The sequence below is a fragment of the Channa argus genome, chromosome 2, assembly GCF_033026475.1.
Source record: "Channa argus isolate prfri chromosome 2, Channa argus male v1.0, whole genome shotgun sequence".
Classification (NCBI taxonomy): domain Eukaryota; kingdom Metazoa; phylum Chordata; class Actinopteri; order Anabantiformes; family Channidae; genus Channa; species Channa argus.
The window spans coordinates 24,675,347-24,817,791 of NC_090198.1; the positions used below are offsets into that span (position 1 = coordinate 24,675,347).

A 142,445-nucleotide genomic window follows, 5' to 3' on the forward strand; every position below is an offset into this window, starting at 1 on the left:
GATCACTTAACACATGTTTAGTGTATTGTTTCCCATCATCCTTTCCATAAGTGTGTGTTTACACTCCAGCTGTCTCTATGGTGCTAGTGACATGTGAAGTGAACAGCTGTGACTCCAGGTTTTAGCTTTGATATATGCATTAATCTACGCGCGCGCACACACACACACACACTCCGACAGCTTCCTCTTCGCCTGGCTGGAATATGTAAGCCCTGAGCTTCAGCCAAGCTCCTGTTGCTGAGGGGAAACCAGCTGCACACTCATCCAATCCTCCTGCCAGCTCTCCTGCTAATGGAACAGCCTGGTGCACCCCCGTCCGCCCCTGCTACAAGACAAGACTTGGTACATCCCGTTGGTGCTTCTCTAGCTGGTTTGTCACTGACTCAGTAGTATCACAGCAGTCAGTCAAACGGCAGCTTGAAAACTCACACACCCACACACACACACACACACACAAACACACACAGCAAGAGTGAGGACATAAAAAGAGAGTTACTGGAGAGAAGCAAGAAATCTTCAGCTAAACCTCTTTTGTCTCAGTCTCCTGTTTTTTTTTTTTTTTTTTTTTTTTTTTTTTTGGTCTGCATACCTGACATGACCCTGTTCAGCCCAAGATGTGAGTATACCAGGATTTATTCCTTCTGGTGTGTGCATGCATGTGTGTGCCTGCATCCCTGTGTTTCTGAAAGACTGGATTTTGTACTGTGCCTCTCATCCTCCTGCTCTCCACTGCTGCCTCTATCCCATCCTTCTGCAAGCCTTTCTTTCCTTTCCTTTCCTTTCTTTTCTCTGCACTTCATCTCAAGATCCCAGGTTGTCTTTCACTTTTCCTAATACCTGTTTTACCTTTACCTTATACCTTGTACCTGCTTGGTGTGTACTCACACGTTCATCTAATAAGGTGGTGTTGTGGAACACGAGAAGCTGGAGTTTATGATGTAAACAATGCAATGCATGAGGGGATGTTTGCACAACTTCATGTGCAAAACTGTGAGAAAGTGTGTTATAAGCTCATCCTGCTCCTCACATTGCCAAGGTCAACAAACTGTCTTTGAGCACAATAGCTTCTGAGACAAAATGGCCAAACGTTTAAATATGTTGTAGACCTGCTCCCTTGTGATAAGTTAAGCATAAATTGTCTTCAGCTGTAGAAATAAATATTGTTTTTATGAACTATTCCTAAAAACAGCATTTTACAAGAAATGCAGGCACAGTGACAACATCTCATTTCAACTTCTACACTAGTTCAGAAATAGGATGTTAAGCTTCATGTCAGCTTGGAACAGCTCAACAGATGAATGACATTATAGTTCACGGGAAACTCATCTTCTGTGTGGTTTGTGATAATGTGGGATCTGTAACTTAGATCAGCTAATGATGGTATTTCCTTCACTCTAATGCAGTTGTTTTTATTCACCTCCTTTTCCTCTGCCATGCTGTAAAGATCTAATCGTTAGACGCATCAGAGTCTCTCTCAACGTGTCATCTACATTATGTATTCATATCAACCTTCCCCCTCTCTCTCTCTGAAATGCTTTCTTTGTCTGTTAGGCTTAGAACCCATGTTTTATGACAGTGCCCTGTTTTCTGGCTGATTTTCCACTGCCTGTATCCCAGCGAGTGGAAGTTGAAAACTTCATGGTTGCCATTTGGCAATATAGGTCTGGCCTGAGTTGGAAATAAGTCTGAACTGAGGTCTGCTGCCGTACAGGGACAGAGAAAATGTAGCATGACAGAGAGTGGGGCACAGGTATGTACGCTGTACTTCTACATCCTCATTTGACAAACTAAATTCTCCTCAGTGTGCTGTCACTTTGTGGCAACTGATGACACAGTGTGCATTTTAATGTGGCAGCAAGTAAAGCCCCTGATCTTTTTTCTGATCTGTGAAATGTTCTACAAATAAGCACGATACAGATCATACAGTAAAGGACGACATTACGAAAAAATGCATGTGATAAGCTTTAGAATTACATTGTGCACAAGGAATAAGTTGACTTACTGTGTCTTTCTACTGCTTTAAAAGAAATGCAGTTTTATATTGTGAGCTTTTCTCTGAGAAGAGCAGAGATAATCAAAAATTGGATGTTTTAGCAATTTCTTTAATCAAACTGAAAGCAGAGGCAGTAATGGAGGGAAATTCACAACGCATAAATAGAACTAAATAGAAAAATATCACAATGCAGCATAACACTTTACCATGGTATGTACAGTAATGGTTTCTCTGTATATTGAAATACCGCAAAGGTGTTTCATCACAATTACTTATTCTTCTTTCTGGATAAAATGTGTGAGCAGCTTTATAATACATTGTTCTTTCTTAGATTAAAAAAATCACGGAAACTCAGTCATCAGTCAGTCATCAGCTCAAGCATTTGTGTTTGGTTCTGCGAGTAGTTGTGTGATTTAGATGTTAACTGAGAAACGCATCCATACATTTTAATGCGGTTCAGCCCAATGCCTGAAAAACTACACAACCTGGAAGAAAGAAAATGACAGAAAAACTATGTTTTTAACTGTGTTTTTAATTGACCTGTAAGTGGAGCAATTATATACATAAATATATATTTTTGTATATACAGTAGTAATTGTTTCTTTAGAACATTTTTTGGTGTGTGTGTCTGTGCCTGTGTCAGTATGGGTTTCACAGCTAAATACAGTTGATTTTTTTTCTAAACATTTAAATTTTACAGACCCACAAATGTGCAGGAGCAAATTGGGGTTCAATGTCTTGCTCAAGGACACTTCGACATGTGGAGTGAGAGATTGAACCAATGTCCTGGCGGTGGGTGGAACATGCTATATCACAAACAGAATGAAATTCAGAGAATACAGTAGTAGTGTGAATATGTTTGTGCACACACAAGGCCAAATAAAGTCAGTGAATATAAAATGCTGTGCACAAATTTCACAGTTCATGTGTTTCAGCATTCTGTGCCTTCCTTGACATTTTGTTTTTGGTTATTACAGTTGCGTATTCGACTCACCTGAAGCTTAACTACAAGTAGTAAAAAAAAAAACAAAAAACAATGAAATACTCCGTTGACTCAGGTGGAGAAGTTGTGTACAGAGGTGAATATACAGGTTCAGACAAAGCGGGTAGAGAATTCAAGGACACTTGATCAGAATAGATGCTGATTGACTGGATTCCTAGATCATCCAGTCAGGTGAGGCACTTGTAACCCCTCCCCCTCACTCCTGCCCTCTTCCCAGATTCAGAATAAGAAAGGCTTTTCCACATTGTTACTTTGGAATTTTGTTTCCAGGTAGTGTGTCACTATGTCTCGCTATAAAGCGACAGTCTGGCACTCAGCCTGACACCCGTTGATACAAAACACAGTGACAGACTGCAGACCGTGGCAGAGGCTTGCTGTTTATGAGTCATTAAGGCAGATCGTGTGCGACCTTGATGTGCCCTCTGGTGCCCTTTGTTACCATTTTACAAACATGCTGTTTGTTGTTTGATTTCTGCTTGATCTTTATGGCCTTTTGTTTTAGCTGGTGTCTCTTGGGCTTGTTCCCTATTCAGCTGTTGTCTGTAGTGAGAATCATGACTCACAATTTAATATTATCACTTGCCACCCACAAATAATACTATCACCACACAGGCAGTTTTGTGATACGATCATGTAGAATGAACGTCTTTAATGCATTTAAACATGGGACGATAAAGGTTTATGGTGTAAATGTACATTAAAATGTACATTTAAAATGTACATTTACTGTTAATGCACACGTACTACAAAAACCAGAAACACAAGAAGCAAGTTCAAAATCAGTGAAGGCTTCCGTTAATGCATGGATTGATGTTTACCAGGAGGGAGGGTTGGGGGTGGATGGGTAGACAAAGCAAAGGATCTCGACCTAGAGACTGGAGTTCAGTGTGGAACAAAATTTGTCATGTGATGAGTGAGTGAACAGAAGCCAAACAAACTTAACTGACCCTTACCATATTTATTGCTTGGTTAGACTAGATCTTAGTGTGTTACTACTAATGTATTAAAGTGCTTAGAAAAGTTCTAATAATGATAGTAATAAAATAATAAAAACTGCTTCAGCACATTATCAGTCACCATTATCAATACTTTTATCAGCTCCGCTGTGAAAACAATTAATGCATATGATGTTGGTTATCACTGAAGAAATCTGCTGTGAGTGATATTTTGGGATATACTGTACAGATATCCAAGTATAGATCAACAAACAAACAACAAAACACAGTAACAAATCATCCTAAACATCATCAGCATTCATGAATCCATCTATTTCTTCAATTTGTCAAACTGCTAAAAGACCTACACAGTTCTGAGTTTGCAGTGAAGGAAGGAACAGTCATTTTGTAAAAGTTATCATTCTTCCATTTAACAAAAATATATGTGGGCATGTTTGTGTAGGTGTGTTGGGGGTGGGAATGTGCAATCTGCTCTGGAGTAGCTAATTGTAGCCTATAGCATGTTGTTTATGAAATAGCAGTGTGATTACCTCCTGAGGTTTTGCTCCCGTAGTGCGAGACAACAGTGCTCAGCAGCATGTTCCCCTCTCATGCTGCATAATGGCTTCATCATGCAGTCAATCATACGGTTGTCATGTTGTTCAGCACAATATCCTAAAACTAAGGTTTCGCTTCTTCCTGCCACACAATCCCCAGTCTGTGTAGATGATGAACAGCTCAGTTTGTTTTTTTCTGGTTTCAATGTGTAGTTATTATGACGGGAAACCGTTGAATTTTGTAGGGATATACCTCACACAGTAGCAGCCTTCTTACATGGTTCAGACAAGTTATAGTTAAGGTGTCAGCAGCAGGGGCCGGTTTCTCACCAGCAGAGGCACTTTTGGCTGCAGAGAAACCATCCAGCAGGTCACAATAAACTGTCAGAAAATTATCTCTGCTGTGGGAGGTAAAGGCGCATGCATGTGTCTATGTTCCTTTTCACACATTCAAACCCATACTTTATTAATTGTAGCTTCCAGCCATTTGACAGTCACGCTGTGTGAGTGTACGTGCAGCTGGCCCAGTCACACTCCATTCACCACCCATCTGTCGATGTCAGACCGGACTCCTCTCCTCCCCTCTCCTCTCTTTTTTTGCTCTTACCTTTTTCTCGATTTTACTCACCTTTGGTAAATCAAAGCCAAACCGTCACAGCATGAGCCGTGAGCTGTTGGCATACCCAGTAATCAACACAGCTCATGGTTAATTGGTCCATTGGAACATGTGCATGGAGGTGTTTGCAGAAGAGACATGCAAAAACAGAGAGGAATTGGGTTTAGCTTTGCAAGCCTAAAGCCGTGATAGGTTTCTGTTTTATGCTTGTAGAGTAGATACAAAAATAAAGTTGAACAGCTGGTTTTAAGGGGCAGAAACAATCAATCGAGATTTAAGGAAAGATGTGACAAACAGCAACTATCTGTGGCTTGACCATTACTTTCATGTGAAATGATCACAACAACCACATCAGATCAGATAAACTTCACTCTAAAAATGAGTAAACTTGACTGAAAACGTGACCAGAGGACGTATGAATGCACAGGGTTTGCAGGCTGGTTAATCATTTGGACATTCTTCTCAGTCTGTGCTCAGTAACCCTGTTGTGTTGTTTGTTATGATGCTCTTTACTGTATCAGTACAAAGTTAATTGGTTGCTCTTCTGTGCAGACATGAGCATGAGTGGAGAGTTAAAGTCCAGCCGCTCCAGGGCAGCAAGTAAGAGGGCCAGCAACACCACTTATGGGTGAGTATAAACCCTTTATCCGTAATTCAATGGCTGCACCTTAGCTTTAAAATCAATGCAACATTATTTGTTATTAGCTTCGTACCAGCTGTGTACGTAAGCTGCTATCGATTTTAGCCCGAGGTGCTGTCTCCATCAGTCAATTCTTTCATCTATCCGCTGATGCAGCGCACATATATGATTGGAGCTGATTACTGTTTATTGCTGATGGTTCAATATGGTGCAGTGGAACTACACTAACTACTGTGGTCATTGATAGCTGGTGAGGGGAAAGGAGTGCGGTGGGGTTGTTTGAATTCACTCATTTCTTCATTACTCGTATTGCACCTCTGCAGGAGTGAACTCCTCTAATGAGCACAGACCACAGGCTCTTAGCCCTCTGACAGCCCCCTTTGTCCTGCATTTCTCCTGCAAGTGCACATATCGTATGAAACAATAAGAGGGGCATTTACAAAACATCATGAAATCAATATGAAGATGAACACAAGAAATTCATATTTATCCTGAAAATATACCATATCTTGACTTGCATAGATGCAGAATAATGATGAAATTGCTTGGAATGGATCCATACAGGTACATAAGAGAGATAATGAAAGGAAAGCTTCTCACAATGAAGCATATAAAGTAAACATTCACTGATAAATAATACCGAAATACTTTGTAGTACATTTACACTAAAACACCAAAACACAACAAATTTTAGGGATACAAAAAAAAGGAAATGAATATTAACAAAATCAGCAAAACTTATTATTATTCTGCACTTTTGTACACTGGGATTCCTTCAGTGAGTCACTCATAGCTACCCCCCAGGCGCCAGCTGTGGCTTCCTAGAGTTTTTCCTGAAGACCATGTCTAGCAAATGTGTTAATGTGGACAGAAGCACAGTTTGATTGATCTGTTTAACAGCATAAAAAGGAAATTTTAATCTTCGCTTCATTTTAGGTTGTTTCTCAAACTCGCCCATATTATTTGTCCACCATGTCCTTCAGACCACTAAATCCAGCTTTTTGCCTGCTTGTTCTCCATCCTCAACTCGCTTCAACCCTGTCTGCTCAACATTAAACCCCCCTAACCTTTTTTGCCTATTCCACCGTGTTGTTATTCATGCATTAATGAGGTTAGTCATGCAGTACACACACACAAACACACACACACACACACACACACACACACACACACACACACACACACACACACACACACACACACAAACAAACCGCCTGCAATATCAACCCTGATTTAGCCTGAGCCCAACAGATTTTCCTGAAATGGACTTTGAAATATCTTTATAATTGCAGTGAATCAATAAACATTGTGAAAATGTAATGTCTTTGAACTACAAACAGCCAAAAACACTTAAAAATCCTCTGTAGAAACGGACTCCAATCTAACTGATTATTTCCCAGAAAGTCAAACTACGCCATAGCTAAATTCACAAATGCAACTCACAGTAGGACAGCTACCAAAAATCTCATTGTCGAGACTCCAATAATCCTGCTTTGTGCGGCTGGCAGCAGTGTGCCCCATCTCCTCCCTACTCCCACTTTTCTCACAGGGCTATCCAACAGACACTACTGCCCATGGCTTGGGTTACTTTCTGAACAAACTTTATAACCCATGTTTTAGATGCACACGCAATGTAATCTGCAACAAAAATGCAACAGCGTGCATGTTGCCAACATTTGTGAACAGTTATGTCCAAAAACCTGGATTACCTTGCTCTATCTACTGTCAAACCTAATACAATTATATGTTCACATGTTTACTCTGTTCAAGTCATTTTCAAGTAATTATATTCCTCATTGTAGCAGTGGCTCCTCTTTCATACATATCCCCGAGCCATTTGCTCCAGAGCGACCCTCACAACATAAGGGTTTTGTCATCTTTTATCGTACATGCTTCCTGACTGTCACAGGTCCCCTCTAGCTTGGCGAACCCCAGCTGTGGTAAGAGAGATGGGGTAAAGAGAGTGGCAAACGTTTCACAGTCCAGATGCTGCTGCTGCTGCAGCTGCCGTGACCTCTGTATGCTCCAGTGAACTACTACAAAAGCTCACTGTACTGTGTGGCCTGTATAGGAAGGCTCAGGTGCCAGGTGTGTGTGTGTGTGTGTGTGTGTGTGTGTGTATACAATTAACCCATTGCTTGGTTAATTAGGACAAATGCTTTTATAGTAAAGATTTGTTTTTTATCTTTTCTTACATTTTGTGTCTCCACCAATTTACTATTAGAGGAGCTAGAGCAAAGCAAAGTGTTCCTGTACATTTACAGCCATCACATTAACAAAAATTATCTCTCTTCTTCCTCTGCAATGTTTTATGCTTAATTTTTACACATTCTCTGCAAGGTCATGGTTATATCTCCAATTTGTGGCCTCTGGCTGTAACTTAAATGGTTGTAGCTGGTGAAGTAGTAAAGGAAACTAGCCTTCCTGACTACAAGATGCCCAGACTGCATTGGGGTTATTTTAATGCTCATTTTATTATCTGCTCCATTTTGCATATCAGTGAAGAGGGGAAGGGCCAAACCAAACAGGGAGAAGAGGGGACTCGCCTGAACACAAAGTGGCAGAGTGTACTGAGCATCTGGTCTCTGGTATTTTTGTCTGCTTTCTCCATGCGCCTCATTCTTTTAATATTCTCTCGTCTGTTTTAATTACCAGAGGGGCCAGTCATACAGGAATTTGAATTGGGTTGGAAACATGCAGGAGGCCCATCTGTCATATAGACTCAAATAGGTATGAACTCCGCAGCTGCCAGGAGCAGTGGGTGATGATGTCCTGTGTGATACGCAGCATGCCAGAAGGGCTCATTTAATAGCAAATATTGCCAAAGCGCATAACAGAACAGGAAATGGGTCACATGAGAGTGTTAGGGAATCTATGGCCAACACTATTAAATTAAAACATAAGGTAAAATAAACTCAATTTATCCTAATTTATAGAATAAGAGAGGATATTTTTATTCATAATTCTCTTTTACCCAGTTTGTTCCCATGTAACACTTGTCAGCCATCATGACAAAGTGTCCATGTGAAGCTTCCCCGAGCTGACTGACATCTGCGAAGCAAGCAGCGTTTAAGTTCAAGTTAAGTTAAGTTTTTGTGAAAGACCTCAATCTACTGGACATATTTATGGGATTGTCACAACACAGCTGACTGCCAGCTGTTGTTGTACCCACCCACAGCTAAATTTGTATACGCCATGGTCATTTTTTAAAATGGCATTTATAAACATGTTTGTTATAACGGCAGTTTTCTTGTGTTTGCTCATAAGTCAATGTAGCATGCATTTTCTATTTAAACGTTTATTCGGAACATCAATTAATATAAATTAATGCAGCAAGGTACAATACAAATAGATGAAAAATCACCTACTGCAGCACGAGTGGTTTGTGTTGCTCATTTATTGTACACTGCAAAGCATTTCATATACTGCAGTTCACAGTGATGAATTTCTCACCATTTAGTTTTTCCTCACAAATAGCAGGGCCATTCTGCTTATGTCTGCACCTTGGTAAAATGAAGTTAAATGAAGTGTGGAGAGAGTTCTAGGCCTGTGTGACTAATATATCACTGTTCACTGTTTAGCAATGTTGTTCTGGGCATGTCAGACACTACATGGCCAATCGCTTCTTATGACTAACTGTAAAACAAGCATGAAACACATCTAGGCCCAAAGTGCATCTGTGCATTCATGTCTAACGTCATGGCTCATTCCCAAGTGCCGTTTTAGATAAATGTACGTGTTACTTTAAATTAATACAGGGAAAACTGAAAACAGTGATATCTGACAGCGGTCAAGAAGTGGGATCAGTTAACCTGAGTCAAAATGTGTCTGCAAACACATTGTCTCTTGTGCTACAACATCATTTTGTTTGCATACACACATGCAACTTTATAAAAGGATTTTGTTGAATCAACGAATCTTTTGTCATTACCTTAACGTTAATATAGAAGATTTGTTTTATTTCCACGCTCTCACATTAATGCATGACAGGAGCAACACCAACAGAATTCAGTCCCTAATTCTAGAAGACTTTAAGAAAGTCACTACAAGCATTAATGGATAGTTTCTTTATACCGAAGTGGCTTCAACACCTACAACTACTGATTAGTTTAGCGTGTTATATGAGGAACTTATTTTGAATCTTTGACGTGTGAAATGTTAAAAGAATGCATACAGCACTAGATGTCCAGCTCTAATACCTGCCTTAGTCAACAATTAATGTGGAACAGCAGCTCATGCTTGTTGGTCCTTATTAATAGGACCAACAGTTAAGTAACTATTAAACCTGAATTCTGTTAACACATTTCTTAAGGCAGCAGCAAACCTGGGAATTATCAAACACAATTGGGATTTATTTTGTGTTTCTGCACGCTTTTCAACAACACCACAGACAACACTACAGAGAAAATATTGATAGAATGGAGTAGAATGGACACAGTATAAGCAGTCGTTTGCATGACACTGTTTGAAGCACATTGAACCCTGTAGCCTTCACTGTGTCCTCACACATTATCGCTGAGTGACTGAGTGGGGCTTCCTGAATCACAAACATTTTTGCAGGGTCGGAGTCTTTTTCACCAAAAACAAACCCCTAACTATTCATAAAACTCCTTTGTCGAGCTTTCCTGTTGGGTCTTTGTTTGCTTTCTCTTTGCATGGATGCACAGACAATGTTCTATCTGCAGTCAATTCCTGTGAGAGATGTCAGGAGCTGTACTGTAGGTAAAGGTCAGTGCAGTCAGAGGGGGATGTAGTGCTGGGGAAAAGGTCACTCTGTGCAGAGCAAGGAGGAAAGTCCATCTGCAGGTTTCAGGGCCAATGCCAAAGTATTTGAGACAGCAAAAAACAATTGAAAATAGGAGATAGGTGTATAGAGAAAGACTGATATGGTGGCTGTAGTTGTGCTGTGGAGATAAGGCCATGAGCCACTGATAGTGACACCATGAGCTCGAGGCAGGGTGGCTAGAAGAACCGCTACCACCTGCGTGAGAAAATAAATATTTTTCTAGCAATTTTACTGTGTTTGTGCATGTGTGCTGGTTTACATCCATGTGTGGCTCAGTGCATTACCAAGCCAAAGGAGTTATCTCTCCTGTCCTGCAGGCTCATCACTCTACAAGGCTTGGTCCCTCTAGTAATGAAGACATCTCTATTCCTACTGCCTACTCTAGCCTGGAAAAGAAAAGTAAGGGAAGCAGGTGGGAGAGGGAGAAAAGGAGGGATGAATAAAGAGGGATGAAATGGGGTGAAAATACGCAAAAGGTGAAACAATTGAAAGAGAGAGGAGTAGATAGGAGAGAAAAAACAGTGAGAGAAAGGAATAACAGCAGTCAGGGAAAGTGAGGGGTGAAGAAAGCAAAGGAGGGAAAGCAAGTGAGCACTGCACTGTGTGTCATTGGCCCCCTGGCGTGAACAATCCATCTCAAATTGATCTTCCAGCTCGGCCCAGCAGGGCATTCTGAATCAATCTCAAATTGATCTCTGTGCCAGAGGTCGGGAAAACTAGCAGTGGAGCTTATCAGAAATATAGTGGTGCTGGGAGGATCTGACAGGGAAACTTATCACACTGCACAACAGGAAATGGGCTCTGAGCCCCCGGGGCAGCAAGAGGACGAGCCAGCTCCCTGTGCACGCATGCACACAGAAACCGCACACACAATCACAAGCACACACAGATTCAATGTCTTTGCGTGTACAACACAACCATATGCTGACACACGCACCCTGTTGTTCCGCATAGTACAAAGAGGGTATGTGCACGTAGAAAGGGGCACATAAACAAATATGCACAGACACACACATATTGCCTGGGCATCAGTAGACACCTGCAGGCTACCTCAAAAAATAAAAGTTTGGCTGAGCTCAAAATGTCAATATATTTTAAGTTGAGACAGGTGAGATTTGAGGCCTGGAGCTCTTAATGACGTATAACGCATTTAATGTGTCCTCAGCAAGGCTGTGTGAAAAGCCCGAGGAAGGACGATCAATACCGGTTTGCAGTTAGATGGTCAGTCAGCTTAGGGGAGTACCTGCCTCTTCAGGCCTAGTAGAAAATAAAACCATGTAAACAATTGTCCAAAAGTGACTTTCATCTCACCGTATCTCTGGAAACAATAAGAAACTCACCACATGCCACAGCTTCCTAAACACACTGTAAATCTGTGACAAATTAGCTGGCTGCTACTCAAAATATTGGTAACTACTGTTGAGCCCAGTATGCTATGCCTAAGTGTTTCCATTTATATTTCTAAAGTATTTTGAGCCTTACGGTGCTTTCTCTCACTTTTCATTGCCGCTTGGGTCACAGATTGAAGCTGACAGCAGCTTTTTAGAATACAGCCAGGGACCAGAAGCCACAGAAAACTAACACAGCGCTTATTTTCATGACAGAGAGAGCTGCAAAATGACACACATAGGGACATAGGGTGAAAGGAGCAATACAGCCAATGAGAGGGAGTGCAGTGAAAAGAGTGAGGTGGGGAAGGGTGTGTTTGAGCGTGTCAGCGTTTGGGAGGCAGCAGGAGAGCCTTTTCTGTGGCCTGGACTGGAAAAGCTCTCTGTCAGCACAGAGGGGTAATGGGGGTTAGCCAGGGGGAATAGAGGGAATGAAGATGAGTGTGTGAGTATAAAATAGCGTGAGTCTGTGGGTACAAGACTACGGTTTATAGGTGACCCTAGTGACCCTCAGTACGACAAGAACACTAAGAACACACAGGGCTACTGTACGTGCTCACATGCACTCACCAGTGCATACCAGTTGATGCTGGTCACTCTACAGTCTACAGAAATCACATAAGTGGAAATAAACAGAAACTCCCAAGGATCAACTGCCTCGACACAAAGACAGATGCTGAACTAAAGACAGATCATTAGTCAGTCATCATGTTGTGGCTTGGCCTTTCCATTACCACAGTGCTCTGATGACTAAAGTATGCTAATTAGTGCTTTAGTAAGAACACGCTAGGCCTTTTTTGACCTTTGCACTCCATAAGTGACACATGCACGCATGCGCACTCACACTCTTTAAAGTCGCCTCCCTGTAGCTTTACACTCAATTTATTGTTGCAGTCTCTCCTGTGATACCTAGTGATGAATGCCTTTAAATATCACAATCACACCCTTTCTCTCTGTTGTTTTCAGTATGAAGAGCCCTTTTTGACTTGCGTTACCTATAACACCAACATTAACTACTATACTGTATTGCTGTTATTTATGCTTAAGTGTGATTTGAAGCCAAAAATACCCATTTTGAATTTCCGTTAAGAAAGAAAGTGATGCAGATTATGTGCGCTACATGTTTATTTGCCCTAAACATGGACTACGAAGACACTAGCTGCAAGCTGGCAACAGATGCAGCGACCATGTGTGTGGGAGTGTTTCTCTGTTTCTGTTCAACTCAGAACTGTCTCTGTAGATTCGTGACCAGATCAGTTGTACAGTCTTGCACAGTTGTAGAGTTATCTTCTTCCTTTACCACATCTTTGTGTCTTCAATTTTGATCTCTCTGCCCCGTCATAACTCTGTCATAACAAGAGGGAGACCGATACTGCACATGCAGGATGTTGACAGAGTGTGGCTGCTGTTGGCTGAGGTTAAAGTTTTGTCCAGTGAGGACCGCAGCCTGCAGCCTGAGATGGACTCAGCAAATGTCAGTCCTGTCGATCACAGTTGAAACCACAAACGGCTCTTTTGAGGCCCTTTCTGAATGGCAGCTTATTATTTGCTCTGGAACTCCCCGACATGTTCAGGTCCTTTGTTGTTGTCCAAGGAGAGAGGGGACGAAGTTAAACACAGCACTCACATACACTAAAGGCTTTGGTGTTTTTATGACAGCTTCTTGTCTTTTTTACTTTAATTGACCAAAGCAGTTGACATTACCTCAGCATAACTGTGCTGCTTTGCCCTTCATCCAACTCAACTGATATTACTTTTAGCTTTTAATTCTCCAAACATTTCAGGACAACAGCAGAGTTCAGGACATGAACACCATGTAGGGACTTGACAGAGTTGAAAAGGCTGGAAGGATTAATTACTGCAGGTAGCCCCGGGTAACCTTTAACTTTGCACTCTTAAGTCAGTTTTGACAGCAATAGTCAGCCCCGTTAGAGGAACCATCCTGACATCTGTGCTTTGCAGGTAGTAGCTGAAGAGGAGGGGTGTGAGGGCCTGAGATGTCACTTATCACCTTACTGCCATGTAATGTCGCTAATTAGTGCTAAATATCCTGGAATTTCCAATTACTGCTCCCAGCAAGACCCTCAACTTTTGATGAATGGCACCTAGTTAAAGCCACCTGGAGAGAAGCCACAGACATACATGTAAAAGAAAGTACATCTTCCAATAGATCTCGCTCCTTCCTGAGCTTTAACACCAAGACTTCTTCAAAGTTAGTAAAACAAATCAACCAGCATCATTTGCTCACTGTGTAATGTGCCGATTTGAATGCAGATGGTCTGAAGTCATGCAGAAGGACTGGACTTATCCTGCTCCATTCACTCCCCCTCCAGGAGGGTTTGGCCAGATTGTTGACACTACTGAGCAGAGCACATTTCTACAGCACATACACAGTGAGCTGGTCTGCAAAACCACACATTTACTCACATATACTGTATACACACTCCCAATTTATAGGAGAGACTGTGTGGCTCAGTGATCTTTTTTATTTATAGCCTTGCTCTGTATTTCTTTGTTAAACAGCCAAATCTAGCACCTGATCAGACTGGATTATATGAAGTTTTTTTTTTAATGTGACAACAAAACATGTACAGTATTATTCATTTATTCATGCACTGACCTGCAAGATGGCTAATTGAGCAATTAATATAAAAGCTCTTTGGGTGTTTAATCATAGCAAACACCTGTAACACTGTTGGATTTGAAAATCAGATTATGTTAATCTTTTGTTGAGACAGTCCGGGCCCATTTGAAATCCCCTCTCCTCTCACTCTTGTTTCCTCCATGCTGGATCTGAATCATCACTGTTTCTGTTTCTTGTGACTTTTTTGTTTGTAGTGTTTCAGAGCTTGTGACATTAAAGTTACAGACTTTTGTGCCGTGTAGGAAAACATTAAAAAATCTCTTATGACATGTAGATGAGTGAGACTTTTTGTATCTCAGTTTTCCATCAGTTGTCACTGCTGCATGTCAGGCTGAAAAAACAGAAGCTGATTCATGAGACCTGCTTATTATTTCCAACTCCATCATTGTAGCTTCTTGGCTAATCAAACAGTAACCATACCACACTAAGCCACACCTCGTCTCTGTCATGGCTGATCCTACAAGCCCACTGTATCAGTCAGGAATGTCCACACCCTGACAGCTGTAGGAGAATGTGACTCATTCCTCTTTCTGTCCCCATCCACCTTGTCTCTTTAAAAACACTCCACTCATCATTTCTCATTGAGCCTGTCCTCACCACTTTATCCACTCCTATTTGAGAGCTCTGGCAAGGTGGCACTGCCTCCTCTTGCCTATTAAGTGTTAGTTTAGCACTGATGAGTACACCAATGAGGGAACATAAGGGCACATTCTTATGGACAAATAAACTGGATAGACAAAGAGGGGAAAGTCATTCTCCTTTGGGATACTCTTTATTAGGTCTCCAGTTCCCAGATGTGTGCCTGTTGTCTGATATGTGCTGCCTGTTGTGCTCCAGCTCTGCTCCTGGCCCCGGTTCAATGCCTTATTGATGCAGCAGCACTCCCCAGCTCCTCTCTATCAATGCACTGCTCTTCTGCGACTCTTTCTGACTGTGTGGCTGCAATCAAACATAAAGGGCTGTCAGCCATTCAGGGCTACTTAAACTAAAGTGAGCTAGGATGAGTGCAATCTGACACGTAACCCTTATCTGTGACTTCTATTTCTCACAGTGAATAAATTGCTCTCAGGCCATTATTTAACCTTGATGCATTTAGGATATACAGTAGATTTATGAGCTCCTTGAGTTGCCATTTCTCTTGTACCTCTCATATTTCGGCCCGTGACTATAAATTACTTGCCCTGCAGTACATACAGTATATCCAAATGATGCAGAGTGGTGAGGGAACCAGTTATGGCCGTGAAGGAGCAGATTATACAGTGATGTGTTATTGATTGGCCACTATCCTGCATGTGTTATTGATTAGAGCAGCAGAGTGTGTGATCACTGCATGTTCAAATTGGTTCTCAGGCTGTAATAAAGGTGCTCCATGTCAAATATTCATTCATTCAGGATGAGTTATGAAAGCTGCTGTGTGTGTGTGTGTGCCTGTGTGTGCACGTGCATAGATATAAATTTTCTGCCTGTGGATAATTTTACACTTCAGTATTGATGTATGTCTTCCTAATGCTATAGAAAAATATAGTATACATAAAAAAATCAGTATGGAAATCTGGTATTCTGGTTAAGCATTTACACTCATTTCTTTGAAATCAGCAATTTTGCCAGCAGTGGAACCAGAGATGTTAAAAGGATGGTGACCAGTCAAACATTTTCTGATAGCTCACACTGAGGGATGTGACTGGGTGGTGGTGCATTTGTGTGCACTTCTCGAGTATGAAGGTTCTGGGGCTGCATGCATGTATGTTTTTATATGTCAGCCTTGTTGGCGACTGGGAACGTGGTGTACCGTGTCTCTGCTGTCCAGCCCTAACATGCCCCTCACTGGTAAGTGGGTATAGATAATGGATGAAAATGATTGCTATGTTTTTTATGGCGTAACACCAAAATAACATAACTGATACAATTGGTTATAATTATCTGTGTCCATGTGCACATGATTATTTGAAGGTGGGTTTTGAACGCAGATGTAAATGGAGCATCACTCGTCTAGGTTTTATTTTAAGAAAGGAAGAAATTGTGAATGTGAGTGAAATAGATTGAATAACAGTGACAGGGATTAAATGAAAGGCAGAGAGGGAGTAGATTAGCTCAGAGTCTGTCTTTAGAGAGTGTCTGAGGAGAATGAGCTGCCAGCATTCACTTCATCTTCCCCCTCCTCCCCCATCAAAGCTTCTCTGCTCTCGTCCTGATCATATTCACCCCCTAACATCCAGCTGTCTGTCTTTCTTCTCTTTCTCTCTCTGCTGTTCCCCTAATTGTCTATCAGTGAATACAAATGTAGTTTTCTCATTTTTTGGTGGGGCAAGAAGGAAAATCCCACTGCACATTTTCTACACTCAGTAATCTCATTTGTTCTTAACTGCATGCTACTGTCTGTACAGACACGGTCTCTGTGTACAGTCGGTGTGGGTTGTATTATTCTGCCTTGTAACATCTTCATATATTTCATTTGGGGGGGTATTGAGTAGCAGCAGTAGTAAAACATATGTTACATTTTCTTAAATGCCCACAGAAAATACTTCAACAGATTAAGGGTTAGTACATAAAGCTACAAATACATTTTACTTTTTTTTTAATTTAAACAAAACTCATTTCATGACAGATCCAGAAATGTTCTTTTTCTCATTTGCTCAGACACTTATGTTCACTCTGAAGAAACATTTTCAACAGTTCACACACAGGCGGAAGCTCATTTGGATTCCAAAATGCTTGTCCACAAACTAAACATTAAAATGCAACAAAAGCAAAATATTCCCTCAAGCAACACAACTTATAGTCATAATTCTACACTCTTTCAATCAGTTACTACACAGTAGACAACAAAACACAAAATAAATCTATCAAGATCCTAATAGCCCATGGTGATTTTACTGTAGATAACAGGCCCTGCTGCACTGCACCTGAACTTTTTAGAGAATCACTGTATAAATGAGATTTTCTACTTTATGTCTGCGTGCAGATCTTTCTGCACCCGGCTCTCTTTGACAGGCAAGACAGTGAGCTACTAGAATTGACCAATTCAGACCCTCAATATGGCACAGTATTTGTACTGTAATACTTCTTCTGTGAAAAACTGAATAGAAACTTCATCTAAACTCTGAAATTAGTTTTGTTTAACTGTACTGCATCTGACTTTTTCCATATTGTTCAAACACAGAAAAGATTAAATAAATATATAAAAAGATAGAAAGAAACTAAATCAAACAGGTGGAAATAAAGAAAAAAAAATCTAAATGGAGACCTAAAATACATACATTTTATATTTAGACCATTTGTTTTCCCTTATCTTTTATCCAGACTTGCAAATAGCACCATAGACAAACGTCTTTTATAGATGGATAAGAACCAATAACCAAAGGGAAACATTTGCATTGAGGATTGCACATGTATACATTTTTATTACTTTTGGAACATTTCAATAAAATTTTGGGGGACTGAATGACGTGTGTTAGAACATCTTAGCAAAAACTGTAAATCAAAAGTCACAATGACATTACACAATGCTAATTTCTAGCTGATTTTAGCTCTGGTAACCATTAAAAATCATACTTTGTGTTTTGGATTTACTACATTTGAGTTGCTTCCAACATGGTGATTAATACACCCTACAAAATGCCAGCCAAATAAATTACTTTTTACAGTGCAGATTCCAGAAAAACCTTCAGGCTGGCAGGATTCTGCCAACAAGAACTTAGCAGGTAACAGGCAGGCAAGGAAACCTGGAACAGCAATGGAGCATCACAAATAATCTGGCAAAGAGTGACTGTGAGCTGCCCTTGACACTTCTCGTTTCACTGTTCTAATGAAAGTGGAAAACATTTTCAAGAGTAGTTATTTATTGAGAGAAGGGCTTGTGGGACATCTTCTTCTCAACATTACAGAGTGGTCTGTCATAGTGTTTCATCAGCTGGATTTTTTTATCATGTCTCATTGCACTCCACTTTGATATACACTGTGTAACAACCTCGTTTGACCTTTGCCTTTCTATCACAAAAGATATGGACTCTTCTGAGACTCCGAGGGGCCATGAAACCTTGAGGGAACATGGAAAAGCTAATAACCAGCCAGGGTCTTTGTCTGTTATTCAAATCCTGACTTGACACAATATCCTCCTCATTACTTCTATTTTCCAACTCATCAGCATCTCTTGCACTTGTCCTCCGTGCTGCATATTTATCTCTGTTTGCCGAATATAATAAATTACTAAAGCTGCTGCACAATGGCAGTGGCAGTGCTGGAACAAATGTAAAATAATATAAACAATTAGACTTACTATATTAAAAACACAAAAAAGACAGGAAATACATGTAAAATAAAACAAGTGTTTTTATAAAATGTCTATTAAATACAACCTCATGTGAAATGTAAACTTTTCCAAATGACAGATGCAAATTGCAAGCAAGTAATTTACGCATTCAGGTTTCTCACACTGTAGTACTCTTTGATAGGTAATTGAGTCTTACGTTAAATTCCAAACTCCTGTGGTAGATAATAGAGAGGGGCTGGAATATTGTGGTCCTGCACTTTGTCTTAGTTTGAGCCAGTCGAAGCCAAGCAGCGACTCCTTGTTTGAGGCATATAGACAATTACAGTAATGTAGGTGTGAAGACACAAAGGCTTTGATGAATTACTCTGCATTTTAATGGAGAGAATGTATCTGATCCTAGTGGTGCAGTTTAAAAATGTGAGCTTTGAAAACATAAGATCTGTTTTAGAACAACATGAGGGGAATATTTGAAGACTTTTAATCATACATTTATTGCAGCAGTGCAGGACGTCCCTAACCCACACACAAAAACATACAGTATTACCTCAACATTAATACCTATTTGTTTTTAATTCCATTTAGCTGATTATGTCAAACTCTGTCAACATTGTATAAAATATTTTGCTTGTTTTATGCATTATTTCCAAACACATCTGTATGCTGACGATACTGTTTTATCCTGTGTTGCTGTTTGTTTTCAATTAGCCTTCAGGTTTTTGTTGTCAGATTAATAAAATAATCCTCCTGTCCTGGTGGCTGCTTGAGTCTACGCTGCTCTAAGCCGTGTGCAGCCGTGGTGAATTAATTTAGCAGGGAATCACTCGGTTTTTAACCGGGCCTTTTTGGTCTCACTTTCACTAATGCCAGAAATGTTTAAATCAGACTTTAATTCAAATAAAAGCTTTACTTTTTTGCACAAAAACAAAATCAGTTCTGGTTGAGATCAGTGACTTCTACTCTTAACGGTTTTTGTAGGTGATTATTAGAATACTCTCACCTTATGCTGCAAACTCACATGTCACACTTAACTGCAAAAATATATAAAATTGCTAAGTCATTTAAATCATAAATTTCCCTTGACATCAGTAAAGTAGCTTTCTATCCATCCATTGCGCTGGCTTAAGTTGCAGACTGTAGTCTTAAAATTAGCTACATAAGTGTGACTTGCGATTTTTCAAATAAAAACATTTAACTTCAAAACACTCAAAGATCCTAAAGATTGATGAAGGTGTGGTTCATCACTGGGTTACATAGTGTTATTTTCAGCTGCTACTCATTTGTCATCCGAGACATCGCCACAAGAATCGCACGTGGACTGTCATTTTGGTTCTTTGTCAGTGTCAGTAAACTAAACCTCTTAAAACCGTAAGCCAATTTAACTATGTCTCTAATTATTCATGTCACTTGCACACACACACACACACACACACACACACACACACACACACACACAACTTCAAGATTTTTCGATAGATTTTAAGAAACAGATGATTTTATGCCTGCAGTAGGTGTTGATTGTGAATGTTAAAGGAAATCACTGCTATGCTTTGTTCACAAAAACCAACTTGCCTCTGCCTGCTATGCCTAATTCACACACACACAGACACACACACTTAGGAACTCTGAGGCTGAGATGATTTATAGCCAGCCACGTCTAATGGATTGCTTTGGCAGTTGAGAAATTATGAAAAGAAAATAATTAGCCTTTGGTGACCCGGCTGTCCATCTCTCTCTCTCTCTCTCTCTCTCTCTCTCTCTCTCTCTCTCTCTCTCTCTCTCTCTCTCTCTCTCACACACACACACTTACATTCTCACAGCCACAGCTAAGTGACCCAGGTACTTGGCAATGTTTTGTGAGTGTAAATACAGTCTAAATAGGCTGTGCTTACCTGTCACAGATTCATCTTCATTGAATCACAAAAATACTCTGTGTTTGTCGTATCATTACTGTACCATGGTGACATTTTTAATCATTTAGCATTCACTTAATAAATAAAAAAAATATCCTGACCCAAATTGCAAAAATACATTCATTTATTAAATGAAAATACCAAAGTGTTCAACATTTAAAGGTAAAAGGCCAAAAACTACAGTAAAAACAGAAATGTGAAAAGGGTAAAGTAGACTGAAAATGCTAAAAAATATAAAATATGCAGCCAAACAGATATAATAACTACAAAGAAGCGGAGATAAAGATGAATAAAAGCTAAGGATTACAAAGGGACTTTACTAAAGCAATGATTATTCTGTCAGCCACAGAGATCTGCAAACTCCACAGTGAGGAAGGTAAAGAAGCGAACATCGGTGTGAAAGAAACAAAGAGTGAACAGCAGCTTAGTTCCCCCTCAGTGAGGATTTTCGAGAATAGCTGTTATTTCCTGTCTCTCTTCTGGCTGAATTCACTTGGAGAACAGAAAGCTCGGCTCAGCTAAAGCACTGTGGACTTACTTCTCTTTTCCTCTTTCCTTCTGCCTCTCAGCATGTTCTTAACTGGCACAGGATGTAAAAGTAGAATTTATTGTCAATATGCTTCTCACTGTTGTGTCCTCAGTTGCATAAGTATAAAACTGCTTCTAATAGTTTGACAACATGAGCTAAAACAACACCCAGACTAAGTGGGATAAGAGTATTCTGTCTTCAAATCGGATTGAAATTATGTTTTGTGTTTTTGGCACTTGTTATAAATTATTTTGTGTTTCCTGTCTCCTGAGCTCTGAAAAGCAGCTGGTTCAGAGAAGAGTCCGTGAGCGTAACGCTGGGGAGTATGTGATAACAGTCCACTCCAAAAAAAGTCTACACTTCAGACCCAGAGACGCACACATTGCATTGAACACTGTGATGTTCTTCTCTGCACATTTGTAGATGTGTAAAATTATCAGTGTGGAGAAGATATTTATTCTCATAAAGAAAAACAAATATCTCTTTCAAGATGGGCTGACTGCACCATGTCTTCTAGTGACAGATAAGCAAATGTGACGTTTCCTAAATAATCACATATATTATCAATATTTTGTCATTAAAATGCTATGTTCTCTATATGTAAATATGATAACAAGTCACAGTTTTTTCGACTCTACCGCCTTTTAATTCATCATATTTTTTATTGTTTCCTACAGCTACAAAAGTTACACAACATTTTATATTAAAAATGAGTCACATGACTGATTAGTAACAAACCGATGGAGAAACTCACTGAACTCTCCTCTGCAGAGTGTTTAATGTCTCTCTCCACTCCCATCAGCATCAGTTTTAGATTCCAGCAGGCACCAGTTTTCTGCTCTACACTAAATGGTATATAGGATATTTTCATCAATAAAAGGTGGACACGAAAGAATAGCTAAAAGTAAAGTCAACACTGGATTTACTTACATCAAGCAGACACAAACAATACACCAAATTAGTAATAGCTCAATTCCGACATGTGCTGGTAGATATTTCAAGATTTATATTAAAGTGCAATACATTTCTCTGAAAATTAGGGTTGTACTGTATGCAACTAAATGGCAAACATGATCACATTTTTAAAGGGAATGAAAAATCAGGGAATGAAATCACTGGATAAATGATGTGTGTGCACATCGCAGAGCAGAGCGTTTCTGGAAGAAAGGAAAAAACTTTGTTTAAATTTGTGTTTGTGTTCACAAACACATTTTGTAAACATGTAAAATCTAACGTGTAGACATTTTCTCTATCAAGCCAAATAACAATCTTTCCATTGTCTCAACACAACTTTTAAAATGTGGTATAAATACTGTACTCAGATAAACTGGATGCTGTACTGCAAGATGATATATTTTGGCAGATTAAAATATGTTAAATGACACTGTCAAAAACACAATGAGGTTCCTGATCAATGATGATAACAAAGAGTTATCACCTGAATTTGTAGATCTTGGCTTTGGAAGGTGACACTTAATGACGTATTAAATGTGTTTATTCAATGCAGGTCTTAAATGCAAGTTACAATGCAAATAAAGACCCATCTTGCAAGTAAAGTTCTTGATTTGAATTGAATTGATTGATTTCAGAGAGAAAGGAAGAGGGTGAGGTCATTTTAAATAAACACAAAGCATGACAGATAGATGAAAGGATCATAGAGACAGAAAGCCACAGTGAGTCAGCAAGAGAGAGGGTGATGAACATGGGGGATTATTAGTGACTCTGTGTGAGGATTAGGGGGGAACGCTGGGGTCTGACACACCAGAATGCAAGCTCGCTGTGGCTTAGTGTCACTGTTCTCTCCTTCACTTCCTCTGGTTTGTTCCGCAGGTACAGTTCACACCTGTCACATCACTCACCTGCCTCTGAATCCTTCACAGACACACACACACACACACACACACACCTCACAGCTTGCCTTGCCAAGCTCATACATTGAGGTGTTCAGTGGGTGGTACAGTTGGAGCATGAGACAATTTCTGTGGATTTTCCACCTTGGATCCTGCAGTAGAACAAATCCAATGGCTTTTTCCAGCTGGCTGCAGATCATGAACACTGTATTCTTTGCACAGTGATTTAACCATATAACTCTGTTGCAGCTTTCAAATACACACATCATTTACACAGTGACACTTTACCAAGCATTGTTTGTTAAGAGACATATGCGATAGAAAAGGAGATGTGCAGTATGTGCCCTTTGAATACTTTACTAACGACCTCCTCTATCGTGGTCTGTTTCTCCACCTCTCCTGCAGATCTGATTTCGACCTGGACTATGACAGCTATCAAGAGGACTACTATGACAGGTACTGTCAGAAAGCTACGCATGGCAGCTCACACACCTTATTGCTTGTCTGTGTGTCACAGGAGGCTAAAGAGAGAGGCTAAAGTAGATTCTTCATCCCTGCTGTCTTCAGTAGCCTCCGCTTCCCCTCGCTGTCTGGTCTGCCACACAGCTGTCAGTCATCCAGCCTTTTCTTACAGTGTTCCCTGTTACTACTCAACAGCCAGGAGCACACTCACCACACTCACACATCTGAAGTCCCAGAAAGGTGTCAACATACAGTCAAATGTAAATGTATTTTGACATACTGCTAATACAGTTGCGCTTAGAAACAGCGTATCTTGCATGTTAAAAAAGACGATTTCGGGCTAAAATAAGAAAATAAAAACTTTGAATTCTGTGGCTGCATTGTAAACTCAAATAATCCCATTATCTCTTAGATTAGCGGCACTTTAATGCCCTTAAAACAGTGAAATAGAGCTCACTATTTGGGACTTGCCACAAACTCACAGTTTAGCGGTGTGTGTTTGCCGTGTCACAGCATACTGTAATAGACTCTTACGTAGTGTACAGTTCGGTGCAGTGGTTATGTAGATGAGGCAGTTAGTTGGACCAAGCTCTACGTGGAGTGGCTCTGTGTTATTGGTCCTCTGAAATTGCTCAGGGACCTTCCTACATCCCCAAGCCTCACTCATAAACACTCTACTCAGCACATCTGAGTTACAGAAGGCAGTCACACCGTGCACAAATGCATGCACATTTGCGCACGCACACACACACAAACACACATACACAAAATACACCTCATTCCATTTGCCTTTCTTGCATATATAGATGCCCTGTTGTTCTGATGATTAACTGTCATCTATTTTCTTTTATTTTTCCTTGCTCTGAATTTTTTTGTCTTTGCTCAGGGGTGAACACTCATCGCTGATTTTCAATTTGTTTTCAACACAGTGCATGATTATTCCCCATGCTGATGGCTAACACTACTGACAGCTGAGTGTGTGGAGGGGAACAGAAGGGTATGTGTGCAAATTTATGTGTATACACACATGTGTTTGCCTCTGGGTGCAAGTCAGCAAATCGGTATGTGGGAAAGAGAGACATTACTGTTTTTGTGCTCTTGTATGAATATGAAAGAAAAGTGTCTTTCAACACACAGATAACAGCTGGAGCTGACAAAGCTGCTTTCTGTGTGGGGTCTAATCCACAGAGAAAAACACTCTCTCGCACACACTCACACACTTTTCTGTAATCCTTAATCGTCTACCGTCTCTTATTGTCTGAGCTCCCATTCTCTGAGATGATACTTCAAAGCCGGTGTAACAACACATTGTCTATCTGCCCCTTTAAACTGCTCCTAAGGACTTTAAACTCACGTAAGTCTCCGGTCTCTGTGTGTCACCACACGGGCAATGCTCAAAGCTTCTAATCTCACACACTTATGGTGGCCTAATACAATTTATCCGTGACATCGCGATGCCTGTGTGTGTACAGCGACGGTGCTACTGAGAGAGCACAGAGAGGTGCCACAAGATAGAAAAAACTTTTCAAGGAAGCCAGGCTCCATTTGACCGACTGTCTAACAGCTCAATCGCTAAATCTACATCACTGTCTGACTCAAAATCCTTGCAGCTGACAGCTTGCCTCCATGTTGTTGGCTTGTGATATACACAGCACAGCAGAGGGGCCTCTCCCTCTCCTGGCTTTGCAGAAACCAGTTAGCTTTGCGCTCAAACTGTCCTCCATCCAGAGATGTCCAGATTGTGACTAGATCCAGTCAGATTGCTGTTACCACAGACAATTATAATTTCTCTATGTTTACATTTGTAACTGTTTTGGTTGTTTTTTTTATTTCATGGACCTGACAACAGACTCTTCTCGCCTTCACCTTTTGGCTTTGCCTGCCTAACTACTCACACACCCTATCCTCTGTCAACTCTCACACCTGCACTCTTTCTCTCCTCCCATTCGCTCTCTCCCTGTCTCTAACTCTCTCTCTCATTTTCTCTCTCACCCTGCTTGATATTTCCCAGGTTTTATTTTGTAGTCCCTCAGCCCCACTTCCTCTTTATAGTCTTTTCAGCCACTTTACTCACCTAATTAATCCTGACTGTTTTCACCGGTTCCCTGGCCTACTCAACCTGGCTCACCCGACCCCATTGCTGAGCCTCAGCTAATCAATACCGCTGGACCTAGGAAACGGCTAGCAGAACCAGCTCCCCCGGATCACAACCGTCCAATATTGGTCCTGAGTCGACCAGGACCAGGAACCCGACTGACTGTTCTGGGATCTGCTTCTGAATCTATTCCCGGGTCGAATGACATCCCGCCTGATTCTGGTCCTGTTCCTGGACCTGGGTAGGCTTATCTCCTTCCTGATCCTGGTCCTGAGTCAACCAGTGACCTGCCTGTTCCGGGATGTGCATCCTTCTTACTCTTGAGTCAGCTGATCCGCTCGTCCTGCCCCCACGCCAGCCAACCAACTGCCTGTTTCTGCCCCTGAGCTGGCCAACACTCTCACAGTCTGAACCTGAGCTTGGCAGGTTGACGTGGGAGGCCTCCACAGGTCGACACTTTGCCTGTTCCTGAGCTGGACAGCATCTGGCCTACTTTGAGGTCAACAGACACCACACCTGCCGCATCTTAAAAGAGATTCTGCAGTATTCATCAGCCTCCAGCCTCTCCTCCAGAGGGGTTCCATATTAGTCATCGACCTCCAGCTCAACCTCCTGAAGAGTTCATTCTCCGTGAGACCAAGACATGAGTGAAGAAACCTGGTTCATGCACTTTACAGTCACTATTCTTTTCCCTTTTTAGGTTATCTGTTCGTGCCAGTTGTGAAGCAATAAAACCTTTTTATTGCACCTTTTTGTAGATCTTGTGACCCCAGGACCCACTATCTACTACATTCCTTTGGGCCTTATAACAACAAAGTGCTTACAATGATCTTAAGCATTCCTCTAAACATGACACACTCTTTGTGACCTCAATAAACCCACCTTGTTACCCTGTTTGCTAATTATCTAACCATGCCTGCCCAGCCCCGAAGGGGGTTTCAGCACATATCCTGGCTCCATCCCCTGTGCCATCCGTCTTACCCCTCCCACTCTCCTTCCTCATCTTCTCACCTAAGCTGTTTAAACCTCCACATTTCTTCCTCCCCCTGGTTCCTTCCCTCCAACTAAAGGCTATTGACTGACTTGAACTCCCAGTTCACTGTGAGTTCCTTGCAGTTTTTCCCTGATGAAACACCCAGCCTTTCGGTTCTTCCGGAGTCTTGTTTTTTGCTCTGTTGCCTGCTCACATTTGTTTTGATTTCCCTGTTCCTGATCTGCTTTGCTGGCACGCACATTTTGGTTAATTGTTTATATGCTCTGTTTGTGCCTTCACTTAATTTGATAATTTTTTACCTTTTCTGAGACACTCTGTACACATTATTTGATTCCCTGTTTACACTTGTTCCTGAACCGGTCTGTTCGGGCGCATGCACATTTTGTTTTGTTGCTGCTGGGTTTGTTTCATAGGTTTCCTCACTGTACACCCATGTTTAGCTTCCCTAGTTTTTTATCTCTCTGCTTAATGCTTGTCCTTTTTGTTTTGTTCATTTTCATTACATTCAGATTTCTGTTTATTACCCCAGCTCTTTTTATTTCCCCAACTCATGTACACCACTTTTAATGTATACACCTGTTCACGATTAGCCATTTTAGGTGAGTAGTCTGATTACGCTTAGTTCCTTAGTTCCATCTTAGCTTCCATTTAGTTTTCCCTTATTCTCCCAGTGGTGCTCTTGTTTAGTTGATCAGCCTCTGGTTATGTCATTCACTTGTTTTATTGTTCGTATCAGTTTTGTCAACAGTAAGGACAACATTAACATTAGGACATTAGCCACAATTCTCTTTGCCCAGTGATGTTTGGTTGGTTTTAGTCCTGTAGTTCACCTGGTCATTGATTCAGTGAGAGTTGAGGTCAAACTGTTCTCAATTTCAGTCACAACAGCACATCTATTTCTCTGAAAACATGCACAAACACACAGCAGCTCTGTAACCACTATAGAGTTTGACTGTGATACACCCCCTGTCACCGGCACTACTAGCCTGGCGGGGAGCTATTGATTGGCCTTGACAGAACCAATTACATTCAGTGACAGATAGAGACATGGAACTGTCCACAGGGATAAGGCGACGCCAGCGCATGAGAGAGAAACAGCGATAGAAAGTAAAAGACAAAGGAATATAGAATAGAAAAATCCATTTTTATCTACTACACACTTGAACAGCTGCTTTTGTTCACTGCCATATTTTCTCTTGCATTACTTTTTCAGTTTACATCACTCCTTTATTGAGATTCAAAACTTTATGGACTTGCCGTTTCCAATCTGTCGTTTGAGTTTAGGCACAGAAACATTTCAACTTACTTACAGTATAAACTTTTGCACATTTAAAATCTTTTTTATATTCATATCAGGACATATTCTAAATTAAATCTATCTAAATCTGAAATAGTTACAATTTTGGTTGTAATCAGGAGCTATTCTGTATCTCATCTGACACATTTGTTGGTGCCAAAAAGGTATTAATTTGATATCCAGCTTTAGTTTAACATTGCACTGTGCTCTGTTACAATGTGAATTAAGGTGAAACTCCCTGCAAAATAATTATCTCCTTTGCTGTCCATCTACATGCTCAATGTGTGGCTAATTACATTGTTCCCAACTCCTTGTGAAGAGGTTTCTCATCATTATTTATACCAATAGTTTGGATCGCATAAAATCACACAGCATCTTTCCACATATTCAGTAAAAAAAAACAAAACTCAGAGCTGAATTGTTTTAAACTTGCATTTATGAATTCCCAGGGTGTATGACTACCAGCGGGTGCCGGCTTCCCTGTCTCCATTATCCCTGGGACCGAGTTTGGCCAAGCGATCCCGTTCCTCCTCCTACTCTTCCGGGCACAGACGCACTCGAGACAGAACCCACTCTAAAAGCTCCAGAGCTCACTCCACTAATTCAACCACAGGAAAGTGTGAGTAATATTAATAATCTTAAAGTGAGATGTTGCTGCACCTAAGTTGCTAGAAACTGTTGTCCTGTCCTGTCCAACCTACTATTCGATGCTGCAGATTTGCTCTGTTTTCCCAAAACTCAAATTAAATAGTCAGTGCTAAATGGAAAGTATACAAAACATGCACTACTGAATATACAGAAAACTTTGATCATTAAAACTCTCTTCTCTCAATCCTTCAGTACAAAGTGTTTACAGACAAAACGTTCTTTGTGAAGTTTACGCACATCACCGCACACAATCACTAGTAGACATTTAAGTTCAAATAGTCTTTAAGCTGTTACCGCCTTTTCTCTGATGCTGCTTTGATCAAACAAATGATGCAGTGGAAACAAAGTCATCTGTATTCAAACCACAGTATATCTCTGATTGGGTGGCAAATCAAAAACACAAACTGCACACATGCTGCCCAAATAGTTAATCAAATCAAAAAAAAAAAAAAAAATCATACACTGTTTCAGTTTAAAACCAGCACCACCGTTAACTTTGCAAGCACTTTCCATTATGATAGCAGCATCTTTTAAAGAGCTGGTTCAACATGTCAAGCTTCTGTGTGAGACATAAGGTAAATAAGATCAATACCACTTTCTTTTTCTTGATTCAAATATGAATCTGTTAAAAGGTGCAGTAGCTTAAAGCCTATTAGGATATAGTCTCACACTGACTCCAGTTTTTGTAAAACATAAAAAAACAAAAGACCGTGAGTAATTAATGAGATTTAGAGGATTAGTTATTTGCTTCAAACAAGTCCATGCAAGCTAATTCTCTCAGCCCAGCTAAGTGAATGCTAACCTCCTAAGTAACCTCCCTACATTCTGTCTAAAGTTATTTCTCTAAATGTTCCAAACATTCTTTGTTTCTCTGTCCCTGCAGTGGGCATGGAGGAGTTGCAGGTGATTAAAAAGGAGCTGACTCTGATAAAGACACAGATCGATGGGCTGCTTGACAGTCTTGACAGGATGGACACGCAGAGGAATGACCACAAAGGTGAGACGCTCATTCAGGAAGACAGTGGAGGCAGATAGGTGTGAGATCGAATGATAGATAATCTATTCTCACATCAAAAACATTACAGGGTGGACTCCAGCAATATGCCACTTTCAGATTTCTGCTTGATTAGCTCCTCCAGTCAGAAAACCCAATCAAAATGATTCAGGGTCTGTGCCACAGGGAACCTGAAAGATGGGAATGCACTGCACCAACGACGCCACTCCTGTTTTACCTGACAAATCCATTATTTTCCTCCAGTCAGGATTTTTGAAAATGTTGAATCAAAGGAAAAATCAGTAGAAGTGTCAGAATTTATGGTTGTGAGCAAATTATGGAACATGCTGAACAAAGAATGTGGTTGAAATAAGTGACTGATGTTGCACAAATATCAGTAAAGCAAGCAGATCACTACTCACAGGCAGAAAAGCTGTTGCTGCCCTCATGTGGACTTTTAAACATAATACAGCTACTGCACTTTCCAAGATCATGGGGAATGAACACGACAAAGCTTTTTCCTCCTAAGGAAATTGGTTTCGCTGCAATCTTGATTAAATAGACTGTAAACTGAAACATAATTTCCACCACTCGCATGGCAAGTCCACCTCTCTCTGAGAGTTAAAGCCTCACTCTCTGCTGACCTTAAACCTCCAAGTGATAATCATGAACCCGAAATCTATAAATCCAATGATTTAGTAAAAAGGATTGTGTCCTATGGCTACTGTAATTCATTTTAACGAATGAACACCAGCAGAAACGTGTGTGTGCATATGTGTGTTCCCCTACCTACTTTGAATGACCTTGGGCGATTGATAGCTCTCATCTTCGTATTAATTTATCTCCAGCTCAACTTGATTCTCCTGTCCCTCACTATCAGGCCCAGCTGTCACTCGCTTCCCCCTCACTATCTCCTCATCTGTCCTTCATCCTGTCACTCCCACTCTTGTTTTCTGTCCGTCATCTAACACAAAGTCAGTCTTTGACAAAAGACAAAAAAGTCTTCTCCACACAAACATGTCCAAATAAAACCGAACTCAAGCTGCACACTAACTTATTCAAATCCTCATGCACTTTCTTCTTCACTTCACTTCTTGGCTGCAGGGTCTCCCCTGAGAGAGGACAGTCCAGTTGGCTCACCATACGCTCTGTCAGCGAGCAGCCCAGAGCACTCCCTCTCTCCACCCAGCTCCTGCCGCCGAATCCATAGGGAGAGTCCTGACCTGAGGGAAGCTGATGATGACCACCATACGGTAAATGCACCATGAGATTCTGAAGTGAAGCATCAGCCTTCTTTGTTTTATTGTCCCTAAAATGCAAATTTCTGATATTATTGAGATTCATGTCACAAATCAAAAGCTTTGTAGCATTTCAGTAATTTTTTTTTTACTTAAAATTAAAACAATACTAAGGAAAATGTTTTCTCATAGAAAGTACAAAATTTCTAGAGACCAGACTGTAAATGAATTACAAAAAATATTACATTGAAAAAAATAACTATTTTTCAGTGTATAATACTACAGTGACAAAACAACTGCACCTTTCTGTCCTGTGAGGTGTTTGGACATGAAATAACTACTGAGATTCTAGTTTGAAATCAATTCATGTTTCCTTAATGAAATTTTACTTAGTCATTCTGAGCTTGCAGTTTGATGAAATGTCTCTTTGTTTTTTTTTTCTCACTGTCCTGGCTCACTGTCTGTCTGTATGCCTGTCTGTCTTTCACAGATGAGCAATCACAGCTCTGACCCTGAGGAGGAAATATGAGGAATGAAAATGAGAAGACACACAAGACGTGGATTAAGTGCCAAACACTGAGGAAGAGAACAACCAAGCCAACACGCATATCAAAGGCTCCATTCCCCTTAAAAACAGGGTGTACATATCAGAACACAATGCATTTAATTGTTTCACAGCAGCACAGTGTCCATGACTGTACTTTTATGTAAACACACTGACACAGCTGGAATATACACTACACTAACATCTGATGACAAGAATTTGTTAGATTAGGCTTAAAGAGATGAGTAGGAGGCAGGAGACCTGTCTGGAGAGTAATAATGAAGAACAGCAGGGTGGTGAGTTTAATCTAACATACACACATCCAAATGAGTGAATTATTTAAATAAGACATTATTTACAGTGTACTACTTTATTATATTTACATGAAAGTCTTCGTCTAAAAGCAGGCCACTTATGCCAAAATCAGACAGAAAAACCTGCAGTGATCATTTATGTGTAGTCATGAGGTGTTGTTAGATCTGCAAGATTGTTTCTGCTGTTTCAACAGTTTCTCCAAAGAGAGAAGAAACAGCAAAGTGAGAAAACATGAAAGAAAGTTTAAAACATTACCTTTCTCCTTTCAAATGATCATTGTTTAATAGAGAACGTTTACACAATCGGTGTGGACCCAGAAATATTACTGAAGCCTAGGCTGTCATAAATCCTTCAAACACGTTATTATAGTTTTTATTTTGTCCATTTAGATGTGTATAACTGGAATATTGCGTGCATGTTTTGTAAAACGAAAATACCCTTTGTGAAGTTTAAAGCACTCACTAGGGCTTTTTGTTGATCCTCATCTCACATTATCTCTTTCTTAGAAATCACAATTTAACCACTCAAAGTAAATTACAGTTACTCTCAAGAGACTGGGTAATCACACTAATAATTATGAAGAGAAACATTGTTATTTTACTGAATGTGAAGGACTCTGAAGGAAATGTTATATAAATGACTGTGTTATGTCACACCTCACAGAAGGTACTATGGCTCCTTTAAATGTATTAGAGAAATGTTATATCTCTGTCTCTTCCACTATGTATTTGGCACTTTAGGATGGTGCAAAGGCCCAGGTCAGTGTGTAATACTGTGGACTATTGTAAACTTTAATGTAATTGTTTAGCTGTCAGATTTTATTCTTGCTTTAGGACTTCACATATGTTTTTTTTTAAGAAAACAACAATGTTGTTATAATTCCACAGTGTTACATGTATTTGTTTGCAATTTAAGTCAAGTGGAAATACTCATTGTCACTGTAGTAAAAGTATTTTCATATTGACTCCAAATGCAGTTTATGGTGGTGTGTTTTTATTCTGAAAGACTAGACCTGAGTTAAAGAGAAGCAAATATTTGAAAATCAAGGCAGTTTTGTGAATTTGTAAAACCTACAAACTAGTCCTGCACGTTGTCTATGTTGCAAGTTAAAATGTTTTTCATGGTCAGTTCAAGCAATATGCAGCTATCCATATTAGAATCAGGTCAAGAAATAAATTTCCCTCTGAAAGCTGTTACAAAAATGGTATGTCCCATCAAAATCCTGTTTGTCACTACCCTAAAGCAAATTGTATTTTCATCTGAGAGGTGAGAGGTGGGGTTCACCCTGATTGGTTGCTAGTCTATCTTGTGGCCAACACAAAGAAACATATAACAGTAGACAACCATTCACACTTACATTCAAACCTGCAGGCAATTTAGAGACAGACAACCTAACATGCATTTTCTTTGGACTGTGGGAGGAAACCGGAGTGGTACCTTGTGTGGTACCCAGAGGAAACCCACACAAGCACAGGGAGAACTCCACACAGAAAAGCCACAGATGCCTGGGGATACAAACCTGTGAGATTCTAGGCAGCACTAACCACTTCGCCACCGTGCTGACTGAAGACATACAATATTTGAGAAATATATCAACTGGTACTTTCCTATTTTGAGAATGTGCACACAGCAAGGTACAAGGTTGGCTTTCTTTCTACACCATCACAACATGTAGCAAAAGTTTTGAATAATCCATGTTAGTTGTTGAGACAAATGTACTTACTGACAGCAAGCATGACACCAGCCTGATCATTTTCTGAAAGGGTCAAAGTTTAACCGTATAATAAAATCCGTGATGCACATTAGACTACTTAAAGCGCAGTGCTGTCTTTCCAGCAGGAAGTTATTGGTTGGCTGCAGTTAAATGTCAAAAAGAAAAAGGACAGTTGTTTTTATTTATATCAACCGTCATCTTCATGGTCCTCAGCCTTAGAGCTGTCCACTTCAATCATCCACTAAGTTCAAAGTGCTGAAAGCTCAAAGTGTGACAAAAAGAGTTCTTGCACAACTGGTCTTCTGTTGACAAAAGGATAAGCACATTTGTACTGAATGTCATACTCAGTAGGCCAGTGTGCAGAAAATCTGATCCTGTTAAATAAACCATAAAATTCCATTTCTCAGTTAAAACTGCTGACCCAGTTTGGATTTTATTTATCAGTTCACATGAGTGCACACAGGCTGCAGCAACTGAAGGGTCACATCGCTCTGGATAATAAGGTAAGAGAACACCCTATAAAAAATCTATATCAAAATGGAAGATTTTTCCTTCAGTGTAAAGGAATATAACATACCCGTATGCTGTGCTGTATTCAACCCTATGGAAACTACATGAGCTACATAAGAGACGAAGCAGGAAACAGCAGGCACAGTTAGAAGTTCCGACTCTAAAATAACAACTTACTTGATTAAATTAATAGAATCATATTTCCAGGGTTTACCAACATTTTATAGTTACATAAAATTCTTAGTTAACTGTTAATGTAAGAGATGTTAACATGTCCTGTGTGATCTTTTTATACATTTACAAGTACATCACAACTTCATTCGAATCTAAATACTCCATATGCCAAAACTTTGATAGATCTGTTTGCATATTTTATAACTGGCTGTTGCAGTACCATGTTACCATGTACCTTGAGAAGTTGGAATAAAATATGAAAATTAAAAATCAGTTTAACTTGATTAGACCTGTATGAATAAGGGGAAATATTTATTTCATTGGGTAATTGAGATTGCTTCAGATTCATGCGGATTTATTCAAAGTCTCATTTACATTTACATTTACATTTAGTCATTTAGGAGACGCTTTTACCCAAAGCGACTTACACTTGAGGTACAAGTCGCTTAAAAGTGTCGATAAAAGTGTCTGCTAAATGATTAAATCTAAATGTAAATGAGACTTTGAATAAATCTGCATGAATCTGAAGCAATCTCAAGCTCAATTAACCATGAAAATAAATATTTCAAATCAAATGTTTAAAAGTGTCACTTCCTTTTTAAAGACCATAGCAATGGCAAGCTCACCCAGTCCTCTGACCACCCATGTGCTGAACACTGCAAACGGTGTCCCTGGATCAAATATGGTCCTCAGCCTCTATCGACAAGACCAATCCACTAATGCCTGGAGTTTGATAACCACTGGGTAATAACCTGGAGACTCTCAAATACTAATACTACTACTACTGCAAAATACTATGAATAACTTAGTTCACTGATCTTCAGTCTAGTCTTGTCTTGTCCCAATAGGACCACTAATGATGATGGACGTTGCCCAGGACTCATCACAAAACAACTGTTTACATCTGGTGTGTACAAAATGCGTTTCGATACTGCTCAGTATTGGGCAAGTATGGGAGAAACCTGTTTTTACCCCTATGTTGAGGTGAGGAAAGTCTTAAAACATTGCATGATGATAGTATAACATCCTCATCTGTTTCCCAGAAATATTGCTTGCTCACTGGCTTGTTGTGTTACAATAATTTCCATTATTAGAACAAGGAAGTTGTATCCTAATTTAACCCATTGTATTGTAAGCATCATTGTATCAATCCTGACCCTTTCTTATGTGTAATTAATAATTTGTTTGTAATAATGTTTTTTGTTACTTTGCAGATTGTGTTCTCTATAAATGATCCTGACCAAAAGTATCATGTGCCTCTGCTCCTGAGTCGTTTCTCCTACAGTACGTACAGGGGGAGCTAGAAATCAAGTGTGATGAATGCATGAGGCTACTCTGTCTATCAGCAGTAACACTTTACAAGCAGAGGCAAACCTGCCATTCATTGTTGCAACAGTGGAGCATCACCTTGTTGTAGTAACTGTATTAGGCTGCCATAATATGTAACCTATATTTTATAAAGCTATTAGAATTTACATCCATACTGTATGATAATAAGTTTATATCAAATTGGTTTTCTTTTGTACACATTCATGTGAATTTAATTGTTAACAGTATGCAAAAAATGAGCATTCTTTTTGTACTTTATACCACATAAACCTGAATAAAATAAACACACTTAAATACATTTTATCACACATGCGTACTCTGTCCCCAAAAAGAAACCACAAAACCTTTCGTGTCGCTCTTGATGCTATCCGCAGTTTATAATTATAAACACAAAAAATACATAAAGACCGTTTATTACATATAAGCACTGTCTAGCCAGATTAGTCTTGCAAATATATAAATATACAAGTAAATGAAATAGGTGATGTCTTATGCGATTATGACTCTGTGCTCGATTGCCTTGGCCTGGGTACTGGATCAGCTTTATCGGTATTGATTTTACTCCCCTGAGCTACGTAGGGCCCTGCCTTAATGGTAGTTCAGTGTGCATTTTATTGCGCTCTCTCGTTCTTTTCCGATCTTTGAGGTTAAATTCCTGTTGTAGACCATGGCAGACGAAGAATTAGAGGCAATTAAGCAACAAAGAATGGCGGAACTACAAGCAAAGCACGGGGTAAGGACGAAACGTGAGCTGGAAAGCGTGTTAGCGCCCACCTTATAAGGAGATGCTGACTTCATTGCTGCTAGCTAGTAACGCTAAACAAGTCACAGCAACTCCGCTTATATGCTAAATATCACACCGAATACATGTGGCTCAATAATAAGAGGCATGTACAATGTAAAAAAAAGCAGCTATCAGAAATCACAGTAATCACATACAGCATGATGTTGCTGCTAGCTAAGAAATGACTTGACAGCGCACACCCACCCCCCGACAGCGCTATTGCAGCAAATGTTAACTAAAGTTGTCAAAACGTCACCTAATCTAGAGTGTTTTTACTAAATGGACAATAAACTGGCTAAGTTGGGCCTGAGCATTTTCTTATATTTTAGAAGGCAGGGAGGTGTTTCTGCACCGTCGATGAATAGTGAGGCATTATTATGATCGTTATTATATTTACACTAAGCCGAGTGATATATCCAAGATCATTAAAAACAGCGTAATCATCATCATTACACAATGCTGACAGTTTTGTTTTTAAAATGTAAACTATACTGTTACATGCATTTGTACGTCATAATAGTGACCAATTATTAAATGTTCCTTATCACAACATGCATGCTTATGTTCAAAAACCTGAAATTAGAACTTAACCAGTATCATCCCCCATAATCTAGTGCTCTGGGCTGTCATTTAAAATTGAAAAAGAATGGCACAAGTATGATTAAAAATAAACAGTGTTGTCAAAAGTTTGGACCTCATTCAATAAATTTTAATTATGGTATCTTTTGTGTTAATACTAATGAAACCAAAATTATAAAATGTAACCTGGAATTATACAGAAAGTAAAGTATACATTTTAGATTCTTAGAAGTAACCACTATTGTTGGAGAATTGGCCATTTGGTGTAGCATTCCATCACTCTCCTGATTGGTCAATGAACACACATAATAATTTTAGATAAAAAAAACTTAACTTTGTTTGAACCTTCAATCTCAAGTCAAATCTGGAAGTGTGTTTTTTTTTGTTTGTTTGTTTTTTAGATAATTTTCTTATTGAAAAGTAATGATGGCCCACTAAACACAAACCTGATGGTTTGGTACAGAATGTTGTGGTAGCTCTGCCTTTAATCCCAACCAAATCTACAATACTGTCACCAACCAAGCATTGCCATGCCATCATACCTTCTCCTTCGTGCTTTACAGTGCCAACCTTGGCACATCACAATCATAAAATCACCAAGAAAGCAAGAAATTCCATTCATTAACTTTCGACACGGCACATCTGTTAAGTAGAAACTATTCCACGTCAATAATAATTGAAGCTAGTTATTTACAAATTTGTACGAAGCTGACATTATTAAAACAATGGCTATTTTCAGAAATGTAATATGAGAAACAATTACTTAACTTTTTATAGTTTACTACTTAAAGCATAGTCTATGTGTTGATGTATTCAGTGTTAATTCATATTTTAAAAACAATAGAAACATTGATGGCATATTAAACAAAAAGTTGTGTCCAAATGTTTGACTGTACTGTATTTGTAAAATGTAATATCAGAATTATAGACAAAAGGAAGAGATGATTATTATCACTTTTGTTTTTACAAATTGTTAACATAGAGATGGACAATCTGTCTGACTTAAATGATATAATGGTAGGTACTAAATGTGAAGAGTCACATTTAGAGTGAACAGTTTTCAGGAAGCAGACAAAGAAGAAAGTGTCATGTAATTCCAAATACAAATGCACACCAGCTCTCCCTCATTATGCTTCCTTAGTGAGGCATTCAAGGACTGTGCAGCTCATAGGTCTTTGCGGTTTCAACTAGGAACATCTGCCTAATGATTCTCAACTTCATGACCAGATCTTTCCAAATTAAGCTATTGAAGTAATCTAGATAGTTAATATCATGAAGCTCTACTGAAAATCTGTAGATTTGGGATGAGGTGTGACAAGGTTCACTTGTCTCTAAACTCTGTGATATTGCATGTGCTTTCAGAATACTTCAGAAAATCAGCAAGGAGAGGAGGCCAAACAAAGGTACAATGTGTCCCTTTTAAATGCCTACAAGTGTAGTGATTTGTATTTACTTAAATACACTGGTTTACAGTTTTTAGCCTTTTAATATTATACATTATTGAGTTATGTAGAAATTATTGAGACATGTAGTAAGACACATCATATTTGAACAGTTATGAGAAGTGTAAACTGTGAAGCTTAAAGTGTAGCTTTGAGACTTGGAGTCCTGACAGTGTAACACTCAGTAGTAGGTAAAGCTGATGTGGTATTGTTCCTATTAATCACAGAGAAACAGACATGAGGAACTCTATATTGGCTCAAGTTCTCGACCAGTCTGCCCGTGCCAGATGTAAGTGTACTCTCAAATTTCTCTTGAAGTCTATTACAATATTCTTCAGAAATTATTCATGTTCTCTTATTTATTTATTTATGTATTTATTTTCAGTGAGCAACCTTGCTTTGGTGAAGCCAGAGAAGGCCAATGCAGTTGAAAACTATCTTATTCAAATGGCTCGTTTTGGGAAGTTAGGAGGAAAGGTAAAAAAAATATCATCATGCTTTAATGTTGATGTTCAACATGTCAACAGTGCAATGAGCACTTGTCTTTTCAGATTTCAGAATCAGGCTTGATTGAGATACTAGAAAAAGTCAGTCAACAAACGGAGAAAAAGACAACTGTCAAAGTAAGTTCCAGTAAAACAAAGTCACATATGCTTGACTCGTTGTAATTATCAGTTTTGCAACTTATATGCTTTATGCACTGTACCTGCCAGTTCAACAGACGGAGGGTGATGGACTCAGATGATGAGGACGATTACTAACTTTAAACAGGAGCCCTGAAAGCTGACAAGAAAATTGGAAAGGATATGTGCTACTGGGACTGACAGCATCTTTGACCTGTTAGCTGAATCCTGGGATGCTACACTAGGTTCTGTGTGTCTCTGGAAATTTCATACCAAGAAGACAAAACAATGACATGAAGTTGACATGGTGGCATAAGCAGTGGTGATTTGGTTAAATACACACAGTCAAATATTCTTTATGACTGATTTTCAGTGACGTTACTACAAATCCCACTGCTTGTGTTGTAACCCTTACAGCTCATGGCACTGTTTGACACAGTAGCTACTGTTTTTTGTTTTCCTTCTTTTTTTTCCATTTCATTACACAGTGGTTGACTTCAGTCACATAAAAGCTAGACAAAATGCAAAAACATACTGCTGCTGATGCATTTTTATCTGGAATGTTCTGTGAATAAAATCCTTTTTTTTCTCTCTATTTAGGGCCATCATCCCATGGGATGTTGCACTATTTCTTTTCTGACATAGATCTTAATGGTTATATAACATTTTTTTAAAAGCCTTAAAACCTTGTTTTTCTATTAGTGAGCCATGTAGAAAGTCATGAGTTATATGAATTGTTGAACACTTTCAAAAATTTTTTCTTTTTTTTAATACAATTTATAGTTCTTGGAGTTGAACAAAAAAATCACATATCACACAGTATCCTCACCATCACAGAAAAAGTTTACCATCTGTGTGGCTGACTGACTACATTCGCTGCAGTTTTGAACTTTATTTGAGAAACTAAATTTACGGGTTGCCAAATGTATTCAAGTACTTTTGAAAATAAAATAAATTCATAAATTAAAAACATTTTTTCAATTTTATTGTTTTAAGTACAGTACCATTAAATGCCACAGTTTGTAACAGATGTATGGCTGTGAATATGTTAGCAGCAGTCTAAGTGGCAACTTAAATATTATAAACTTTCATTTTGTTTTACACAGTTTTGTTCCTGTGTTACAATTATTTGCCTTTAGTTTGTTTGTTTTTTCAAAAAAGGAAATACAGTCACATATTTTGTAAGCAATTAACCTGTAGTCTAGTGTAACAGTGTCACACTCATGTGTTTAGGTTTTTAACCATGGAGCCCTTAGGTGCAACCAAAAAAAATGAAATGGTATTCGTATTACATTAGGAGACACAGTTCACTGTAGAAAACCACTGATTTTACCCTTTTAAAGTAATAAAAACTTCAAGAATATACTTATTGTCCAGTTATAAGTACAGTACCTTTTCAACATTATGAATTGCATTTGAGTTTTAATTGTACAATGTTGTTGTTTTTATAATAATTATAATGTAGTTAACTCAGCCACTGTTCTGTAAGATTTCTGAGCCAAATGCCAGTTCTGTCTCTTTAGAGGTATTAATCATTATGCAGACAGAATTTCCTCTATCATTGTTACTTGGATTATTACTACCTGCAATTGTAATTTGTCAAGGTGGGGCATTCAGATTTTTCTTTTTATATGAATGTATATTAAATTATGTTATACTTGTAACGTTATACTATGTATTTTGTGTAGTGTACAATATTAAGTAGTGTACAATATTAATATGAATATAATATCCTCGAATCCTCCTTGTATCCTCCTTGTACTTAAGTATAGTAGTTTCCCCAACTGTGTATTACATCCAATGTAAGCCTTATGCTTAACTTACTTTTTATCTTAGATTTTAGTCTTGGTTAATAGATACTGTATGCTTTTTTATGACTTATATAAATTTCCTTAGCTGTTGTAAGACGTGAAGACTTCGGTTAACCCCATTATTCACCTAAACGCTGTGTGGGATGGCTTCTGTGATTGCCCCATTTTCACACGACCGTGGTCAGATGATCTCTCATTGGCTATTCGGACTAGTTTAGTAAAAAGGCGGAACTATGATTGGATTCGGTGTTACCACGTGTTTGACGCAAGCCAATGAGCAGAGACGTCGCGGAAACGCTGCAGTAAGGAGTTAGCTAAACACGAGAGGTGTATTGTACAGTTTTGTATCACATAGGGTACACATTTGTAAAAATCACCCTCCGTTTATATATATACAACTATGCCTGAAGACAATATGGACAAACCAAACATAGTTACATGCACTGCTCCCGTGAATATAGCTGTCATCAAATACTGTAAGTATCACCTCGACTCCTGTTTTGCTCTGTGTAGTCAGATTGTGGCTTTAGAACACAGGACACTCCGGAATCCTGTAGATTCTAATTGACAACGTGTTTCTTGTGTGTAGAAGTATGTCAAAGTGAAATGATCGCTGTGGTGGATTCATTGTTTAACATACTCTTATTATTCTACTGTGTCATATAATGCCTCAGTTATGCACTGTGTGTAATGTTAAACATGTTTAAATTTCAGGGGGGAAGAGAAATGAAGAATTAATTCTGCCTATTAACTCATCTTTAAGCGTCACATTGCATCAAGACCAGGTATTTAGACCCAACAAAGTATACAAATTCGATAAACTGAAGTGTGGAAAGAGTCTAATTAAGTCATGCTTCTCATAACATGGTCTTGTTAATTACCTTGTGATTTTAGTCTGGATGGCCAGTCTTGAAATTCTCATATGCTCAACATCCAGTTGTGCTGTTTAATGCAACTAATTCACAGTCTGGTTAAACCTGACAAACCCTGCAGCAGAGCTGGTTTTGGAATATTGTGTTGAGACCTGTGTGATGACACAAAAAACTGAACTTACCTTTTAAAAGTATTCTTGGATGATTAATACATTATTCCATTACATCCAGATATAGGGCATGTTTTGAGACACACATTATATTTGTCTTATAAAGCTAAGATGAGGGTGAGCAGTGTAGATCTAACTTTTCTTACTTCTTCTGTTTAGCTGAAAACAACCACAACAGTAGCAACCAGCAGATCATTTCAAGAGGATAAAATTTGGCTCAATGGAAAAGAAGAGGACATAACCCATCCAAGACTGCAGTCCTGTCTGAGAGAAAGTGAGTCCTGGTTGTTTTATTTTGCCTCTTAAAAATGAGAGAACAAAAACTGGTTATTGGAGAGAGTCTACACTACTATGTCATTTTTCTGTATTCTACTCTGCATTTAGTTCGACGATTGGCACGGAAAAGGCGTAATGATCGAGGTACTGCTGTGGATCCAACATGTTTGTCTCACAAAGTCCACATCTGCTCAGTTAACAACTTCCCTACTGCTGCTGGACTCGCCTCCTCAGCTGCTGGATTCGCTTGTCTAGGTGTGTTTGTGTCTGTGTTTATCAAAACCAGCTGAGATTCCTGGAGGTTCCTCTGCCCTCTGGTGAAGACACCCAGCCATGCAGTACCGGTCTCAAGCCCGGTAGAAATTGGGGAGGGTTGTGTCAGAAAGGTGGTGAAGTGTGCTGCGGGTGTGACAGAGGAGTTCAAGGTAGAGGTGGGTCTGCATCAAGGATCGACTCTGAGCCCCTTCTTGTTTGCTCTGGTGATGGACAGGCTGACAGATGAGGTTAGACAGGAATCTCCGTGGTCTATGGATGTTTACAGATGACATTGTGATCTGTAATGAGAGGAGGGAGCAGGTAGAGGAAAACCTAGAGAGATGGAGGTCTGCTCTGGAAAACAGAGGAATGAAGTTTAGCCACAGCAAGACAGAATACATGTGTTTGAATGACAGGGACCCAGGTGGAACGGTGAGGTTACAGGGAGCAGAGGTGAAGAAGGTGCAGGACTATGGTCCTACAGTAGAGGATCAGGAATGAGGACATCAGAGGGACAGCTCATGTTAGATGTTTCGGAGATAGAGTCAGAGAGGCCAGATTGAGGGGCGACTGTGGCGCAGGAAGGTAGAGCGGTTGTCCACCAATCTCACAGTTGTTGGTTCAGTCCTCGGCTCCTCCAGTCACATGACTAAGTGTCCTTGAGCAAGACACTGAACACTAACTTACTTGCTCCTGGTGAGTGTTGGCCAGCTTCATAGCAGCTCCCCCATTTGGTGTATGAGTGTGTGTGTGATTGTGAGTGTGAATGGGTGAATAAGAAGCAGTGTAAAGCGCTTTGAGTGCCGATAGGTAGAAAAGCGCTATATAAGTGCAGACCATTTACCATTGAGGTGGTTTGGACATGTTCAGTGGAGAGACTGTGAATATATCGGTAGAAGGATGCTGAGGTTGGAGATGCCAGGCAGGAGGTCTAGAGGAAGACCAAAGACGAGATTTATGGATGTAGTGAGAGAGGACATGAAGTTCGTTGGTGTGAGAGAAGAGGATCCAGAGGACAGGGTTAGATGGAGGCACATGATTCGCTGTGGCGACTCCTGAAAGGGAACAGCTGAAAGGAAAAAGAAGATATAATGTCAATCTTATGTGATACATCTCATCATTGTTTATTGTTGTCTTTTCTGCCCTTAAATCCTCTGTTCTCCCTTTGTTGCAGTTTACTCTCTGGCTCGAGTATTTGGCGTAGAAGGGGAATTGTCTGGGATTGCTCGGCAAGGCTCAGGTAGCGCATGCAGAAGTATGTATGGAGGGTTTGTCCAGTGGATCATGGGACAGCAAGATGATGGCAAGGACAGCTTAGCCCAACAGGTGGAGCCGGAGACTCATTGGCCTGAGCTCAGAATTCTTGTACTAGTGGTAGGTCTGGCTGAGCGTGCATAAGAATAACACTTCTACAAACAACAATCTCTTATGAAACACACAGCAAATGTCTTGACATACATGCAGAATGCACACTTTATTTGAAAACATAAAAAAAAGTACTATAAGTGTAATCTAATATGCTTTGTCACAGGCCAGTGCTGAGAGAAAACCAATAGGCAGCACCTCTGGTATGCAAACCAGTGTACAAACAAGCTGTCTCTTAAAGGTACTTTGTTCACCCTGCAACATGCACGATTAATTATTGTTAATACTAATATGGAGGTGAGACCACAGGAATTTGGGTTTAAACTGCACTTAAACTCAAAAGAAGTTCTATGTCTGTGATATTTTGTGTGAAGTACCGAGCAGAGTCTGTTGTTCCTGGCCGGATGGTGGAGATGACTGAAGCAGTGCGAAGAAAGGACTTCCCTGCGTTTGCTGAACTAGCCATGAAGGACAGTAATCAGTTCCATGCTACTTGCCTTGACACATACCCTCCTATCTTCTACCTCAACAGTGTATCTCATCAGGTCATCAACTTGGTGCATTGCTACAACAGGCACTATGGGGAGACAAGGGTGAGCAACTTCACACGTGTTCCTGAGGACCGGGTCCACTGGCTGTTTACCAGTTTGTAAATTGGTGAATAGTACTGTTTTCTGCGCTTCTTTGAAATTATAACACAACCAAATAAAAAGAGTATAAACGTAATATTCTTAAAGATTAAGTGCTGTGCAAAATAAATGGAAACTGCTTTGAAGGTCACAAAATTGTTTCATTGTGCAATGTATTAGAAAATACAAACTACTAGCATCCTTGAACATGCTTCAGTTCTTCTGTGGTGACCATGTCTTCTAATAATTGATTGCAGTTTGTATGGCTGTAGTCATCAAGTTGTATCTCTGGCACTGAGTGATTCCTTTTATTGTGTGTTAATAATTTGACACACAAATTTCTCACATGGTGTAATGAAGATTTACACCACATTATGGTGTAATGAAGCTTTGCACCATGTGACTTTTTGGGGAATTACTTTTAAACTAGGGAACAGGAAAAACTCCCTCATCATGTCACTGTGTCTTTCTAGGTGGCCTATACCTTTGATGCAGGTCCCAATGCTGTGATCTTCACTCTGCAGCAGCACGTTACTGAGTTTGTCCAAGTGGTTCAACATTTTTTCCCTCCTGAGATCAATGGAGGACAGTGAGTTGACAGTTACAAATACTTAATTTAACTGCAGATTTCTTTCCTGAGTCCATTAACTAATTCAGTTACAAGATTCTGTAACATGTTGAGGTTTATTTAGGTTTTATATATGCTAGTAATCATTTCTTCCTTCTCTGCAGGTTTATTAAGGGTCTTCAAGTTAACCATGCTGATCTTTCTGAGGAGCTGAAACAGAATATTGGTCTAGAGCAAATGCCAAAGGGAATAAGCTACATTATTAGTACCACGGTAAAGTTATCTGTTGTGGACTGGAGATATCAATATTTTAGCAAATCAAACAATAGCAACAATTTATTCTTGATTAATAAGTGCCCCTTCATTCATATTAATTTCATTTTCATAAAGACGACTGAAGGGATGTGCAAAGCACAGTGCAGTGTAAAGACCTAAGCAAACCTATTTATGTCTTCATTTCTGTTTAACCTGCTTTTACTTAACAGTGCGTTGAAAGTTGTTCAGTTATGTTATTATAACACATATTGTCAGTTCCTCTGTCTTTGACTTTTTATATGTTATTAGAAAAAGCCTGTATGCGCTTTTATGTTCTAAACACAGACATTTCCACAGAATAAGTCTGTCCTTTGGTATCAGACAGTGACATGGACTTTTCTTGATTTGTTTTCAAGGCTGGACCAGGTCCTTGTGTTGTGGAAGATCCCACTCAGCATCTGCTCGGATCGGATGGACTGCCTAAGAAAACTGTATGATGCCCAACAAACCTTTAAGTTCAACCGAGTAATAATAAAAACAATATAGCAAAGCGAATAAATACATTTGTCATATGTAAACAGGTTTTTTAAAAATAACAGCAAATGCACCGAAGAATAAAAGTTTTTCACCAGCTCTGCTTCCTCTACGTTTTTCAGAAACATTACTGTTGTAAGCGATTTAAACCTCTGCATATGTTTTAGGAGATTATAATTATTTGGATTTTAATGCTCACTATGATTATTTTTATTTAATCTTTATCTATTAAAGATTGTTCTTAATACTGTAGTGATGATTATCTTATTCTGTAAATCTCAATAAAGTATATTTTGTTCAATACCTTTGTAGCTTCTTGTTTTATGTGAAGTAATATAAATGTAAAAGCGGTAAATAACTTAGTACATTTACTCAAATATTGTACTTAATTACGGTTCTTGTACTTGAGCACTTTGGAGCTTTTACTCCATACATTTGAGTTATAGGTCAAGTTAAAATTACTTTTTGCAGCTTAAGATCCAATACTGTTGAAAAGGTGTTTTTCAGCAGAGCACATATACTTAGTACTTTTAAGTAAAGATTTGAAGTGGTACTTTTGCTTTTCCAATCAAATCAAGAACTTGAGATGAGTAGTTTTTAGGCAACTAGTTGTGTTTTTAATTGAATTGATGTACTCCAACCACTTCTGCATAGCATATTAAATTAACGTACTTAATGTGCTGAACAAGTTCACTCATTCACCTATGATAAAGTAGGATACCTTTTAAAGCTTTTAGACTCAACTCAGGTTTTATTAGACTGAACCTTTAGCCCCACCTTCCTGCCACTGTTGCCCTGCTCTTATAGGAAATGACTGGTGAAACGGGGCTGACTTCCGTAAGCCCTGCCTCCCAGGCTGCACAGCTGCACCTCTCTACACGTAAATACACCTTCTTCCTTGTAGGACTAGTCAGAATTGGGAAGCTGTCTGTGGTGGCTCTGTTTAAGTGAACGCTATGGGGAAAATAGAATGGGCAATGTGGGCCAATGAGCAGGCACTGGCTTCAGGACTCAGTGAGTAGAAAAGCTATATTTATAGATCAAAGTGAATGGTTATTTATAGTGTATCACAGAAATTAATATCCACCTAACTTTGTATGAGCATGCAAATTCTAAAAGAATAATAACGATAGAAATGTGTCTCTTTATCTCCTCCAGTTTGTTTACAGAATGAATGTAATGTATTTTATTATAGCATATAAACGTTAAAATAGCTTAAATTATTTGTAAATTCTATAACCTGGTTTGTGAAATCTGTAAATCTGTATTTTAATAGAAAATTGATAAATGAAGTCAAATCATTGTATAGTGTACATTTTAATGAGGGCTTGACTGTGTTGAGACATAGAAAACGTAAAATATATGGATTAAGTTTTATCTTGAATCTTCCTGCTTCCTACTTTCAGTTCTTCTCACTGGAGGTGTTGTAGGGGTGGCTGGACAGTTCAGGGGCTGGCAGTTTGCTGCTTATGCAGTGTATCCTTTGTACTTTTTCTACTCAGAAACAATGAGTCCATTCATCCATTATTTTATCTCAAAATCTTTTAGGGTCCCTAACGTTTATTCCCTTTCATGTCCTGTCAGAGTTATTATGTGATTTAGCGAACCCTGTTAGATCAAACAGCCTTGACAAATAACCAGTGCTGCTGGAGTGTTGGTGTGTCTACTCGAGTACCCCAGAAGCAAGAGGGCCACAGGCACAAGTGTTGAGAGAACGTAAGTAAGAGTGTATAATTTAATGACTTTGCAACATACGGGCTGTGATAGTTGCCTTATTTCTGACTCCTCTCTCTGGCTTTCCCTCAGGGGTCAGTACTGCTTTACTGTGTGTGTTAAAGCCTTTGGACCATTGACAAGGAACTACTATGTCAGAGCATTTTTACATGCTGCGTGAGTTTTGTACACCTGCCAGTTTCCATAGCATACCAGTCATTCATAATCCCTTTCTCTAACAAAAGACAAATGACAAATTTTCATTGTTGTTTTTTGTTCTGAAAAGTCATCCCTTCTTCTATGTTTCATAGGCTCAGTGTACCTGGTGGCTTTATGCTTGCTACTGTCCTTGGATGTGTCTGCCTTGGTATTGCCAGCCTCATCTACCTTGTAGTAAGTTGTTGGCTTTAACCACATTAAACTAACATCCAACAGTGTCAACACTGATAAAGTTGTTGGTTGATGCAGGAAGTGACCAGCTGATGAAACAAGGAAATGTTAACAAGGCAGAGATTTCATTACTGGCACCTGGGTTGAGACATGACCCTGTAGTTTTGAAATCTATCCAGTTAGGGGTGTGACGGAACTTTTCAACCGTACTAAATATATGGCAAGTTGTAAAGCTTTTGTAGGCTGCACAATTTATCTAAACATAATTATGTAAGTAGCTGTGATTGTAAAAAAAAAAAAAGTCACTGAGTGACAATTAGTCATCATCCCAGTGATGCTGTCGTAATTTGTAAAGTGAGCTTCTGTCACACTTAACTTGATCTTACACAAACCTCTTATCATTGACCCACTGTACATTCTCTGTCATTTCCCTGCTGTTCTAGGCAGCTATACGAGGTGAGCACTGGGAACCCATTCTTCCAACGAAGGAGACCCGGAAGCCAGTTACAGAAAGCATCAAGAATCCTCCTCAGAATCCACCTCCAAGACCTCCACCAGAGATGCGCAGGAAACGAGTTGATGACCTAGAGGGAGCAGCCTATGACAACCCCATCCCTGTCACTGCAGACGAGTAACAGATTCATTCCACTGCCCCATCCGCTGCATTGACCATCCAGTGCCTGACAATGTGTACAACTAAACTCATCAAAATCAGTCATAGTGGGACATCGCCAGAATCTGTGATTGAGGAGAAATCAATAGGTTTCTGAAGTTTAATGAAGCTGGTGACTGGACAACACGGTGGGTCCACGCCTTAATACCTCAACCTGATGAGAAATAACTTGAGAAGAAGGAAGAATTTTTCTCGTCAAGAGCTGAGAATTGACCGGAAGATGGGCAAAGTGAATGTCATATTTTATTTTTTAACAAAAAATATGCCACAGAAGAAATGTAAGTGTAAATGTACGTGTTACAGTGTAGCGGCTACGTGGCAACTATGTTTTGTGAGGTCCAAAGATCGTATATAGCGCTATGATAAAACCTGTTTCCTGCTCCAACCATACATTGTAAGCTGTGTTGTATCCATTGTGTTGTATTTTCCATGCATAGATCTTACAGTAGACTATTTAGGACTATATGTAAAAGTACTGTTAACTAGAATTAAATTGTTTAAGTCTAGACTTTTAACTATATTAAGCTGATATCAGTAATTCATGTTTCTTGTACATTTACAGTATGTCATGTAAATAAACTATTTGTGCTGAACCATTGTCTTAGGTTGTTACTTTATTTTACATGTTTCCGTTGGAAAGGTATTTTAAGTAATGACATTCGCAACTTCTGCTTTCGCAAACAAACTGAATTTCATTACATCAGGATTTCCCTTTCTCATTTGAGTCTGTCTTTTTTTTTTTTTTTGACATTGTCTGTAACATTGCTTTCTATTGTTGTGACCTGTGATGAAAAACATAATATTCCAAGCATCTGACTTAACTGCTACTTGTCAGACAAGTTTTCTGCACAATGGTGACATTTTTTCTCATACTTTCTTTTTGTTTGTGGTTACAGTTGATCTCTCAAGCAGCTAGAGGCGGTGTGGAAACTACAGAGCTACAATATCCTTCCTCATTTTAGTTTGTGTTGTTATAAATGTTAAAGCCACCCTCAATGTCCAGTACTTATTGGGTTTACATTTTTGTCATTAATCAATGCCTATATAAACACTTATAAAATATAGAAATTATTAAAAACCTTTATTTGAAATTTAATGATTTAGCGCTAGATAAATACAGTCCCTCTTGTATTGCTAAGCTCATAAACATAAAGATATTTAAAAAATTTTTAACTCGGGTTAAGACTGCCATCTCCTGTTACATGAGTGAACAACGAACAAATGCAATACATCACAATCCCCTGACTGAAAGAGATTTACAGAAACTTGTCTTTTAAATAATTTGATGATAAGTGAATAAGGAAGACATTAGGTTTAGTTAAGTGATCTAACATCATCATTTGGGTTTTTTTCCCCATCCTTTCATTCTTTTTAATTTAACTACAAGGTTCAACTTTACCATTTAAACCCTGAATATCATTAGAGATTGTTCTCACCCAGTTTCTAACCTCTGGAAGAAGCTTCAGACAATGAGTAAAATAGTTTTGTGTCATTATGTTTCCCTAGTGTACATATTGCTTGCCACTCCTTTTAGCTCTTCACTCTGTAATAATCTGTTCAGCTGCTTTATGTAAGATTTTAGTTGACTCCTACAATTTCATGACGATTTTTCCATTTAATGTCTAATTTAATATTTGACCCTAAATGCTATTAGTCTCCAGACTACCACTTACACAATTAGTGATTTTGAAAGAAACGGTTAAGTTTTCTTCCTGTGGGGGGCAGTCATGCGCTCGGGAGAGTTACATATTGAGAAGAAGAAGAAAAAATAAACCAATGGAATTAGTCCTCCTTTAATTTATTTACTGCGTCTGTCACCTAACTAAAACCTGTTTTAATCGTGATTATTAAAGGATTAGTGAACCGGTACCAGGGGACAATGTCTACCCGGGCTCTGCGAAGGCTCAAAGGGAAACAGCGGGGTCAGGAGGCGTTGGACCTCGGAGATGTAACTTTGGGTGACAGCCCGGAGGAGCAGGCTGTCGGTGACGAGGACCAGCAAGACACGACTAATGTTAATGTTTCTCCCCCGGCTAACAGCAAAAGCACCAGCCGAAAAGCCAAGAAAAGCAAGACTCAGAAAAACTTCAGCAACATTTATGAACTGGTAAGTTGCCGGTGCAGCTCTCCCGAAACATGTCAGCTGCTTTAAACTGAACGTTAGTCTTGTGTCGGGCCAGATGTTTACAGCGAGCTTCTTGTGGATGTTGCTAACCTACGCTAGCAGTGTAGCACTAGCTAATATATGGCACACTATTAAAACAGCCGATTGGGTTTGGATTAGCTAACAAGGGGTCTCCAACATTAGCTTTAGTAGTCTTACAGCACCAACCCTAAATGTTCACTATCTTAGTGTTTAAAGCATTAGGACTATCCGCAAACAAGCCCTGACAAGTGTGCAAATACTCAAACTTAACGTTTTAGAAATAGAACTGAACAGGAGATGTGTTTGTTTATATACAGCAATCGTTGTAAAATGTCAACTAAGCTCATCTAAAACTCAAAATATTGCAAATAAAAAAAACCCACCTCTGCCGAGTAAAGAAGAGAGATGAGTTTGTCTGTGCATGACGTAAAATATACCTACTTACTTGGTGTGAAATTGGGTACAAATATTGGGTGTAAACAATTTGGTATGTTTGCAGTGTAAATTACATGAAATACAGAAATACAATAGTGGCTAAAAAGTGGCACAGAGTAGTACTGACCATAGAATGATTTCAGGAAATTTTGTTGTCTTTGTTTGCACCCAATGTAGTAGCTTGTTATATGCTCTTTTTGTTTTGTTTTGTTTTACTTTTAGCACTGCTGTGTCCATCGCACCTTCTTACCAATTTTACATTTTTACTAGATATGTGAGGCAGACAATGAAACAGAAAAAAACTCACCTGATGAAGATGGAGAGAAACGAGATAAAACAAATGGCAGTGATAATCGAGACGTGGAGAAACCAGATCAAAAGGAGACGGAAGAGTCTACCAAGGTAAGAAAGAGATTAGTGAGAAGGACGTCTTTATGTGATTTTCTGTTTCGACTTCTATTTTCTGCTTAATCAAACAATATCACAGGATATATTAAACTTCCATCTTTCTCTTCTAACAGTCTTTGGCTGGAAACAGAGTCAAAAAGAAAAAGAAGAAGAAAAAGACCAAAGTAACATCAGAGGGTGGACAGGTGGGTTTTTTAAGAAGAAATCTACCCATCTAACTATGTGTTTGTGTTAACATTTATTGCATAGGATAAATGCATTTTAATGCATTTATTCTATGTAATAAAAAAAGACAATAACATGTCTTACAATTATTTTTCACAGATAAAAACACACACATTATATAAAACTGTAGCTCTTTGTGTTATTTAGTCAACCCCATGTAGCTTCAACTTTTTAAATCTTGTTTCTCTGGTTTCAGGAGGGCGTACCAGAGGATAACATTGATTTGTTGCTGGAGAACTTAGAGCAGCCAAATGGCCTGAGTTTGCAAAATGAGGACTGTGGAGGTTCAGATAGAAGATCTGTGCTACATGTGGAGCACAGGTAAGGAGATAAAATAAATATTGAGATCAGATATTCTATTTTACCACCTAGACCTGACTTGGTTGTTGTAACTATCATTACATTTACAGGTACACTTTGTAGTGTGCTAAACTACTATAATTAATTTATAATACAGTTATATTTATATAGGATAATATACTATCATTGGTAAATGATAGGTAGATAATGGATGGATAATATAATAGTCATTTTGTAAAATGAAATGTAGTAAAATGAACTATTACACTATCATATGATAATTATAATAATATGTATAACATAATTATTACATTTTGTTAAATAATATAAATGTAATCTGGTGCATTATACAAGTATACATGCATCTGTCCTAAAACTGTTTATTGATTAGTGCACCGCATACTTAGTAAATGGTCATTAACTATTATTAGTTATGTAATTCCTAATTGCGACCATGTGATGGCACCTTTCTCACAGAAGATAAACCAACAGATTGTACGCTTTTGAATCTCAGAGACTGTAGTACAGTTACCCAACACGGAATTAACTTTTTTAAATAAGTTGCACATTTTTCTATGCACCAGTCTAAGTTCAAGTCAAGTCAATTACCTGTTGAAGGCAAATCACCTGTGTTGATGGCAAATCATGTGAAGTTATCTGGACTGCTGTTTTCAACAATGCAATTCCACTGATCTAGTACATGGCAAACAGGATGCTTACCAGTTTGTAAAATATATAATCTAAGTTTAAATATGCAAACTGTGTGCAGCCACTATGGCCTTTATGGACTGCTTGTAACAAACTCAATACCAAAGCGCTGAGTGTTTTTTACTGATACAGTATGTACTTTCATATAACGTCTATGGAAACATTATGTGCCTCTGTCACTTACAGGAGATGCAGTTCAACTCGTATGTTTATTTTTCTAACATTAAATCAAGGAAAAGAAATTATACAGTCCAGTCTGTTTCACTTCATACGCTGATAGTCAAAAACTATGAGGCGTGGATAAAATGCCCAACTTGTATGTGCAATGTGTTTCCTTTTGGAAAAAATATGGTAAAATAATATCATAAAGATGCTTTTTTTTTTTTTGGTTACATTTGTGTTGATCCAGAGTAAATGTAGACTCTATGTGTAAAATGGCCATGTGTTTCCCTTGAAATGTATATTCTCAACTGGCCTTGATTTCACTAATTTTTTCATTATTTTTGTTAATTCGTGAGGAATCTCAATCCGGAAACAGAGCTGAAGAGATATTTTGGAGCTCGAGCTGTTCTAGGGGATCAGAGGTAAATGGGGGGGGGGGGGGGGGGGGGAGTTTGTGAGATTGTTCCAAACCCTCTCTGTGTAGACAACATATTCTTGTGCTCATTGTTTTCTGTTTTTCTGACAGACCTCGGCAAAGGAACAGACAGTTTCACCGTAGCACCTGGATGACCAGTCCCAAGGACAGCTGGCCTCGCTTTAGCCGCCCAGGTAGCCTTTTCCTTACAGCAATCTAAAATACTGACCTACATAAAAAGTGATGTGAAACACCCAGTTTTGGTGTGTGAGTTTGTCGTTTCGTCTTTTGCTGATTTAAAATGTTTTGGTTTAAAATAACCAAGGACAGTTTCACAACCATTAACGTTACCACATCTAATGGATGCCCAATGTTATAACAGTGCATCACCAATATAATATCTTCTATAAAGCTTTCTGTTATTCCCTTTTATCAATGATAAAGTGATGATTTACAGTTATTTTAGCACAGTTGAGACTTATTTTTAAATTTTAAAAGTTTTGGTCTGAAATATTTTTTAAGTAATGTGAAGGGTAAAATAAATGCTTGTGAATTAAAATATCTTGACTTTGTATCACCCTGTATTGTCTTTTTTGTTTGTTTTTTTTGTTTGTTTGTTTGTTTTTTTTTAATTTTTCAATTACTTGACATCTCTCCAGGAATCTCCATGACTTTATTGCAGTCGAAGGATGGTATTCATTACTTCACCTTTGAACACAGTCGGGACTACCAACAAGTCCAGTTCAAGTTCCTGGATGCTGTCGAGTCCATGGATCCAAACAACATTGTGGTAAAAACAAAAAGTTAATCCTCGGCCTTGCGTTTTTGTGTTCATAGATGTTGATTAGAGGTCTAAAGTAAGAGGGAACTCATCGTTACTATACCTAAGTAAGAGTTGGCTACTCCAATTAAAGTTGACCATTTGCTGAATCCTGCAGTTAGGGATTCTGAATATTCTCAGTTGAAACTATGTTATGAAATGCCGACATAATGGGAGAATATATGAAAAACATTATTAGCCTTAATGTCCATTACTTAAACTTGTGACATGTTAAATTATCAATGACACTATTGTTTTTCTGCAGGCATCATTGTATCTATATCCAGTAAAATTCAGCTTCTGATAAAGAATTTTTTTTGTTCTTACTACATCTTTGTCTATCTCTCTCAATTTGACTATTGTCTTAATACAGGCATTGCTACAGCTTAACCCCTACCACATAGATTCATTGCTTCAGCTCTCTGATGTCTGCCGAATACAAGAGGATCAGGAGATGGCCAGAGACCTCATAGGTAAGCATCACGGTCTCCTCCCATAAATTACATAGTGAAATATATACTGTACTGGTATTTCAGACCTCTTTATGCTTTGCAACCCTCATAGTGTTGTAGATTTAAAATGACTGTTTTAACTATTTGATACTTCATGCGAAGCACAATATCAAATATGAGATTTATCATCACAGGCCCTCTCACTAACTTACTAAAATAGTTAAAAGAAAACTGAAATAGTTTATTGTTTATGAATAAAACCAGAAACATAATTTAATTTAAGGACATGTGTTCTCTGTCCTGACTAATTTAATAAAATGCCACCAGATAAACTTTAACATAAAACAGAGAGTTATGATTGTGATTTTCAGTTCTGGTCTTTTTTAGGATGCAGCATAACTGACGCCAGCACTTGCAGCCTTGTAATTTTACTTTTACTACTGCTTTCCATAAACGAGTCTATACACAGTGTTAGGTCTGTGCAATATAAAGATATATTTCGTATGATAATAGAAAAACATCTGTAATCTCATATTGTGCTCCGCTATAAAAATATAGGGAAGACTTTTTTTAACTAGTTAATGTTTACTTGCAACACAGCTACAGCTGCTGAGAGGCTACTGAGAGCGACTTGCTACTTTTAAGCCGCATTAGTTCCCGTTGTGAATCAATGAACCTACGTTTTAGTACAACAACTTTAACATTCCAACAGATTTTTTTGCTTCTCTCATAACAAACGCTAATAACTGGGTCCTAAGGCCCTTCAAAAATGTAAAATAATTTCAGCACACTTACCCCGCTCCCACCTACTCAAGAAACAGCAGAGAAATAATATATTGAGAAGAGCTATAAAAGAATGCTTTACATTTTGTGACATGGTTTATTGGAAATTTGTGCAAAAGTTCTAAAGAGAAAAATAAGCATTCAATATGAATAACTATCGTGTATGCAATGGTAATTTTTTTCATCTCAAACAGAGAGGACTGTTTAAATACAAATTGTCATTGAACCAGAACATTTACTGGTCTGATCCATGAATCACATTGTGATTTTGTGGTTAATCAGAGTACAGCATGTTATGGAATAAGTAGTGAAGCATTGAACAGTTGGAAATATGCATTCAAAATTTTAGAGGTCAAAAGAGCATTTTAGGTGCATTCTGAAATGTCATCCAAAAGTTGAATAACCTTAACTTTTTGTGTGTGTGTGTGTGTGTGTGTGTGTGTATGTATGTAATCCCGAGATATGACACAGCCTTACACAATATACAGTATTTTATAGGGTTTGTATTTTTCATTGTTTAGATAAACCGTAATTACTCATCTTTTTTTTCCAGAGAGGGCCTTGTACAGCTTTGAGTGTACTTTTCACCCTTTATTCAGTCTGACATCAGGTACCAGCAGACTTGATTATCTGAGACCAGAAAACAGGTTTGTTATGTTTCTCTTCTCTTTTCTGTGCCTTTCATAGATGCCTCCCTTTTATAGGGCCACCAGATGTTGTTGTTCTAATTATGGTTGATTGTAAAGACTTTGGTATTTAGTGATTCCATAATCTTTGTTTGCAGAGCATTTTATCTCACTCTTTACAAGCACATGATGTTCCTGGAGAAGAGAGGATGCCCACGGACAGCTTTGGAGTACTGCAAACTGATCCTTAGGTAGGTGACAAGCTACTGTACAGTGAAACAGTAAACCTAGTGCACAGGGTTACATTCTAAGGCCCACCAATAACATAGCTTTTACCTCCAATCAAATTCATTACAGTTTAATTTTCTTTATCACTAATTTATCTAATCCCACTACTTAATTTCTGAGCAGTACTCTCTTTCTACAGAGAGAATAAAGGTGGCAGTATGGATGCCCTTTTCTCTCTGTTGTTTCTTGTTTTGTTTTGTTTAGGAACCCACTAAAAAGTATTACATATGGTCACATGGCTTGCCCACTAAACAAAAAGCACTCTTTATTTCCCTGAATAAAGTAACCACAGAGGGCAGTCATCAGACCTAGAAGATATATTTCTAGCACTGTTAACTTGACTGTTACGTTTGTATTCTGCCATTGGTAATCCAGTTCCAGCACAGTGAGCAGGATATTGAAATGTAACATTTTGTTTATTGTAGGACAGTTATATCACCTTTTATCCCACGTAGAGGATGTTGAGTATAATTACTAATACTGATCAAATTGTTGCCCTCCAATGTATTCATAATTTGAAATGCAACTGAACATAAGATAATAGGCTTCTAATTTGTTCTTTTTTTAATTGATGGAGATGGACATTTAAATGCAGTATGTTCCATAAAAGCAAAATAAGGATATATAATGATATAATGTAAGATTGTTTGGCCAAGATGACAACGAAATCCACAAATGTTGAGTGTAGGCTTTCAAACCCACCTTCCACGCACTCCTTGTCATGTCATTCTGTTTAAGATACCACTTACATAAGACTTTACACACACTCTGACTGCTGGTTCCATCAGTCTGCCTTGACTTTTACCATAATGTTTACAGCCTATTCATATGAGTTTCAGTCCTTATCTGTGATTTTCATCAAGCTCTGGCTTCCTGACTTTATAGCAGGGAATACAGCTGAGCCATGTTGCTCTCCAGCCCACAGTGAATAAATCAGAGTTTGCTTAAAATGCCAATGTGATTGATAACAGAATCTTAAAAAAGCACTGCTTGAAAATACACAATCTGTATGGAATGATAAACAACCAATACAAAGTTTTAGAACAACAATAAGTACATTTTTGTCCCCTTGTTGGTTTTTCAGCACAATTGATATTTGGGATGTATGTTCAGAAAGTATAGAACACACAGTGTTGGGCTTTGAAAGAAACCCAAACTGTCAGTTGTTGCAAAACATGAAGCAAAGCCACTCTGCAGTTCTTCCAGTCATCAGCAGCCCTGAAGTTCAACCTCAAAGCAAATAGAGCAGTCAGCTCTTTCATGCTATATTCATTTCACACAAATGTGGAAATGTTGGAATTTAAGGTGAACAATATGTTAGCAACATAAGGACTGAATGGAATTTCCATCAGGTTGATTGTGTCGTTTGTGTTCCACCCTCAAGTGGAATCCAGCATTTGGTCTTTGTTTGTGGTCCAGTGCCTGTAGTAATCTTTTGCTCTTTTCTACTGTTGTTTTATCAGTTTGGACCCAGACTCTGACCCGCTTTGCATGCTCTTGCTCATTGATTTCTTGACGCTGCGTTCCAGAGAGTATAAGTCTCTCCTCCAGCTATATCAGGACTGGGAGGTAAAGTGTGCTGTTATGTGTTAGCTGTGTGTTTCTATCTGCATATGATCTTTATGCTGTAATTCAAAGTCAGCTTTTCAATTTGAAATGAAGAGAAATGTTTTTGTGTTTTCAGGAGTACAGAAATCTGTCCCAGCTCCCAAACTTTGCATTCTCCGCTGCACTTTGCTGTTTTCATCTCAGTCAGCAGGAAGATAGGGATCCTGAGGAAAATGAAAAACAAAGATGCAAAGCTGGACAGATGCTACAGAATGCTCTCATCATGTTCCCTGGAGGTTGGACAGCTAAAAAGGCACCAATATCAGCATATGTAGAGATGATTACCCTTCATTAATTTTGTTACATTGTTTATGTCAGGAATACACTCATTTATTTGAAATTTATTTATTTTTTTGCTCTTCTCTATGAATAGTAATTTTGTAACTGTGGTGTACTTGTGGTAAAGTAAGTGTGTTTTCTGCAGTCTTGATGCCTTTATTGGATCTATGCTCTGTGCAGCCTGATGCCTCAGTCACCTCAAATGCCTTTTTTGGCCCAAAGAGTCAGATAGGGTAATGTATGCTGCCTTGGTTTCCTCCACAATCCAGTTTATTGCCAAGAAATGTATCTTGAAATAACTGTGTCATTAATCCTTAAATATATATTTATGCATTAGCTATACAAGGTGTGTGTATGTATATATATATATAATGTGTTTTTTCCTAGTCATCTTTTCTGGACTAAATTTTATATAATTCTTGCTTTTCTGTTATTAGCCATTACACATTTCTATTACTACTTCTTTGTCTGTAGGCAGCCCCCAGCCCTGGCTGAACTTGTAGCTCTGTATGTGGGGAGGACGTACAACCTGTGGAGGGAGGCACCAGTGATGATTTGGGTGGAAGAGTCTGTAAAAGAGGTGCTGCGTCGAGTTGAAGCCCAAGACCCACTAGTCGAGGAATCCCAAAACAAGTAAGATCTCACTGATCTCCTCTGCTGCCAAGTCACATTTCGGCCAACCTTTTAACTTTCTCAGTAATAGAGATATTCATTCATGACTATTGAAGCAAACAAAAAAATTAAGAATCAAGCTAAAATGTAGACAAATTTATACATTTGCAAAGACCTTTAGGGACCTGTTTGTGATAATATGTTGCCCATTGAACTTTAATGTCATTACTGTTTGGCTATTTATTCTCAAACCTTCATGACGGTCTTAGGAGAAAACAGAGGTACCAGAGTGCACCAAGGAATATCCACCGCCACGTGCTCATCTCTGAGATCAAAGAGGCAACCTCAAGTCTTCCTCTAGTAAGAACCGATAAGCAATAACACTTTAACTCAACATGCTGCTTTTACAGTGTCCTCAGTTAACTTACCAATGTGTCATGGGCGACATAGAATTTTACAGATTTAAGTAATAATTGTGAGATGAAAAATGAGCCTTCAGGTAGATCAATATCTTGTTAGTTTTTTCTGCAAGTTTTTCAAATCTCTACATAATGCAGAGGAGTGTGATGAATTTATGATGTAACTGTTGAGTGGAAATTGGTGGATGCTTCCTAATTAATAAATCAGATCAGTCAAATCGATAGAATCCTGAAACTTGAGGTAATTACTCTAATCTTGCATATTTGTTTGCTATCATCAGGAGGTGACCACTCAGCCCGTGATGAGCTTTGACCCACTGCCTCCACTTGACTCTGTGATATCATATACGCGACCAGAGAGGTGATAAGTCTATGCACATTAAAGTGTACATTCAAAATATTCCGATATTGTGGTTTAATATTGTCCCTTTGCTTAAAGACTTTAATTAGATGTTTGTATGTCTGCATTTAGGCGCTATGTTGGTGCATCCAATGAGAGTACACTGTCGCTGTTTTTCCGCTCCTTGCTGCCAAACTTCAACCTTCGGGTGAGTTGCATGAATCAGAAACAATAAGCCTGGCTGTCCTTCACAAATAAGAATAAATATTTTACTTGTTTCACTTTTTGAAAGGCAAAAGTATTCCTAAAATTGCGTATTATATTATTCTGTCTTGGGTATCGTTAATGAATTTGTGCAGGTCCAGTAACAGTGTCAAATCTGGGTGCTGCTAGATAAACATTGAATAATAGAAAAATGTCGTACGACACTAATAAAAAATAATTAAAAAAAACATGGCGTGCATGTGGGGACAACATGTGATTATTAACTGTAAGCCCTGGATTCAAATGAAACTGTGCAAGTTCACAAAATTGGCTAATTAATTCACCATGAGCTGACTGTCTCAAAGGGGGTTGACTGAATCCAAGATTCTCTTGTCCTGGGGAGGGGGTCACTGTTTAAAATCACAGCAAGAACACAATGTAAATTGTATTTAAGGTTGGGTTTTGTTTTTAACGATCTCTAAAATAACACACAGATACATCCATTTAGAAGCAGCACCCTCCAGGGTTGGAGGAAACATCTGAACTGCTTAATGATCTGGGAAACATTTTACCACACATCCTTAACTGATGGAAGATTTCCTCCAAATACTCATGGTTACCCTGAGGGGATAACAACTGAGAAATATCAAAGAACACATGATATGACATTGCTATGAGTTAATTTTGTCCATCATTCCCCAGTGTGTCACCAAAGTACAAAACAATAACAACATTCATGAAGCATTTGTGGCTTCAGCTAATAGTGAAGTTAGATTTGTATATTAATTTGCAGGACCAAAACTGCAATACTGTGCAGCCAGCCTTATATTGCATTTGGGACTATTTTTATAAGAGTGAATTCAAAAAGCACTAGGGAAATTTCAAAGCACTGGTCCATGTTGTCAGCAACAACTGAGCGTTTACTCTTTGCATGCACTTACTCCTCCTTATTTGCTTACCTCCTGTTTCCACTGTCCTCTGTAGTTTGGCGGAGTTTGTGTGGCCAGAAGTCTTACTGTATATGGTAACAACCACATTTTGATCCGGTGATGGACAGTGAGAATTATTATTTTCAAGTGTAATGGAGCCTGATCACCGACCAACTGATTTCAGTTATTGGCGGTTGTGGTTCTTTAGCTAAGGATCTACTACAGTTGCAGTAGCAATGTTGACATTTGGTAAAGATTAAAAATAAAAGACCTGTGTTTTAAGTATTGCCACATATTAAAGATTTAGTGGGTCAGCTGTCATTTCTTACTGTTATCAGATAATCCTGAGGCATGTTCCCATCTGAAAATCTTTATCCAGCCTGATCATGTACAACCATAAATGTATTTACAGAGATGAAGAGATACAGTGGGGATCAAAGACTCATAGTATGTTAAATGACACCGCTTCAGGTTACACTATGATGGATATCTTTAGACGGCACACACACATTGAAAGCTCGTATGTTATTTGAATTTGCTGATATACGCATTAAATGGATCTATGTAGCATTAATAACTGAATACAAAAACAAAAAGTAGGGCAAATCTTGCCTTTTCACATAACCACTACTTGCAGTGAGGTGAGACCAGATTTTCCAATTACTGTTTTGCACAGCTATATTCCAGAACCACTCAAGTCAAGGATGTCAGTGAAATACTAACATTAAAATGATATGGATTCTTATCTTGTGCATCAATTATGTGTCTTTTCTTGTTCAGGGTGAACAGAGGCAGGAGGATGAAATGGAAGTGGCTCGAGCTGGGCAGGAACTCAACCAGGAAGTGAATCGTCTAATGGTAGCAATGCGAGACATGCTGGCAAACATAAGGTTTCAAGAGCCACCAAGAGAGGACAACCCTTACAGAGATGAGGAGGAATGGGATTGAGAGGAAAGACAAAGGTGTAATGATAAGTAGAAACAAAGAAACAAAAATGAAAGTACTTAATCATGTATATAATAATTATAGAGATGGAGTATGAAAAATGAATAGTATTTTTATTAATTGTTGCAGTTTCAGAATACTAAAGTAAAAGCAAAAGATGACTTGGTGCTGTCAGTTATGCTGCACCTAGACAATAATGGGTGCTTTTCTTTTTCATGGTTTTGAAAATTTTTTATGTTCAGAATTGAAAAGTTTTCATTCTCTTGTCACCTATGACCCGTGTGTGTCACTGAAGTCCATGTTACTATACGTTTCATTGAAAATTGAATTAGGTTTGTTGAATGTACTTATTTTAAATCCAGTAATCTTTCATTCAGCTGCAGTTAATCTGATAAATTCTTAAGGTTTTTTTTTTCCAAATACAACATTGAATTCTTTTGGTTTGGGGTTTGTATTGAGAAGACGACATATTCAGTGAGTCCTGTGCCTTTTAGATTTTTTGCCATTTTTATTTCTTAGAAAATGATTTAATAATTTATGGCCCCCTACTGAATTACAGTACATGCAACGCATTAGAAGAAATTGTGTTATTTTTGAGGGGATGCTGTAACCATAATTATCAAGTATTGACTTTACTCTGGTGCAAAGATTGATGCCATGCAATTTCCTGTTTTAAAGAAAATGTGAAGTTGGTTTATAAAACGGCAGCATTCACTCCTAAGTCTTGTATCATTTTATTTTTTTTTTTAACACACAAATATGCCAAGAGACTTCAAAGAAAGATGAAACAGGCAGACGATTAATATTAATGCTTCCCATCAAATCGTAGTAGAAAAATTGTCAACTCAGTCATTAGAGAGTCAAGACATGTAACCACAAATAAACCTTAGTGTAAATTTGGCAGGACTAGTAACGTATTATGGATGCATTTATGTAGTTAGTGATTGCATCCTAGGCCGTATCTTCTTCAGAAGCCTATTTAATAATCAAGATTTTAATTTCCATAAATATGATTGAAGTTAAATTTTATCTTCTAATTGGAACATGCATTAAATCCGAACCGTCACAATGCTGAGAATGTGTTGTTATGTAAAAGTTTTTTTTTTTCTGTCATAATAATTTTATTGGAAAACTGCATTCTGAGAATTCGACCACATTTTTATGGCCCTAAAGCTTGTGTGATTTCTGCAGGATGTCAGATATGTTCAGTTTGGTACTGATCTTCACATTTCAGTTTGAGTTAATATCCACATTTGATTATCCATCTCTCTCCACCCAGTAAATCAAAACAGAGAAATTGCAGAAAGTTTTCCAGTTATCTTCTGCTGATGATCAAGGTCCTTCGGGTGCAAGAGAATGGCACATATTTCCAAAATGTCCTAAATTGATTTTAATATGTCCTGGGTCTTTTTATTCCGATACGTAGTCATGTCCTCACTTGATTATGGCTGAATCACTGCACTAATTAAGACCCTCAGCTGTAACCATAAGAATATTTGCCCCTTCTAATCTACATTTCTTTTTTTTTATTCATCATTCTAGTGTATATGTGTTTTACTTTTATTATCCCCACAGAGAACTTGATTTACAGAGGACACCCATAAATATAACCTATACAAGCATGTTAGACAAACCAAAAGAACAAGTCATCCTCCACATGGACTGTACTGTGTCCATCCATACTCCCACTTCATGTGAGCCACATGATGTGCATGACTGTGCTTCATTGTCAAATGATGTGATTGTTCCTACTTCACCTGGAGGTATAGTTGAGGTTGAGAACTTGTCATGTGATCCATCAGCAGTATAGAACGGCTTTCAAAATCATGCCTCAGAAGGAGCTGCATGTGTGGGGTCTGATATCCACCAGTGTCTGTTCAAACATATTGTGCAAGTTCTAAACTATATACACTTGGGCATTTTTGATTTGCAAAAGTGTTGATAGGGCTGCTCCAATTTGACAGTGATTTCTTTTACTGTGGTTTATGGCCCAAATTCTATATAATATCCAAAATTCTTGGTGTATTACACTGTATTAGTTTTACATCAGAGCAGCCACGGCTGAACTGAATCTGAGTTACCACAAGGAGGACCGATTTGGTGAGATGTTCACTGGCCCAATCTGGCCACCGCTATGAAAATGAGCTGGCGTTCAGAGTACATTTATAAGACAAATGGACTGAGGATTTCTTCACTTTCAGCCACAAATTGTGTTTGTGGGTAATTACTGACATTTTTGCATGGCTTCAGAACTGAAGAGTCAACAACAGCAAAGTCTACAGATGTTTCAGTTGTGTCAGTCATACAAGAGGTGACATAACTTTTTTAGAGTGGATCATTTTATAGACCGCTACGTACAGTAGATTTATAGCATTAAACCACTATTTATTCATTAATTGATTATTACTGGTTTCGTCTCATTCAATTAGGATCTAGAGTCTTTGGGGGTTGGCAAATCAGACCAGATTTATGGGCGACTGTAGCTCAGTTGGTAAGTCGTCCACGGACCACAGGGTCAGTAATTCGATCCCCGCTCCCTGCTATATGTCTAAGTGTCTCTAACAGCCCATTCCCATCCGCAGCTGTTCAGTGCCGGTTCAAGCCAGGTAGAAATTGGGGAGGGTTGCGTTAGGAAGGGCATCCGGCGTAAAAACAAACTGTGCCAAATCAACATGCGGATCATTGTGTTGATTTGGCACAGTTTGTGCCAAAGTAAAAGTAATAGTATGGCACACCAGCCTTCCCGACCAGCTGACGTTTGCGCGAGAGGTGGAGCCGCCTTTGAGGAGCACCATCACTTAGAGAAATGTTTAAGTCTCCAGTTCCCGAAGACACTTTGTTCACTGTCAACATGCTGGTCAGAAGTTAAGTCTGACTGACACAAGGAGTTTAGCGGACGTGCGGGACAGGAGCACTGTAAACGAAAAAATTAATGGAACTCCGTCCTGGACAGGTTTTATCCGCAGGAAAGGAGAGTGGAGTCGAGAAGGCGCATTTTTAACATGGACGAACACGCCCTCCCTTATGGACCACATAGGATAGTAACAGTGTATTAGACTTACTAAGCGGGCGATTGTGGATATTTAATAACCCAGGTGTTGATGGGTTAAACAACAGCTGCTCGGAGGAGTCGCTTGATTTTTCTGACTGTGGGTAAATTGCGTCTCCAACAGCCGATGCTGAAGCGTCACCCAAACCCCAGAGACACAACGAGTGAAACGTCTTTGCGAAGTTTGATAACTGTGCTGACACCTCCTAAACCAGTCATCCTGTGTGAAGACGTTAGACATGGAATTTGCCAACAGATCTCACAATGACTTTTCTCTTCACCACGTTGAGCTCAGCTCACTAAATGACTTTATGGAGAATAACGAAACAAACTCCACCGCCGGGGAGCGAAACTCTTTGGGCTGCGTGCAGATCCGCATCCCCCAGGAGCTCTTCCTAACGCTGGGCCTCATCAGCTTGGTGGAAAACATACTGGTGGTTCTGGCCATCATCAAGAACCGCAACTTGCACTCGCCCATGTATTACTTCATCTGCTGCCTGGCCGTGTCCGACATGCTGGTCAGCGTCAGCAACGTGGTGGAGACCATAGTCATGCTTCTCAACGACCACGGCCTGTTGTACCTGCACCCACGAATGCTGCTTCACCTGGACAACGTGATTGACGTGATGATCTGCAGCTCCGTGGTGTCCTCGCTCTCGTTTCTGTGCACCATTGCTGCAGATCGGTACATCACCATCTTCTATGCGCTGCGTTACCACAGCATCATGACCACACAGCGCGCGGTCACCATCATCGTGGTGGTGTGGCTGGCCAGCATCACCTCCAGCATTCTCTTTATCCTTTACCACACCGACGACGCTGTCATTGTGTGTCTCGTGACCTTCTTCTGCACCACTCTGGTCTTTAACGCCGTGTTGTACCTGCACATGTTCTTCCTGGCTCACGTGCACTCTCGGCGCATTGTGGCCTTCCATAAAAGCAGACGCCAGTCCACAAGTATGAAAGGAGCGATCACCCTCACCATCCTGCTCGGGGTCTTCATTATATGCTGGGGCCCTTTCTTCCTTCACCTCATCCTCATCCTCACCTGCCCCAACAGCCCCTTCTGTAACTGTTTTTTCCGAAACTTCAATCTTTTCCTCATCCTTATCATCTGCAACTCGCTCATCGACCCGCTCATCTACGCCTACCGGAGCCTGGAGCTGCGTAAAACTTTGCAGGAGCTCGTTTTGTGTTCTTGGTGCACTTGTGCGTGAACTCATGTACATCAGGAAAGAAAATGCGTTATGCAACTCGGCAATCAGTGCCTCCAGAATTAACATTGTGTCAAAAGCTATGGCGTGGCTGATGCTCATGCGCCACAATGAACGCAACACGGCAGGTCTGCTCTGCTGATGGATGTTTGTACATTTCATCGTGGATTTGCCGATCGTAGCTTTGGTTTTCTTTCAGAATTATTTATTATTGCGTTACAGCGCTCCTTACCCAGGGTTAATGCACTGTGAATACTAAGAGATATATAGTTATGTTTGTTGGTCAAAATATTTGATCCGCGATTCTTCTTGTTCAAATAGCTGTAGACATGTTTAATGAAATTAACACTGAAAAACATTACTTTTGGTATACATGTTAAATTATTATTCAGAGCGGAGTTCTCCTATTTTATCATTATGTTACTCATTGATTTCCTCGTAAAACAGACGCCAGAAACTGGATCTGTTTCTTAAGGAGAATATGTTGAAACTCAAACTCAAATCTTGACAAAACAACCTTTTGCCTCCAAGGCTTTAAATATATTGCTTTGTGTCGTAAATAATTACGTAAGCGTTGGTGTTTGATGATTTTCATGCTTAAGCCCTGGCACTTTACCTCTCTTGCGTCATTTTAACGCTTATTATTCTAAATAATTGGCATTTGTGAGTGTCATTAGAAAGAATGACGCGCCAAATCAAATAATAGTAATGGTGACATTAGTGCAGTTAGAGCACAGGTTCTTTCAATTATATCATCAATATGTGTGCTACGAGAGCCGTAGGTATGAATAATATAATAATAATGAATAATATAAGATGAGCGGGCCTTAAACTCATGTGAACAACTTCTACTGACTGGCAGTGTATGGTAATTACTCCCCACACGACAAAAACGTATGTCTGAAGGACTGAAAGAAAAAAACAAGGGTAGAAATCACATAAAAGGCCTCGTCAGGACGTAGACCTGCTTTGTCCAAGGTCTAAGATGTCTGACAGAAAAATGTGCAAACTTGAGCGGTTTCTAAAATATCCCGAGACTGATTTAAGTTCAAACAAGTGAGACCCTGGACCTGGTGGCTTGTGGGAAAGATTTTTTTTAATACTTATATTTTTGGAATTACTCCCCTTGGTCAATTTATACTTGATTGTTTATGTATCTGCAGATATGTAAAAGTGAAAATTTCAAAAATGACTGAAGCTTTATTTAACCAGGAAATATCGTGGAGCTCAGGATCTCACTTGCAGGGGAGACCTGAGAACAACTTCTAAAATAACAGTACAGTTGGGTGCAAAAGATTACATACCCTTATTTGGCAAGGTAATATACTTTATCTGTCATCCTACATAGGTGTACAACGAAATCATTTTTTTGTTTTACTTGTCCTGTCAGATAAAGGGTTAGTCCCTCCATCTGACAAGACAAGTAAAACAAAACAAAACAAAATGTTTGCATCATACTGATATTTAATGCACATCCAGCTCAGTTCATCAGAAATTGATGAACGTTAATTTAAACTGAATGCAAAATGCAAAGTTTTGCATGAATGCATTATTTACTCTCTTAAGCAATTTTTGTTACTTTAAATAATGAAGTTGCGTTTGTACTAGTTAAACGTGCATTATTATTATGTGGATGATTATGTTTTTGTTATGTCAAAATAAGGGGATGTAAACTTTGCAAAACTCCCCTAAAATCCTTCCAATGGGAAGATAAATGGAGGAAACAACAACAGAGAAGAGATCCCAGATAGATGGAAATAGCAGTTGTGTGTACAGAGAAACTTAGTACGACCTATATTTTAGGAGATGAAACGTACTGTTACTGTATAATATAAAATATTTTTTTTCCCATGATATCTTGTGTCTCTTAATGCTAAGAGATTTTTCCTGTTTTTCCTTGTTAGAAGAAAAAACAAAAGTAGTCATCCCAATTGCATTTTAGCCATTCAGTCTTTTTTTAATTTCCATATGTGCTGGTTGGTTTCCCAAACAGTTACTTTTAAATGTAAAGAAAAAGACTCACTGGTCCCATAATCAGGGCATTGGCTAACACAAAATAATGAAACTTTGCTGGTTAGATGACAGAAACCATGCAGCAGGCATGTGGGGATTGAATATAATGTAAACTGTTGTTCACTGTAAATCTTGAAAATCTATGCCAGAATATTTACACATTCACTTTTTTATCACAGAATTTAGTTTGTGATATTATTCTGTGTAATATTTTATACTAATTCTGAGAAGTTGTAATTTAATTTTTGTTTTAATAGCACAACTTTATTATTTAAGCTTAAGGAGTTTACAGAGGATTGTTAATAAAGTGTATGGTTATCTGTTCTCCTATGAATCTTTCAAAATATAACATGGTTATGACCAAAAAATCTGTATCATTAGCTTGAAACTGAGTAAAACAGGGTTATGTTGTAAAGCTGTTGCGTAAAAGGAAAATGTACTATATGTCATCCTTAAAAATATTTACATGTTTGTCTCAAATAAGTAAGTAAATAAAAAAAAAGTTTAATTAAATATCATAAATTAAAGTGTTATTCTTGATCACGTGATTTTTTTGTCTGGTTTTTGATATTGAAAATCTAATCTATTGAAAGTCTAAATCATGTGCACGCCAACAAGACAAGAGCCAGAATGTTCTCTGCCTTTCCACAGTGCACATGGACTTACAACATATTTAGTCATGCAACATTAACATACGACATAAAATATTTGCTCAAAGTAGAACAGAAGAACCATTGAAGAAGAACCATATCTAATATAACAGAAAAACCATGAAAATGCTCCTGATCAGAAAAACTCATGATCGAGTTCAGTTGTGCTGTAAATAACAGCATTGAAGGGAAGGGGATTTCCAACTGGTACAAAAATAAACCCTCATCCTGTCCTCAAGGAAGAAATTAGAATGCTTATTTGTCAAAATAATTCAACTTAGTGCTAAGATTAATTTAGTTTTCCCACATAAACCTCAATGGAAAAAAATAATGGCAATTTTATATTGCATTTTTGAACAAAATAGCATAAGTCAAAAAGGAGCTTTCACAACACGAAAGATGTATCAGGTTTCTCTTTCTTTTTTTTCCACACAGTGACCTGTAAGCACAGAGGCAGATGTTTCAGCATGAACACCGTATTCAGTGTGCACACAAGCTGATAACACTGATTAGTGCTGAGTCTTGTTAAGACAAAACTCCACTAAACTAAATGACTGAAATCAGTTTGCAGAACAGCAAGCAAAATCTGTAGAAGTTACAAATATTATAAATCATCACTTCGTTTACACTAACAAATACATAGATACATAAATAAAATCAGCTCCAATGTCTGAAATGGAGGTGGCCTAGTAACTCAATGGTTGAGCAGCAGGATGGGATGCAGAAGTCAGTGGGATCAAATCTCAGCCTGTCCCCCCAGGTTTGTTTTTGTGACCTTATTCACCTTTCATTTTTTTCATTTACAACATTTTTTTGGCCTTTGACAAATAGAAAAGTGAAATCAAAATATTGGTATAAGTAACCTATTAATAAAATATTAGTATTTACATAAATAAAAAATATTCAACAGAAAATAGTTGATTGAATTATTAATGTTAATGGAGATCAATTGAATACAGTGAATGTGTTTTAGGGATTACAGCATCAATACAAATGTATCTAGAAGGTCCAGTCACTGGGGAATCAGTGCCCCGGCCAAAACCTCATGGACAAAAGAACACTCAAAGCAACTCTGCAAAAAGATTACTGAACAGCAGAAGTCAGTGGATGAATCCAAGAAAGAATTATAACTGAATATCCATTTGATGGGCAAATCCATCATTAAGACAGAATGCAGCCTTGAGAAGAACTACACTCTCCCAGAGGCCCTGAGACCTGAGACTGTGGAAACCTTTAAGTGTGGCAATGATTCGAAAACTTGACGAAGCTTTGGGACAACTCTCTTAGTGTCCATGAGTGGCCCAGCAGAAATAAGCAGGATAAAGTGGCCATTTATCGACTAGTAACTAGTAACTTTTCGCAGGTAAAGATTCTTATAACACAAAATTCATTAACTTAATGATGACACATTAAAAGCGTGTCAGTTCTTAAATTGGTTAAATCTGCTCTACCATTGGCAGCTGTGCCATCTATGTTTCAGATCAAATAGTGAGCTAAGTCACGTTGGCCCTTATTAATAAAACAATTACACTTCCTTTACCATATCTGACCTTTTAAAGGTTTGTCCAAATAATCGGGAATGGACTTGTACATTCATGTTAACAACAGTGTGCAGTATGGGTGATTACGAGAAAGAAGATAAGTAAGCAGGCAAACCCATGGTGATCTGCCACTTGACTGTAATTATTGCTAATTAACTCGCAATATGACTAAAATGTGACTAGATAATTTGCAGGGAACAGCATGTTTACAGTTAAGGCTTAACTTCTTCATTCATTTAGTAGAACAAAGCAGCTCTGTTCAGAACTAAGAACAGTCGCCACACAAACAACTAACACACTCAAGTTATAATGATTCATGTTTTCAATACAATCAGAAAGAACAGCTCTGAACCTCAGGGATGGACAAAAATAGCATAGGTAAACAAACTAAAAATAACTTATAAAGACAAACAAAAAATATAAATTGTAATAAAACAAAATTTAAAAAAGCTAAAAGCAATAGAAAATGCAATATTTTATTTGTTACCTTGAACTCTTGATGACAACAGTACAGGTTACTTTTGGGCAAAAATATGTATATTGTTATTGCAGACTCCTCTTACAATGAAATGGACATTACACAATTGGTTTTATAGATAACATAATATTACCCATAGATAGACAGGTCTGAATATGCAGCAATAAGACAGATAACCATTCACACCTACGGGAAATATAGAATCACCAATTGACCTAACATGCATGTCTTTGGAAGGTGGGAGGAAACCAGAATACCCAGAGGAAACTCATGCAAGCACGGGGAGAACACATTAACTTCCCACAGAAAGGCTGCAAGCTGGCAGGTAGATTAAACCAGGGACCTTCTGGCTGTGAGGTGGCAGTGCTCACCACTCCACCAACACGCTGCCCTGTAATCAGTTACATTCAGTTTTATATTTTTTAATTATTTAGATGATAAAGCCTATAATTTAATGTTGTATAAAAATAAAAAAAATAAAAAATAAATGGGTTAAAAGTGTTTTATTGAGTGTGTTGCTGAATCTTAAAAAAGGGTCATGTTAGTGACATACACCCAAACGATGCAACTGACCAATCGGATGTTGTTTCCTAACACCCATCTGCTTAAAAGCTCTTTCTTTTAGGCCACAACTGCTTCTGTAAGACTTAACTTTGTAAAAATATATTGTGAACCCTTACTTGTCAAACATGTTTTATAGTTGTAATTATATAATAATCATTCTAACAATATAACAACCCTATCTTTTCCTAAGTAATTTGTGGTTATGCTTTTTTTTATTGAAGCTAAGCAGTGTCACTGTCCCAGTAAATTCCCTAGCTCATAATAGGCAGTTTTGGAATTGCCTAGAGAGGGAACATTGTTTCCTTATCTTGGAAACTGAAGACAGAGATATTTTACTTACCACAAGACAATTTTTACAAAGCTTTATTTACATTAAATAATGAACTGTATTTGTTAGACATAAAGTTCAGAAAATCACGAGTCTACCATTCAAAGTCTCCAGAACTGTGATAACACTTTGTGAATATGATGTGAAATTTTAAATGTTATAATCCGTGCAATATCTAATTCAATCAGTAAAGGTGACTATTGTTCTGGACAGCGGCTGCTGTGGGAGGAACGGACTTACCGTGACATGAAGCCTTAGAGCACTTAGAGGTGATATTTCTTCATATCTGTTGTTATTTGAAAGGCACCTTTCAGTCCCTGCGCTGGAAAAGCACCGGAAGAAACTTACATTATTTTCAACACATTAGCGTGGAATATTATTTTCGGTGTTAAGTAATGTAACCTTTCACACAAGATAAAGGGGACACGATGCGTTATGTTTTTTATATGCATTTTTCGAATTCGGACCATTCTTAATGTGATGTACATGAATTTTCTCATATTAATCACATGATACTTCTACAAGGTTGTTTTTTTTTCAATTTATTTTGAAAATAGAAACCGGAAACATGTTTTTACAACGTCCGATTTGACGTTTTCCCTGTGATGTTGCTGATGACAGATACAAAACAAAACGGAGAGAGCTCTTCATCTTACACCAAAACATCGACCATGAAATAGATTTTACAGCCACTGGGTCTCTGGTTAGGAATAAGGCCATCAACGGGGTAAGCTTCCAACCACACCGAGCCGTCAAACTAGCTAACGTTAAGTAACGTTAGCACCAAAAAGAATAGATGCTTGGTGTGTGCTTAAAGCTAGCTAGCGGGCTAGCGCTAGCTGCTTGTTGACATCTGTCTTGATGATGGTGATGTGACATTTTTTTTAATTATGTCTGCAAATAATGTTATGACATGATCTGCACGTTTTAAAGTAAAACTGGAAACGTAATGAAAAATGATCGGTTAACCAGTTAGTAGATGGCTGTCAGCAGCAGCCCTGATTGGTTGCCATCGGTGAGGTGAGAATGGGGTCTTCTAAAAGTTCTGTTCTGTTTGAGCAAATCTGTCAACTCTACGTATGATATCATTCTCTTGAAAGTGAGCTAAGCTAAACAGTTTTTATTCGATTGTGAAGGTCTTCCAGTTGACAGCGTTGCAGCCTGTTGGTGTTGTTATTATATATGTTGGTCTCCACAAAGGAGATGCGCTTTAGATTGTCGTAACATTTCATTTAACACTATTTCTCAAAACATTTCCATAACGTCTGTGGAAATTGTCATTATTTTAGTATTATTCTTATAGTGAGTTTATATGTCAATGGAAGTATTGCTCAACCTGTAAAACCAGTATTCCTTTGTGACTCTGGCATTGCTTAAGTTTGGGAAATGGTCCTGATATGTTGAGAGGCTGCAAAATGAGCATTTAAAATTCTTTTGAACTAACATGATAATGAGCCAGTACTTTGCAAGCGACACGTGTTTTATCAGTTTTTCTTGAACCTGTTAACTTGTTTGTGCCCTAAGCGATGTTTGATCATTCATGAACGGCTCCCTAATCACTAATTTAATTGGGATCTGAATTGGAGCTCACTGCACATTAGGCAATAAGCATGCAGACACATTAGCTATCTGGCTTCCATTAAAAGATACTCATGACCCTCCTTCCTGCTTCAGTTAAAAACATAAGGGAAATTACCCAACCTCTTAGTGGGACTAATGTATTTTGCCTTCCCTAGATGTAGCCGATGAAATGGAGTATGATGAGAGACTTGCACTTTTCCGTCAAACCCGCCTCAATCCATTTGATCGAGGAGAAGAAGATGGTCCCGAACCAGGCAAAACACCCCCACAGCATGGTAAAATCTTTTCAGGACATCTCAACTGTTCAATACAAAAGTCTAATTAAAAACGGTGTAAAGTGTAAGCATTAAACAGTATTTGTTTATTATTTATTTCATTATTATTTGGTGATCCTCAAACCTGTGAAGACAAATCACATTATGTCTTTTGCTGCATCTTAAATCTTACTATTGCAAACTGCGTAACGCGGCTTAGATTTACCCCATTTTATTTTATTTTTTTAGTATCAGGGAAGACCCCTGAAAGTGTGTCTGTCGTACAAGTGCAGCTGAAGAAACTCCACACGGTTACACCAGCCCAAGCAGCCTGAACTGCTGATATAAGGCAGGATGGAGCCATGCTTTTATGTTGTTTGCACCAAATTCTGACCTTAACATCCAAACCTTGCAGCAAAAATGTATACTCATTAGACCAGGCGGCCTTTTTCCTATCTTTTATTGTTCCATAGTGATGTGACCCAGAATTCACTGATGTCCTATGATAATAAACATAAAATATTTTAGAGTTCTATGGAGGTAAAGGGGGTAGATCAAATTGCCTAAATAAGGGATTTCATTAGATCTTTAGATTTCGCTTATTAAAGTGGGTGCTACAGAAGGTCGTGTGGTCTGGCATCAAGGTTTCTGCTTTTTGAAAATGTGTCTCAAGCCTTATTGTTTTGAAAGGCTAACCTAATGGTAAAGGAAGTAGGACATACTGGAACTAATGCAGAGGAAACGAAACACGTAAGTGTAAGCAGCCCATTAGTAACACTTCCTGTGTTTTAGGATTTTGGCATGACACTTTTTTCGGTCACATGTAAACATCACATGTAACCGATGAGCGTGATGCAGTGCTAGTCTAACTGATTTCAGTAGTGTCACTGATGCCATATTGTCATCTTTTTGACACAGAGAAGCTGAATTCACTCAAGATGTTTTGTTCTGAGGTGTATGCAGGTAACACCAGCACATGTCTGCTCTGTTCACGTTTTGTAAAATATCTGACTTGCTCAGTTTATCTATTGTCTTTTAAAGATTAACTTGAAGTCTTGTTTTTTTTTTTATTTGTTGTTTCTCTCATTTCTACTTTCCTCGGTTCAAGTTTGCCAGACTTTCACATTTTATATATTATTTATTTGTACTCAATTCAGTATGTTCTTGATTGAAGGAGTTGTTTTTAGTGTGTTGTGGCACAGATTTATTTGACATAGGGATTTTTCAGTGTAAACAAACAGACCTTGCAAATGCATTTGTTTACATTTTAATTACGAATTGATAATATCAAAGGTAGACAAGCTGCTCAACACTGCGATGTGCTTAGCAACGAAGTAGCCAGTTATCCTTCTCAGGCGCTAGTGGACACCAAAACAAAGAAAACTATATAGCAGAGTGTTAAATGACCAAAGTTGAAGTGGGAAAATCAGGCTTACTCCTGATAGGTAACCACACTAATAAAAAGACTGTCAAGTAAACATTTTATCATATCCTATGGAAATTATAACACTTGATCTTACGGCATAAGCACAAGTACAAAATGTTGTTAAAGTAGTTCATAGTAGCAGCAGTAGTTATACGTACATGATTATGTTTGATTTAGCAGGATTCAATACACTGATTGATTGATTGTAATGAGATTAGAGTAGGTGTAACAGTAACATATTGGTCAGTACCTTAAAGTTTATTCAGCTGAGTGAGCAACAGATTTAATCACATACTACCCTTCTGTTTGGTCATTTGACTTGGTTACACATTATCAGAACTGATAAGCAAATTACCTGTGATTCCTTCAGTTGTCCATTTTGTGTTGTTGTCTTTCTGTGAGTCTTCTTAAGTGGTAAGTCAGAGTGTAGGAATTCTCTTGAGTGAGCACAATCATGCGTGTGAAATTAGCACAGCTGACTGAGTGGACTTAGCAGAACACAGCGTGTATGCTTCCAGAAAGAACAGTGTTTTTATGCAGTATTACCATATGTTTAGAAGCGAGACCTGAGCTGTTATCTGGGAGCAGAACCCACAATTCAGATCGGACCATGGACCTTGGTCTAGCTGAGGACCACTTCTCAAGGCCTGTGGTAAGTAAAGCATTGTTGAAGCAAATCTGGCACCGTTGTTTGGCTTAACTCTAAATAACTTATCTCACTAAACTAAACTGCTTTAAACTATATCAGTGAGAGCTTACATACACAACATCATTTATCTATTTCAATACATGTTTAGATGTGCTTTGCTTTATTTCATCTTGTCCAGGGTTCCTTCGTGGCATCTGACATTGGAAAGCTGAAACAGGCCATAGAGGAGTGTAAGAAGCTGATCTTGGAGCTACCAGAACACTCGGAGAGACAGAAGGACACTGTGGTGAAACTTATCCACCTTCGTCTCAAGCTGCAGGAGCTTAAGGTTAGAAATGAGGAAGGACTGAAGGAGTGGCTGACATGCATTATAGTTGTTGCTGCTGATTGAGTGGGACCTCAGTAAAACTTGACAAAATTATTAATCGGTGTGAGTAGGCCTTTAATACTGTGAAATAACTACGGTGTACTATCAGCACATTTCAATAAAAGACTTCATCTTCCATTATATGATTTTTGGCATTTTTGCCATTGCTCTACATCGGATAAACGAGTCTGTGGAGAACTTCCTGCTGCTCATGTTTCATGTAACAAACGTTTCCTATTTCCATTGGTTTAAAAAAAAAAAACACTTAACCTGTTTCTTAACATGCACATCATCTTATATAGAGTGTTTATTGATATAGTATAACTCGGAATCATGTCAAATGACACAGCTAAATGTGTCATTTGCAGTGCGATAACCCATATAGAATTTTCCTTTGTCAAGGGAGACGAAATTGGTCTTTGATATTTGTGGTACATCAGGTGGTGTAGGATGTGGTGTGTATGTTTCAGTGGATACAAATTGGTGGTGTATACATTTGTTTTTTGAGGGATTCATATCCTTTACAACTTCTGCTATGAACATGGTAGATTAATTTTGTCAATGCGCTTTGTCCTTTGAAGGACCCTGAGGAGGATGAGCCTAACCTGAGAATCCTACTGGAGCACCGCTTCTCTAAAGAAAAGAGCAAGAGCGTGAAACAGACCTGCGACAAATGTAGCGCTATCATCTGGGGCCTCATCCAGACTTGGTATACCTGCACAGGTGAGACATTTTAGGATGGATTTTGGAAGGGTATGCAGACTGTTTAAAATTCTGACCTTCATGCAAGATTGTAGTATCTGAATATAGCTTTTTTTGTGCTCTGACAAAAACCCACTGTCTTACTTTGTTTGAGAGAGTAGAGTTAAATTGTCTGAGTCAATCAGTATAAGAGAAAGTAGATCCTAATATTTACATTGTCAGTTTGATCAGGACTACTGAGATTTTTATCGGCTCCTTTTATGCAGTTTCATTAAATATATTTATTTCCATTTTATATTTTCCATTATAGTTTCCATTTAACTTTCTCTGAATTTGTTTTCCTTTACGTTTCCCAGCTTTCTGAATTAATTAACCATTTATAACCCACTGTGTATTGTGGATGCCTTGTGATTATCACTTTCTCGTTTAAGGTTGCTATTATCGTTGCCATAGTAAGTGTATGAACCTGATCACCAAGCCCTGTGTGAGATCAAAGGTCAGCCACCAGTCAGAGTACGAGCTCAGCATCTGCCCTGAGATAGGACTAGACCGGCAAGACTACCGTTGTGCGGAGTGCCGCACACCTATTTCGTTGAGTGAGTATGGATGGATTGTGTTGTTTTAACATTGAGAGGTTAAAATAAAGCAAAACAATATTTTGCAATAACTTGAATTGACGAAACCTATATTTGTTTTATATGCAAACATGCTCAGTTTTAGTGTAAATACTGTTATTTCCCTTTCCTTCAGAAATACCGCAATAGAATTTACTCATTTGCAATAAATTGTTGTGCACATGTTTGTCTTAATTTTTTTAATTATCTTCTACATAACTCAGTCGTACATATTTATAGGTGTACTGATAGTGTTCATACTTTCACTGTTTGTAGGAGGTGTGCCAAGTGAGGCCAGACAGTGTGACTACACAGGCCAGTATTACTGCAGCACATGCCACTGGAATGACACAGCCATCGTCCCAGCTCGTGTCATACACAACTGGGAGTTTGAGCCACGCAAGGTACCCCCAGACAACGAGAGACTGTCTTCTCACGTCCTTTATACTTTACATGTGGGACTTCCTGTTAGTTTTACTGGTGATGAGATGCTGTTATACTGTACTATATGTTTATAATTCAAATCTGCAGATGTTTTCCTATACATGTAACTACTAAATCACAGAATAATCTACAGTTTCAAATAACCTCCGGAGAAGAGTGTGTTCATGTGGGCACATTACTCTGTCTGCATTTTGACAATGTCTTTTTTTCAGGTGTGTCGCTCCTCATTGCGCTACTTGGCCCTGATGATGTCACGACCTGTGCTTAAGCTGAAAGAAATCAACCCTCTGCTATTCAATTTTGTGGAGGAACTGGTTGAAATCAGGGTGGGTAGCTTTGCTTTTAGGGGGCAATAGTAAAAACCTACAAGAAATAATAGAGTTTTAACTGAATTTGTTTTAAAAGTGTATAACTCATGAGGTTGCAGGTATATACATAGCTCTGCTCCCAGTTAAGGCCAGAATTGCTGCTAAAATGTATATATATCTTTCTCTTATTTTTTATCTTTATTCTTAATACCTTTGTTAAAGTAAATTATAATTGCCCAAACCCATCCTAGTATTATAATCACTATGTTTTGCATCAGATGATATTATAAAAATGAAATAACTTTTGTGTTACGTAGTGTTTCTACCAGCAATGAGGGGAAATCACCTGCAACTCTATGCATCAAGTGGGTCCTAAGTGAGAGAGACTGAGAGAGGTGTGTGTATGTGTATGTATGTTCCTTTTATAGAAACTTCGTCAAGATATTCTGCAGATGAAACCCTATTTTATTACCTGTAAAGAGGCGATGGAGGCTCGATTACTACTACAGGTTGGCATCGATTTACATTATTTATTTACTGCAAATTAAAATGACTTGCATAGTCACATGTCATCTACACTACTATTAGTAACCAGTCCTCGTTACGTTACAACAGCACCACCAAGTGGTGGAAGTGGTGTATTGTACTTAACTTGGAATTGTAACAACTGTTGTTAGTGAGTAAAGAATAGACCAGATTTTATATTAGTAAAAAACATTTACTGAAATACATGAAATAGTTAACAATTTTAAAGTGGTTTAATAAATAAAACAGCATGCAGACTGCTTGGGAGCTTGGGATTAAACTGCTGACCATGTGCTTAGTGGACAGTCTGCACTACTTCCTGATTTACTCTATAATGTCATTAAAATTGTTTATTATATATATTTTCTAGCAAGCAGGTTGGGTCTCATGGTATGCAGGCTAACTGCATATATTCTACTATGCAATGAACCCTAATATGAATAAACAGTATTCTATTGTGTCTCTAATGTCCAGCTACAAGATCGGCAGCACTTTGTGGAGAACGATGACATGTACTCACTACAGGATTTGATTGACATCTCCAGTGGCAGACTCAGTGGTTCCCTTACAGAAATCCACACTACATTTGCTAAACACATCAAACTGGACTGTGAGGTGAGCTTTTATAATTAAAGTTGTTGTAGGCAATTGGGACGTATTAACACACGTGTAGTATTATTAGCTAAAGTAAAAGCTAAAGGATTTTGCAGCCTTCTTGAAAGTCTTGACTTTTTGGTTTCTTTGTGTGTTTGTGTATGTGCAGCGTTGTCAGGCCAAGGGGTTTGTGTGTGAGCTGTGCAAGGAGGGAGACATCCTTTTCCCTTTTGACAGTCATACATCAGTATGCCAGGACTGCTCTGCTGTCTTCCACAGGTTAGCCACCAACCCACCAATGGTGTGATTGCTGAGAGTTTGTACAGTATATGTGAAGAAAATTGTAGCAATGCAGTAATAGGTTTAAACTGTTAAAGTTACAGAAGTTACCACTTAAAAACAGATTTTATTTCTTGTTCAGAGTGATCCCAAAGACATGTAGTGACTAGGCTAATCTAGTCTTAAGCTCAGTAGTTAATGTCACCAAACTGTATGCAGAAAAATAAGAAATGGAATAATGAGTATTTCCCACTCAGCATTCTGTGGGTACAATAACATGACTGTACAATTTTCGATCATAGAATAGACTCTTAAAACTTTTAAACAGTACATTAGACAAATGGACACCATACAGTATATTGTATTCAGTAATGGTTGGTTCTATGTTTGTTGTGTGTCACTTCAGAGATTGTTACTATGACAACTCCACCACTTGTCCGCGTTGTGCCAGAATGACTGAGCGCAAGCAGGACGAGGTGTCGCATGTAAAGGATGCATAACTTTGGAGAGGACTACCTGATGTTACTGGATGTTGCACTTTGCCTCATGTTCTACTCGATCAACGAAGTCTGCTAAGACTGTCTTTTTGTCCTTTGTTTGTTTTGTGCATACAGTTCCGCAGTCTCTTTATCTTCCTGTACACTACACTATGAAGCAGGGTAGTAAAAAACCCATCTGGAAATTATTCATATATTTTGTAGCAAACTTTTTAATCCATACTGAAATTGGATGCTATGTTTGTGAGTGATTCACATTAACATGTTTGTGGATGCATACGGCCACTTTACCAGTATGTGATTATGCATGCAGGAGATGCATATTAATCTTTAGTCTCGACTGCATTAACCTATTCTGCCAACTCTGCTAAAAATTAATCTTGAAGGTTAATTCCTGAAGTTTCTTAACTCTTCTGAGTCGGTTGTAAGCTGCTTCTAAAAATACATAGTGATTAATATGTTTACCATAGACAATGCATTCAATCTGTCATTGCTATTTGATCATACCATTATAACTTCCTTTTATCCCATTATGCACATATTTCATCATCAATTTCAACAGTGTTTGTCTCGCAATCCAATTGAATTTTGTGCAGTTTGTAGAAGGCAGTGTTTTATCCTTTATTTATGGTATTTTCCTGTTTTCTTTTCAGGATCACATTTTCAAGAATCTTTATTAATTTTACATTTCATGAGGCCTGATAGTTATTTCCTTTGCTCTTTATAGCTTAACTGCCATTAGTGAGCCTGACAACTGGAGAAAGTTATGACGTGTGTGTGTGTGTGTATATATATATATATATCAATTTTAATTTGAAATATAAATACGTATATTGGTAACAGATATATAATCAGAGCATGCCATACCAGTACATTTTCTTGTGTAAGACTTGTCGAACTGGAAAAGAAAATGACATTAGGAGTTAATGTGCTTTCCTCTTATTCAGAACTGGGAGCGTATTTCAGACCATTTGATCTGTGTTTAATCCAGTTAGGTTTAGTGCATTTTGTAGCAAACAGATGTGAATACTCAGTGTGTGAATCAAACAGTGTGTGCCTCAGATTGTCAGCTTAGATACAGCTGGTATCAAAACGTCTAATAACACTTGCCATCATATTATTGATTTCAGTCTTAAAGTACCTATAGCAGATTTTGTCCAGAGATGACAAAGATGCCTTTGGTAATGTGTAAATGTTGACTTAAAATATTTGTTTTAAAATAATGAGTTTTAGCTGTGTTATCTTTCAGCATGATGTCCTGTTTTCATTTTTTACCCAAACTAATGGACATAGATGTGCACATGGTGTTGGTAAAAACGATGCCCTGGTGTAAAGTCATGTGGAGTAGTGCATGAATAAATGAACAACACTGAGTACGCCAAGTTGTGTTAAAGTCAAGTTCAGCACCTTTTGTTGGAGGAATTTTGGGCTCACCGGCACAGAGGCACAACAAAATGCTATCCAACTAGCAACAATGAAATGTAAACATTTGCCCAATAACCAGTAATAGTAATGAAATTATGAAATTAAAAAGCGTGGAATATATTTATCAAAATGTTAATCTAATAGGCTTAATTAACAACTGACTACAACTGCAGCAATAACAATAATAAAAAAAATATCTGTTATTTTACAAATATGCTTGTATTGTAGGGTTTTTTCTTATTTTATATAAATATATGATCGGGGGCGGCTGTAGCTCAGCTGGTAGTTGTCCACGGACCACAGGGTTAGTGGTTCAATCAAGGACCAGGCCAAGAGACTGAACCCCTAACAGCCCATTCCCCTCTCCAGCTGTGCAGTGCTGGTCTAAGCCCAGTAGAAATTGGGGAGGGTTGCGACAGGAAGGGCATCAAATCAACATTGAGACAATGATCTGCTGCGGTGACCCTGAGCTCAGGGGATTAGAAAAAAAAAAATCATTGGTTTTAATAATGTCATTACGGGCATGGGTCAGCATGGTCCCCCTGTGCAGCTTCAGAGCAAAATGTGATGCACTAAGTACATAAACTCAATAATCCAGTGTAAGTATAGTCCTAAAAACTATCCAATACAAGTCACACTTTAAAACTTTATTAAGCAGATTCTTTCATTTTGGGTCCACCAATCTCCGATTGTTGGTTCAATCCCCGGCTCCTCTGGTCACATGTCCAAGTGTCCTTGAGCAAGACACTGAACCCCAACTTAGTTGCTCCACTAAGAAAACAGATTGTTTTAAACCGTACTGGTTATAGTAATTATGGCAAAACATTAGTAATAACTGGGGTTAAACACTGCTGTTGGAAAAGTTGGGCTGATTTAACCACTTTATGTGCCGGTCAGTGCTTAACCCATTATGATTCTACAGTATTTGAGTCCTACAGTAAAATTTTTACAAACGCAATATTTTCAAATTTAATCCCTAGGTGGTATTAATATCGTGGCTGATCAGTACACGGTCAAAAAACGAGTGACAACATTTAGATCAGTGATTTGAGCGCATTAGAGAGAGCCGCATTATGCCACATTAATAATAGTTGGCAAGGCAGTTGTCCAAGGACCACAGGGTCAGTTGTTCGATCCCTGGTCCCAGCTATATGTTGAAGTGTCTCTGGGCAAGACACTGAACCCCTAACAGAATGTCCCCAGCTGTGCAGTGCCGGTCCAAGCCCAGCAGAAATTGGGGAGGGTTGCATCAGGAAGGGCATCCGGCGTGAACACTGGGCCAAATCAGCATGCGGACAATGATCCGCTGTGGCGACCCTGAACTGACTGGATAAGCCGAAAGGACAAAAAAAAAAAAGAAAGAGAGATTTTTAATTGTCGAGTATTACTAATGGTATTGTCTTGTCAGGATCAGTTGTAATATAATGGTATGATAATAAAATAAATAAACTGCAAATATTTTGTAGTTGTTTGAAGAACACATTTTAGCCACATCATCTGTGTTTAATGTGCACAGGTCATAATTATGAAAGGAAAAGGCATCTGGTAGCTGTTTAGTGTCAAGTACAGGTGGGTTATTCACAACAGTGCTGCAGTAACTTAATCAAATGCTGTTAAGTGTGACAGAGTCTAGAGTTTCATAATGAAGGTTGTTATCCTTTAAATATACTGTTTGGAAAAAATATGTAATAGGAGGTCTCTCATATTAAATAAAAGCTGTATAAGCAGTAGAAAAAAACAGACTGTGGATCTTCAGATTATACAGTGTGTTAGGTGGAAAAACAACTGTATTTGTGTTGTTTCGTGCCTCCACTGCTACATATTCATCTTTATTTCAGAAGATGCCACTGATCCAAAAGAGATGTCGAGGTTAAAATCAACACAGGTTTTGTCTCACTCGGTTTAGCTCAAACAAACCACCAAGCAGTAATGGTCGTCCTAATGCTGCTACACTGGAAAATCTAATCAAATGTAAGTGGGGTTTTTTTTTGTGTGTGTGTGTGAGTTTTAAAACATTTGCACCTAAACCCTTTTTTTCTGCTTGTTTGGTGCATATTTGTTTAGGTTTTGAAAAGTTTTTCTCCAAGAACAGAGCGAGAACTGAAGCCAGCAAATCAGTTAGTGGTGAGAAGAGTTTATCACTAATATTAGAAGAATTATTTGTAAATTCTGTTCTCAGTTCTGATGTTCATTGATGAGATTGACACAGTGGGCAAGAAGAGAGACAGAGAGAACTTTGGTGACTAGAGGGAGCAGGAAAACACCCTCAACCAACTTCTAGTGGAAATGGACGGTAGTACCAACGTGCTTGTCTTGGTTGGCACCAAACGTGTTGATGTACTGGATCCAGCTCTCACGAGGCCTGGACGATTTGATCGCCATATGTGCATAGGTAAAGTACCAGGTCCATTTGTGGTGATCTGGGGATTGAACTGCTGACTCTGCAGTTGGTTGCTTTTTAAACCTGTCTATAGAGAGACAGTAAACAAAAAGTCTGGTACTAGGCCCATGGACAGTGCAAATAGATGGTACATGTCTTAACTCTACCAGATGCTCAGTTCTTGAATTCTTGAATGTTGTGTTGCACATGCTTCAGTAAAAGTTCCTAGAGTCTCCTGGATATTAGAAGCGCCTCCTTGTCGTCTGAATATTATATATAATTTAACAAAAAAACAATATTTTCTCTCTTCTTGTACTTTATGGACCTTTCATTTATGTGTGGATTTCACAGCTCATTTTACAAGAAATGAGCACCTCATAGCATCAGAAGCTCCGGTGTGCTGTGTGTCATGTGATCGGGGACAGTGCAGTACGGAGGACACAGTTGTTGCCATCACAAGATCGCAAATACGACCTGTAGGGTCTTCTCATTGACGTGGATCCTTCCCTGGCCTTCCTTAAAATCCCTATACATCCTTTTATTGGGTTCATTTGTCAACTAATTCTGTAAATGTATAAATATTTTTAATATTAATTTCCAAAATGTGTCTAAAATCATTTAAAATTATTAATTTAAATTAGAACTGTACGTTTCACTTATAAAACGTATAAACGTATATACTTGCCCTGTTGACGCTGCATTAGTTGCTTTACTACTGTCAGTCTTCTTACTTTTGAGTTATTTGCATATTTTGATTTGAATCGTGCATCAGTGAATTTTTTATTTTTCATTTTTGTCCTTTCGTCTTATCCTGTGAGTTCAGGGTTGCCGCAGTCGATCATTGGATACATGTTGATTTGGCATTTTTTACACCGGATGCCCTTCTTGACGCAACCCTCCACATTTTTTATTGTATTGGCATTGCACAGCTGGGGATGGGGATGCGAGTGGGATTTTGGGGGTCAGTGTCTTGCCCAGAGACACTTCATGCATCAGTGATATGAGCCCAAATAAATAAGTTAACACATTCCTATATGTCCTTTTTATGTTATGCATTTATGTTCCTATGGACTTTTTAATTTCTTCTTGACTTGGAAGCAGACCTCCATCCCTTTAAGTGTTTTAATAATCCATGTTGATGAATGTGTTGTTGTGCAGCCCCGGTAGTCTGCACAGCAGGCACTGTGCAACAAATTCAGTTCAGTGGCACTAATGTGCATGTGGAACCACATTAACATTGTTTAGCATTTTGTAATATTATTTCATGCTAGACATTTATAACAATTATTTGCTTGCTTCGACTATGGTGCTAAGTTTGTACATAGACCTCTTAGGTATACCTCCTTATGATTTTCCTCTTAGTGTATGTTTCCATAATTTCAATTTAGCTTCAAGCCTATTATATTTGCTTCTGTTCTTTTCTCGTGCCTGGTCACATTTTATGAACAGTGTGTGTTGCATACTGTGTGCTTTTATCTCTGGTTAAAGGGGTTGCTCTATTTCTGCCTGCTCTCTAATTTGTTTTATGACGGCTCTGGTGGACAATGGTGGGCAGGGCACCTTTTTCTCTGACAAAAACAACTTGGTCAAAATGATAGAGCTGGCTTTGTATAAAAGAAGGATTAGATAACTGAAAAACAACATGAGGGATGGAACACAACCCTTTGTGGTTTCTCTGTTCTCTTTGCCTTTCAATACTTTTGATCCATCTAAACAGTGTTAAAGAGTCAGCAGTAATTAATATTGGATCAGTAATGATTTGGCAACCTTGTTACATCATTATGTCATTTGTAAAAAATAAATTACAGTGGTCTTGTTCCACTGATGCAGGTCTGATTAGGTCATAAATCTAATTGGTGTTTCAAAAGCTCCTTCATGCATTATTGTATGAGGAAGCCTGGAGTGGCAGAGAAGTATGGCTAAGTAAGGAAGCTTAGCCGCAGTAAGACAGAATACATGTGTGTGAATGAGAGGGACCCAGGTGGAACGGTGAGGTTACAGGGAGCAGAGGTGAAGAAGGTGCAGGACTTTAAGTACTTAGGGTCAACAGTTCAGAGCAACGGAGAGTGTGGAAAAGAGGTGAAGAGGTGAGTGCAAGCAGGTTGGAACGGGTGGAGAAAAGTGTCAGGTGTGTTGTGTGACAAAAGAGTATCAGCGAGAATGAAAGGAAAGGTGTTCAAGATGGTGGTGAGACCAGAGATGTTGTTTGGCTTAGAGACAGTGGCACTGAAGAAAAGACAGGAGGCAGAGCTGGAGGTAGCAGAGTTTAAGATGTTGAGGTTCTCTTTGGGAGTGACGAGGATGGACAGGATCAGGAATGAGGACATCAGAGGGACAGCTCATGTTAGATGTTTTGGAGATAAGGTCAGAGAGGACAGATTGAGGTGGTTTGGACATGTTCAGAGGAGAAACTGTGAATATATTGGTAGAAGGATGCTGAGGTTGGAGCTGCCAGGCAGGAGGTTTAGAGGAAGACCAAAGAGGAGATTTCTGGATGTAGTGAGAATGGACATGAAGTTAGTTGGTGTGAGAGAAGAGGATTCAGAGGACAGGGTTAGATGGAGGCACATGATTCGCTGTGGGGACCCCTGAAAGCAAACAGCCGAAAGGAAAAAGAAGTCCAAAGCACGCAAACAGCACAACCCCAATTTTAAAAAAAAGTTGGGACGATGTGTAAAACAAAAATAAAAACAGAATGCAATGATTTGCAAATCTCATAATCATATTTTATTCACAATAAATAAATTGTGAATAATTCATATAAACAACATATCAGATGCAGAAACTGAGATATTTTACCATTTCATGGAAAATATTAGTGCTTTTTAAAATTGATGGCAGCAACACATCTCAAAAAAATGGAAACTGGCAACAATAGAATTGAAGAGTAATTGCTGCAAATATAAAAACAAATGGAAGAGAATTTGACAATTAATGAGGTTAATTAGCAACAGGTCAGTGAACATGACTGAGTATAAAAGGAACATTTCAGAGAGGAAGAAATTCACCAATCTGGGAAAACCTGTTTCTAAAAATTGTGGAACAATTTTAGAAAAATGTTTCTCAATCTAAAATTGTGAAGATTTTAAGGTCCCATCACTTACAATATATAATATCAAAAGATTCAGAGAATCAGGCAGAATCTTACTCCTGTGCGCAAGGGACAAGACAGAAGTTCAAAATTGGATGCATGTGATCTTTGGGCCCTCAGGGGTCACTGCTTAAAAACAGGCCTGATTCTCTGCTGGACATCACTGCATGGAATCAGGAACACTTCAGGTTCACCTGCAATCCATAAACGTAAGTTAAAGCTGTATCATGCAAAGAAGAAGCCATATGTGAACACGATCCAGAAACGCTGCCGTGTTCTCTGAACCACAGCGCATTTAAAACGGTATGAGGCAAAATGGAAAACTGTTCTGGGGTCAGATGAATCAAAAGTTTTTATTCTTTTTGAATCCATGGATGCAGTGTCATGCGGACTAAATAGGAGTGGGACCATCCAACTTGTTATCAGCAGACAGTTTAAAAGCCTACATCTGGTGTCGGGGTACATTAGTGCCTATAGTGTGGGCAGCTTACACATCTGGAAAAGCACCATCAATGCTGAAAAGTTCATAGAGTTTTCAGAGCAACATATGCTCCCATCCAGACAACGTCTCTTTCTGGGAGGCCTTGCATAAACCACATACTGCATCCATCATAACAGCAAGGCTTCACAGGAGAAGAGTCCAGCTTGCCTGCAGTCCAGACCTTTCACCAATACAAAACATTTGGCACATCATAAAACGGAAAATCCAGGAACAAAAGCCCATGACTGAGCAGCTAGAATCCTGTATCAGACAAGAATGGGACAACATTCCTGTCAGAAACCTCCAGCAAACTCCAGTTTCCTCACTTCCCAGAAAGGTACAGACAGTTGTTAAAAGAAGAGGGGAGGCTACACAATGGTAAACATCATAATGGAGCTAATATTTTCCATGAAATGGTAAAATTCTCAGTTTCAACATGTGATGTGTTGTTTATGTTTTATTGTGAATAAAAATATGGGTTGCAGGATAAGAGCAAACATTTTGTCATGACCAGTTGAACTCTGAATAGGAGACAATGCTTGCGTTTCCTTACATTGTAGTTACAAGACTGATTTCCCCTATGCTTCTGTAAGATTACCACATGATCACATCGCTTCTGCAGGAGGTCCGCCGGCTCAGTGATGCTGCCTTCCAGCAAACACTTCGGCTTGTCACAGATAAGAAGGAAATGGTGGAGAAAGTGAGATGTGTTTTCACTGAGAAGAGCGTTCCTGGAGGTGAAGTGAAGAGTGCACTGAAAAAATATGATGCAGTTGCGCTGTAAATTGTAAAGGTGAAGAAGATACCATACTTTAAACAGCTCGTTGTGGGGTTATCAGAATCATCAATGAATGGTTGCTGATCCAGCACATGTATGATATCACATAAAATGTGTAACCAAGTAACCAAAAGCAGAAAACACAATGGAACATGAGGTGCTGAAAGTTAGTTGTGACCAAATAAGAGCTAACAGGGTTAGTCATCGCTTTTAGAGTTTTAACATTAAGAATTCTCTCACTGCCGCCTCCAGCTGCTGTAGCTACTGTCACGACTGCAGCATGTCTGAATGTCTGTGGCAAACGAAGTGAGCCTTGATGTAGCACATTCCTCTTGCTGTGCCACCCATCTTTCTTGATGCTTTTAAATTCTCTCTCTGCTGGTGGAAAACGTTTGGCTCTGTAAGCTCCTGGAACCAGCAGAACAGATTTACTGAGTCTTACTTTAGCAGGCCAGATATTAGATACTGATGATGGAGTTAAAAACATTCATTGTTAAAGGTAGTTTTTACTTTTTTTACTATTTTTTGTTATGTGTTGCAGGTGGCAAAATGTCTCCTAGAAAAGGAAACTTTAGACATGGCTGACTTGTTGGAGATTCTAGGTCCTCGTCCCTTTCAAGACAAGTCATCCTATGAGGAGCTTTTGTGAGGGGAATGAAAAACATCTGCTGAATTTGCAAAACATATCTCCCATATACTTGTAGCTGGAGGCCCAGCCTCGTGAAACGAGCTACAGTACCAACCTCTGCGTGCTCAGTAGCCTCAATGGCAGCACATAAAATACAGAAGTTTTCCACGACCTCCAATGCACTTAAAAAAACAACAACAACTTTTCCCATCTGTCCTATCTTGTATTTGCGTCACATGAAGCAGAGACATTTCTTCTTCATCATTTCTTTTGATGATGGATTAACATTTGTACCAGTGGAATGTGCATTATTATTATGTTATGTTTGGAGTTAAGTTTGCATCCCTTGCATCACTACATGCCATTTCACTGTAAGGGGTGCAAACATAACCATAAAGTTAATATAATAATGCACATTCAGCAAGTACAAATGTTCTTTTATCATCAGAAGTTTAAAAATTGGTCAGAGTATTAATATCAAAAATTACAAAAGTGCAAAAGTTTGCATCCCCCTTGATAAATAAATTTAAAAAATTCATTTCTGATCAAACAACATTTGTACTAACTAAACTTGCATAAAATATTACGTTGACAAACAACATTCTTTGTTTTAAACTTTTTGCAGACTTTTTCATGTAACTATAAATATAATTGGACCAGACTGCTGCTTGTAGAAGCTCTGGCAAAAAGCCCCACCACAATTTAATGATGGCTGCAAACGAGGAGCGGCGTGTGGGTCTTTTACAACCACAATTATACTCTATGGAATTGTTTAATCTAGTACTTGCAGAGGGAATTCCAACATGGGGCTCACGATTAAAGACACGGTATTAAAAATAAATAAGCTAAAACTTCCTTGAGAGCACATTTTGTAGCTTACATTTCACTGGTGCCTTCTACAACCTGCCTTCCATGGTTCCCAGTGCAGTAACACTGACAAATATACTGTACCACAGAATAACCGGTAGTTATTGTGATGAAAGCTGAGATATGCTTTCTAATTCACATTACTTGAAACATACATATGTAGTGGTCAAGATCCTGTGCTGAAATCAAATAGATTTTAGATTCTTATTCATTTAGATTCTCATTAATCTTGTCCACCCTTACTCAGTTTTTACTATAGTAGGTGCTTATTCTTCAGTCTGTAGAGATTTCCATAAATCAATAAATGCAATCAGAATGCTCCCAGCTTTTGGCACCATTTCATTATGTTCATGGTTATGAACAACACTTCAATCAAAAAACCTACTTTCTTCTCTTCTTTGTTAGAAATTGTAAATTACAGGTACTTCAGGTTGTTTTCCTCTCTTCGGTGTGTCTTAGTCATGAGAGCCAGCATGGATGTAGACTTCCCTGCCTTTAAATTGGTCACCCTGTTACTGAAAACAACTGAGAAGAATAACAATCATGTTTGAATGTTTTGCTAACTGTGATACGAACACGATAAGCTGAAAACCAATCCTGTAGAGCTCTCATTTAATGTATTTAAATCTTAATAATGTCTTAAATAATAGGCCAGTAGCTGCTGTGCTAAGTAAACTGATTTAATGTAAAATTATACTTGAACTTAATCCTTGCAGTATGATCAGTGTGAGCTTAAAATGTTTGACATTTTCTCCAATCAGCTCCTGGGACCATTTTCTCATCTTAAATTTACAAAACTTTAATCAATGCAGCAGGATGGTTTTATGCCCAGTGTTTGTGATATTGAACATACATTTTTTTTCACACCTGTGCTAAACCCGCTTCTCTTTTAGGAGACAATTTAGCATCTAACCATAGGTTCTTTTACTTCTGGTACTGACATTACCTGGAACAACCTGAGTAAATATAGATTCAAAATGCTGACAATGTGTGATGCTGACAAATAACACATGCGTCAGCCTTATCAAAACCTTCAAGAACCTGTGAGGCTTTGGAGAATTTCTTTGCACAATTAATCTAAAGGATTGTTGCCAGTTGTGTGCAAGCATTTTGTTAAATTTAAATTAAAAGTCGGATAAATGATTTACAGAAAATAACCTTTGTGGCATTAAGTTATAACTGCTAAAGTAATGCCTGCCTAAAGAGAAGATGTTTTCCTACGTATGTTTGTACTTTTTGTGGCTAGTTCTCCCTCCTTGTTCCACTTTATTCAGTAGAATTTCATAATAAAGAGACTAGAGATTTAGTATTGAAATCTAAACGTAGTTTAAAACTTGATATTTTTCTATAACATGTAGTGATTTTTTTCATGCGTGCCACACATCATACATCAGACAAAGACATCCTTTTCAGGACTTTTATTTATTCTTCTACCACCCAAGTGTCACTTTTGATGCATTGTGTCAAAGAATTCAGAATTATTGGAACTTCTGGTATAGAGAAGCTAAAAGTGAGATAAATAAATCAAGTTTACTTTGCTCACAAATATGAGGAGTATTGCATCATAAGTTAAATTCAGCGTTTGAAAGACGATTACAAAATTGTTGGCACTTTGTTTTATTTTTGGCATCATGCAAATCCACCTGACTGAGCTGCAATTCTACCTTCTGACTAAGTCAAGTATCACCCAACTAGTAAATGCATGTTTAATGGAATCTGACCACCCACTTTGGATTCCCAACTTTAATCAGCTAAGCATCATTGTGCCAGCTACCATTTTTAAATGACAACAGCAGCTACTTGGTCTGTTTATCTTTTGATTCATCTGCACCAAATGCCAATAATTCTGGAGGACACTGTACATACAACTCAGTGAGTGAAGTGCAATATTTAGGCTTTGGAAATAACACACATTCTTCATTACGATAGAGCAGGTCTTTTGGATAGAGTGTGGCCTCACTGAAACCCACCTCCACTGTTCAAGTCACATTAATTACTGGCAACAGTCGGATTTTCAAGCACTTTCAAACATTAAGTTACACCCTAAGTCTGTTTTTTTCTGTATTGATTGAGTTTCAACTCTTGTCTTGTTAATTCAGCATGAATTAACAAGACAGTGTCTTAACATCATGTGATAGGTTTGGACACAACTTAGTGCCAATCTCAGTGCCCGGTCTATTTCCCACCACCAAGAGGAAGAGAGGTTGTGGGGATGGAGGAGCTGTTAAACTGCTCATCTTATACCCTGTTGTTCAAAGACAAAGCTTAAAATCATCTGGCAGCGCAGAATATGGTAAAAACCCCTTGCATTAAAATCACAATGATTTGTGTGTGTATGTGTGTGAGAAAGAGAGAGAGAGAGAGAGAGAGAGAGAGAGAGAGAGAGAGAGAGAGAGAGAGAGAGAGAGAGAGAGAGAAAGAGCGAGCAAAGGAGAGAGTGTGTATTGCGCATCTCAACAGCTTTAGTCAAAGTACAGAGCACAGTGTCCAGAGTCCAACCTGAATTCATCTATTCAGCACCATGAAACATTATGTGAGTGCACGGTGACAGACGGGGGGGTGGAGGTGGCAGGGGCCTCTTGGTCCGCTTTGTGTTCCCACTCTGGCTGCGTCTGTCTGGCTCTCGGTTTTCTCTCTCTGCGTTCGGGCTGTTTCGCCTCAGATATCAGGGCTGCTTTGGCCTTTCCAGCTTCATTAAGGGCTCTGCGGTGTCCGAGTCGCTGTGGTGCTTCCTCTCCCTTGGTGGCTCCACTTTACTGCAGCGTGTCCACGAGGGAGAACGCATATACCCTCCTCTAGGCAGTACAGGCTGGTGGGAACCTGAAAACCAGAAATGGACACGAGGAGGTCACTTTACACACCCTTTCAGGTTTCACACAAGTTGAGCTTGATAATATAATTGTGTAAATGTTTACTAGTGTCAGCGAATACAGCTCCACTCCCGCGCAAACCTTTCCCTGCAGCTCAGCTGTCGAAATGCAACAGAAACCTTTTCAAGATACTCTGGCTGCTCTCTTTTGCCTTTAGTCTACAGTATGTAGCATGCCAGCACACACACACACACACACATGCTTACCAGCCATTTTTAGACAAGAGCAAGCTGCTGTTCATGCCAGATTCTTTAAAATATGAAAGTGGCACAATGACCTGCCAAGAATAGGTAAATCCGTCTGTATCACTTGATGCATCTAAAATGATCCAGAGTTTCCTTTTTCTCTTTGTGTAGGTTTGTTTGCCATTGCTGCTTCATGCCACTTGGTGGTGATCTTCATCCTGCTAGAAGACAGCTGCTCTTCTGACTACAGAGGAAAGGACTGATGGAGACCTGACAAGTCACTCTGCCTATCACTGCCTGTCAGTCTAATCTTAGGTCTGCTATCTGAACGTCACACTCAGTACCTGACTTTCATAGCTCTTTAAAGTCTAATCCATTTCCTCTCTCTCTCACACACACCTGTGACTGAGCAACAAAGGAGAGAGAGAGAAAACACACATTGATCTCAGGAGATTGATAGTGTTGCTGTTTCATTTTAATGATAACAACCTCCTCAGCATGAAGAAGTCTGCTGCAGTGAGCATCACAGATACCTGCTAATGACTCTATGTTGCAGTTATATAAATGTGTCTTATATGTGTAGAACCTCTTTTATAGCCTATAAGTTCATTTCTGTTTAATGCACATTATCTTTTTGCCCCTTATTGTATGTATTACTCACTTTTCTGTTGACCTGTTTCTGCCCTGACATCTAATGGAAAGACTGAATCTTAGTCCAGTAAAACACACACACACACACACAGACACACAGTCAAATGTTTGCACACTTATATGGTAAAGTAATTACATACTTAATCACAATGTAAATGCATGTTTCCTTACTCCGCTCCCCTTTTTTTTCAAGCCTTTTTTTGTCTGTTACTTGCTCACTGTCACATACACAGAATACCCCAAGCTATAGGGTGCTGCCGTCCTTCTGTGCTGCTGGCCAGCAGCCATTTTAGTCTTCAGTCTGTGCAGTGCTGCATAACTTATAGTTTAAACTGAAAACATGAGAAGACACAGGCAAACTATCATAGAATAACAGCTCAGTTCTTTTGTGCATGCTAATTGTAGCGCAGACCCCGCAGTGTTTGGCAACTGGGGCAAGTATTTTTCAAAGATCATCTGTAATTTCATCAAAAGACTGGAAAGGCCCCCAACTCAGCTGGTTCAGCTGGAATCTGATGTTTTACGTTCAAAGAGGTTTTATAGTGGATCTATAAAATGCGGTCTACTGGTCCTCAAGGTTAAATCCCAGCCAAAGACAGAAAGCTGTGGCTGTACAGCGTCTCTGTGGGCTAAAACTGTCGACATGCTTCACTTGTGGTTGTGAGCCAAGCAGTGACATCACTGCAGGTGTTAGCAGATTGGAAACACCTATTGTGAGTATTGACATCACTGATTAGATTGTGAAATGTGTTTTTTTTAGTGTTTATTTTGTGAGATGTCGTGTCATTTCTTTCCAGTTTCTGGCAAAGTAAGCATCTCAACTCTAACCATATACCACAATGAAACATTATCGTCATATAATTGAATGAGAGTAATATAGATATGCTGTGGTATATATACCCATATATGTATGGATCAGTCAAACCAACAAATGTGCTGACACCACCTACTGTTACACCAGCTGTACTGTTACTTCATTAGCTAATGACATTTGGTCTTATCATTTTTGACAGACTCATTGTTTGAGCACCAGTCTGTGACGCCCTCCAGAGACTCAGTGTAAGACAGCACATCGTTCTGTTCCATTGACCTGTCATAAATGCTTGTTTGCACCACAACTACATACAGTATATTCCCAAAGGTGCTGTTCAGTAGCAACCGGACTTTATTGTAGTGAAGTTTCACCTCACATCTAAAAGACTTTATCTTGACCAACTGATAAAGCTAAATCTGTGAAGATCCTTCTGTAGGTTCACCTGAACCTTGTTATTTCCTTAAGCTAGAACTAATGATGCTTTTGGGGCAAAAACATTCCAGTTTTCTGCAGAAAACCAAAGCCATCTTGGTGACTACATACTATACATCTGGGATTGTAATCCTTCTTCTGTACAACTCATATCTGAGGCAAAAACTGGAAATGAAAGCTGAAGCCAAGCTAAGGGAGCGAGGGTGAAGCAGAGGAGGATGACGATTGTTTCTGTGGCATTAGACAAAAGCAGCTCACAGGTAGAAATGAGAGATTTTTGAAAGCAAGTTAAAGAAATATGCTGCACAAAGTGAAGAATCTTATGCCAAAAGGTTAAAGACTCAGTGAGGAGGAAATGTTTGCTGCTTTCTCAGATAGGCTGATCTATTTTTATCCAAGATTTATGCAAGTAGAAATAGAAGAGTGAATGGCACACATTGCTTATTCTGAGGTCTCTGAATGCCAATGCAAACAATCACCTAAGTATGTAATTCTTTTGGGCTCCATTATTGTTAGGTTTTGGGTTTTTTTTCTCTGAGATTTAAGGCTGTGTAAATCCATAAATTCAATATCATAACAGCTTTCCATCTGTTGACAGCAGGGCTTCATCGTGATTAGCAGAAAGGAGCACAGTGGATGCCTTCTGGCTGTTTGTGTCTCTGGCACCTGCAATGTATGGCCACTGGAAAGCAGCTGTTGTTGTAGAATCCGAGTAAGCTTAGTGTGGTGGAGGTGAAGACAGCTGAAAAGGGGGGACGTCTGCTCAATTAATTTAAAATGTAGGTAAGTTTATCTATGTCATATAGAGTTGATGCCAACCTTTTGTGTTTTGTCAGAAAACAAGTCGTATTCTTTGACCTTGGTGTACACATTTTTGTTGAGTGAACCAGAATATTTATGCATTTGCATTTCCAAAGCTATAAAACATTGTGGAAAGCTCATGCTCATCCATCCATCATCAGTAATCCTTATCCTGTTTGGCGTTGTGGGCCTGATGGAGCCAAGACACCCTGGACAAACGTGAGCAAAAAAACTTTTAATGTTGTGTCAACTGTCATTTTGTTTCATGTGACTTTTATATTTAAGAATAGACATTACACCGTACATTAACATAGCTTAAGCTTAATTCAGCACATGTTACAGTGAAATTTATTGTCTGCATTTAACCCACTGATCACCCAGAGGCTGTGCCTGGGGAGTGAGGGATGAGTGTTTTGCTGAAGGAAACACTTGTGCATGGACTGGGATTTGAGCTTAGAGACTTCTGCATCCCAGCAACCCACAACACTAACTCACTAATTCACCTGCAAGTGTTTGATTTAAGATGCTAAAATTTGCAGTTTGCAGACTACAGTGCTGCAACCACACGTCCATTTAGTTTAAGCAAACCTACTGCTGTGGTCTAGCTAGTAAAACTCAGTTGGTAAACAAATTCCTATTCTGGGCAGCTACAAGTCTGTCTTACATAGTTGTCTTAGCACTAGCAGGAGTGAGAAGTAAACTTTAATCAAATTGAAATAATTGGCTGTGAAACTGCAGACAGTGACATATACGAAACTGTCGCACAGATGGCCAACTGGGACCATAACTCACACTTAATAAAGCACCATATGGAAGATTAGTGATAAACAGAAAAGAGAGAAAATGTTGTGGAAGAAGGAGAGATTATAATAAAAAAGCAAGACAAAATTAATTGAAAATGGAAAGAAATAAAATAAAGCTGTAGTATAAAAGTTTTTAGATAAAGTAGAAAGTATGTCTGAATATGTGAATATGTGTGTTTTTCAGTACTTTAACAATCCACGGTAATGATTTGTGTTCTTACCCTCCACCATCAGGGTCTGACAGTGTCACTCAGCCTTGATGCCAGATTTATATTTATATACCTATTTACCTACAAGCAGTCTCAGCCAAAGTATGAGAAAAGGTTTCAACCCCAATGAATGACACCATTCAAGTCTGACATTTAAAAAAAGTCTTCTACTACTCCTGTAGCATTGACCATGCACAGAATTTACGGTCCTTCTACCACATTTCATAAACTGTGTCAGTCAAAGATCAACGGCTTTTGGTATGTCGCTTCAGGGGTCGCCACAGCAGAACGTGTTTTTTTTTTTACACTGGATGTCCTTCCTGCCGCAACCCTCCCATTTTTTTTCATCAGGGCTTGGGACCAGCACCAAGGTGGCCCTTAGTGACTGGGCGGGGCCACACACAGGGCCACGTGGGATTCAAACCTGCTGCCTTATGCATCCCAACCCGATGCTCTAACACTGAACCTTTAAATTCTGTAGGCGGTGGTGACAAGCACGAGTGTCAGAGGAGAGAGTTCAGCGCCTACAAATAGGATGGAGCTCACAGCTCATGCATAAAACATAACGATTTTTTTGCTTCCTCTTGCAAATTGAGAGAAAGACATGCTAGTCTTTATTTGTATTCTGTAGGTGCTGCTATGGCACGTGCAGAGTAAAGTATCTCACCTCTTTAATTTGCTAACGTGCAGGATCATCCACTGCATTTGATCTGGCTAATGTGAGACCGATGCTGTGCGATGAAGTCCTCAGCATCAACAAATTCTACATAACATGCATTGTTTTCTTCACAAGACCTGCTTAAAAGTATTTTTTATTCCTGTTAATTATGTTTGTGATAAGAGAGGTTCCCGCTCCTTGTATTTTGTTATTATTATTTAATATTAAAAGCAAGCCTTTGCAAGCCTTACCTGAAGGGGACTCGTTGTGATTCTCCTCATCAGAGTCAGCAAAAACTTCAGCCAGTTCCTGGTCAGACATGTCAGTCAACTCAGTAAGATCCAGGAGGTCAAAATGCACCTCTAAAGAAGACACACTGCTCAGTGGTTCTACAAGAGAGAAAACAGCAGGTTTTAGGTTTAGTGGAAAGTTTAAATCCACTTGTTTTTGCTGAAATTGCAGAGAAAAAGCAGCTCTTTTTAAAAGGTGCTAAAGAAAGGATACGTTCATTCTGAACACAGAGCTCCTGGCCCACCATGTGCAATATTACTGCTCTTGAATCTGCATTGTGCTCCTAATCAAATCAATAGTGGTCCAACTGTAAAATCAATTTCAGCAAAGAGGATTTTTACTCTTTTATCTACTTTTATTTGCATCTCTTGTAAGTGTTTCAGTGTTTCAGACACACTAGATGCCTTGAAAATGACCAGTGATGCTTGTGATCCCTATATTTCTCTGAGCTATTTTGTACCTGTTTATGTCTGAAGTCGCTCGTTCTTTAACAGGCAGAACTCACGTTTCTACTGCAGCACTCAGCAGGGTTTTATTTGTTGTGTGCATCGGTGTGCCAGACTCAAAATTCAGATCAGGCAGCCCACAAAGCACCTGTATGTGTCGTAAAACTTAAAGAAAGTCTCTGCAATTTGTACACAAAGCTGAGCTAGAGAACAATATCTTCCTGACTCAGCATCACCCAAGTTAGGAATTCTGTGTAATAGAGCTGAACTAATCTACCTTTTTAATGTAAGATAGATGTTGGGAGACTGCACTGAGGCAAATGGAGGTGTGTTTTTGTTTTCTGAGGAGTCAGGGGATGGCTGCCTGCCATGCAATGCCAGGTCTGAATGAAACACTTGACTGGTTATTTGTGGGTGTGGGTTAGTGAAGAAAACTATGGGTTATGTGACAGGTTGAAAGCTGTTGTTACCCTGTGTCATTTGCCTGCTGTTTTCCAGGCTGTTTAAGACTGTGCTTCAGGCTGAGGAAGCAGAGCTTCCTCTCCTGCTGCTGCTGCATTTAATTTGCTGCTTTGTCCTCGGGATAGAGTACATATTGATTTAAAGGAGACTCATCATCATGCCAAGGCAGTGGCTGATCAATGTGTCATGTTTCAGTTATATTAAAACACTCAACATCAGAAGTGCCAGGAGACACGAGGACTGAAAACAAAAACTGTGAGTGTGGGAGAATACAAATAAGAAATGAGTCTAAAGGCAACCAAACACAAAACCCATCTCACCTCCCCTTTATTTCACCCCAAACATTCTGTTTTTTCAAAATGTACAGTCCTGCCCATTCTTTACTTCAGGACTGGGTCACACACTGGCCTCGACACAGGTAAATAAGAAATGGTTGAATATTCACAAAGCCAGTGATTACGTGGCCTGCATGTAAATTCTTCACATGTAAAAAACAAAAAACAAAACAGAGATGATGGAGGAGGCTCACAGAATGGCAATAAAGATGGGAAAAGTAGAATGATGAAAGATTGTAATGAATGGAGGTGATAGTGGTCATTTAATCCTTTTAGACTAAATCTTTAAGACAACCTTAAACTTCAAGGTAACTTTGATCACTCTCAAAATTGATCATATATTCAACAAACCCCAAACAGACACTGAAGCAAACAATTATTTGCCTCCATTATGTTATTTGTCTGTGCTGCTGTTGTACTAGAATGATGAAAAACCCATCAGCCAGACACAGTGCTTGGTGACGTCTTTCTTTATTCCCAAATGTGTAGTTGAGAAATGTTTAGGAATTGTTGCTGTGATTGAAATACCTTTGTACAATAGTCAACATAAGCCAGACTTAGAGCGGATGTTACTTAACCTTTTCTTAAATATCTGACAACTATCATCACATAATCTGCCACCCAATAAAACAAAATATTCCCTTAAAACTAATCCCTCATGGCTCCACTTTAGTCCATCTTTGTGCTCCCCTGCACGTTACAAAGGGAGTGTATCTTTGCAAATACATGCTCACCTTTATCCTCATATTACCCATTAAATCCTGAAAAACAAATGAGTAAATACCAGTCTGTACTTCCCCATAAATCTGTTTTTTTTACAGATGTACTCGTCTCTTCCAGTTTTGATTTCATGACATGTCAGTCCCCATGTCTCCACAGGTTAACTACCCCACAATTAACCACAGCCATATATCACATTTAGCATGTTATTAGATCATGTGGCCGACTGATTTTTAGATTTTAGTGTTAGTCGTGTCTACCATCCTAATAAACGGCAAATATCCACTTTCTAAATAAAGCACTTTTCCTTAAAGTAAACCTTTACGTTCAAGAGCTACATAACACTTTATTAAATTGGTTAGCTAAGAAGATTTTACTGTCACCACTATTAACAGCTGCACAACATAAAATTTAAGAGCAGCAGTGGAAACAGAACAATTTCATCTTTAACATTATTCTATGTCTACTGTCTGATACCGTGTTGTTCTATTGGGTGAAGAAACACTGCAATATGCAACTGCTGCCTGTGTTTATGAATATGTTTAACTTAATGGGCTGGAAGGCTCCTGCCTGCAGCTATCTTTCTTTTAACCCCCTTTAAAGAAGAGTGAAGAAACTGGAATTGCGGAGGAGGAGATGGGAAGAAAAAGGGGAGAAGCAGGGTGATGGGAGAAGAAGGGCACATGAAGCCAGGTAAGAAAGTAAATGTTTAAAAAAGTTAAAGAGGAAAGAGAAAAGCAATAAGTAGATGAAGAAGAAGGGAGGCCTTTGCAAGGTTACACCCATTGTGCTCCCATTCCTCTCTCCCTTTTTGTCCTCTCCCACACCCTTTCTCTTTGAATAATTGATTAGTATGTTTCCTCTCCCAGTCAGATGTGCTGAAAAAAACTGCCTCCGCTTCAAAAGCCAATCAGGGGAGCTCTGAGATGCCAGTGTGGGGGATTGACAATAGAGAATTCATGCTGAGATGTAAAGAAAAGAATTTTGTGCCTCAAGCAGATGGATGATGTGAAAGACCACCACTTCTTCTTAGAGCAAGTGACCGGCATGGTGTTTCTGTGCTCTGATCCTAATCTCACACCTACAGTGTCTCATGCCTTTGTAGTCAATGTGTTTTTTAAAAAAACTTAATAATAATTTTCTGTACCCTTTCACTTTTTTGCGTGTTGAACAGTAAAGATAGATTAACCTGTAGGAACAAAGAATACAGCGTATACATGGGAGAGAGGAAAAGAGAGCAGAGGGGGAAGCAGGTGACATTTTGAATCTTTAATCCCCTTTTCTCTTTACTGGCCTATCAGGACTCCAGGGTCATTGGTTCACCCTGAGCAGCTGCTAATGATGACCACTGTAATGAAGGCAAATTAAAACACTGTGAATAAAGTTGAAAAGATCAATGTAAACACATTTTTCTCTCTCCATCAGTTACCATTAAAATTTTAATTTTCAATAATTCACCTCCTCTCAATCCCAAAAAGTAATTTCTCTGCGCTGCAGTTTTATATGGGTGTATCTGTGCACCTGTAGCACTTGTGCTCCATGCTTTTGAACTGATCTTGAGTTGCTACAAATCAACTGACATCTTGCTGTTTTCTGGGCCATTAAGACGATCGTCTTTTTTATGCTGGCTGTTTGTTCTGGGGTCTAAAAATAAATCCCCTCTTTTGGAGATAAAATTGCAGCACTAGGGTGGAAACGGCTTCTGTGCCATTCAGGCTGAAGCTGCAATGTGGTTCTGTAGCAGCATGGACACGCCCTTAATAAAAAATCTCAATAAAATGTAAAAAAATAAATAAATAAAAAAGGGAGGTTTTGTTTCCCAGATGTCTGATAATAATGTGATAACACAGAATTAATCATATCACATCATTTTAAAACATTTCTAAATACTTGAATCAGCAACGATACTTTGTCTTTCTCACTACTACTCTCTTGCAAAAACCTATTAGCTGGCCTGCCAGGTGGCATGGCTAGTAAGTAGGTCACATGAAATCACAGAACCACACACAGTCGCCTCTGGATGAGCTGTCTCTGTGAAAACTATTTGGTTAGTGAAGCAGATAAAGGCTGCTTTGTCACCCATGTAGCCCCAGTACCCATGTTTCTGTGCCCTGGGCTCTGAGTCTGGCACGTACAGGGACGCCTCTGTGGGACCGATGCACAATGAGTTCTTTCAAACAAGGTTAAGGCTAGACTGATCTTTTAGGATGTGGGACCGGGAAACCTTTAATAGATGACGATCATTCAGTGGGATTCAAGATCATATATTTTCAGCCTGGACTCATATCATGACTGTGACTGATAAGACTCTCTTTAGCAGAGGCAGGATATGCTCTGTACTTCTTCCTTATCATCTTTCCTGAAGCCTCTGGCTATATCAATCAGGCATCGTGCTAAAGTCAAATATTCAACATTCTCCCAAACCCCTGATATGTTCCCCTTCTTCAGTGCTTCCCCTGGCACTCACGTCTCTTCTCAGTGATGTGCAGCAGGCTAGCAGTGTGCCCTGACAGGCCGCCTTCCACCTCCCCTGCTGGGTGCTGGAACAACTCCTTGGCTAGGTCGCCTGAGCTTGAGGGCTTTAGCAACTTCTGAATATCTTTATTGGGCTCTAGCAGAACAAATAGACACAAGAGCAGAGAGTGAAAAGGTGTAAAGAGAAGAAAAGGCAAAGATGATGATAATAGGATTCCAAAGTTGTAAAATACTGTAAGATTACATTAGTACACTTAGATCTCAGGTCCAAATCTAACACAGAACAATACTGTTTAAAAAAATGCACAAAGACACATTTTTGTTTAATAAAGAAAAGAGAATTCCTTAAAATCTTACTAGCACTTAAATAAGTCTGAGTTCATTCCAGTGTCTGATGTCCTTGTATACCCCTGTTAAATGTTTTCCAGCACAGAAACAAGCAGGACATTTATCCCCAGGTAACTGATTCTCCCAACCATTTTACAGTAATGCTTAAATATCTTGATTGTGTGTCTGTTTGTCCATTTGACCAGTGTTTGCATCCTAGCATGTTATGAAGAATATATGTTTTAGACATGTGATTTACTTTCCTTGACTGTGGGCAGATGTCTAATTCAACAGTTGTTGTAGTATGGCCATTTTAATGTTTCCACCAAGAAAATGTTTCCTGAAAGCCTGGTCACGCTCTTTGCTCGTGCCAACGGAAAAACATCTCAAACATCCATTCAAAATAGAAAAGCAAGTTCACACAGGCTATTAACAAAGTATGAAAATAGAAGGTGCTTAAAATAGCATCCCTTCAAATGCTGAAGTATGCACAAACTCTAAATTGGTTAAACTTGATCAAGGTTAAGCGTTTGCCTGTTCGACACAGCTGAAACACAGCGAGGTATGTGCTAATTCTCAGAGACAGTGGTGCAAATCTAATTGAAAGCTTACACAAAATTGTACTTGCAATATAAACTCCAATTTCCAAAACTGATAATAGAAAAAAAAATTATATTTATATATATATATCTGTGTGTATGGAGCACCATGACAGCGTGGCTGTTTTTTGTGACGGCACGCACAGTTGATAGAAAGTAGTGTGGGAGTATAGCAGCTTCCCAATGGGCCTCACCAGATGGCTGATACTGTTTCTGCTTGCAGTATGTTCTTAGAATGCTGCATTTCTCATTTCATGTGAAAAGTGCGTTGTAGCCGAGGCCAAGCCAGAACATGATGGAGTCTGATTTCACCCCAAGAAGCTATTGTCAACTGCTGGCTATTGATTGATTTCCCCAGTGAGGAGCCACGCAAGCTGGAAAAATATAGTGTTACCTCGACTGCTATAATGAAATGTTTGTTCAATATTTAGACTGTCTATCAGCAGCTTTGTTTTCCATTTCCATTAACTTCCCTACAAACAGGCGTTTTAGAAGTTATGCTGAGTTTCTGATCCTTATATTTTTACTGCCCATCCGTCTATCGATTCAGCCAGCAAGGCCCAAATCCTACTCATCAACCGTAAAACTAACCTTTTTTCTTTGCCAAACTGTTCCCACAAGATTACATGGGCCACAGACTGGCAGAATTACGGAGTCTGTGTTTATACGAAACACCTATAGACATTTCCTCAGTGTACACATACTGATCAATCAACAGTCCAACCGTGTTTGGTTTTACTGCATCTCACACTAAGAAATTACAACTCCTACATGCAAATACATTACAAGATATGCTCACTTGGGTAATAGCTCCACTAGCTCTGACTAAACTATGCTCCTGTTTTGGATGCTAATATGTCACGTTTGATACTTTGGTGGAAGATGAGTCTGCTTCTCAGTTACAGTCGTATGTTGTTCTGTGATAGAAGAAACTAGATCTTAAGAGAGTTTCAGTATTGGCCACGTATTATGCATATACGGTAAAGGAAGACCTGTTTGCACAGATGGCCCGATTTAACAACCGCCTGCCGAGCTGGCTGTGAAGAAGCCTGAGTAAATAATGACAGTATAAGATACTGCTGTTAAAGGACATTCAGCTATGACACATGTCCTTTTCTGACTATGACTGACCCTGTCTTGAGCTGTCAGCCAAGACAGTCTCTGAAACAGCTGACCAAAGATAAACAGATGGTGAGAGAAAGGAATGAGGTACTGCATGATGTGGTGGCTCAAACTTGGTTTAATGGCTCAGTAAATCAGTAAATCTGCCACTGATTATGTAGGTGAGGCATAAGGAAGTAGCATGGTCATTCACGAGGACAGGATTCCCCTTTGGTGACTGTTGGTGCATGTTCTATTAGTACTATTTCTTATCCCCACAGGTGGGGCAGGAAATGTCAGCTACTAATTTCTCAATTGAGAATGGCCCTTGATTCACAACAGCTGCTGTGTCTGCCCCGGTACAAATAAAACCCTCCCAAAGTCACACTTTGTGACAATGTTCTGTTATACATCATAAGAATTGTGTTCCATATAATTCAGACTTGTCGGGTAATTCTTGCCACCAGTGCGAACATGTAATGCGTGTAAAAAAAAATTAGTAGAACAAAGCCATGGCAGGAAAAAAGCATCTTTGTTAAAAAACTATTAGCATCTGATGAAAGTGCAGTATACACTGGCTCAGCCCACATAGAGTAATAAAGCAGCATTTTAATAGTGGTTGAATTTAGGTTCCAAGGCAGCTAATGCAATAAGCTCACAAATAAATACCCTTCTATTGCTTTAATTCACTTTGTAGATTATGAGAAGCACATCTTTGTATTTTTCAAAGCAAATACTGTTTTAAAAGAAATTTATGACTTAGAAATTGGTATTTTACACTGTGTATATATATTAAGTTATCAACCCTTCCCATGTTGAAATGTTGCAGTACAATAGTTGCACTGAGGCATTGTGCTGAGGTTCCAAACAGCACCGGCTTCTCTGGATGGCTTTTAAACAAAGGCCATAGGCATCCTCTATTGTACTGCAATTTGTATTCATCCATTGAGCTTCAGTGTGCAGATATAAAAAGATCTGTACTGCCAGGCCATAGGTTACACACGAAGCTTGAATATAGAAATAGACCCTCTACAACTGGAACGCAGGTGAGGAAAATGATAGGGCACTGGTGCACTGCTATATTTAACCTATATTTAAACCTAACATATATCAGTAACTAACTTGACTACACACAAAGCCAAATGCAGTGGTATGGCTCCAGACCATAGACTCATATGGCAAACATTGTTCAAGGAGGTTAAGGTGCAGAAAGTATCTAATGTATAACAAACATGGTGAAGCAGCACACTTACAGCAGGCAGGCATTCACAGCACAAGTCATACAGCAGACAAAGACACTTTCCAGTACCCAGGCTTGTGCAATTTGAGAAAAGGCATGGCATGGAGAAAAGAAAGAGTAGAAAATGGCTCTTACCTGGGCTTTCTGCCCCTCCCTGTGCCTCCATGCAGCTCAGCCGAGAGTGTCCTGCTGTTCACCACACCAGCAGCATCGGAGAGTGGAGCAGACAAACAGGGAGGGTAGAAGGGAGAGGCAGGGGGAGAGTGTGTCTGTGTGTGCATATGAGGGAGAGTAGAAGGGGGGTGGGTAGACAAAACGAGATCTCAGTTTTTCAACTGACTCTGGTCCTCCTTTTTTGTCCTCCGTTGTTCTGGATTTTCCCAGATAGGTGATGTTTGTGTCATTTCTCACACAGTCCCCCAGCTCCTCTCTGCCATCAGACCTGTCTGAGTGTTGCACTGCCTCACAGAGCGAGTCCACCACAGAGAGGGAACAGCGACATCACAGCACATTTCAGAGCCACTTGGTTTAGTAAACGCAGCATTGTGAGGTTTGGCTGATATGTACTGAATACACAGAGAGAGATCCAGAGCAAAAGAGGGAGAGAAAGAAATGGAGGATGGTTTGAGCTGGCAGTGTGCCCAGGTAGAGACTGGGGTATCAGGGAGCTCTGGAGGGTGTGTGTGAATAGGTGTCCCTGAGTGTATGAATGTCTATGTGCATGAACAAAGCATAACCTTTTGTGGATGTACTTGTTGGCCAGTTGGTAACCCTCATAATGAGCACAGCATGGAGCCCAGATGGAATGAGACACAGTTGAAGAACATGTGAGTGTGCATTTTATTATTTGTCACTAAAAACAATAAAAATATAATGAACACATTCATGATTAATTTATTATGTGTGATTGATGGAAGCTTTATCTCATCATGTTGTAAGAAAAGCAGGAAATAACACTTCATGGGAAATCTGCTGGTAGAGCTCGCCCTCTACTGGCAGGATCCGAGAGTTGTCCTGCTTGTCAACCGCAGATGGGGTTGTTCCTTATTTGTGTTATTAAATGTAACAGTCCACTCCTAGACAGTGACTGATGAATCTGTGTGAACATCTATCCTATTTCATAAAAGGCAGATTTGGATTACAGATCTTGTTTGAATTTGAGTTTTGAGAAATAAAGTATATTTTGTGTTTTAACATAGACTGTTCATTATTTTCAGTTTTTATTCATAAAAAGGAGATAATGTTAACATGCTATGTGTTTAACAGTGTGTTTAACCACAGGTTAAAAACTTGTATTTAGGTGCAAGTGGCAAAGTTAAAACATTCTATGCAGTAATAAATGCTTAAAAAAGTTATTTTAGTACAAAAGCAAAAAACTATTCAAATGCAAAATTAGTAATTATGTTTATAGGATAAATAATATCTGTGAGCTTAAAGTTTAGGTTGTTTCAATGCAGGAATTTCTATACCCTGAACTCACGGGATAAGCCGAATGGACAAAAAAAATAAATAAATAAAAATAAATAAAACAAAACAACGTAGCCGCCAGCTGTGTGTTCGCTTCCCTGCCGCCATTAGAGTCGCTATTGGTTTTGCGTTTTGTGCAGTTTGTCCGAACCGAACCGCCGTAGAAATGATAAACACTGACAAGCAGCTGTTCCTTCAGTGTTGCGTTACAGATTTCACGTGTAAGATTTTACTGCGTGAAGTGTAGCTGAGATTTGCAGATAAGAGCAATTGCTGTGGGTACTAACATAATGGAGACTGTTATCAAAGTAAACCCCGGTAGGTTAAATATCCGTGACGTTTGTGCTTAAAATGAAAGTTGTCGCATGTTAGCGTGGCACGTGTTTGTAATTTTTAGCTAATGTCCCTTCTTCGTGCTTCACCCCGAGTCTTGACACGACGCCTGTTCTGTTTTCTCTTAAGGAGCTTCGAAGTGGGACATTCGTCAGAAGATTTGGGACTACATAGAGGACAAGAACCTGGCCAACTTCCCAAGGCCCGTTCACAACAGAATCCCAAATTTCAAGGCAGGTCAAGGTCTTTTAAGTGAAAGAGCATCTGTAACACGCCGTTGCTGTGCAGTTGTGATCCAAATGAAAATACGGACAAATATCCAGGGTGGTGGTTCTTACTTCGATTATTATTATTTTATTAGCAGTAGTACAGAAGTTGTCAGGTGATATAGTTTAACATTGTCTTTTATTAAGCAAACAATGACGTTTTTGTTATGTCTCTGTTACAGAGCCCAGTTTTTTTAATTCAAGTAAATCTACAGCAATCATCATCATCGTAATTATCTAACCGACTAGATAACAAACAGCACATTTGTTCTTTGTGTTGTGTTTGCTTCGGTTTAGGAAGTAACTTCTCACTGTATCAGTAAATCATCGCTATAATAATGACACCAGGACGTCACGCTTCCACAGCTGTTACTAAATTGTGTTTTTCAATATTGAATTCTTAATGGCTGTCCCTTCTGTGCATGTGTGCATCTCTTTAATGTGTATTTAATGGCCAGGCTGCAATTCAAACATGCAACAGGCTTGCAAACCTGGAGGTGTTCAAGTCCAGCCAGACAGTCAAAATAAACCCAGACAGACCCCAGCAGCAGGCACGCTTTTTCACTCTTGAAGTAAGTTGAAAAAAAAAACAAAAAACATAACCCCCCTTGTGTCCTCCTCTTCTCTCAACCAGGGTTCTTACACAGCCTGTTCCAGGGTGTCTGAGCTGCAGGCGTTTACGCAGGCAGCTGAGGTGAAGGTGGATCCTGATAAACCACTAGAAGGTGCCCGGCAGGCAGTGCTACAGGTAGCACTACACTGTGGACAAAGCACCAAGAACCACAATGGCCTCGGCTGTGTTACAAAAGGCTTTGTCTTACCCGTTTTATGTCTGTGTCAGTTTGACCCACTATTTAATAAGAATTACAAACCTTCATTTAGACTGTAGAGGTTGCTAGGCAAGAGTTTACATTTGTTTTTATTACATCCTTAGGTGCACTGTTTAAAATGAAATATCAGTATTTTGCATCTGCTGCTACATAATATTTTCACCACCACTCACTGAATTTTTTTTTCTCAGTTTTAATTTGAAATCATGTTAAATGTCTGTAAATGCCTGTTGATTTAATTTTCCTGACAATTTTCACAGGCACAGAAAACTTTACTGGTCCCAACTCCTCGTCTTCGCAGTGGTCTTTTCAATAAGATTATTCCTCCCCAGGGGGCCAACAAAGAACAGCTACACATATGCTCATCATCCCAGGTTTGAACTTGCTGTTATTTCCATTAGCGTATCCAACGAGAATTCAACATTTAACCTTTTCTCGTTTTTATTGTCTTGCTATTTTCTGTTCTCTTCTTTCAGGGTGTGAAAGACTTCAGTGTACCTGTTGGTCTGGATGCTAAAGTGAAGGTAGACCTGGTGGTGGTTGGCTCTGTGGCAGTATCAGAGAAAGGTCAGTGTTACTGTAGTTGGCATTTCCACCAAGGATAGGACTCTAAAGATAGCGGAGCAAATTTTCAACAACAGGTTATCACTCAGTGCCTAATCATTTTGCCATTTTTGTGGAGTTTTGTAATCTTTTACGTGAACAAAAGTGCTTTTAGCTTACATGTAGTTTCATCATGTGGACAGTATGTCAAATAGAATAACAAGATTAAAAGGTTCTTTTTACTTAACAGCACGTAAAGGCAACTTGGTTGCTGCTGATAACCTACATTTCTTTTAATTAATTTTGTGGAGGAACATTATGAAACAATTCTTCCATCATGTTCTTGTGTTGCTAAGTTGTCTATCTCATTCTTATGAGCATGTTCAGAAGCTTAGTGATTCTAATATTTACTTTTTGCACTTTGTTAATGCAAAACCTCCTTATAAAATGTTCTCATGACCCCTGTCTCGTCCTGTAGGCCTTCGAATTGGAAAAGGAGAGGGCTATGCTGACTTGGAGTATGGCATGATGGCGTCGACAGGAGCTGTGAATGAGTCTTCAGTAGTGGTGACTATTGTCCATGACTGCCAGGTTGGTTTGCTGATGTCAATTTTACTGAACAAACCAAAGGTTTCAGCAGCACAGGGAAAGTTATTAAATCAATAAAACAGTTCAGTTTGGTGAATGAAATGATCAGATACAATGTTAAGAAAACAATAGCATTTAAGAAAGGTATTTAAACTACAGCAGGTCATTTACAGATCATTTTACTGTTCTGTCTAATGAGTAGGTTTTTGCAGTGTTTTTATTCATGATTTAAGTACAAGATTAAGATGTATGTATACGATATTAGTCATATTTAATATATGAGGCATAGTGAGGCCTGGGAGGAGCAGAATGAGTTATTTGCATATTGTAGCTTTAGATTAGATTTAAGCCCATTCACATTTTAATAGATACATTAATAATTTAAATAAAAACAAAAAAAAGCATCACTTATTGTTGGGATGTTTGCGCTTTCAGGTTGTGGACATTCCAGAAGAACTAAGAGAAAGTCATGACCTGACTGTGGACTACATCCTCACACCCACCAGAGTTATTAAAACAGATTGCGAGTTCCCAAAGCCAAAGGGAATTATCTGGACTAAGGTAAATTAAAAGTTAAAAATGAAAACTTTACCGTGCTGTGTGAAGTGCTACTTTACATTCGTACTACAGTTGTTTCATAGTAAAGTTAATTTAAGTGTATACAATAGTGACTTAAGAGTTACGGTGCCCACCAACATCCTAGGTTTGCTTCTGATCTGGTCTGACCTGTTCCTAGTATCCCAGTCCCCTTATTTCCTGTGAACTTCATACTGGATCTCTCTGAACAAAATCCCCAAAAACATGATTTAAAATAGTAGCGGATTATAAAACACACCAAGGTAAAATCATTATATGCTTTATTCTTAGAATGTGAAACAATTTATTATATCAATTTGCTGTATAGCTGAGCAGAGCAGTGAAGCCTCTTTTATGATGATGATTATGCTTGAAATAAGCATTTATTGATAATATGATGTTTCTGTTTATATAGCTCGTTGACAGATTTAATATGAATTAAATACCAAATTATTAGATGATATAAAAACATAATTTAGATCTTTTAACAAAATCTCAAGGCTTGTATCAGTTATTTTGAAGGCACATGGAAGCAGACTTGCGAAATAAAAATATAGAAATGTTAAAATACTATAGACTTTTTTTCACAGTTATATTTTTAGTGAATCACAGTGAAAAAACGTTTTTGACCAGTAAAAATATCTGCTAATTTCTGTTTATATTTCTTTGCTGCATTTTTGAAACTCTGGCTTAAATTACATTAATTGCATCAAATTTAAGTTTGGAACAACATACGGGTACATTTGTAGTATTATAAATAATATAATATCATTAAATATTAAAATCCATTGTCAACAACAAAATAAGAGCAATATTTTTGATAAAACCGATTCCGAACAAAAGTTTTAGTGGTAGGTGTTAGACTACATTAGTTTGTCTTCTCCTTTCCGTCTAACGACTTGAACCTAAACGTTTCATATTTCTTTTGATGTGATTATGGACTTCACATCATAATGATCCTTTCATGGGATCAGATGGGCCCCAGTTCTGGTCCTTCCTGGATCATGTGTGTACAGTCAATCGGGAGCTGGAAGATACCAATTCACTTTGTGTTCCCAACTGCATCCTCATCTAAAATGGTATCTTCCAGCTTCTGATTGGCTGAACACACCTGACCCAAGTAGTCAGCAGTAAGTAGGGCAGGGGTAGTTGGAAAACAAGTAGAGCGGGCATCCTTTAGGACCAGGACCGAGAACCCCCTGGAGTATTCGGTGTCTCACCTAACAAAATATTTATCTCCTGTCTTCAGAGACACTGCCCTCATGTGGACAAATGACACAACCCCTCATCGTAGCACTCCTTTATGCAGTATGCCTCTGTGTGCATTTCTCTTTTTTTGTGACAATAACAATTAAGAATTATCATTCTAATGAGATATTATTGCTAGATAACTTAGTAATGTTTTCTTCCAACTGAAAATTGGCCTTCAATTAGACATGACGTGGTATTATTCATATCATGTGGAGAGTTTGTGAGTAACCTGGGTTTCCTTAAAGCACGCGTGGAAGTAAACAGGACTGAGTGACCTCACAGGCAGGAAGGCCATGTCTGATCATCAAAGGCTCCTCTGCCCAACCATCTTGGCTCTGCTCGGGCAGGGGAACGACAGGTCAAACAGGGCAGCGTAAAACAATGGCGTTGTGTATCCTTGACTGCACTGCTCAGCATCAAAGGCTGCCAAGATACTTCAAGACCCAACAAATCAGAAATGCGGTCTTTATTTTTAACTGCTTAGGAAGTGAAATATTCTGCTGCTATATAGTCACTGCTGTAGCATGAGCACTCAACAGGATGAAATAATAGAAGTTAAACTTTTGCTTTATTATTTTACCCTTTAACTTTTACTAACTCGTACTTTATGCATGTATCTTCGCTCTGAGAAAGACAGTCTGTTTACTGTGTGTGACACCTTTCCCCTTTCAGTCTTGCTGAGCCTGTTCAGTTTTGTGTCTTCAGTTGGACACCGAAAAGCTGGAGAAGATCCCCATCCTGAAGAAGCTGCGTGATTTGGAGGAACAGGCTGGAAAGGATGTACAACTGGGGGCAGTGCCTGCTGCACCAGAGCCTGGTCTGCAGACCATTCAACCCAAAAGGCAAACCAGACGGAGACCAAGGCAAAGCACACATCAGGATGTTGAGAGGGAACCCAAGCAGGACTCAGAACAGGAGAAAGGAGCAGAGGGAGAACCGAAAGCCAGACTTCGCCCAGCTAGAGCAAGGAAAGAAATTAGAGGAGATAGCAGGGGAGGTAATGAGGGAGAAATCAACAAGAGAGGAAAGGGAAAAAGTGGAGGGAGCACGAAGGGCCCAGAGGAAGGTGGGAGTGAAGTCACGTCTCAGCGTAAGCTCCCTCTGAGTGTGACCACAGTTTACCTCGGGGGAATCCCTGCTGGGCTGCGAGTTAGTGAGCTTAAAAGCGCCCTCAGAGAGAGGGAGGCCACACCACTGAGGCTCACCTGGCAGGGAGCTCAGCACAGGGCCTTCCTGGACTACAGCGACCCCCAGGCTGCAGAGCAAGCTCTAGAGTCTCTGCAAGATCTCAGTCTGAATGGGCAGAGTCTGCAGGCTGAGCTAGCCAAGAGCCAAAGGGGAGGCAAGAGGTCTGGACAGTCCAATAGGAGACCAAGACCATCAACAGCTCTAAAATCTAAAACAGCCCCACAAGATACCCAGAGTGACACCGCCGAAGCAACAGAGCAGTAAAAGCATGAGGTGATACTGTAAGATTCAGTATGTATTTACTGTGGCACGATCTTAAGAGTTTTGTTTTTATATATATATATTTATATATATATAATTTCTCTGGATATTCTCTGATACAACATTTTCACTAGAAACGTACTTTGCGTTTACTATTTCACAATATTGTAACCATACAGCTATGTGCCTTGTTTTTCTAACACGCTCCACACTCCCGCGAGCCTTCATTCCTTGAAGGTGTATTTTTTTTTTTTTTTTTTTTTTTTTTTTGGGAGTGATTCTTGGAAATAGACTTCAGTTGTTTGTCTTTCAAACCATAGACTGAATATACAGGTCTTTAAGTCTCGAGAATGTTTTAAAAACATGTGCTCAGTACCTTTTATTTCTGGAACCAGCTGTCAGCATCATGTCGACTGATTGTCTACATCTTACTTACCTAAAACCTTTTATTGTAGGCAATGGGTCAAAGAGTAATGGGTTTTAGTTGAAGATAGCGCCACCATGTGGTTATTTCCAAAATTTATACAAACCTGGTTGTAGACTAAATGTAATAATCCCTTGGTCTAACATTTGTGGCTGCATAAACTGTTGCCACAACATTTAATAACAGATTTTCTACAATTTGTAATTTGTAATTTTCACTACTTCTACAAATTCCACCAAACATCTGAAACATCTGAATGGCCTTAAAATATATATATGTATATTTTTTTTTGCCAGATAGATGTGTCCCATTTAACAGACGGCGTGTGTGTGCGATTTCAACCACATTTTTATGTCATTTTTGAATACAGACTACAGCAATATAATAAAGTTAAATGACCATATTTAGTTGTGATGATTATGATGCAGCTGAAAATTTGATCTTTGTAAACTTTATAAACTACCAAGGATTTAGGTATTCTCTAAAATAATTCTGTCAGTGTTTAGATGTAGATTATTAAACCATTTTCATTTTAAAAAATGAATATGGATTGTGTAGCTGTGTTGAAGCTAAGGTTTTTTTGATTTCTTTTCGTTTTACTTTTTGAGTATTTTGGAAATAGACATGACATGACTTTTCATTGTTTAAGTGACTTGTCATCTGTCTAATTAGGTCAGTTTGACTATGATGCTTGATTTACAGTTTAATGAAAGTGAGATGTTAGTTGTACTATACTAGCTTTTATGCATCTGTTTGTAACATTCTCTACTAAAGGGTTTGACTGCATTCGTTTGGTATTGGCGTCTTTTTTTTTTTTTAAACTAAAGAATTTAGCATTTCTCATGTTGATTTTTGTTGGAATGTTGACAAAATACTGTGCTTTTTGTCTGCAACTCAAACTATAGTCAAATATAACAGATTTTTTCTTTACTGCAGAGGCAGTAATTTAAGCGCCCAAGCATCTTAAAAATCTCATACACAAATGATGTAGCCTCAGTGTGTCTTTCTGCACAGACATGACCTGCTAAGTGATCACTCTTGTGTCAGATTGGAGTACCAGAGAAGTGTCCTGTTTTCACCGGAGTCTTGAAAGTATCGAGATACAAACACACAACATGTCTGTCTGCACAGCACAGGCCTCAGGCTTTTTATGGAGCTGTCATCCAGGCTTGGCCAGGGAACAGCTGTGGAGCCCCATCTCTCTCCCTCAGCCCTGCCAGAGCGCTGAACCTCTGCAAATGTCATCAGTTTAATGTGCTGTTGCTGTTGCTCGATGGCATTCTCGCTTTACTGGGGTTCAGTCAGTGGTCAGTGTTGGGATGTGTCAGAACAAAACATGTTAAAGAAAAGATGTCTTTAAAAAAACCTCAACAGCAAAACAAAATAAAACGAAGATGTAAGATAAAAAGAAGATCTTTTAAAATTATAATCCAGTTTCATGCATTGGGATTTTTGGTTGATGCTCGTTTAACAAAAAAAACAAAAACGAAAACATTTCTGCTGTGTCTTTTCACATTTGGAGCACCCGTTGCTAGTTTTAATTCCACGGACCTGAATCTAAAAGAGCTTAAAATCATGACAAAGATCTTATCAATTAAATCCAAATGAACGTTCCCTTAAAACTTTCCTTAGCCTTCAGCTGAATACAGTCATTTACGTGAAGGCAATAGTATTTGAATGTGTTAATAAATACAAAATCAGATTTGAAGCAGTAAAAAAAAAAAATTAGGTACTTTTTGTAAAAATAGTTTTATCCAACTTCCAACAGGACTTCACCGGAGCCTGAGTGAACTGTGGTGACATTGCTGCGCACCGTATTTTTCTACTGAAGAGCACCTGTTGTTTTTATCTTGAAGCTGATACTAAGAACTTCTAATATTTCCAATACATTTTAAATTTTGTGCCAGTTCATATTACATTTATTACAACCATGTTATATTTATTACAGCCACTTACATAATAACAACAGGGGTTTTGCAACTGTTATAATTAAAAACTAGTAATTTGCTGTTGACTACATGTGGAGATGGATTGTCATATTTAAGAAGTAAAGAGTGAATCAAAGGTTTATTTGACACTGAAATCCTTCAGGTTTTTTTAAAACCCGTTTTCAACTTTTCTACTTATATTTTTATTTCCTTAAGCCTATTTTTTGTGTTTAAGTTTATGCATTTTGGACACCCAGAGATAATGAGATTTATTTTAATCAGCACCATTTATTGGGGTAATATGCAGAAATAGCATTAGGACAAAACGCTTTTTTACGGAAAACAACAACCAGCGCGAAGAGAGTTGCAGATTTTCACCCTGTAACCAAACGCCAGTGAGATCTCTGCCTCTGATTTGTTTCGCTTTGACTGCTGCCTATAATCTCAAATAGAAGCCGTATTACCCATCAATTTCCGAAGCATATATTTTAAATCCGCGTCGATTATTTGTTCGAATTGTTTTGTGGGGAATCGGCTTTATTATATTCTCCTGCAGGTGCATTATGGGAAGAAACCTCTGAATCATCCTTGTTTTTGAACTGAGACCACATTGCGGGGCGCGAATTGTGCTTTATGTTTTTGTCACTAGATCTACATCAAACCCACATAAGCTCATTTCTTATTTTCTCTTTGATTGATTAATTATCCATGAGCCCACAGAATCCTCTTAAGTTCTTTTCTTCCTGGATATTATTTTCAGGAAATGCGCAATTTGTGCATTTTGGGAAAATGCACAAAATTGCCTCCCTCACATTTTGAGTAGGGGGTGTGGTAATGGTCGCTGCCTTAAGATCTTGTGGGATTTTCCATTTTTAACGCCATGTTCGTGTGCCCCCCCACCCGCCACCAAAACTGAGATACTTATGTGATTAAAAGAATGTCCTGTTTTTGTGAATTTGGGCTTAAATATCCCAAAAGATATATTTTATTAATTACAAATGAATTGTTGTAATATAACCTAATGATTAGCCTCACTGATGGATCCTCGCTAATTTTCCTAATATATATATATTTATATAAGTATACAGTGCTGAAAGTAATGCTCTACATATATCTAACACAAACGACTTAACAGTGCTTACAACATATTCTCACCTTTTCATTTTAAAAACAAATATTAAGCGTTCTGACAAATATTGCCAATAAAGCATATACCTCCTTGGCCAATTCGCTTGAAATTAAAATATGTAGGCCTACAGAATAAATAACAAGTTGCGCTTATAGGCTATTCAAAAAGTGCCTTCATCGTTTTTACACAGTTTGGACATACAGTATATGTGTAATGTCCACAATTGTTCATTTCAAAATTCAATGCTTGTTTGGACGTCCAAAACAGGGCCTCAGTCTAATTTGTAAAAGACAAAAAAAGTAAAAAGTTTACACGGACAAAATGTTAGGTGTGCATTCTTACATTGGCCTACTTTAACAAGAAGAATAAAAATGAACAAGGGTGTGATGTGGTAGTCATCCGCTTTGCAGGACTAAGTACCAAACAGCAGCCGGGCTTTTTCACGAACAGTTTTTAGCCCGCTGGCCGATGTTGATGGCATCAAAAGGTTTTTATTAAATCGTATTATTATGACGCGCTCGCGTTCTGATGGGCCCGTCTCCGTGTCTTTGCTGTGTCAAACAGTACAGAAAAGTAGTCCGGTCTAACTTGAAGCAGTGAGCGCTCTCCAGGGCCGGGACATGCTTTCGTGTCTCTCAGTGGTTATTTACTTGGTGGTTCTCGTTCAGTCCAATCTGCCGCGTGGCTCGAGTCCGTGACACCGTGCTCGGGTGCGCAAGTCGCCTGTGGAGACCTCACATGACGCACGGCTTGATGTCCTGGTAGGAGACCTGTTGGTGGTGGTAGTAGGAGCCGCTGCTCGGTGAGTGCATCGCCGAGGACGTCATGGCGTTGAAGGAGAAGACGAACTCCTTTCGGTCACACATGCTGGGGGACTGGGAATGGTACCGAGGGATACCTGCACGGAGGTGATGCATTATCTGGATTAAAAACACTTACGACCAAGTCACAGACATTGACTGAGATTCAAACTGAAATAGACGTACGTCTTTATCTTTTAAATTTCTAAGACTAGTTTGGTTAAATCTCTAGAAAAACACAAAATATATGATCTTATAAATGATTTGTTTATTATTTACCAATTACGTCCCTTACAGACATTTCCTCGTAGAACAGACACATTCTTGATTTAATGGAACCATTAAAATCCTAATTAAAGAAGTGCAAACATAAAATCCAATTACGAATAATATTATTAATAATAAGCTTAAAATAAGTGCCGTGTAGGCCAATACCCAGATACTTTTGATTGTATTTTTCTTACAGCGTTTCTAGAAAATGTGCGCCCATATTTAGGCCTCTATGTTACCTATAAGGTTCCCTGACATCTACAGATCTTCATCCTGTTTTACGAACTTCAATGTACGTGCAGCCTTTGTGGCTCACAGAGCCGAAGTCCATTTAGTAACCACCATTAAGCTTGTCAAAATTGGAGGCGGACTTTCAGGGCTAATTGACAGTGGCCCTCTTACACGCCAGTCCCGGAGGACCGAGGCCCCCAAGGCAAGGCAGGCTGGACCAAACCACGCTTGTCTTTTAAGCCCGGAGATTGGCACGGCTCTAAATTGTCCCGGCAGACTCTCCATGCCTTTGTGACTTTTCTTTTTTTTCTTCTTCTTTTTTTAAAAACTTCCAGAAACTTAATCAAGTCTGAAATTCCTGGTATCTGGTTTTCATTTGGATGAGTTTTGTATTTTATTTATTTATCAGCAAGACAGTGACGATGCTTAATTTTCGCCGGGGAAAATACATGGTTTTGTTTAGTTACATCATTTTCCTCAATGGTCTTAATTTGAATATGCTGCTACTTCCGTTTTGCACAATACAAATACGCCTGTGTTCAGTGACTCCTAAATAATACAGAGCAATTTAAATAAGAAACACATTTGTAGAAAATGTGTGTGTAAATACCTCAATTGGGTTCAAATATTCATATTTATCATTTTGATTTCACTTTTTTTCTCAAATTTACTGTTACGTTTGTGCTTAATTGGATTTGAAGGAGGTATGTGCGGCCTACCTTGTAAATCTGTGGTACTGTGCCCGTTCTGGTGCAGGTACGGCTGGTCTAGTGAATGTGTGGGTAGGCTTGGCTGCAGCGGGTTCGCCCCGGGATTACACGGAGACAGGGGCTGCTGCTTGATGTAGGAAGCCCCGTTATTCAACGCGGCCGATGGGGCTGGAGCCCACGCCGAGGCTGAGCTCGAGTAGACGGGGTGAGGCTCCATGACTCCCCCGCTGGTGAGCAGAGGGGAGGCAGAATTGTCGTGGTGGGCATAATCACTCCCACTGGATCCTGTGCAACTTCCCATGTAGGAATGTCCACTGTTGGTCGACAAGTGTGACATGGAGTGTCCGGACAGACCCATCCCCTCCATGTTACCTGCCAAGTGTCCATTCATCATCCCAATCCCACTGTCCAGAGACAAGCTGTTGGGCGGACAGGATAGGCCCCCGCCGCTCCCCTGGAAGTTGTAGGACTCGGGGATGTGGTTGAATCCCAGGCCATTCATCATGCTGTACATGGGCTTCAGCGCCTGGCATTTGCGCCTAAAACCCCTGGGTCTCCTTCTGAAGGAGCCCTCCTCGAACATAAACTCACTAGCCGGGTCGATAGTCCAGTAGTGGCCCTTCCCTGGCCTGCCGAGGCCCTTGGGCAGCTTTATGAAGCATTCGTTCAGGGACAAGTTGTGACGCACGGAGTTCTTCCATCCCTGGTATGAGCCTCTGAAAAACGGGAAGCGGCTCTGTAGGAACTGGTAAATTTCACTTAGCGTCAGGCGCTTGGTTGGCGAGTTCTGGATAGCCATGACTATCAACGCTATGTATGAATAAGGGGGCTTCTCTGGTCGACGGATCCCAGCGTTTGTCTTCTTGGTTTTCGTTGTAGAAGAGGCGTTTTCCATCACCGCTGTTTGTCCGTGCGGCTTCTCCGGAGCAGACATCGGGCTGCTCTGGGCAGGAGTCTGCGCTGGGGGCTGCTGGACCTCTGCCGTCATTAGTTAAACTTAGTCTTCGAGATGGCAAACAGAAAAGCTTGCTTTCCACCTACAAACACTGCAAAGCTGGACACTAATTGACATAAAGAGCAAAAAAGAATATATATGTAAAACAGCAGACAAACGACGCGCACGCAAAAAGGCGAGACGGTTTTCTGAATTCTGACTTCTTCCTATTGATCCAGTCCTGCAGCAGTCTGAAGCCGGACCGCCTTGTACGCAGCGTCCGAACTGGGATAAGGAGCAGAACAGAAGCCGCTTTCCACTTCAGTTGGTGTGTTGTCGTGCGTCCGAGGAGCTCACTTTTTACTTATCTGTTGCCATCAGCGCATTGGAAGCTGGATGTCTTGGCCATCCTAATGTTGGGACCCGCCCAGTTTCTCCTCCTACTCCAGTGAGCATGCACATCTGTGAGTTTCAGGGAAATGTTTTTTCCCCATCTTTACACTGAAATAGGGAATATATATCTCACATAGCCTTTAAACCTATATGCCATCATTTCTATAGAAGATCCAAATGACTTAGAAAGTGTTAGGAGGCAGCTATATTAGTAACTACACTGGCGAAGCTTTTAAACATATTTGGTTACCTTGTTTTGAAAAAAAAGAAAGGTTCTATTTTATTTAATTTTAAAAAATGAACATTGTGTTATAAACCGTGTAGAGTCATAATCCTGCAGTGCAATAACTATCTCCCCATTTCAGGCCCCATGGTTGATCCACCAGCCTGTCAGCTGGAGAATATTTCCACTGTTATTAAACTTGGGAAATATTTTATAAAACTCTTTTGGTTTATGAAAAGCATTTACTAGAAAACATGCTCCACATATTCAAAAGCCACCCTCCTTATTTCTGTAAAAGATCGACAGGAACATGGGCAGGATGTTTATACAGCAAAATGTAAACATTTTCCCTGGCCTTCTTTAAATAAAAAATCAAGCAAAAGCCCCGTTAGATCAGCTAATACTCAATCTGATGCGATATGCCCGTCGGTTCGCTGCGTCCCGAGTAGACGTTGGACGTTTTTACACCTGAATATTGTTTGTTTAATGCAGTCATAATATTTACGCAGGGACGCAGGAGGAGCAAGGTGGAAACTCGGCCGAGCTGCGAGCACAGAAACTCGGATGTGGATTTGAGATCGGCTCCTGCAGGCGGTTTACCACCGAATAATTCAGGAATCAAAGTAAGGTGGATTTAACACTTTTTTAGCCCCAACGCCACCAGTGTTACTCTAACAGCTGTGCAGTGCCACGTTTAACACTCTGACATGTTTAGTTTGTTTAATGTGGCAGGACACCCTATAGGATAATTAGAAAAAGAAAAGCCCGAATTATGCCTTAAGCTCTGCACAATGTTTTTGCTTTAACTGAGTTGTAATTCGCTCAGACGAAGATGCGCACTAGTTTGTTTATGTTTTTGTTTTCCAAGCCAAAAGCGTCATTTTAGTTGTCTCCGCTGTCTCTTGTTCATGTGTGCGCGTAGACTATTGAAAGAAGATCAGTCCATAACTAAACACTGTTGACAGTAGGTTGCTTATTGTTCCCTTGAGAACTCCATATCTGCAGCATGCTAAGTTTGGCCTCTCCGTGAGTTCAGCTTCTAGTCTCGTTGGCGTTATTTTGTCTGGTGGATGCTCATGATAATTGCGGGTTTTGACAATATGAAATGAGAAGAGGCAGAAAATAGTGGTTGTACATTTTTGCAAAAACGTGGCCATGCGCGTAAAACCAGGAGACTGTTTGTTGACTTCACTGCCCGTGCGTAAAATATTTTTGCAACGTTTATGTGTTAAATGTACTGAAACATGCTTTAACAAAGGGTCTGTGTTAACGAAAATATCGAGATTGCTATTGATTGTCCAATCTCAGAACACGAATGGACGGTTTGGCTGCACGCAGTTTGTCATGAGGGAAGCGACAAAACGATGCATTGTCAAATTTTCATTGTCAACCCAGAGGTGACGGACGTGCCACTGTTAGTTTGTGCTGTTGCAGTGGAGATTTGAACCCACGGATAATTAAATGTTAGTATTGTTTTAACCGGTCCCTGCTCGGCCACTCGCCTGGAGTGAGGGCCACACATTTATCAGCATAACAGACCACCCAGCGCGCACCAGGCTCAGGCGCGCTCCCGTCCTCTCTCTGCCCACTGCATTTAATTACCGCTGATGACTTCATTCCATTAAGGCGCTTTTTTCTCCCTCACAAGCTCATTCGCCCCATGTCATGTTATTCCTTCTCTGGTATGTACAGATCTATGTATTTTCAACTTACATGCCCATTCCCCGCAGCTATCTGTGTGATGTTTACGCAAACCACCAGCGCGACGCTACTCCCTACTGCGGATTTCTCTCCTTTAAAAATGTCAAAGAAATCAGTTATTTTTTTATTAGCTCACATATTATCGGAGTCTCAGTTTTCAATGGGGCTAATACAGTTATCAACCGAAAATATAAACAGGCTGTCCTCCATAACAGTCCACACTGGATTCAACACAAATATGTAAATGTCCATCCTCGTTTTTCCAAAAAAAATATTTAATATAGGTTAAATAGATAAAGGCAGGAAAAGTTACCAATAAAGTGTCTGTTCGTCATTTCTGAGGCTTGAGTGCCAAGCTTGGAGCTGCGCTGTTGCGCCATCTCAGACGAAGTCCTGCACTTTTCCGTGACGTCCCATCGTGAAATATTTGACAGCGCTGCATCCTCAGGAATGCTCGGCCACTTAGCTGGAGGTGCACCGCAGAGTGCACCGCACCGACAGGGTTTCCGGACCGTCTTACCTTTATTTAGGGCACTGAAAACAAATTCTGCTGCAGAAATGCACACACCATTGATTACTTATCAGTTAGCGTATATGTAAATGTGTATTTGTATATAATCCAGAGAGCAGAAAATCACCGACAGGTTGTTTAGATGTTTAGGAGCAGTTTTGTAACGGGTTTTTGGATGATTCGTTTCATTAAAGTCTCGTTGCTATCACACACTGCAGCTCTGCATCATGCTACATCACCCGAGCAAGTCACCACATGGTTAACTTCAATACTGTTTCTTCTTCTCACCAATTAGCTGAATACACCCGGCGGATTATAGATCCAACAGCTGCAGCGGCCAGGAGCGGGGTTATAATTTGATTTGGCCCCACAGAAACAGAATAACCCTTTGGGGAGATAAGGCCTCGTCCAAGCTGACTCAGAGAATCCAAAATGTTAAATGTAGATTAATTTGGCTTTCCAAAGGAGCATCTTTGAGAAATGAGCCAGTTTTCCTCGTTGCTGGTGAGCGAAGGCCGCAGAGGGTCACAGAGAGGCCGCGGGGACTTTGTTTGGACAACGCCACAGATTGATTGATCAGCTGCTCCTAAGTTCATCCGACTTGAACTTGAATTAAAGTTCTGAAACAAACTCCCTAAAAAGTGTCATCATGATAACATTTCGTACAATTGGAAATCAAGAATCACGAGGAGGTTCTGGGGTTTTTACAACTTTTTCTACTTTTTCTGTTTTTATTTGTTAAAACAAAATGGGCAGGAAAAATCTCAAACGTTTTAATTCAGGTTATTTCACACACATGATTAAATATATGTTTTAAAAATATGTGTAATAGGCAATATAATGACTTTAATAATTAACACAGCAGATTCATAATAGATACAAGGAGTGAACATATTAGTCAGAGAGCCTGCATATTATTTAAAGATTGAGATCAGCACAAATTTGTTGGTTGGCTAAAACCATAGAGATTTATCCAAATTCATCGTTTTATTCATGCTATGATGTGACAGACAAGCAAACAATGAGCTTTAGGTTAAGAGATGGCCTATGGGAGGCACGATATCACTTTGACCAAAAAATGAATAAATGAAAAATAGGAGTGTGCTGCTGGTTATTGATTTGCACTAATTCTTGACTAATCACCTTTACATATTTTACTTTTGATTAATACTGATTGAATTCTAATTCATACAGAAGAATGGGACTTACTGCACATTTGAAACGTAAACAAGACTTTTGAGTGTCTTAGACATTTTGTCCAACAAATAATTTGAGGATACATTCTACTGTAATTGGTTTTCTGGCTCTGTGTCCCAGCAGTGTCGCCTTTAGTTCACTCAACATTGTCGCTTTAATTGAAAACAGTGTAATGTCGAGGTGGGCACCCCCTCATCACTTTCCCTGCGCTGTAGGTGGCCGTGTATATTTTTGTTTAAGTGGTGTTTATGTGAACGAGAAAGGACGGGATTGCTAGCAGACCGCTGATTGCGCGCACCGGGCTGCTCCATGGACTTGGAGTGTATTTGATGGGCGCCACCCTCCAGTAATCAGCTGCAGAAGAGGTGCGCTCTATGACTTTTTAATTGTCTCCCATATCTGTCACGTGCCTTGTCGGGTTTGAAGGTGCACAGAGAAGTAGTTACAATGCACATGATCCAGTTAAATGTTTGCAAGTTACTGATATTAATAACACTAATACTCATATTCTCACTGAGCATGACACTGACCCCAAACCCTTACGTACCCTGCTGCTTGACCCAATGAAGTTTAAATGTGGGGAAACACAATATCAATTGAGACCATGGCTCATGTACAGTAGGTGATCCAGACCGGCGGAAATCTGGTTCCAGACACATTTAGTTGAGAGCTGTTACCTGTCGTTTATTTATTTGTTAAAAATATTCACAAGAGATTCAAGCAGATGTCATATATCTAAATACTTCTTTTGTCATTTAAGGCAACTCGATTCAAGTTTAATAACGGACTTTATCCTAACAAACACACTGATAACAAACAGCTGTAATGATGAAAATGAGATCAAAATGTTCCTTTAAAAAAAAAAAGTTTCGACCGGAATTTATGCGGTTTTATTTTAAAATGCCCCCCACACGTTTAATACCTATGTCCAGTACTTTGTTATTTATTTTTTTAAATATTGTATAACTAAATTGGTGGTCGTTATTTCCCATTGGTGTGAGTCACATCTCTGACAGAGAAAAACGCCCACCTGTCCACGCTGCACACCTGCAACAGAAGCGTTCTGATTATTTGTTGCAAACCTTTAATTAAACCAAATTCACTATCGAACACTTAATATATTCATTAATGATTTTATTGTGTCGATACTGAGAGAAGCAATTTACAGCAGTCACACACCATCTTGCACAGCAGAGATGAAAAAACAGTCAGAGCGATTTAAGGTCATCTGGTCTGTTTACGCTTGTATCTTGGATCATGGAGAATTTATTTGTTATCTGGCAGATAAAGAGTTCATCGTGACACAACACATGAGTCACTGTATGCGTTTCTGAGAACCCTGGTCTTCACAGCAAAAACTTCCCGCAACAGTCCCCGGTGAGCTGTATTGTCAAATTAAAGATAACCCGCTCAAACCACCCGATTGTCCACTTCTTATTTAGATGTCACTTGTCACATGTTCAAGTAGGTTTGGTTCTATTTTCAAAATCCTTATCGTCTCTTTTTGACAGCCGCATGATAAAAATGAAAGAAAACTTGTTTTTTTAAACAATGAAAAAACAGTCAGGGCCTATATAAAATTCCTCTTGGTTTATTTTGTTATCACGGGCAGTACCACATAATTTGACATTAAGGACAGCAGCGGGGAGGATTTGGCAGATCCACAGGTTTTACAGATTCCAAAGTGGCAGATGTGGTTAGCACTTGCTGGGAAAAGTTTCCAAAATTTTAAATATGTGTTTGCAGAAAATTGGCATTTCATTATGTCTTTTTTTTTTTTTTGCAAAAAAACACAAGAAAACACATATGCAGAAAATACAAAAAATAAAAAAATAGTTTTAAAAATAGCAAATTTTAAAGCTCATATAACTTCAAGGTTATCCTTAAAGGTTGGAGCATGAAAACATTTGACTGAGGGTTCATATTGTGGCTGCTTGACACATGGTTTGTGTTTCTATTCATGCATAGTTTATTTAAAAAAGACAGTTTATTTATATATCTAATAAAAAAAATTGTGCACCTTTTACAATGCATATTGGAATTTTAAGAACATTTGATTTATGGGTTGTTGTCATAATACAAAAGAAAACCCAACAAATTTGAGTTTTTCAAGGATAGAAAGAAATATTCCCATTTTCAGTAGTGTTTAGTTACTTGAGTTTGTTATATTTATTCACAGCAGGTAATTTTGACAAAATACTGGATGACAACATTTGATACATAGGTTTTAAGTTTTTAAAAATCTTGGTTTCCTTTCTCCAAAAGCAGGCCTTTAAAAGTGAAAGATTGAATGTTTCAAAAGCACAGAAGAAGCTTGTTTTTAAAAATGAAATGGAAAAAAAATGAAAGATTGTATTTAAATGTGAGATTGGTTTGGATGGCTGAATGATTATGCTACTTGTGTTTTAAGAGTAATTAGATCATTTTGAAGACTTTTTTCATCAAAATATATTTCTCTTACTTTAGAACACACGCTCCTAATAAATCAACCTCCATCACAACACTGCATTATTATTTTAGATATTTTTTGCACAAATTAAAACAGCATATTTTTCAATTTCTTCTTTTTTCATTCAGTGACCACTGCTGCATAAATCATAAATCAAACCCTAATAATGGATTAAAACAAATGCATCTCTCTCTCTCTCTCTCGCACACACACACACACACACACACACACACACACACACACACACACACACACACACACACACACACACACACACACACACACACAAATAAAAACAAACATCCTGAAGAAAACTTTAGATGTTGCTTTTGCAGCCACTTCTCTCGGCTCTACTCTGGCCTTTCTAGCAAAGCTCAGTCCCACACAGTGAGTGGGAGCCTGCTTGGTGCCCCACCCTGCAGCCTTGCACACCTCCCCGGACTGGTCTGTCTGATGCAGGCAGAGACATCAATAATAAGAGCTGAAGCAGAAACCACAGTGAAGAATACAAAAGAGAGAGGGAGGGCAGACGCAGGCCACAACTGGCTCTGCTGCAGGTTAGCTCCTTTGATACTGCCCTGATGGCAGTTTGATGGGTGCACATGGGGCAACATGGGTTTATACGTACGTGTTTACATGACTGTTTACAGTACATAATATCTATGGTGTTTACACACAGCCCACCAACTCTTTTTTTTTTTTTTCTTTGCTCTGAAGGGGGATTTTCCTGTGGCAAACTGCTTCGGAAAAAGCAATTAAGAATTCCCAAACAGCACACCACAATGGGAGATATCATTTCTGCAATGTGTGTTCCATGTCCCTCTCAGTTTTTGTCTGGAATGGGTTGGCTATTTTTAATCTGTGCACAACCAGACCCACCTACAGACAAACCACAAACTGAATGAAGGGGAGGGGGGTGAGTGGGCATGATAATTGCCTATTATGGAGTTCAAACTCCTCTGTTCTGCCATAAACAGCTTTGGTAGTTCACAACTTGATACCCAGTGCTCTAGCTGGTTTGAAATTAGAGCATATCCTCATTGTCTGTGGGAACCCATAGTCAGGCCAGCGGTTGGAATCAGTCAGGAATGCTTTGGGATGGTAACTAGATTCAGTTGTAATGCCCGACTCTCTACAGCAGAAGACTAGGGTGGGAAAAAGGCCGAGAGCATTTCCTGAGTGGAGGGGGGTCCCAGCGAAGCATCACATGCGTGGGCATCATGTGACAGTGATCCTGCCAGGTTTTAGCCTATGATCCCAAGTGAAGAGTGGAGTGAAGAGGAGTTAGAGTAAAGATGAAAAGAAAGTAAAAAGTGAGTGGTCTAGCACAAAGCATCTCTGTACCAGTTTGTTTCACAAAATTTAGATTTGTTCTTAAAGTAGAGTGAAGCGCACTGGGAGTTGTTAGAAATTGTCCACACGTTTTCTGTGTCTGCCCTCACATGTAGAAATAAAACAAATGTGTAAACTGAGTCCAAATAAACTTCTGAATACTTGTATAGATGTTCTTAGTTCTTCATTTCTCCATTTTATAGATGTGACTTCAATAGACACCAATGCAAATATAGAGTGTGTTTTTGTTTTGATCTGATTAAATGGATGAGTTTAGATGCTGTTTGTATTTATTCGAAAAACATTATCTGTACACATTAATTACTTCTGTGATTTAAATCATCTTTCCATCTTAAAAGGGTTTTGCAAACCTGGGTGCAACAATTTTAACAGAGCAATCCTGCAAATATATTATTAAAGAGAAAATATTTTCAACTTAAACTTATAACCATAGTTGCTATGGTTATGGGTTTAAGTTGGAGATATGCATAGTTGCAAGTGCATGTCTAAATCATGTGTGTGCAGATTACAATTTTGGTGACAATATCTGTGCTGTTGTCATGTGTATCAATGCACATGAGGATCCTGCTGACTAAATATTTGTGCGTGCGTGTGTGTGTGTCTGACGCTGGCAGCCAGACGTTGCTCTTTTTGGCTTGTGTAAATGTTGTGACGATCTCGGGAGGAATCTTACCCTATAGTTGTCAAAGGGCCTTTTATTTCCACCTGCTACCGGCCTCTTTCCGTTTGGTCTGCTCTATAACAATGGCACTGGGAAAGCTGTAGAGTGCAAAGTGATTGATGTTGGACTGTATTTGGCCCTTCTTCAGATTTGAGCCTGAAAGGAAGTAGCCATTCCTCCCTTCCACCAAAACTAACCTGCAATAATGCTGGGCTCAAGAGGGCAAAGTGCTGATCAGGACTTTTGTAGACAATCGGCCCAAAAGACAAGTTGGCAGGTGCATATAAACAGGGACTCGTGACTTTGCCTTTTGGTTAAACTGAATTAAGTTAATTTATGCTGCACAATTGAATCCAACTTTATCCCCTCCATCTATCTACAACCATCTCTCTTTTTTGGTCCTGCCCGGGGAGAAAAGAGATACAGGTTCATCACGACTGCATTCTTTCCATTTTGCTAAAGAGCAGCATGGCAGAGAAGGTAATCTATCACCTAAACTGTCTCTCTCTCTCTGTATTTCTAACTGTGTTTCTCTTTCTCCTTCCTCTAGGCTGGAGTGGGCAGGCGTGCGGCTTTGGCCACAGGAAGTTGCGAATTCTTTGGAGAATGGAAGATGTCTTATGGGGAGACATACCGGCCCCCCACCCAGCCACTCACCACCCCAAAATGACCTCTGACCCCTTTATGTGTTTATATCAGACCGTGGAAGTGAGAAATAGTGATGAGTCACTCTGGCTGTGTGTTTATACTCCAGAGTCACGCAAGGAAGGAAATCAGCTACGGTCTGCTAAAAGTGGCGAGGTGAGAGAGAATAGCTGCAGTCCCCAAGCACTGCAGTGATTTACCTCTCAAAGACACACTTTATTTCACGTCGTCTCTGCTGCAAAGACTTTTGAGCAACAGAAAACATCAGCATGAGCAGGGCAGGTCTGGCTGCAACAAAACAAATGTTAGTCACTGAGTATAGCTTAGTGTGCATGTGGTCTGGCACAGTGATTATTTCAGGAGTTAAAACATGTCATAGGAAGGGGAAGTTATGTGCAAATTGAATTTTAGATTATTCTATAATTAAGTTTTAAGAAGAAAAACGGTGTCAATCACCTCCAGTTGCTTTTCTAATGAATGAAAAATATATAATTTTCATAGAAAGACAAACCTCCCAAAGGATAAAGAGAAAAAAAGGGTTTTTATTTTTCTCTTAAAATGTATAATAAGAAATTGGTAAAACAGGAATCTTGATGGCACCTAATGGAAGAACTACTGTGCAACAAAGTCTGTATACACAACATGTAACTAATGTAGAACAGCCAAATTCTTCAGTTTATAAGTATCATAATGTTCTGTGGTGTTTTGCAGTTTTATTTTCCAAGAAACAGTTTCGGCTTTGTGACTACTCAGTGTAAACTGTATTGTTTTGTTTTGTTTTTCAAAATTCCCTTTGAAAGTTGTAATTTAAATTAAAAATGATAATCACAAAAGGAGAAGTTACAAGGTTTTAACTCAGCAGCAAAAACCCAGATTGCGTACTGTGTACTGTTTTCTTACTTAAGCCTGCAGTGGTGGACTATTTGTGTTTTAATCATTAAAATAGTTCAGTGAATCCATCCAACTCCTTTTCATGACCTGCTACAAAACAGAAATGACTTAACACCAACCTAAGAAATGATTATGCTACATTTTTCTTATGCTATGACTTTGTGTCCTGATTATGAAATCAGGCCAGCAAGAGGCAGAAGAATCACAGGACTTCAATGATAAATGTGTTTGTGAAAAAGAAAAAAATAACCATCACACAGAGGTTTAAACCTTAAGGTCAATTAAATATTTGAACTAAAATATGTAAGTTGAGATCATATTAAAGCGATAGACAGGCCTTTACACATCCATTATAATATCTTTATGTTAACTTTTCAGCATATTGATTTTACACATCATACATCACATCAGCTTGTATTAACAGTACCTGACTTTGTGGCCTTGGAAAATTAGACTTTCCTCATTGTGTTATAACATGTGTTTGTGATACATTAGTACGAGTGCTGCATGAACCACACTGAAAACACACCACATTGTGCTCTGGAGAACCTTCTATTCTATGGACTGGAAGGTGTGTTTACTGTGGCTTTGACACGAGTTTCAAACATGGTGTCATTGTTGTCCTCCACGCTGTGCGACTTTAGCTTTCAGGTTGCACAATTGTTGTTTTCGACAGGCAGCTGTAGTTACTGGAGTTGTGCTCTGTAAATAACAGTGACACTTTATTTCTTTCCATCATTGCACCGGTGCAAGTAACTTCATTGCTGACTGTAGCGAGTATTCTGTTGCACGCCCCCATACACACTGCCGCAATGAAAGAGTCAGTGGCTCTTATTTTGGCTGATCTCTCCTGAATTGTAAGTCCTGTCAGGGGCTTTGATTGATAGTTGTGTTTATCACCATATTATTAAGTAATCAGGCTCACCACAGCTGGGCCTGAAGCTCCTTAATTCCAGCAAAAGCACACGGCTTCATGCTAATTAAAGGTTTGGTGAGAGTGTTTATTTTTGTGAAATTTTAAAATATAGTTGTCTGTGTTTTTATAAGAGTGCACTGATTGTTGCATTTGTATCCTCTCTGGAACATTTAATACCAACTTTTAGTGTTGTATCTTCATGAGGAAGATCAGGGGGAGAGGACAAAAATTGTGTTGCACAGACTGTGTGTACAATTAAAAAAATGTTGCCTTTCAGAGCCTCATAATGTAAAGTACATTACTGTATGACTGTCAAATGGCAAACAATGTACATACGATGCAATATCTCTTCATATGTAATGAGAGGGACAATCTGTCTAGGTTCTGTGTATTAGCAGAGGTTCCTTGCTCTGTTAATAGAGCCTGCGGCAGCCTGCGTTTGTGTATTTCTGAGGTAAACACAGTCATGGCAAAGTGGACATGCTGCTGAGTGCGTCCTGACTGGAGACAGAGAGCACTGTGGCACTGTACTGACTGAGACACTGGCAGCTCTCTAGAGGTAGGGTTAATGTGATGAATGACCATTTGGTAATGGGCCATGTATTAGGGTGAAAAAGCTCCTTTAAAAGCCTGAGCTCGAGCCATTGCTATGGGCAATTTGATTCCGGAATCAATCAGGTGGCAGATGTTTCATGTTGGATCAGTTCACTTTGTCCTACTCTCTTTTTTCCTTCTTTTTCGAAGGCAGAATTACTTGAATGATTGTGTGTACCAATCAAGTGAACCTATGAATTCGTGTGGTCAAAAACAGGACTCAGAGATTCAATTTTGTTTTAAATTCGCACACTGGCCGCGTCTGGCCAATCGTACAAATTGTATATATACAAGTGATTGGTCCAAAGTGAAAAATGATGGCCACAGCAAACCAACTAGTTTGTATGGTTTCAAACTGCCTCAGTACCAGCCAGTCCAGATTGTACTATAAATATCATAAGTTCATGCAACACTAATTTCTAAATTTCTAAATCTGTGTGTCATGTACATTCAGGAATTTCTATGAAATACATGATGTGGGAAGTTTTTCACAGGCATCAAAATATTTGAATGTCACCATAGAGGTTTTATTCAATTATTGAAAGTGTTTTGTGCAATATTACGGCTCATTGTTATATATTGCACTGTCAAATACATTTTAATAATTTTTACCTTGTTCACAATGTGTTTTTACAAGTGTTATCAAGTTCTGTTTGGACGAACTTTTGTCTTTGATTGCTTTTTTCTCCATTTTCGAGAATACATTTTAACTCTTGGTGGTGCTTCATAGTTCTTTTAAATTTTGTTTTAGTTTGATGAACTGCACTTTAATTTTTAATGTTTTTTTTTTTTGCTGGTTTCTAGACATAAAAGACACAGGTGCTGATGGGCTTTTTGAGTAAACATTTATGATGATGCTAAATGCTAAACAAGAAAAATACCAAGAAATACGTACATTCAAAGAGGGATCTCTACCAGCCAAAGTATGAATTTCTAAACATTCAGTACACACATTTTTTCACATGCAAAACCTCTTTGTTGGAGTCGAGTTCAGCTTCAAAGTTTAGTTCTTTGTCGAATCCAAGTAAAGAACCACTTAAGGACATTGTGATGAGTTGTGATGTTTTTCTGTGGTGGTGTGCAGACTCATAAGATAAACACTGCCAGAAACAAATTCAGCAATATTGAAGCTGTTGGTGGTCCTGTTGTTTACTTCAGTCCTTTAAGTTTTCTCCCGTGGGTTATGGATCACTGTTCATACTGTCCAATTGTATAAATAGGCACAGCCAATTCTTTACATTATTAATGTTGACCGGTATATGTGTTACATGACAGTATTAAATGCTGGAATTGTTGCTGTTTAACCTCAGATCTCTGAGGCCACATGGATTTACACTGGTTTATCAGCTTCTCTGAAGAGGTCATGTGAACTAGCAGCTCAAACATGCTTAAAATATCTCCATCTGAATGTCCGCATCTACAAAAAGTTGAAGACACGAACAGTGTGTTTGGACTGCTGTGTCTTATGGCAGAATTCAAACACTTTCTTTTACCACAAAAATGGAAAAATAGAACAGAATCAAAGCAATTCGGCAGCGATCTCAGACTATGTAAGTAGATAAGCTTCATTAGCAGATGTTTTTACCATGGGAAAAACAGTTAATCTGACCTTAACACAGCAGCCTCTGAAGCACTGATGTCAGATATGGACAACAGTGAGTTTCTTTCCTGCTCTTAATATTTCACAGATAGCGACAGGTGAATGTTCAAGTGATCCCTGGTGGCCCTAATTGAATTAAACAAAGGCAGTAATATTTCATGTCTCTGTATATAAAGAGCCTTATCACAGGTGTCGGTAAAGACAGACAGATGGACAGGCAGACAGACAGCCACATGGTTCCACTTTGACGTCTGCTAATTCCAGGGAATCAATCCTAAATGACACCTATGGGATACACAGAGTGGAGTTCCCTCAGATGCAGATTGGTGGTGGTTTGCAGATGAAAGACAGTAAAATAAATAAAACTGTGGCTAGCAGGCAGAACTCTTCTGTCCGCACAGTACAACCATAATGGGATACATACTGACATGAGGGAAGAAGTGGAGGCCTGCTCCTGTTTTCCCCACTGTTGCCATGGAAACACCGATGGACTACTGCTGCTAGTTTTGAATCTCTGTGCTGACGACTGTGGTGAAATATATCCAGAATGTCAAAGGTTAGCAGAAAGTTACCTAACAAGTGGTATATTAGTGATTAGCAGAGAGCAGCTCTGTTCCTTGTCACCCTCTCTACTTGCTGGCTGATACTGTTTTAAACCTAAAGCATGTTGTTAAATCACACTCTGCAGTATCAAATGGCTTTTTAACTTCCTCCAATCAATCTTTTCATCAGCTGCTGTGTCTGCGGTCGGTCTGGAGTAAGAATAGTAATGGTAAGACAATACTGGCTTGTCTCATCCTGGCTGGGATCCTGCATGATACTCCTACATGTTACTCTGACCTCCTGTTCACTGCTGTGCCAGCACAAATTGAGGTTTGTATTGTGCAAAATTGCAAGTTTGATGGGAAGCTCTTCTAATTGGTTTTGTATCTTAATGTTAAGGAGACTGGCTTAACGCTGCACTCCACTCAAATGTGTTTTGCTCAGTGTTATGTCACTTGGATGTTTGCCCTTAATTTATCTGCAGAAGGGAGGAAGTTCTGAACTGTAGCCATGCAGGTCTAGTCCTGGATAGGCCTAGTCATAGTCCGGTTTGCTGCAGCCTTACCCAGTCAAACCCAAAGCGCGATTAGGATTTGCTTTGTGAAGATCGCACAGTGATGTCCAGTTCAAAGTCTAGAATACGTATGTGGGTGCAGTTTACCTTGTGTGCACTGCGCGCGTCCTTCCAGGAGAAATGTTCAGAAATATTACAATTTTATGGTGAAATTTGAAAAATGCCATCTCCTTGGTTAGATAATTAACATGTCATAGCAAATAACCACTGCAAGATATTGACAAAACCACAGTTTTGGAAGAAGCGGGTATTTGGCAAGTTTAAATGAATGCAAACAACCTGGGACCGATTTCTTCGTCAAACAGGATTAGAATCCAACGTCTCCTTTCCTCAATGAAGCACTTGGCAGAATCAATGGATTATAATAAAGTTATCTCCATATAAAATGGGTGCGTTCCGTATCAAACACGCCTGCCGAAGTGCCCTTAAATGTCCGCTTACAAATAACGACTATGATTCTGTGGCATCAGAACTAGTTTGGAAAATGATAATAGTCTGAAATATGTCTTCTGTAAGTGTGATGTGGAAACCCGAAGCCTACATTGTACATGTACTATAAATGGGTAAAGTAGGAGACGTATCATTACATTTGGGAAAAATATAGTATTTGCATAGATGAGGAAATAGTAAAATAGCTGAATAAAAATTGTTATTCTAATTAGAGTATTTTTATACATATTGAAACATGTCCAAAGGTGGTTTTTAAAATGTCTCTTCTCTCCCAAGAAGGACAAATGAGTTAAACAATCGGCTCAAAATATTGAAATGCCAAAAAATGTTTAGAGGTGTATAAATGCATTTACTGTAAACAGATGCTTTATCAAGGTTTTGTCACTGGTGCCACTGAGGTGATTTATTCAGGTTCTGGTCAACTCCCGTCTGATGCACATCAACAAATCACAGCCTGGGGTCTGCCGAACTGCAACACCACACTCATCTCTGTCGCCCTGTCTGACCCCTACGCAGCTCACTGTGACGGGGTTTAGCACCCAGTCAGATATCCCTGTTAAAGCCCAAATGACCAGATGTCAAACCATCATGCCCCCAAGACTTTACTGCATAACGAAGCGTAGTCACGCTTTGGACAAATGATACAAACTTAATACCTAAAATAATTATATAATGTGCCATGAGGTGCAAATTGTAGCAGCTTAACATCACATCAAGGTTAAAATGTGCTTTTCTATCAAACTTGCATTCAGGCACAAAAGTACCTTTTTTCTGAGTAGAGCTGTGACTTTTTGTAATGATTAAATGTTCTGTGACCACCACCAGTGCCATGTGACCCTGGGGCTCAGGGCGATAAGACCTCCATAACTCTACTTTATCCCCCTGCTCATTATCAACCTCTATCTGCTCTTAGCCCTGGGGCTGCAGCAGGGCAGCAAGGAGCTCTGTACCTTCCACAGCTCTCTGCAGCCAGAAGATTACCGGGGAGACACAGAGGCTAACTTTAGCTAAATCTCAAACACTGGACAGCTTCGCTCCAGTGGGGGGGTGTTAAACATTTTGTCGAACTTACCAGAAAAAACTATTCTTTATGTTATAGACTCATGATTTTTAGATGGAAATGTTCAAAATGTTCAAAGTGTTTTCATTTTAGTTTGAAAAATAATAATTACATCCACTTTTTTTGCCATAGTTTCTTTGTACTTCACATGTGATTGTTGTCAAACCCTGCTCAGTTTTCTTATCATGATTTATAATATTATCCATTATTTAACGCTTAGAGAGAGACAAGAACAAATCCTCCATTTCCAAAGCCACATCTCTAGCGTGAGGCCTCACCAGTGGGGCTGTTGAGGCTATCAGGTTGTTGACCAGACTGTTGCACCCTCCAAAATTGGATTTTTGGAGAAGAACCTACAACAGTCAGTAGGTGAAATCATGTGATGTTTTAGTATATGAATATAAAAGCTTTTTCTGTAACCTCGTGTTGTTATTCCTGGCCCTCAGCATGTGCTGAATGGCCACATATTTTTCATCACATTCTTTGAGTGGCAGAGCCCCGAACTGTTTTCATTTGTTTAACTTTCCCGTCCTTTTAAGAGTGTTTTATGAGCTGTCACTATCATTGTTATATGATTGATGGCTTTCACTTTAACTCAAAAAAAGGTTTTTGGGTGATGCAGAAGTTTTTGTGTTTTCATTATATTAAATATGGACTTCTTTCAAAAGTCAGTGATGTCATATGTCATCTTGCACAGTGTGTCTGCTTTGGTCTGTGTGAGCATTTCCGGCAGCCGACCAGCTGCTTGTTTATGCATCCATGTTTGTAGCATGTGAGAAGGAAATTTCATGTCAGCATGTCTGGGGGTGTTTGTTTTTTATACTTGGTGTGAGGCTCTGATGGTCTACATGACTAGATATAATGACGTTAGGTACTTTAAAAGTATATTTATTTATCTTCAACATTTATCAATCACATGACAAGAAGACCATAATCTCATTAGCTTAAATTACACAAAAACAACAAAAAACTGATGATAATTATTAAAATATGATAGTTATAATATAGTCAAATATTAAGGAAATGTTGTGAGCTGATGTTAAACATGAACTCATTCAGAATTATTACATAGTTTTTTGTTTATTTTTAATAAAAGCAACAGAGAAATATTTTTTAGATTACTTTACTGTGAAATAATGAGACTAAATGTGTATTGTATTTGCTTTGGGGAGTATAGAGTAACAAGAAATTTTAGAACTATGCCACAACAATATGAAAATCTTTGTTTTCAGCTGTGATTTTTTTTTTATTGTGAAAGTAGTATGAATAGACTCAGTGTTGTTAGTGAGACAGTTGCTCAGTCTTTGGATGCGGTTATATTTCAGCTTGCAGTTCTATTTGTGAAGGGACAGTGTCAGTCTATCTGTCAGAGAGACTCATGTGTAACTAGAGGAGGCTTACTAGAAAGAGCTTGGCAAGCACGGCAAAGCAAAGTAAAACCCTGGACAATATTCTTGCTTCATGCCTGAAAATCAATAACCCAGACCCCGTTAGTGAATGCACGCGAGACAGACCCCACACAGCGGCGACTGTTTCCCCATCTACTCCCCCTCACAATCCTCGATCTTCACTTCCACCACATTGTGCCAGAAACCTCAAACTCATTTCTGCCTGTCTAGTGCCTAGTTGAACCCCCCATATCCCTTTTTTTTTTGTTACTTTTCATTTTTAGGTAAGCTGCGCTGCAAACCACCAGTGAAGCATACTGGGAAATAGCTGTAAAATGATTCATCTGTCTGACCTTTACAACACGCGTGCATTTTTGTGCCTCTGAGTGCATATGTAAGAGAGGAGAACTGAAGAGCAGGAGGGAGGGGGGGGCGTGCAAATTTCTTGTTTTAATTTCTCAATTGGCCCTTAACCAGAGGTCAAAGGTTGGCTTAGCACAACAGCTCTGACAAGATAAGCACCTGTTTCTTTGCTGGTAGAGGCCAGAGTGATCCTATTACCCTTAATATGTAAACCTCTCAACGAGACCTGTACACACATGCATACATACTGACGTAAATTTGGGAAAACGCAAGCACTGCTCTCTCAGAGAAAACATTTCCACTGTCAACACCTTCCACCCCCGTAGCTTCAGAGACATCCAGTATTACCTGGCTACAAACTCCTCATCAGGAACTTTGTTTTGAGCTGCGTCTGATGCTTGGTTTACCTCGTTAGTAGAAAATCTGTAATTGAATGTTTGAAGATGCTCATTACACTTCACGAGTTAAGAGAAGATGCCGTGTATAAACCGTGCTGGCACAGATATCTCTGTGGGCACGCAGTCCTTAGGGTTGGCACTGCCATATTTTTAGACAGTAAATAGGCACAAAGAAACCACTTCTCCCTGCCACAATTTAGCACCCATAATTTGGCCCACCCCTTGTTTATCCTCCCTGGGGCCTGCTTGATCTTTTTTTTTCTGCTGGTGAAGGATGAGGGGGTCACCGTAGTTGGACAGGCTCACAGAGGCTTACAAACAGACATCCTCCTACATCTTAACTGAATCTTTTCTCCATTCCCTCCATGTTAATCCATCACAGTGAGGCAGGAATAGCTTCATTAGGCTAACGACGCAGCTAATCAGACAGTACCAGCTGTAGGCTCAACAGTAGGCATGCCCTTGGCTCTGGGCAGCACTGCTGCACAAAACTGAAGCGAATGATTTTTAGTGTCTGACTGTGTCTTTCAGAACAGAGTTGGCAGTGGAGATGGTTTCCACTCACTGGAGCGAATGATGCCAAATCTCTCTGTTTTCTTGGGTACTCTGAAGTCTCATTAGACCGAAGCTGGCTTGTGATGGCATGCTATATTTTCGCACTTGAGGTGAGGTTAGCCAAAACCTCCGAAGCCTCAGGGCCCAGAGACAGATCGAGGTCCATTCTGTGGAGGTGAAATTTGTCAACACGCTGCAGTGAAGACAGGCAGTCATTAAAGTGTCGGGAAAGTGTCAGAGCTCTCCTGCTCTCCCTCTGTGGATTTTTCTCTTTACTAAGTCAGATTGCTGTTTTGATAGAAACTGCTCATTGGGTCCAACAAGAATTAAGAGCTTTGACATCCAGTGGTTGTTATCTGTTTTAAACATCTCTACTACTCTAAGTATCCCCCACAATGAAAAAAGGAGTTCCCTTATGTGGTGTTTGTTTTCCTTTCCATTTATGTGTCACTTTCTGTAATAATTCTGACTGCACTGCAGGTCTCCTCTCCTGCAGATAGAGTTTGCAAGTTGCACTGTGTGTGGTACGCGGCCAAACGGCAACTGTGTGCATCTGACAGGCAGCACTGTTAATCCATACATGAGTAAGAGGTCATATTACTCAGGAGTGTGTGTGTGTTTTTCGTGTTGAGGGGGTCACGCAGTGTGTGTACTGTTGTGTGTTTGCGTGCATGGAAGTGTCTTGCCTCACCATTCGTTGTTAATTAGGTATGGTGATGTGAGTATATTGCAGGCTTGCATGATCAAACACATTGTGGTGAATGTGAAACCATACAGGGACCAGAGGAAGCAGTCACGAAAGCCGGCTTGGCAGTCAGTGTATGTTGAGTGTGTGTGCTTATGTGTGTGTTTGCGTGTGTGTGTGTGTGTGTGTGAGAGAGAGAGAGAGAGGGGGGGAGAGACAGAGGGAGAGAGAGAGCACCCTTGCTCTGGGCCTGGCGGGAATGCTCTCTAGATGCTGTGGCCTTTCACTAAGCCTGGGCTTTCTGCTGTATTAATCACCCTCCGCAAAATCTGCTTTCTTGGCCTTGCGCGCCGAATCCGAGGCCATGACACTTAACTGTGCTCTCTGCTCTGTCCATAAGCATCGAGTTAGCATAGTTTCCCACAGCATGTGGTTTCAGAACATGCATGTGGAAACTAGAGAGATTCGACATGTGCACAGTTTAGAGAGAGTGGAGTAATGGGGGGAGGAGGTGGGGAGAGTGGAGTAATGGGGGGAGGAGGTGGGGAGAGTGGAGGACAGAACAGGACAGGAGGGACTGGTTACATGCATCTGTGTGTAACAGCCAAAACTGGCAGGCCTGATAAGAAGGGTCGGTCCAAATGAATGGGGGTCAGCGCTGGCGTGGCGTAGTAGGAATTGAGTCTGGTAAGAGAGGCACTCTGAGGCACGGGGATCACACAGGTCACAGACTCACACAGACAGGGTGTGTAGCTTTACATTGTTCTGAAGCAGCCTGGCTGTATGAATGACGGCGTGTCAAGGTGAAAATGCTTTCTCACAATTGTCTTTAAGAATGTGTGTGCTCATGAATTTTATGGCTGTGTAGGCTACAGTACGTCTTTGTCGTAGTACATAGAGTTGGATGGACAGGAGATATACATGAAAATATTTAAAGTAAAAAGAAAGCATTCATTCAAAAGCATTTGGAACAGGCCTGAAGCTGGTTTTTCTGGCTCTTCTCATGAGGCCATGGATGTAAGTGAGATCTGTGAATGAACCGTCACACCAACGGTGTGTATGACTAACCATGTGCACCAAGTTACTTATCACCTCTGTTTTTTGTTGAGACATAGAGCAAAAAAACAAAAACAGTCATTTCGCACTTCTACTCACAGCATCTAAACTCAAATACTGTAGCTAGAAACATCCAACCACAATCTAGACAGAACGGCACACTTAGCACCATATTTTTCCTCAGCATCACACTGTCATTAAGAGTTCCAGCTGGTTTGAACTCTGACTGTGTTAATTTGACCTTTGATTTTCCAAACCTTCCTGCTGAAGCTGCTACTTTTAGGACCACAAAACAAAACACTCAAGTGTAATCTCTTTAACTAGCTCAAATATTTAAAGGGAATTTTAAATGGTGGAGACTTGTTTTCCTTTGTGTGCACAGGGCAAGATGGGCAGTGTGGAAATACGGTAAAACCAGATGTATTTTTGTAATTCTGCTTTACAGAGATGCTCTTTGTGTGTGTGTGTGTGTGTGTGTGTGTGTGTGTGTCTGTGAGTGTGGGATTCTTGCTCTGGGTTGGCAGTGCCACTTTAATTACCTAGAGCTCCCCAGTCTTAAGCCAGTGCTATTTTGCTATTAAACCCCTGTGTCTCCCACACAGAGCCTTTGCTTGAACACTCTTGTTACTGGGGAGGGGGGCGTCTGTCAGTGTGACGCAGCATTGGTTTGTCTTGGCGGCAACTCTACTGCTATGGGATACAGATGTTAACGGTCTGTGTGTGTTTCCCAATTAAAGCATTAATCCAAATCAACCCAAATGATCGCACACGGCGTGACAACGACCAGGGAGGCCCCTCTTGCTCGCTTTCTACTTCTCTCTCCCGCTCTCCTTCTCTATCCTCCATTTCTTTCTTCTTAAATGTCCATCTTTTCTCACCCTGTGGCCTCTTTAATTGTCTCCATCACCTCTTCAGTTCATCAGCGTAATCCACCTCTCTCCTGCTTCCTCCTTCTCCCCCCCAGTGATTACTCACTCTGCATTCCTTCAGCATGCATCAAAGCAGCCAGTGCTAAATGTGGAAAAAGTGAATGTGAAGAAGAGAAAGACAATAGCACAATGAGGCTCCGCTCTGTCGACCATTTAATTTTCCCACTATTTTCTAACATTAAAATGTATTTATTTTCCTCTATTTGCAGCAGCTATAGTATGCTGTATATTTCTGAACTATAGGAAGCATGTAATCTAACACAATGACAGATTTTAAGCTTCTCAATGAAAGCCTCTAATTCAGGGGGTACCATGACATTTAAAGGCGCTGCAAACTCTCTTGGTGATGTGCTGATTGCAAATGCACACACACACACACACACACACACACACACACACACACACACACAAACTGTCCACCACCCACTCACAGACTGATGTACACTCGGTTCAGGTCCCAAACATCCTGCTGCAGCTAACACTAACTCATCATGTGTACAAACAAATGTCGTGAGGAGGCGGGACAGGCTTCACAAAATGACACCCACCTGCGCAGGTCAAGCAGTTCACAAGTTAGTGGCCTCGCAGATATGTTTGCATGATGGAAATGTGCACATTTATGACGTAGCTTTTATTTAAAAACTCTTGTGCTGTCACCCAAAGCGTGTACACACACACACACACACACACACACACACACACACTCATACTGTAGTTCTTCTCCACTGGCACATGTAGCACATACTATACTCCCACTTCAAACATGTTTCTGAATGTATTCACAGAGCCAAGCAGGCTCAACAATAGCCAGATATAGAGAAATTCTGAGTAAACAGTCAAAATATGGCTTCAGGCAAAGAGGGGATGAGCTCCATCTGGAGAAGCTGATGCCAGATACACACGAGTGTGTGCATGCTTCAGTGTGTGTGTGTGTTTGTGTGTGTGTGTCTGTGTGAGCATGCTCATGCTCTATGGCAATTCTGAAGATGAAGATGTCAGTGTCCTCGTGTATATGTGTGCTTTGTAGGGCGTCTGTATGTGTGTGTTCCTCCTCCCAAACCAAACACAGTTAACAGTAGCCTGCTGTCATAACACCCTGCCATTCTACAATGGAGGCTGCTGTTCATTCTGAACAGGCAGAGAGGAGAGGAGAGGAGAGGGAGAGTAAAGCTAGAGAATTAAGGCGAGGCTCAAGGCGCAGCAGCAGCAGCAGCAGTGTAGGAGAATGAACGGGAGAAGGGAGATAAGGTAGGAGTGAAATGGTAACTGTCTGTAAAAATCAGGCTGAATATTGAATTGTGAGCAGGAGGCAGGCTCAAGAACGGTGCCAAAAGGAAGTTCAACACTTAAAAGAGCCTGAGAAAAATGTCATTCCACCCGCTGAGGTCATATAGCATCTGCGTGTGCATCTGGATCCATGTGTGCAGATCTATGCGTTTTCTTGCAAGCATATCGACGGTATTTGTGTTGGCGTGTGTGTGCATAGGTGCTGATTAACACAAACAAACAAATTGTGGAAAAATAAATCCAAACAATATATGAACAAATGGCAAGGATAAAAAAGTTTTAACAGGCCAAATGTATTTTTTGTTTGTTTTTTTCCCCTGCAATGTTATGTGATTATTTGTGTATTGTTATAATTCTTATTATGTACAGTAAAATGTAAGTGTGTAAATTAAAAAGGTATAAGTAACTACACAAAAGCAAATTTTCCTGTGAATTTGTTAACGAACAAATAATTGACAGCAGAGTAACTTTGTCTCTCGTGGTGGCGAATTTCAAAATTTCCTTTCAGGCCTATTTACAATACCACGCAGCCTAGACAGTGAAAACTCTGGAACACACACAGGCCTTCAGTTGGGGGAAGGGAGGGGAGGGGGTGTTCTTTGTAAACAACAATTACATTATTTTATTTTCCTCTTTTCCAGCACTCAGCGAAACAACTTTCATGCTTGCACTTTCTTTCCATTTCTCCGTTTCTCAACAAGTTATTAGAAGAGGACGACGATGTGAAATCACTTGTTATCCACATTTACTCTGAAATGTCCTGAAAGAAATTATTTGTCAGGGATCCTGTGAATAATAACAGAGATTAATTCTGATACTGATCATTTGTTTTAGAGGAATATAAGCAGTGCTTGTCCGAAACCTCTGTTTCAAAACGTACACTCTCATCACTGGCTTCATTAAGCAAATTTACATTAAAAGAAGCAGTAGAAAACTCAGTCTTATGTCCATCTTAAATGTCCATCATTTTGTCATGTTCTTTCTTAAAAAATAATCAACCAAACTCACCCGGAAAAAAAAAAGATCTGAACTGAAATGTAGAAATTACTGCTTTCAACAAAAATGTTTTGTCTTTTTTAAAAATGTTATAGCTTGTCTTTGATTTTAAATAAGAGAAAGTAAGGGTTGTCCTAAACGACCACTAGTATGCCTTCTTTCCAAACAGCCTTTAATTCTTGGTATGTCTATAAACCTTGAATTAAAAAAAATAAAATGACAGAACAAATGTGGAATTTTTTTTCTACTCAATTACTACATCAAGTAAATCCACTGAAATTACAGCGAATTACAGTGATTGAAAACATTTCAGGCTTATCTAAAGAATGCTGAGAATAGGTTTTATGTGTAATATTTTATAAGAATTTCATTTTTAAGACCTTTTAAATTTTACCAACCATGCCTTACAGTATTGTATTGGCATTTATACACAGAGGAACTTTATGTCCATGTACCCTTCTGAAACTGCGTGAGGTAGTTTTTTCTGCTTTCCCCATCACTGTTGGGCTCGGCTAGATTACAGGGTTGAAAGTGCCACCTAATAACAGGGTGCAGCATGAATTCTGCTCCATACCATTTTGTGGAAAGATACCTGATACCCAAACTCATCCTATCATTGTCATCTAAGACTCATGGCTCTAATTAGCTGTAAATATAGGTAATTTATTTCCCCC

At 39.2% G+C, this 142,445-nt stretch overlaps 11 protein-coding genes across 16 annotated transcripts; 9 read left to right on the forward strand and 2 right to left on the reverse strand.

Annotated features, from left to right (window-relative positions):
- The first annotated feature begins 384 nt into the window (after positions 1–384).
- Positions 385–32,112, forward strand: LOC137104941 (heterogeneous nuclear ribonucleoprotein C-like). Of its 2 annotated transcripts, none has more exons than XM_067486840.1 (7): positions 385–616; positions 5,657–5,732; positions 23,527–23,577; positions 28,419–28,588; positions 29,501–29,614; positions 30,716–30,864; positions 31,340–32,112. In XM_067486840.1, the coding sequence occupies exons 1-7, from the start codon at positions 595–597 to the stop codon at positions 31,376–31,378; spliced, it is 621 nt and encodes a 206-aa protein (XP_067342941.1). In that variant the 5' UTR covers positions 385–594; the 3' UTR covers positions 31,379–32,112. The 2 variants fall into 2 exon arrangements, with proteins under 2 accessions (XP_067342941.1, XP_067342949.1); XM_067486848.1 differs by lacking the exon at positions 385–616 and adding an exon at positions 1,635–1,750.
- Positions 32,113–32,261: 149 nt separating this feature from the next.
- LOC137104952 (5-hydroxyisourate hydrolase-like) lies at positions 32,262–35,733 on the forward strand. The gene is made up of 5 exons (XM_067486862.1): positions 32,262–33,342; positions 33,867–33,925; positions 34,711–34,850; positions 34,955–35,090; positions 35,321–35,733. The coding sequence occupies exons 1-5, from the start codon at positions 33,327–33,329 to the stop codon at positions 35,408–35,410; spliced, it is 441 nt and encodes a 146-aa protein (XP_067342963.1). The 5' UTR covers positions 32,262–33,326; the 3' UTR covers positions 35,411–35,733.
- Positions 35,734–35,989: 256 nt separating this feature from the next.
- Positions 35,990–40,606, forward strand: pdcd5 (programmed cell death 5). Its single transcript, XM_067486899.1, has 6 exons — positions 35,990–36,168; positions 38,161–38,201; positions 38,468–38,529; positions 38,626–38,717; positions 38,792–38,863; positions 38,954–40,606. The coding sequence occupies exons 1-6, from the start codon at positions 36,103–36,105 to the stop codon at positions 38,999–39,001; spliced, it is 381 nt and encodes a 126-aa protein (XP_067343000.1). The 5' UTR covers positions 35,990–36,102; the 3' UTR covers positions 39,002–40,606.
- A 338-nt stretch (positions 40,607–40,944) lies between these two features.
- mvda (mevalonate (diphospho) decarboxylase a) lies at positions 40,945–45,899 on the forward strand. Its single transcript, XM_067486887.1, has 10 exons — positions 40,945–41,150; positions 41,389–41,459; positions 41,876–41,990; positions 42,101–42,247; positions 43,422–43,621; positions 43,779–43,853; positions 43,987–44,205; positions 44,715–44,830; positions 44,974–45,082; positions 45,481–45,899. Exons 1-10 carry the CDS (start codon positions 41,075–41,077, stop codon positions 45,559–45,561), a joined length of 1,209 nt encoding a protein of 402 aa, XP_067342988.1. The 5' UTR covers positions 40,945–41,074; the 3' UTR covers positions 45,562–45,899.
- Positions 45,900–46,459: 560 nt separating this feature from the next.
- Positions 46,460–48,967, forward strand: cyba (cytochrome b-245, alpha polypeptide). Its single transcript, XM_067486935.1, has 6 exons — positions 46,460–46,612; positions 47,005–47,074; positions 47,240–47,314; positions 47,405–47,488; positions 47,623–47,704; positions 48,145–48,967. The coding sequence occupies exons 1-6, from the start codon at positions 46,555–46,557 to the stop codon at positions 48,334–48,336; spliced, it is 561 nt and encodes a 186-aa protein (XP_067343036.1). The 5' UTR covers positions 46,460–46,554; the 3' UTR covers positions 48,337–48,967.
- A 1,163-nt stretch (positions 48,968–50,130) lies between these two features.
- Positions 50,131–62,192, forward strand: tcf25 (transcription factor 25 (basic helix-loop-helix)). Its single transcript, XM_067486912.1, has 18 exons — positions 50,131–50,481; positions 51,226–51,357; positions 51,477–51,548; positions 51,785–51,909; positions 53,115–53,180; positions 53,285–53,367; positions 53,833–53,963; positions 54,367–54,466; positions 55,782–55,875; positions 56,013–56,105; positions 57,606–57,711; positions 57,827–57,986; positions 58,175–58,262; positions 58,504–58,662; positions 58,911–59,001; positions 59,342–59,421; positions 59,533–59,608; positions 61,314–62,192. Exons 1-18 carry the CDS (start codon positions 50,254–50,256, stop codon positions 61,479–61,481), a joined length of 2,052 nt encoding a protein of 683 aa, XP_067343013.1. The 5' UTR covers positions 50,131–50,253; the 3' UTR covers positions 61,482–62,192.
- Positions 62,193–62,343: 151 nt separating this feature from the next.
- On the forward strand, positions 62,344–68,294 carry mc1r (melanocortin 1 receptor). The gene has a single exon (XM_067486925.1). It carries the CDS (start codon positions 64,767–64,769, stop codon positions 65,742–65,744), a length of 978 nt encoding a protein of 325 aa, XP_067343026.1. The 5' UTR covers positions 62,344–64,766; the 3' UTR covers positions 65,745–68,294.
- A 3,596-nt stretch (positions 68,295–71,890) lies between these two features.
- Positions 71,891–80,196, forward strand: def8 (differentially expressed in FDCP 8 homolog). 4 transcript variants are annotated; one of them, XM_067486946.1, is made up of 13 exons: positions 71,891–72,042; positions 73,052–73,171; positions 74,069–74,113; positions 75,134–75,228; positions 75,404–75,553; positions 76,174–76,315; positions 76,726–76,890; positions 77,185–77,312; positions 77,565–77,678; positions 78,089–78,169; positions 78,660–78,800; positions 78,949–79,058; positions 79,465–80,196. In XM_067486946.1, the coding sequence occupies exons 2-13, from the start codon at positions 73,066–73,068 to the stop codon at positions 79,556–79,558; spliced, it is 1,371 nt and encodes a 456-aa protein (XP_067343047.1). In that variant the 5' UTR covers positions 71,891–72,042; positions 73,052–73,065; the 3' UTR covers positions 79,559–80,196. The 4 variants fall into 4 exon arrangements, with proteins under 4 accessions (XP_067343047.1, XP_067343055.1, XP_067343073.1 ...); XM_067486954.1 differs by lacking the exon at positions 74,069–74,113; XM_067486972.1 differs by lacking the exons at positions 71,891–72,042; positions 73,052–73,171; positions 74,069–74,113 and adding an exon at positions 73,477–73,499.
- Positions 80,197–91,529: 11,333 nt separating this feature from the next.
- dbndd1 (dysbindin domain containing 1) lies at positions 91,530–105,223 on the reverse strand. Its single transcript, XM_067486983.1, has 4 exons — positions 104,760–105,223; positions 101,350–101,493; positions 96,880–97,017; positions 91,530–92,025 (listed from the first exon to the last, which is right to left on the reverse strand). Exons 1-4 carry the CDS (start codon positions 104,788–104,790, stop codon positions 91,871–91,873), a joined length of 468 nt encoding a protein of 155 aa, XP_067343084.1. The 5' UTR covers positions 104,791–105,223; the 3' UTR covers positions 91,530–91,870.
- A 1,007-nt stretch (positions 105,224–106,230) lies between these two features.
- mthfsd (methenyltetrahydrofolate synthetase domain containing) lies at positions 106,231–113,137 on the forward strand. Of its 2 annotated transcripts, none has more exons than XM_067486998.1 (8): positions 106,231–106,409; positions 106,554–106,657; positions 107,149–107,262; positions 107,781–107,894; positions 107,997–108,087; positions 108,542–108,654; positions 109,087–109,212; positions 111,184–113,137. In XM_067486998.1, the coding sequence occupies exons 1-8, from the start codon at positions 106,382–106,384 to the stop codon at positions 111,928–111,930; spliced, it is 1,437 nt and encodes a 478-aa protein (XP_067343099.1). In that variant the 5' UTR covers positions 106,231–106,381; the 3' UTR covers positions 111,931–113,137. The 2 variants fall into 2 exon arrangements, with proteins under 2 accessions (XP_067343099.1, XP_067343095.1); XM_067486994.1 differs by lacking the exon at positions 107,149–107,262 and adding an exon at positions 107,325–107,438 and having other exon boundaries at positions 106,233–106,409.
- Positions 113,138–115,521: 2,384 nt separating this feature from the next.
- Positions 115,522–118,734, reverse strand: foxf1 (forkhead box F1). The gene is made up of 2 exons (XM_067487007.1): positions 117,429–118,734; positions 115,522–116,306 (listed from the first exon to the last, which is right to left on the reverse strand). The coding sequence occupies exons 1-2, from the start codon at positions 118,405–118,407 to the stop codon at positions 116,143–116,145; spliced, it is 1,143 nt and encodes a 380-aa protein (XP_067343108.1). The 5' UTR covers positions 118,408–118,734; the 3' UTR covers positions 115,522–116,142.
- Between the last annotated feature and the right edge of the window lie 23,711 nt (positions 118,735–142,445).

Excerpts from the sequence above, each read along its gene's own strand:
- LOC137104941 (XM_067486840.1), top strand. The coding sequence starts at position 595 with ATGACCCTGTTCAGCCCAAGAT. Across the intron at positions 5,733-23,526 it reads GCCAGCAACACCACTTATGG|ATCTGATTTCGACCTGGACT; the intron begins GTGAGTATAAAC and ends CCTCTCCTGCAG. Across the intron at positions 28,589-29,500 it reads TAATTCAACCACAGGAAAGT|TGGGCATGGAGGAGTTGCAG; the intron begins GTGAGTAATATT and ends CTGTCCCTGCAG.
- LOC137104952 (XM_067486862.1), top strand. Across the intron at positions 34,851-34,954 it reads TGGAGTTTGATAACCACTGG|GACCACTAATGATGATGGAC; the intron begins GTAATAACCTGG and ends TTGTCCCAATAG. Across the intron at positions 35,091-35,320 it reads GTTTTTACCCCTATGTTGAG|ATTGTGTTCTCTATAAATGA; the intron begins GTGAGGAAAGTC and ends GTTACTTTGCAG.
- pdcd5 (XM_067486899.1), top strand. The coding sequence starts at position 36,103 with ATGGCAGACGAAGAATTAGAGGCAATTAAGCAACAAAGAATGGCGGAA. Across the intron at positions 36,169-38,160 it reads AACTACAAGCAAAGCACGGG|AATACTTCAGAAAATCAGCA; the intron begins GTAAGGACGAAA and ends ATGTGCTTTCAG. Across the intron at positions 38,530-38,625 it reads CCAGTCTGCCCGTGCCAGAT|TGAGCAACCTTGCTTTGGTG; the intron begins GTAAGTGTACTC and ends ATTTATTTTCAG.
- mvda (XM_067486887.1), top strand. The coding sequence starts at position 41,075 with ATGCCTGAAGACAATATGGACAAACCAAACATAGTTACATGCACTGCT. Across the intron at positions 41,151-41,388 it reads TATAGCTGTCATCAAATACT|GGGGGAAGAGAAATGAAGAA; the intron begins GTAAGTATCACC and ends TTTAAATTTCAG. Across the intron at positions 44,206-44,714 it reads GGCACTATGGGGAGACAAGG|GTGGCCTATACCTTTGATGC; the intron begins GTGAGCAACTTC and ends GTGTCTTTCTAG.
- cyba (XM_067486935.1), top strand. The coding sequence starts at position 46,555 with ATGGGGAAAATAGAATGGGCAATGTGGGCCAATGAGCAGGCACTGGCT. Across the intron at positions 46,613-47,004 it reads GGCACTGGCTTCAGGACTCA|TTCTTCTCACTGGAGGTGTT; the intron begins GTGAGTAGAAAA and ends TCCTACTTTCAG. Across the intron at positions 47,315-47,404 it reads GGCACAAGTGTTGAGAGAAC|GGGTCAGTACTGCTTTACTG; the intron begins GTAAGTAAGAGT and ends GCTTTCCCTCAG.
- tcf25 (XM_067486912.1), top strand. The coding sequence starts at position 50,254 with ATGTCTACCCGGGCTCTGCGAAGGCTCAAAGGGAAACAGCGGGGTCAG. Across the intron at positions 51,549-51,784 it reads TAACATCAGAGGGTGGACAG|GAGGGCGTACCAGAGGATAA; the intron begins GTGGGTTTTTTA and ends CTCTGGTTTCAG. Across the intron at positions 51,910-53,114 it reads GTGCTACATGTGGAGCACAG|GAATCTCAATCCGGAAACAG; the intron begins GTAAGGAGATAA and ends TTAATTCGTGAG.
- mc1r (XM_067486925.1), top strand. The coding sequence starts at position 64,767 with ATGGAATTTGCCAACAGATCTCACAATGACTTTTCTCTTCACCACGTT.
- def8 (XM_067486946.1), top strand. The coding sequence starts at position 73,066 with ATGGAGTATGATGAGAGACTTGCACTTTTCCGTCAAACCCGCCTCAAT. Across the intron at positions 76,316-76,725 it reads GACTTGGTATACCTGCACAG|GTTGCTATTATCGTTGCCAT; the intron begins GTGAGACATTTT and ends TTCTCGTTTAAG. Across the intron at positions 79,059-79,464 it reads TGCTCTGCTGTCTTCCACAG|AGATTGTTACTATGACAACT; the intron begins GTTAGCCACCAA and ends GTGTCACTTCAG.
- dbndd1 (XM_067486983.1), bottom strand. The coding sequence starts at position 104,790 with ATGGAGGCACAGGGAGGGGCAGAAAGCCCAG. Across the intron at positions 97,018-101,349 it reads GCACATCACTGAGAAGAGAC|AACCACTGAGCAGTGTGTCT; the intron begins GTGAGTGCCAGG and ends TCTCTCTTGTAG. Across the intron at positions 92,026-96,879 it reads TCACAACGAGTCCCCTTCAG|GTTCCCACCAGCCTGTACTG; the intron begins GTAAGGCTTGCA and ends TCTGGTTTTCAG.
- mthfsd (XM_067486998.1), top strand. The coding sequence starts at position 106,382 with ATGGAGACTGTTATCAAAGTAAACCCCG. Across the intron at positions 106,658-107,148 it reads ACAGAATCCCAAATTTCAAG|GCTGCAATTCAAACATGCAA; the intron begins GCAGGTCAAGGT and ends TTTAATGGCCAG. Across the intron at positions 109,213-111,183 it reads AGGGAATTATCTGGACTAAG|TTGGACACCGAAAAGCTGGA; the intron begins GTAAATTAAAAG and ends TTGTGTCTTCAG.
- foxf1 (XM_067487007.1), bottom strand. The coding sequence starts at position 118,407 with ATGACGGCAGAGGTCCAGCAGCCCCCAGCGCAGACTCCTGCCCAGAGC. Across the intron at positions 116,307-117,428 it reads CAGTACCACAGATTTACAAG|GTATCCCTCGGTACCATTCC; the intron begins GTAGGCCGCACA and ends ACCTCCGTGCAG.